At 32.5% G+C, this 144,179-nt stretch overlaps 3 protein-coding genes across 6 annotated transcripts; 1 reads left to right on the top strand and 2 right to left on the bottom strand.

Annotated features, from left to right (window-relative positions):
- Positions 1–41,877: 41,877 nt before the first annotated feature.
- Positions 41,878–62,665, bottom strand: LOC145323418 (pyridine nucleotide-disulfide oxidoreductase domain-containing protein 2-like). Its single transcript, XM_080165833.1, has 22 exons — positions 62,565–62,665; positions 59,231–59,304; positions 57,547–57,627; positions 55,340–55,372; positions 54,672–54,760; positions 53,014–53,095; positions 52,516–52,635; positions 52,223–52,311; positions 51,878–51,943; positions 51,321–51,397; positions 49,872–49,979; positions 48,960–49,017; positions 45,335–45,453; positions 44,989–45,059; positions 44,750–44,780; positions 44,387–44,441; positions 44,020–44,076; positions 43,712–43,796; positions 43,100–43,232; positions 42,841–42,908; positions 42,561–42,647; positions 41,878–42,070 (listed from the first exon to the last, which is right to left on the bottom strand). The coding sequence occupies exons 1-22, from the start codon at positions 62,621–62,623 to the stop codon at positions 41,952–41,954; spliced, it is 1,761 nt and encodes a 586-aa protein (XP_080021959.1). The 5' UTR covers positions 62,624–62,665; the 3' UTR covers positions 41,878–41,951.
- A 6,201-nt stretch (positions 62,666–68,866) lies between these two features.
- On the top strand, positions 68,867–102,748 carry LOC145322902 (uncharacterized). Of its 4 annotated transcripts, none has more exons than XM_080165251.1 (19): positions 68,867–68,905; positions 74,802–74,871; positions 76,587–76,655; positions 77,420–77,521; positions 77,763–77,897; positions 79,136–79,234; positions 79,353–79,451; positions 79,854–79,958; positions 80,087–80,149; positions 95,765–95,860; positions 96,712–96,774; positions 96,923–96,973; positions 97,648–97,728; positions 98,199–98,294; positions 101,199–101,261; positions 101,395–101,457; positions 101,627–101,725; positions 101,849–101,947; positions 102,584–102,748. In XM_080165251.1, the coding sequence occupies exons 1-19, from the start codon at positions 68,888–68,890 to the stop codon at positions 102,685–102,687; spliced, it is 1,575 nt and encodes a 524-aa protein (XP_080021377.1). In that variant the 5' UTR covers positions 68,867–68,887; the 3' UTR covers positions 102,688–102,748. The 4 variants fall into 4 exon arrangements, with proteins under 4 accessions (XP_080021377.1, XP_080021376.1, XP_080021378.1 ...); XM_080165250.1 differs by having other exon boundaries at positions 96,923–96,988; XM_080165252.1 differs by lacking the exon at positions 96,923–96,973.
- A 1,943-nt stretch (positions 102,749–104,691) lies between these two features.
- On the bottom strand, positions 104,692–140,205 carry LOC145323417 (beta-1,3-galactosyl-O-glycosyl-glycoprotein beta-1,6-N-acetylglucosaminyltransferase 4-like). The gene is made up of 17 exons (XM_080165832.1): positions 140,117–140,205; positions 139,504–139,589; positions 126,704–126,774; positions 125,985–126,048; positions 124,847–124,919; positions 120,134–120,240; positions 118,572–118,604; positions 118,126–118,173; positions 115,324–115,401; positions 114,896–114,930; positions 114,445–114,529; positions 114,001–114,076; positions 112,808–112,836; positions 112,182–112,224; positions 107,893–107,946; positions 105,167–105,232; positions 104,692–104,774 (listed from the first exon to the last, which is right to left on the bottom strand). The coding sequence occupies exons 6-17, from the start codon at positions 120,232–120,234 to the stop codon at positions 104,715–104,717; spliced, it is 708 nt and encodes a 235-aa protein (XP_080021958.1). The 5' UTR covers positions 120,235–120,240; positions 124,847–124,919; positions 125,985–126,048; positions 126,704–126,774; positions 139,504–139,589; positions 140,117–140,205; the 3' UTR covers positions 104,692–104,714.
- Between the last annotated feature and the right edge of the window lie 3,974 nt (positions 140,206–144,179).

Below are 144,179 nucleotides of genomic sequence, written 5' to 3'. Positions count from 1 at the left end.
GGAAAAGAAGGAAAAACATTTTAGTTTAGTATATTTCCGCTAGAGTATGACAAAAAATTGTAAAAACTATTTTTATTTCGTAGAAAATTTTTAAATCTACTTTCAAATAATTTATTTTTAATTAAAAAGTATTTCATTTTAAATCAGAAAAAAAAACATAAGGAAAATTATACTTTAATTTTATAAAACGTTTTATTTCAAATTAATTAAATTATAAATTTATAATATCGCAAATTACACATATTAACGATCTCCTGTAATCTAGCTATTTATTCTTGATTTTTGAGCAGAGTGTACCTCTGTACTAATGATATTATAAACAAAAATTTGCCAATGAGAGGCCATAATTGATTAATGGTAATATTTATATTGGCCACTTATTGGCTAATTATTTTTTTGTGTAATAATCAGTCCGACACTTTTACTAGGTTTAAAATTATAATAAGCTTCGCTACTCCATAAAACATTTAGTGTATTATATCATTACTAACAACTGCACCCCTAGCATAAAGGGGCTCAATGTTCGGAGGGATATGAATTTATGAAAGGGCAGTAATATAGACTAAAACCACATTGAGACTTTTTTATAATAAAAATAAAATAGCCTAAAACCATCCTGGGACTTATAAGAAGCTTCACTGTAAAGGAGGACTATATCGGTTCAGTGGTTAGCGATATCCTTCGCTACAGACAAAAAAAACTCCTGTACATTGTATATTAGGATATTATTTAGTAAAAATTCCATATACTATGATATAAAGTACACAGCTTTTTTTTGTTTGTAGCGAAGGATCTCGCTCACCACTTAACCAATATGGTTCTCCTTTAGAGAAAAGCTTCTTGTAGGCCCTGAGATGATATAGGCTATTTTATTTTTATAGATAAGCCTGGGTATGGTTTGAATATAGAATATAGATGCTAGGGGCGCATACGCTAGTTGATAGTTAATTAGTTAAGAACTGAGCAACGCTATAATTCCAAATATCCGCCTGTTAAATTGAAAAATTGTGATTTTCTCAGCTGATATAGATGGCTAATTTATTAGTAAATATTCCTTATACCTGTATAGTTTATAATTTACTTGGTCCGTCCATCAGTCTGTTATTTGATTATGCCTAAACACATTGAATTTTGATTGGTTGCTTCTAAACAAGTATTTTCAAAACTTTTCAACTAATTATTTAATCCGCAGAAGGTTATTATCATCTATAATACAAAGAAGAATGATGTCTGTTCGTCAATCTGTCTGTCCCTTAAGATCTCGGTAACCACTGAACTGATCGAATTCTACTCCTTAGGGAATATATATACCTACTGGTCCTGTGATGGTTTTAGGATATTTTCTTAATGCGTACTGTAGTTAATATTAGCCAACAAATGGTAGAATTTCTTTATAAAACTTTGGGGACCAGTATAGTTTACACTACAAAGTCTCCTCCCTCCCTGTCTAAATAGCATTACTAATGAGCAGAATTTTCGAGAAAAAATAGAATTTCTTTACAAACGAACATAAACACTTGAAAAGTGTCAGAACTGAATAATCAAAATATATGTAAATGTATAAAAGTCGAAACAAAATTGTGCGTAAATTTGTTGAAAAACTGTCTAAATACAGAATAATGTTTAAGGACATACTTACATTTTTAGGACTCGATTATAGAGATGCTTCGCTAATAACACTGTACTTTGTTGTCTTAGGAATCAGTATTTCAAAAATCATATCAATCGGATCATTATATCACATAAAAAATTTCTGTTAAAATAATTTGAAATCAATTTGTATAAAATAGACGTACGGACATTTTGGTAACGATTATAGAGTTGCCTAACGTACCTAACTACTACATGAGTCACCATGCAAAGTTTGAAACCGATTAGACAATTCTAACATGCCTAAACTTATAACAAAAAACTATCTGTTCCGGACAGACGGACCGACCCTAATTATATAAAAGCTTCGCTTTTAAAAAGCATTACTAATAAACAGAACACATACTGTAGTAAATATTGTCCATAACAAATTTGTTCATATTTACCACGGAGGGAGAGATACATTGGACTGTTTATTACACTAGTCCACATTGTTTTATACTAACGTTTTCTTATTTGTTGGCTTAATAACTTGTGAGTCTTTTTATTCAATTTTGATTGGTTGGTTCATTAAGTTTTGTGTCAAAAATTTTTAATCACTTATTGTAAACTTCAGATGGGTAATTTTGTGTGTCATCATTGGGGATGTACATCAATTTATCATCCATTGTCTTATCCCTTTTTCCCTGTTGGTATTTAGTGTTCATTTACTCCTGTTCTATATTTCATCTGGTCATACCAAAAACACTGAAAACCATAGTAAAGGTTAGCATACAATCTAACCATATTTTATCCTATCTATGTGGGTTTTTGGGGGTAATTTATCATCCATTGTCTTATCCCTTTTTCCCTGCTGATGCTTGGTGTTCATTTACTCCCTTAGTTCTATATTTCATCTGGTCATACCAAAAACAGTAAAAACCATAGAAGGGGTAGCATACAATACAACTATATTTTATCCTATCATTCTGAGGGGGGGGGTATATCATCCATTGTCTTATCCCTGTATTCCCTGCTGATGCTTAGTGTTCATTTACTCCCTTGGTTCTATATTTCATCTGGTCATACCAAAAACAGTTAAAAACCATAGAAAGGGTTAGTGTACAATCCTGCAACTTAATCCTTATTTAAAAGTAACAGGATGTTTGTATGTGTCTTTGTCTATCAACATCCCTAACCACTTGACCGATAAGGTTCTCTTTTAAAATACAGCTTCTCATAGGTTATTGAAGGGTTTATAACTATTTTCAAGGAAGGTATTGCCTCATTCCCAAGAGATATTTAAAATAACCATAATACAAGCTCCTGTAAGAATTTTAAAAGCTCATTTCAAAGACTGTTTTAGAACTCAAGCTTGAACTTAATATGAAGCCCTTTTTAAAAACATAAATTGATGATTGCAGATTGAGTTATTATTAAGGAAATAAAAAAATATACAGACTTACACATATACCTCCTCTTACATAAACATTTGCCGCCTTAAAACTAACTTAGTAATGCTATTAACCCTTTTTTCTGCTGTTTTATAAAAACTTTGCAAAAACCGCAGCTAGGAGAGTAAAGGACTCGTACTTGTTAGGAGTTTATACAATATTACAATAATTTAATTTAATGGAGATTTACCCCCCCCCCCCCCTTCCAACATTTTTTATTGGAAAGAAAACATTTCTCCTACCACAAAACAAACAGTCCTGAAACCATATAAAAAATCCTAATTAGAGAGGTTTTAATTGCAAAAATAAGGTATAGCCAACAAGCGAAATAAATCTAAAATAATATTTGGTGGGGGGCAGATAAAAAGGCGTCTTTACTTGAATCATAATCAAAAATAACAATCATATAATGATAATTTTATAATTTGACAAATTTGCTATTACTTTATTTTTCTGTTTATATATAAACATACATATCACTAAACAAATCAACTGAAATAAATTTCCTATTCGAGCCCTAGTTTCCTAAAGTGTACAGCAGATAACCCAATTATTGCAGACCCTATTTTCAGCGACTCCGGTCAAATGGAAAAGCGATTTAATGTATAAACGATTTATACATTATACATTCAAAAATTTTAATTTTTCAAATTTTGATTTTTTTTAAAGTTTGAAGCTTTTTTAGCTAGTAGCAAATATTGAGATAGGACGCGGAAGCTACGCACACTTTCGGAAACTAAATTCAGTTCATCACTAAACATGTAGTTGTTTTACATAAGAACTTTTAACAAATTGGAAAGAGGGGAAAATTATATGAGGCATGCTGTTTCATAAACATTTTGTAATTAACATGTACGTTTGGGAAAATGTTTTTTCTTGGCTGGTATTTCAGATTACCATTGAGGGAGGGGATATTGGACTATAAATTATACTTGTTTACCAAATTTTTATAAACAGGGATCATTATCAACCCTTCTTTGAAATATAATTATTGGCTGTATAGTTTGGAATTAACCCAAAAATTCAATAGTAGTACCCACAGTTTTTAAGCCAATAAGTAAGATAATGTGGTTATAAAACTTTGGGTACCAGTGTAATTTACAGTCCATTGTCAAATCTCTCCCAGATATTTGTACATGTTGTTGAAATATATATATATAGATAGTGGTAGCGCCAAAAAACCATCCGAGACCTATGTAAAGCTTCCAAAAAATGAAGAACACAAAAGTTTCAGTAGTTATTGAAATCTTAATCTACAAAAAACTTCAATTAAAACAAAATATTGGTGATTAATAATTATCTGAGTGTGTCCTATTACTGTACCCACCCTAGATTAACCCTTAACGGTCGGGGGGGGGGGGGGGGGCGTTGAACGCCCCCCCATCCGGTTTTTTCTATCTCATTTTCTGTGTGTGAAAGATAAAGAGCCCAAACTGCTTGACTTTTTAAGTATGGGTATGACACACAAATGAGAGTTGGAATTTTTTGAATATCTCCATCCTGGCGGGCACAGGATGCCAGCAAACCTGGCAGGGTCATCCAGGTAAAGAGCAAAAATATTTTTTTGACTAAAACAAAGCATTTTATCATACCAAAATACTAAAAAATCCTCTAGTAGTACATCCTTATATGAAATACAGGTGTTCAAGTCACTTTCAGGTTCCAGGTATGATCCTGCAGGTCCTGATCCTCCAGGTCTCCAGAAATCTTTAAAAGGCTCCTGTGGCCGCAATTTTTGACTTAGAGACTTCAAATTTGAAACTTAAGCTTTTCTTACATGTCTACATAACGTATTAAAATTTCATGAAGATCCGCCGCCGTTTTCCCGCCGACCGCCAACTGCGGCGGCTGGCAGCTGCCAAGTACAGCTGCGGCCGCTGAAATTTATATTTTGATATTTCTAATGTAAAATTTACATAAAAATAAACATTTTCTGGGAAAAAATTTTTCTTCTAGCTTCAAAAATAAGAAAATTACAGCCGTTTGAAATTTTTAAATAAAAAAAGACCTAAAAACAAAGGTTGTTAAATAAAAGGGTGAAGGAAGCGAAAATTGACTTAGACTTATAAAAGGTCGGAAATTCATTATCAAACAGGGGACTTGCACAAAAAAATTTAGCCCTCTAGCTCTAATAGAAACTGAGATAATTAGGGGGAACGTTGAACGACCCCCCCCCGACCGATTAAGGTGCGGCAAGGGGCCCGACTGTAAAGGGTTAAAATTATTAGTTGTAAGTTTTAAAAATAGTATTTCCCAATAGGATGTCTTAAAATAAAACAAAATATAGGTGAGTAATAATTATCATAGTGTGTCCCATTATTATACTTGTAACCCACCCTATGTTGTATTGTTAGGGATATTAAGGACGTTAAAATGATGTACATCCCCAATAATGGTAAACAAATTACCCCTTTTTGCAGATTAAGATAATTGCAAAAGTTTTAAAAAATAGTAGTGCCCAATAGGATGTCATTAAAATGATTAGAATAAAAAATATTGGTGAGTAATAATTATCTTATTGTGTGTTAGCAAAGTTTAATAAAAATATTTTTTTTGTCTGCAAGGTTTTAGGTCTTTGAGGTCTGTTTATAAATCTGTTCCTAATAGGATGTCATTACAAAATATTGGTGAGTAATAATTATCTTAGTGTGTCCTATTACTGTAACCCACCCTATGTCATATTGTCAGGGATATTAAGGGATAAGACAATTGACGTTAAATTGACGTACATCCCCATTGATGATACACAAAACTTCTCCCTTTGTAGATTAAAATTATTGGTTGTAAGTTTTATAAATAGTAGAAACCAATAGAATGTCATTAAAATGATTAGAATAGAAAATATTGGTGAGTAATAATTATCTTAGTGTGTCCTATTACTGTTCTTGTAACCAGCCCACCCTATGTCGTATAGTCAGGGATATTAGGGGATAAGACAATGGACAATAAATTTATGTAGATACCAAATGATGATAAACAATAGTAGTACCCAATAGGATGCCATTAAAATGATAAGAATAGAAAATATTGGTCAGTAATGATTATCTTAGTGTGTGTTAGCAAAGTTTTATGAAATAAAAATTATTTCTCGTCTGCAAGGTTTTAGGTCTTTGAAAAAGCTAGGCAGGTAGTTGTCTGTTTATACATCTTTACTATAAATCTATTCCCAATAGGATGTTATTAAAATGATTAGAATACAAAATATTGGTGAGTAATAATTATCATAGTGTGTCCTATTACTGTACTTGTAACCCACCCTATGTCATATAGACATGGATATTAAGGGATAAGACAATGGATGTTAAATTACCCCATTTTTGTAGATTAAAATGATTAAAGTACAAAATATTGTTCAGTTATATTTATCTTAGTGGGTGACCCCTAAAATGGTGGGTCTGGCTCTCTGACATATCTCAAATTTGGCGAACTTAAAATTTTGCAACGCATTGATAGAAACAAATAATTTCTACTTATATTTACATTCCATATCTAAATTTAATACAAATTATTAAAGAATTCAATTTTTATAGCATAGATTATAATTTTAAAAATTAGCGACGGTATCGCAGATTTCTTCGCAGGAAACTAAGTAAAAATTTTAATCAATTCTAAGATGACTTTACAGTTTATTTTTAGTAGCGAATTTTATGTTTAACCTTTAACGGTTGGTCCCCTTTATTGACCTTAATAGGTCGAGGGTAGGAGAGGAGGGGGGGGGGGGGGAATTGAACGTTCACTCTGTTATCTCTGTTTCTAATGTGCATGTCCCCTGTTTAATATTGAATTTCCGACAATAAGTGGATCAAAGTAATTTTTACTTTTTTATTGAACAACCTTGTTTTTAGGTCCTTTTTTACTTAGAAATTTCAAAAGGCTGTAATTTCTGTACTCTTAAAGCTAGAAGAAGATTTTTTCAGAAAATGTTTACCTTTATGTATATATAATATTAGAAATCTTGAATATAAATTTCGGCGGCGGCAGCAGTACTTGGCAGTTTCCGGACGCTGCAGACAGAAGTCGGCAAGAAAACAGCGTTGGATTTTTATGAAATTTAAATATGTCATGTATACATGTTAGAACAGCTTAGGTTTAAAATTTGAAGTCTCTAAGTCAAAAATTGCGGTCACAAGAGCCTTTCAAAAAAAAAGTTCATTAATTCAAAGGGTTTGTTGTTTGATTGATATGTGGGGGGGGGGGGGGCCGATCTGAAACTTTTGCGTAACCATGGAGTATAGGCCTTGTCTTCAGAGTGAGAGGATAGGTTTTTTGGGAAAAAAGTTTAGTTTTGGGGTGTATTTTCCTTATACAGTGTGTTTTTTTTATGAGAACTTTTTTGAAAGCCAATTTACTCCACTTATAGTTATCAGAATTTAATGATTAATGGCTTATTTTCTTCGTTTTTTAAGGGAAATTATGAAACAACCAAAAAAAATTACAGTTTTTGTTGAAAAAGTACAGTAAAGTTGAAAATTAAAAACTTAGGTGACCACTTCTTAAAATGGTTTTAGCGCATTTTTCTTATGCTCAAATCTTCTACCCTTTGCAAGAAAAAAATTGGATTTTCAGTAGTCGACTTTGGGGGGCCAGTACTTTCTCCCTGATTGAGATATGGCCTTCAAACTTTGACCTATTCTAGTACATGTCCCCAATAGTATCTGTATAAATTTATAGCTCTATATCTCAACTTTGAAGCGTTTTGCAGCCATTCTTGCAAAAGGTAGAATATTTGAACATAAGAAAAATGCGCTAAAACCATTTTTAGATGTTGACACCTAAGTTTTTAATTTTCAACTTTACTGAGCTGGATCTTTAAATTGTTTATAGGTGATTTAAACCGGGGCGATTCATTCAGCGCGCCATCAAATTATTAAATACCAATCTTTAAATAGAAATGGCATGGGCGATTCAGCGCGGTCAGTTGCGCCGAACCGGCGCAGCAATGCCACTCAACAAGTGGCATTGCCGCGCTAAATCGGGGTGATTCATATTTAATAAATATTTTTTTAAAATTAGTTTAATATTTTATTGCAAAACTATAGTGAAAACATTTTCATAGTTATTTTTAAAATAAATTATATATTTTTTTATATAAAACACCGTACTGACCCATTTTAAGTTATAAAATTGTACCGGCACGTATGGATATGTTATTGAGTGTCGCCAGCGATCTAGCAACACCGCGCCGAAAATCTTTTAAAAATCCCTGTTTTATAGGCGAGCTGTGGCTAACCACCAGCGCACCTACGGTTCACCTCTGAATCGCCCCAATTCAGCGCACTATAAAAACGATTTAAAGATCCAGCTCTGTACTTTTTCAACATTTTTTGGTTGTTTCATAATTTCCCTTAAAAAACGAAGAAAATAAGCCATTAATCATTAAATTCTGATAACTATAAGTGGGGTAAAATTGCTTTCAAAAAAGTTCTCATAAAAAAAACACACTGTATTTAAAATTTTTTTGATAGGTCTCCAGGTTAAGGTGCTGCAGGCTGGAAGGTCACTTCTGGACAGGTATAAATGAAAAAAAAATTAGTTTGAAGAGTTAGAGATAAACTTATTAAACTAAATATGCATATTTTTGGATTTTATGAGCATATATGAAGAAAAAATAAAAATCAGCCTCTAGATTCAGGTCCTGCAGGCCTCCAGGTGGATCCTGGACAGGTAGAAATAAAAATTTTCACTTTTAAAGTTAAAGCATAACTTCTTTAACAAAAGTTGATACTTTATGGATAGTATTAACTAATTTGAAGAAAATTTTGAAATTGGGCTCCAGGTTCAAAATAAGTTATGCCCTAACTTTAAAAGTGAAAATTTTTATTTCTACCTGTCCAGGATACACCTGAAGGCCTGCAGTACCTGAACCTGGAGCCCAATTTGAAATTTTTCTTCAAATGAGTTAATACTATCCGTAAAGTAGCAACTTTTGTTAAATAAGTTATGCCCTAAATTTAAAAGTGAAAATTTTTAGTTTTTACCTGTCCAGGATCCACCTGGAGGCCTGCAGTACCTGAACCTGGATCCCGATTTCAAATTTTTCCTCAAAAATGTTAATACTATCCATAAAGTAGCAACTTTTACTAAATAAGTTTTGTTCTAACTTCAAAAGTAAAAATTTTCAGTTTTTACCTGTCTAGAATTTATCTGGAGGCCTGCAGAACCTGAACCTGGAGCCTGATTTCAAATTTTTCTTCAAATTAGTTCATACCATTAATAAAGTAGAAACTTTTGTAAAATAAGTTTTGTTCTAACTATAAAATTAAAAATTTTCAGTTTTTTTTGTTCTAACTATAAAATTAAAAATTTTCAGTTTTTACTTGTCCAGAATTCACCTGGAGACCTGCAGGACCTGAACGTGGAGGCTGATTTTTATTTTTTCTTTATATACGCTCATAACATCCCAAAAGATGCATATTTGGTTGAATAAGTTGATCTCTAACTCTTCAAACTATTTTTTTTCATTTATACCTTTCCAGAAGTGACCTTCCAGCCTGCAGCACCTGAACCTGGAGACATATAAAAAAAAATTAATAAAATATTAGGAAAATACACCCAAAACTAAACTTTTCCCCCAAATAACCTAACCTCTCACTCCTAAGACAAAGCCTATACTCCAAGTTTACGCAAAAGTGTCAGATCCGCCCCCCCTTAAGTAATATATCTAATACAAAACAATAAGTATACTAGACATTAACCCTTAATAGTGAGGCCCCTTGCCGCACATTTGGAGGTAGGGCTCAACGCCCCCCCCCCCTATTATCTCAGTGCATGTCCCCTGTTTGATAATGAATTTCCGACTAAAACTGAGCCTAAGTCAATTTTCGCTTTCTTCTCCATTTTATTTAACAACCTTTGTTTTTAAGTCCTTTTCTACTTAAAAATTTCAAAAGGCTGTAATTTTTTTTATCTTTGAAACAAGAAAAATAATTTTTTTCAGAAAATGTTTATATTTATGTAAAATTTATATTAGAAATCTCAAAACATAAATTTCGTCGGCCGCAGCTGTACTTGGCACCTGCCAGCCGCCGCAGTTGGCGGTCAGCGGGAGAACGGCGGCAGATCTTCATAAAATTTTAATACATTATGTAGACGTAGAAGAAAAGCGTAAGTTTAAAATTTGAAGGCTCTATGTCAAAAATTGCGGTCACAGGAGGGTTTTAAAGATTTCTGGAGACCTCGAGGATCAGGACCTGCAGGATCATACCTGGAGCCTGAAATTGACTTAAACACCTATATTTCATATAAATTAACCTATTTTAAATATAGTATGTTTTTCAACCTATTTTTTAAAAAATACACTATTCTAAGACATGAAGATATATTTCGATTTTAGCAATCATTTTCAATTCATTTTGTCTTAAAAAATATAGGTATGAGACATATTAGATAACAGCAAATATGATCAAAGATATTAAACATACATTTATATAGAACAATGTCACAAATTATTTTGAATCTTAGGTATGACGACTGAAAAAGTTTTAAAAAAAAGATTAAAACATTGGTTTTTTAAATAGGAGGAGTAGGGAATAATTCTTGGCCTTGTTTGAGTTATGGGGCGGGGCATAGTTTTAACCAGAATAGCTAACTGTCCCATAATAATAAACTCACATACAGACGGACAGACCCTAATTATAGAAAAGCTTTGCTTTTAAAAAACTAATATTTATTCACTCACTAACAAAATAAAAATGTTGGCAGATAAACACATTTTTAAAGCAAATCTACTCTGTAACTCACTTTGTTTTTCTATCTGTTAATCAGTCATTCTGTTTGAAAAGCTATGAGGAAAATACAAAAAAATTAAAAATAAAAGCAGAAAAAATGTTACATAGACAAGCTGACAGACATTTCAAATTATAGATAAACTTCGCCAACAATTTCAAGATCCATATTTCAACTCCATTTATTCATGCAAACATAATTTACTTTCATACGAACACATTAAAACACATGCGACGCATGCAAATTAATTGATACTTTATCTAAAGTCGCTTGTAAGCATTCAAATAAAAGATACTAAGGAATAGAATATATTTACGTATATAAAATACATTAAAATACAGATTTTTATTTTTGTTTAAATTTTAATTATTGGTGGTGCATAAACCACCACTTTTTTGAACGCCCCCATAAAACGTTCCCATGTATAAATTGAAGAATTATTTCTCTTAAAGAAAGGGTATTAAGTACAAAGATAAATCGTTTTCTAGTAGCGAGGCTACTCTATTACTTCTAATATTACAGAAATTTTACATGAGTATTAAAGTAAATATTATAAGATTAGCACTAGTTTTTATAGTTAAGGCATTCGGAACCTTGTTTTCACTTATTATCCACGGAAAGATGTCTATAATATGATGTGGTAAATTACTCAGCAAAATTTATTTAGAATCTAAAATATTTTTATAAACAAGATACAAAATATATTTATATATCTTTTATTTAATGAAAAAAAAATAATTTCTTTTATTTCACGAAAAAAATATTTTCTACTTTACATCCCTTTTGTCCTTGTTAACACCGTACAAACTTTGTACAGCAGAGAAAGAGTGGGCAATGACAATAGTCCCCAAAGTTTTAAAATAACGTTTTTTCATTAGTTGGCTTAACAATTTTGGGGATTGGGTCAATTTAAATTGGTTGCTTCATTAGGTTGATTGTTCACACTTTTCAACCACAAATTTTAATCTACTGAAGGGGTTATTCTAAGTATCATCATTGGGGTATATATTAATTTATCGGCCATTGTCTTATTATCTTTATCCCTTTAGATCCATTATACCCACTACTGTATACCCCTTCTAATTTAATTTGCTTTTGTGTATTGATGAAACAATATGCTGAAGTGATAGCATGCGGAAATGAACGCCCACCGTTGAATTGGTACTTTCCCCCCCAACTAATTTGTCTAACAACGCCTCCCACAATACAAAACTGTATAAAAAGTCGTAAGAAATTGAGACGGAAAAAACTCAAGATATCTGTCATGCACGTAATGCGTGGACCCACCATTTTAGTAGTCACCATCTTAGTGTGTCCTATTACTGTACTTGTAACCCATCCTATGTCGTATAGACAGGGATTTTAAGGGAAAAGACAATTCAAGATAAAGTGATGTACATTCCCATTGATGATAAACAAAATTACCCCTTTGTGGATTAAGATTATTGGTTGAAAAGCTTGCACACTGCTGAATGATGAACTAGCCAATTAAGATTCAATAATAGTACCCAAAGTTTTTTATGAAAATGTAAAAGATAAAGTAGTTATAAAACTTTAGGTACCCGTGTAATTTACAATCCATTATCTCCTCCCTACCCTGAAATCACCCTCTATGTCGTATAGTTTAATTTTTCATTGCAGGCAGGGTTGTATTTTCATTGGTTTCATTAATTAAAATTACTTATATTTTAATAGAATATCTATATGCAATATTCTTTCATATAAAGTAGTAACCTTTTTTTGTCTGTATCAAAGGTATAATTTTCTTTTACAGTATAGCGTCTCATAGGTCCTGGGAAGGTTTATAGCTTGTTTAAAAGATACCACCATCCTCCGAAGAGAAATCGCAACATAGCAAAAAGTTGCAACATTTTTTAATGATACTTCTCCCCAAGACTTTCATAAAAATAAAACATGCAATGTTGTACAATAGTTTTTATCAACATTAGAGGTAATTTTGTTTAGCCTAATTGGAGGTGTTTATATCAATTTATCTTTCATTGTCTTATCTCTTAGATAAATCTAGTTGTATTTTTTTACGATTCATAATTATAATCCCTAAACCAAACAATAGTGTAGTAGAAATGGGCTGATAAAGTCGACTTGTTAATATAGTTTCAAATTGCCCGCTAGGTTTCGCATTTGCAAATTTAAAAATCTTATTTAATGATTAAGTTTGAACATTGATTCTTATCTTATTTTAATTCTATATATAATTCATTTTTAAAAAAAAAACATTTTTGCCTTTTAGCAATATTATTGCTATTTACTTTTTAAAACTAAATTACTAAGTTAATAGAAGAATTAGATACAATTCAATGAAACTGTGTAGACAGGTGTCTTTCCTGGTAATGCTTGTCTATTTCTTTTGAGTTCGATTGAACTGATATATTATAAGATGCTTTTCCAATTGATAGCAAAGAATAGTCATTTATCGCATCGTATTATATAAAGCTTTCCTTGGATATGAAAATGTACAATTATAAGATTATAACCAGATTTTTAGCCTCGAGATGCCGAAGGTATGGGCTAAAAAACTGGTTTTAATGTTAAGACTGTAAATTTTTATATTCGTAGAAAGCTGGATATAATACCTACGATAATATACATAATTTTTCAGTATGGCTGAGAAACGGTTCTAATCCACCGGCTATTAATCGGTTTTAAATATTCAGGGAGGGAGAGGACATTAGACTGCAAAATACACTGGTACCCAAAGTCCAATATCCCGTTTCTTTTTCCTTTAGCTATAAATTTTGGGTACTTTTATTGAATTTTGATTGGTTTGTTCAAAACTATTTGTGTTCAAACGTTTCAACCAATAGTTTAAATCTACACAAGGGGTATAATTTTGTTTATTATCAATGGGGATTTATATCAATTCATCACTTAATATCCCTAGAAATATTTTATATATTTTCTATCTAATGTTTAATATACTGGACTATGAATTATATAATGTTTATCGCAGTTTCCTTAAAATTTGTTTTTCTCCATTTTACCCCCTCCTTCTTACTTTTATGTATACTAGCAGCTTTGCCCAAAGAGATGATAAAAAAAGTTAAGGTGAAATTCGTAAAAAAAAATAAATAAGAATATCTAAAATAAGGATATCTCCTACTAAAAAAAAAGGGGGTGGGATTTTTTTTGTTTTTGGGGGGGTCGGGGGTGTCCCACCCCCCAAGAAAATAGCCTAAAACCACCACAGGACCAATAGGTATATTCACTGAAGAGTAGAATCTGATCGGTTCAGTGGTTACCGAGATCTTAAGCTTCAGACGGACGGACGGACGGACAGATATCAAGCTACTTTGTATTATAGATAAATCTCAAATAATAAGAAACAAAACTGCCCTTCTTGAAGATTAAATTCATCGGTCGAAAAGTTTGAACCGACCAATCAAGATTTAATAAAAGTACCCAAAGTTGTTAATAAAACTTTGGGTAACAGTATAATTTACAGTCCAATCTCCCTTTTCTTCCTGATATAAAAATGGTTTGAGTTATGATTGATAAATGGTGTCTAAAAAGCTCCACATTATATGCATTAGTTGTCTTAAGAATATAAAAAAATCATGGATTAGGAATAAAATTATCAAAATCATAAAAAGTATTATTTATAAATTTTAACCAATTGGCAATAAATGTTACTAAATGGGGAGACATTGAGAGAGGGGTCATTGGACTGTAAATTAAACTGGTACCCAAAGTTTTATAAACAAATTCTCTTATTCATTGGCCTAAAAACATTGGATACTTTAATCTTGATTGGTTGGTTTAAACTTGCAATGTCTAAAATTTTAAACCAATAATTTTAATCTACAGAAGGGAAATTTTGTCTATCATTATTGGATACGTACATTAGTTTACCGTCCGTTGTCATGTCCCTTGAGATTAAAAAATACAATATACAATAAATAGTGATCTAAATCACGTAGGGAAGTGACATTGGCCGGGTGTTTATTACACTAGTCCCCAAAATTTTATATTCATGTTTTCTTGTTCGTTGTTTAGTGTCTTAACAACCTTGGACTTTTATTTTAATTGGTTGGTTAATTTAATTGAGTGTCCAAACGTTTCAACTACAAATTTTATTCTACAATAGAGGTGATTTGTGTATCATCATTGGGGATGTGCATAGATTTATCGGCCATTGTCTGATTCCTTTTAGATCCCTAAGAATACATTGAAATTTTTTTGGAATTCTTTTCACTGGCCAAAAAACTATTCGCCCATTATTATTATTCATTCTTTATCTTTTATATCCATAGATAATGTAGAAAATAAAGGATCTTAAGGGGTAAGACAAAGGACATAATTTAATATACATTTCCAATTATTATTATCCCATAATGTTTTAACCAACCATCTTATTTAATAATAAGTTCCCAAATTTTTTGATTTTTTGTGATTTCTCTTGGGAGGGTGGTGGTACACTCCCCCAAAATAGTTATTAACTTTCCCGGGACCTAAGAGAAGCTACCCTGTTAAGAAGAACTCGATCGTTTCAGAGTTTAGCAAGATCCTTCGGTATAGACAAACACACATCCTGTTACTTTATTATGAGGATATCCATAGATAATGTAGAAAATTAGGGATCTAAAGGGATAAGACAAAGAACTTAAATTAATATACAATCCCAATTATGATAAACACAATTATCCCTTATTGCTTATACCAACAAAGTTCTAAGGTTTTCAAACATCGAATGAGAAATTGTTTTATACAAAAACTTTTGGTCAATTAAAATAGTATTACTTAGATGTTGCTCCAGATTTTCATGATACTTGCCAATGGCTAATATAACGTCACACTCCATCAACCCATCAACACCGTGGGCGGACTTAGTCAAGTGTGGGTAGGAGGGGGGAAGCGCGTGAGGGGACGGGGTAAAGCCGTCCGTTCCCCCTGTGGGGAAGGGGGAGTGCTGTGGGTTTGAGGTAACTGTGTGATGAGGTAATGTTGCCCTCTCTCCTTAATCCTAGGCTTATTGTTATATCACCTTGATTGTATTCTCTTCAATGGAGAGTGGGCCCCTCCCTTTCCTCTGGAATAAAGGGTGTATTTGTTGTGCAGGAGGCTTGGGTGGTTAGATTGTTTATCAAGGCATTGTTATATTACATCTAGATTCTATTTTTGGCCTTATCACAATACATAACAGATTTGCTTACCCAGCCTGTTCTATTTTTAGTTGTTATCACAATACACAACAAATCCAAGCCTGTTCTATTTTTAGTTTTATCACAATACACAGCAAATTGTTTGCCAATCCTTGCTCATAAACCTATTGTTTAACCATCACACTAGGGTGGTAATCCCTACAATGTGATATAATATCTGCTTTTCTAGATGGGTGGCTGCGCTGTAGCCTCTCAGGATACTTGGAGTTGACGTAGTTTTCTCTGCTTTGGTACACTACACTCGTATGTTGGCTCGCAGCTCGCAGCTATGTGGCGTGTTTCAGCCTATCGGCGGCAGGGAATGTCCCGTCCTACAGCGCCGTATATCCGAATCCGACTGTTGGCGGCAGGGAATGTCCCGTCCTGCTAGCGCCGCTGGTTCGAATCCTTGGCTTGTTTCAGTCTATCGGCGGCAGGGAATGTCCCGTCCTGCAGCGCCGTGTATCCGAATCCGGCTGATGGCGGCAGGGAATGTCCCGTCCTGCTAGCGCCGCTGGTTCGGATCCTGCTATCTCTTGCAGTAAATGTTGGCCTATTTTCAGCCGTTTGCACTTATTTGGCCTGTTTCAGCCAGTCCGCAGGCCTGTTTCAGCCTTTTGAGCACTCAATTCTCCGTTAGATGTCGGCGCTTCTCGCGGTTCTCCGTCAAGTTTCGCTGTTTCACTTCCACAACTGCCGGATGCAGAGTTAGACCTTGCTATCCAGGGTGGGTAATTCAGGTTGCTTGTGTCAGTTTTGCCAGTTTTGCTTCCACAACTGCCGGATACAGAGTTAGACCTTGCTATCCAGGGTGGGTAATTCAGGTTGCTTGTGTCAGTTTTGCCAGTTTCACTGCTGGGAGTACCTTAGCCTCAGCTGCGCGTCTGCTCTACACTTGTGGTTTGCCGTAATCTCACACAGCTGTCACCAAGTTGTGGTATCCGCCTAGGGTAAATGGCAGACACCAGAGTTCGAATAAAGACTACGGCAGTGTGAACAGACGTGGACACCTTACTATAGAGAAGCTACGCTTCTCTAACAATCACTAAATAACAAACAGCATCTATTCAGTTGTTCCTTTATTGAAGGTCTAAGGATTACTAAAGTTGTACAACATAATATAAATACATATGGATTAGGAATAAAGATAGTTAAAGATAAATCATACAAGTAAAACATAGATAATTACAATGGTTAGGTAGATGGCTATCCCTGTCCGGGGAAGGCAGGATAGCCCATGGAACAGCACAATAGGTAGATAAGCATAGAGGGGTTGAGTGGTAGGTCTGGGTACTAAAAAGGGAAGGTTTGATGATTACTGTGACAACAACAGTCTGTGTGGGGGTGATTCTATCAGGTGAGGGAAGGCTTAGATCCTTTATCCTCAGGGTTGAGGTGGTGCTGATAACTTGGTGGTTGAAGGGGAAGGTTCCGGTGCTTAAGATGGGAGAGGGAGGGGTAACACCCCTCCCTCCATTTGCAGGACAACTGGGAGATGAAATCCATACCGTTATCTGACATATTTTCAGGTGGCTTTACAATTGTAGGATAACAGGATTTAGCTGGGTGCGTAGCATCACTATAATGTCTTGGTTTCTGCATGGTCCAGAGTTGCCGCATACCACAGTTGAACGAACTGACAAATAATTAAGGTCTATTTTTGCAACCTTAATTGACAACAAATTTTTCCCTGTTCATTTTTGGTACCAATGTAATTTTTAGTGTAATATCCCCTGTCTCCCTTAATGTTTAATAATATTTGTCTATCTGTCTGTCTATCTGCAAGAGTTAGTCCAATCGGGCTTTGGCTTTTAGTGAATGTTCCTACTAGTCAAAATATGTGGCTATTCTCTTCTTCCTCCCTACAATAGTTAAATATTGCATCCTATTATAGACAGCTGTCTGCGTATATTAAAATAAAAGATATAAGGTTAAAGCAAGCTGAAGCCCGTTCTAACAAAAATGATATTAATTCTATGATTTTTATTTTAATATGTTTGGAAAATTGTCTGTAATACAATGCTGTACATGATTTTTCAGTATGGCTGAGAATCTGTTTTAATCCAGGGGATATTAATCGGTTTCGAAGCCATACTGGACAAAGTTTTAAAGCTTTAAGTAAATAGCTATTTTATCATTAAAATAATGTATAAAATTATTTCTTGTCTACAAGATTTTAGGTTTTTGAAAAAGTTAGGCTGGTAGTTGTCTGTTTATACATATATATATACTATAAATCTAATATTTTATCTATGAACATTTTGAAAGAATCTATTTTCTATTTAGCTCACGTATGCCGGGGTAATTTTCCAGTAAAACTGTGACTATAAATGTTATAATCAGGGAGGGAGGGGACATTGCACTGAAAATTAATTATAAATGTACCCAAAGTCCTTTCATTACTTTACTCAAAAATCTTAGGTACAAACTAAAAGTGTAAACTTGTCAACTAATAATGTTATTCTGTAAAGATTGATTTATTTTATCATCATTAGGGGTGTACAACATTAATTTATCGTCCATTGTCTTATCCCTTAACACCTGGTAAATATGATACTAAAATATTAAAATAGTGTGCATTCGCATCTGCGTATCATCATACAGCCGTAGTATTTATATTCGCAAAAATCTATTATATAAAGTAGTAAGGTTTTCTTGTCTGAAGCTTAAGATCTCAATAACTAATGAACTAGTTATTAGGAAAGCTACGCATAGGTTCCACGATGGTTTTGGGCTATTATACTTTTAGATTAAAGATTTGGAATAAATTTAGGCTATTTCTAACCCTTCTATACTCATTTTATATGCATGAAGCAGCAGTAGTTGCTTATTTTGAAATGTTATGGTTGAGATAGATTTATAATTAAAGTTTTATTACAGAGCCCCTAGATGCTAGGGGCACATCCTACAGTTAATTATAAAGGCAGTTTAAGAAGTTGTAATAATTTGCGTTTCTTATGATTTTATACCGATCAGGGAAGGATGGGACATTGGACTGTAAATAGCATTATTATCGATAGTTTTATAATTCCATTATCTTATTCGTTGGTACAAAACATAAGGTATTTTTATTAAATTTTAATTGGTTGGTACCAAACTAGAGTATTCAAACTTTGCAACCAATAATTTTATTTTGGGATTATTTTATCCATCAATTTATTGGACATTGTCTTATCCCTTAAGATGATATACATATGCGGAAGTGAATTCACACTAAATATTATAAATATATGGATTTTTAGATTTTATGGATGTGTGGACTTTAATAATCATACGGTCACTATCATTATCTATATATCTAAATATATATCTATCTATCTATCTATCTATCTATCTATCTATCTATCTATCTATCTATCTCTCTATCTATCTATCTATCTATCTATCTGTTTATCTATCTATCTATCTATCTATCTATCTATCTATCTGTCTATCTGTCTATCTATCTATCTATCTATCTATCTATCTATATATATATCTATCTATCTATCTATCTATCTATCTATCTGTCTATCTGTCTATCTGTCTATCTGTCTATCTATCTATCTATCTATCTATCTATCTATCTATCTATCTATCTATCTATCTATCTATCTATCTATCTATCTATCTATCTATCTATCTATCTAATCATCTATCTATCTATCCATCCATTCATCCATCCATCCATTCATCAATCTATCTATTTATCCATCCATCCATCCATCTATAAATCTATCTATCTATCTATTAAATATATTATGTCCTATATTTGCGTAACAAAACAACACTTCTGTATTTTATTACTTACAAAGACAAAACCTAGAGATATTCAGGGATCTAAAGGGATAAGACAATGGCCGATAAATTGATGTACATCCACAATGATAATACCCAAAATTACTACTTCTGTAGATTACGATATGTGGTTGAAACGTTTGGACACTCATTAATCATGAACCAATTAATCAAATTCAATAAAAACCACAAAGTTGATAAGCCATCAAAAAAGAAAATAATACTATAAAACTTTGGGGACTAGTGCAATAAATGTCCCATCCCTCCTTGGTAGATATGAACAAAAAATGTGATATTTGGCATAGAGATGATGTTTTACATGCTAAGTGTTTTTTTTTTCTTGGCATACTTTTATTAACATATTAATGATGCTATTCTCTATGTAACTGGACAAAGTGTCTCAATAATCAGCCATGTGACGTCATAAAAATGATTATCCATTTCCACTTCTCCTCTCATCTCCCTCATTTTAATGACGTCACATGGCTGATTTTTGGGACACTTTGTCTAGTTACCTTCTTTATAAGACGTGTTTATTTTTTTTTAAGTTAAGCGTTTCTATAATTAGGGTATGTGCGTCCATACGTACGTTCTTCCGTCCTGAACGGTTAGCTCTTATGTCCTATTGATTTCAAACTTTGAATGATAATTTCTAGAACAATTGGGTCCTATTTAGGAAACGTAGCGACTCAATAAATCCGTATAGTCCGTATGTCCATTTAAATGTCTATGACGTTTGTCTTATTTGTTGAGCTTTGCTGTTATGAATGTTGCCATCTTTGTAAATTACATATTTTAGTTGAATACTTGCGGCTGCGCCCCTAACATCTAGTAGCTCCTCGTTTAAAGGGGTAATAAGATATCAGAAAAATAGCCTAAAACAACCTGTGCTAAGCCTCCCTAAAAAGAAGAACTAATCAGTTTAGTAGTTATTAAAATTATATCAAAAAATTATACTATTCTATGTAATTGGATGGAAATGATTTTTTCTTATAATGTCAAAATATTAATTGTGAACTACTATTTAGAAGTGTTATGAGAGGGAGGGGACATTGGACTCTATATTATGCTGGTACTCAATCATTTGTAGGCTTGTTAAATTTGGGTACTTTTATAAATCTCAATTGATTAATTTGAACTAGCAGTGTTTACACTTTTTAGCCAATAATTTTAATTTATAAAAGAGTTAATTTAATATCCCCTAACCTTCTCCAAAAATAGATAAAAACCTACATCTACTGAAAGAAAAAAAACTTTTTAGGCATATATAACTTGGCTCTGCTATGATCTGAAAAAACAGACAGAAAAACATACAACTTCTTGATAATATTGTACAGTTTGGTTTTATTGTATTACATTTGGAATAGATTATTTGTGTGGAAATATACAGGGAGGAAGGGGAAATTGGGCTGTTTATTAAACTAGTCCAGGGGCGTCCAAGGTTTTTTTTTTGGGGGGGGTAAAAAATTTTAGGGGGGGGGTAAAATGGCGCGCGAAGCGCGCCGAAATTTTTTTTTACCCCCCCTAAAGTCTGTTGGGGGGGGTAAATACTCCCCCCAAATCTGTTGGGGGGGGTAATTACCCCCCCAAACTAATTTACCCCGGGGGTAAAATTTTTGGGGGGGGTAATTTAATTATGTAAAAAAAGCACCTACCTAATCTATTAAGTTAATAAGTACTATCCTATAACATAAAGTAGTAAGTAAGGTTTATTTGACTATAGCTTCAGATTTCATTACTTTTAATACTGAGTTCTCCTTTTTAGGAAAGCTTCACATAGATCCCATGATGGTTCCACACTATTATAGGTCAATCCTTTGAGTGGTTTTAGGCTATTTTTCTCCTCCCTTTTTACCCTTTAGAAAACACGAGTTCTTAGATGCTAAGGGCGCCACTACTATTCAAATATATAGTAGTATCTCATTCTTTAGAACATAAAAATACAATAATTAACTCACTAACCAATGAACCAATATGATTATACTTTAAAGTGAAGCGTCTTATAGATCCTGGTAAGTTTTATAACTAGTTTTGAGACACCCTGACATCCTCCCAAAAGAAATCCCCTATAGAAATTCTTTTTCATTATTTAATGAAATATTTAATTTAGTTAGGTATCTATTTTATGGAATCTTCAGTGCTTTACAATTACATCATAGATCCCCGGGATGGTTTTAGCCCTTATAAAGGCCCAAGCAAATAAAACATGATCAAACTATTAAATTTTTTGTTATCATGGTTAAGAAAATAAATTTATAGTATAGATGTATAAACAGACTACTAAATGATATCCGATGGCAAAGACCTAAAGCTCAGCAGACGATAAACAATTTCATTAAACTTCGCTTTCTAAATTCAGCTGTTTAATGCTTTCTTCTGCTTTTTGAAAGAGAAAGTGACAATTTTTGTGAAAAATTGCCATTTCTGTCTAAACTTCTGAGAAGTATTTAAAACTGCCATTATCAATTTCTCACAACTAGGCTCCTAACTATAAAATTATATTCATAATCATCTTTTCCGATTTACACTACTGCATTTATAAACCTAGTTATTTGTGATTAACAAGACATTTTTCCTAATGATGTAAATTCTTTCTTGAAAATCTTAATTATCAAGTTTTTAGTGACATCTAGCGTCAAATATAGAACTAATATATTGCAGATGTTCCCAAATTTATTTTTTGCCTGAATTTACGTTGTTTTCGATTATTTTTCCATAAAGGGTTGAGCTCTCACTGAGGTGGTGGCAAATCAACTATGTCCTTATTTTAAGTAATTGGGTTATTGTCAGTTTTATTAAATTAATGGATAATTTTCAAATATTTTTCAAGAAATGAACAGTATTTAATCAATACAAAAACGAAATTAACTATTAAAAAATGCAGAAATCATTAAAGGTCATACATAGACGTCCAAGTACAGGGGTAAAGGGGTGTTTACCCCTTTAGACTTTGAATCTCTTATTTTACGCCCCTCAAGTTTTTTTTAAAAATATGTTTGATTACTCCCCTTGAACGTATACCACCCCTAATTTTACCCCAATACAAAGTAAAAAGCTTGGGTGTCCTTGTGTTAACATTAGTTTACAATTTGCCTTTTGTTCTTTTGCCAGCACCCGGCTGTATTTACATTTTCGAAAGAATCAGCTGAACTCAAGGACCCAACCAAAAGTTGGTAGAAGGCCTTTGAAAAGGGGTGATTGTTACATATAATATTTATCGCTCTATATATATTACTTTAATGTTAAGAACTGTTTTAACTGGTTGGACTATATTGGGGTATAGTCCCTTTTGTGGCAACGCTCTTTAAGGGGCGTATCTTCGTTTTTTTCACACAAGCTTCTCTCCTATTTCTAGCCCCTGCGGGGGGCCAATTGCTTAACCATGTGGGGCAATCACCTAAACCAATATAACCTATCCTAAAATTAACTATCAGTAAAATTTTTTTTTAAAGAACATTTAATTTTGGGGGGGTAAATACCCCCCCCAAAATTTTTTTTTAAAGAACATTTATTTTGGGGGGGGTAATTACCCCCCCCAAAATGGTTTGGGGGGGGTAAATACCCCCCCCCCAAAATCGTTGGGGGTGCCTACGGCACCCCCAAGGTAGGGGTAATTTTTTTTGGGGGGGGGTATTGTTCACAAAATTTTGGGGGTGCCTACGGCACCCCCAAAATCGTTTGGGGGTGCCAAATGGCCCATTACCCCCCCCCCTTGGACGCCTATGAACTAGTCCCCAAAGTTTCATAATAACATTTTCTTATTTGTTAGCTCAACAACTTTGGGCGAATTTTGATTGGTTGGTTCATTAAGTTGAGTGTCCAAAAATTTCGACCGCTAATAGCAATCTACAGAAGGGTTAAGTTTGTGTATCATCATTGGGAATGAACATCAATTTATAATCCATTGTCTTATCACTTTAGATCCCTGTGAAATATATATTATTAGTTGTATAGACTTCCATTAGTAAACTTTGCAACTGATGTGTTCAGATGTGTTTTGGCAAACTTTATGAATTATTAACCCAATGTGTGCTATACACATGGGAGCACAGTGGCATATTTTGTATGATTTAGTAGTTTTTAATAAAGTACATACACATTTCTATGAGCATACAGTGGAATAATAACACTTTGGGGCACAGTTAAATATTTTGTGTTATATTGGAATTTTGAACTTTATATATGAATTATTAACCCAATGTGTGCAATGGGTACATGGGGACACAATGAAAAAATCTGTGTAATCTAAGAGTTTTAATAAAGTACATACACATTTATATGAGCATACAGTGGAATAATATGTGTTACAATGGAGTTTTAAATAATATTTATTAATATTAATCCAATGTGAGTAATACACAATGGAACACAGTGAGATAATATGTGTTAAATAGGAATTTCGAAAATAATATATTTTAGTTACACAAAAGAACGCAGTGAAATTATATTGGAAATTTGAATGTTATATATGAATTATTAATCTAAAATATGCTATACACATGGAGACACAGTGAAATATTATGTGCTTATATAGAAATTTTAAATATAATATATTTTAGTACATAAGAGTATCCTTAAAAAGGGTGTTAAAAAAATAATTGCTTCACTTTTTTCAATATAACAATTCTCCACTAGGGTTAGGTCTCGAGCTATGGAACTCTGGAGAGGTGAGGAGATTCATAATACAACATTGTTTTCTCATTGTCATTGCTTGAGCATGAATTGGGTCATTTTTTAATATCAGTTTTTGAACAAAACTGGGGGGTTTATATTGCGATTGAAGCGATTTGTTTAGTTTTTTTAAAGCCCTTTATTTATGAAAATAACAGGATCTCTGTCTGCATGTACCAAAGGATCTCTCTAATAAACGCTAAACCGATATGGTTCTCCTTCTCATAGGAACATTTTAAATTTATTTTTATTTAAAAATCTTTCAATCAAACCTTAAAGAAAAGCACTATGGGATAATTATTTATTTAAGAAATGTAAACTTTCTCTGTGATTTTAGGTTAATTATCTGGGGAGACTAACTTCAGACTTTTGGTCTTTTGGGATCAGAACTGTTTATTTTACAATATAATAATGGATTTAATATATGTGGTGCATTATTTGCCAAATGTACCACTTTTCTGCACTACCTCTCCGATTTTGTTAATACTCTATATTTTGGTCCGTTGGGTCATTCAAGGATGCTGGATGACCAAAAAAAAGTTTCAGAGTCCCTGGATGTCTAGATATCAGGCTATCTATGAAGGTAGGTAACTAAAATGTAAAAAACACCCATTTTTTCACAATTTTAAAAATTAATTTTTTCATCAATCTTACATCCAATCTATACATTTTATACACCAAAATGATCGTTTATTCATGTACAAAGCGCACATAATGCTATTTTGGCCAAAACTCTAATTTTACAGGGTGTCCAACAAAAAGTGTATTTTGGATATCTAGCGTAATACCCAAAATACCTGTCCGAAAAAAATCATTTTTTTTGGCTTAAATCCTGTGTTTTATCTGTGTGCATATGTGGTATATAACGGTTCGGACCACTCGGGACTATAAGGTTGTCAAATTTCACTTTGGGACACCCTGTAAATGTGATTTTTGCGTCTGTAGAGCTAAAACTTGGTCTAAATTGGTAATTTTTTTCAAATTACTCTAATATGTGTCTTAGTATGTTTGGCCATAGTGTTTTCTGACCAGATCAATAATTTCATATTTTTTGGACACCCTGTATATTCAAAAAAAGAGAAAATTTTTTTTTTTTTTTTTTTTAAATTTTTTTTCTTTTTTTAAGTTACTTAAAACTGTCATATAGATACAGATTTTGACTAATAACAATAATATTTGCCTATTTTACAAATTTTTACACTTTTGGGACACCCTGTGCATGTTTTTGAAAAATGATGGTTTTTGCCCATTTTTGGGGGGAAGGAGTCGTTTTAGGGCCATAGACTATTTCTTCATTTTTGTAGAACTTTTCAAGACACATCATTTGTTATTTATGCAAAAACCGCAAAAACCGAACCGTTTTGCCGTTATTCACCGCCAAAGGCGGAATTTTTTACGTTTTTTGCCATTCCCGAGGTTCGAATGGGCATTTGTGGTAAGAAGACGTTGATTTATCAAAATAATTGTGAAATACTTTTATTTAGGCATATTAATTTACTAAATTTCATGTGAAGTAAATTTTTTTGTATATCCAACCGATTTTTGTCAAAAGGAATTTCAAATGCACATGATTTATGTTTCTTTTATCAGTTATGTTATAGCAATTATTTATGTTATATTCACTTCATTTTCTTGTTTTAACAATTGAAATCCATCTCGACGAAAAACGGTTAGCTGCACAAAAAATTTTACTTAATATGAAATTTAGTAAATTAAATTATCTAAATAAAAGTATTTAAGAGGGATCTTGATAAATCAACGTTTTCTTACCACAAATGCCAATTACAACCTCCGGAACGGCAAAAACGTAAAAAAATTCCGCCTTTGGCGGTGAATAACGGCAAAACGGTTCGGTTTTTGCAGTTTTTGCATAAATAACAAATGATGTGTCTTGAAAAGTTCTACAAAAATGAAGAAATAGTCTATGGCCCTAAAACGACTCCTTCCTCCCAAAAATGGGCAAAAACCACCATTTTTCAAAAACATGCACAGGGTGTCCCAAAAGTGTAAAAATTTGTAAAATAGGCAAATATTATTGTTATTAGTCAAAATCTGTATCTATATGACAGATTTAAGTAACTTAAAAATAGAAAAAAAAATTAAAAAAAAACAAAAAAAATTTTCTCTTTTTTTGAAAATACAGGGTGTCCAAAAAATATGAAATTATTGATCTGGTCAGAAAACACTATGGCCAAACATACTAAGACACATATTAGAGTAATTTGAAAAAAATTACCAATTTAGACCAAGTTTTAGCTCTACAGACGCAAAAATCACATTTACAGGGTGTCCCAAAGTGAAATTTGACAACCTTATAGTCCCGGGTGGTCCGAACCGTTATATACCACATATGCACACAGATAAAACACAGGATTTAAGCCAAAAAAAATGATTTTTTTCGGACAGGTATTTTGGGTATTATGCTAGATATCCAAAATACACTTTTTGTTGGACACCCTGTAAAATTAGAGTTTTGGCCAAAATAGCATTATGTGCGCTTTGTACATGAATAAACGATCATTTTGGTGTATAAAATGTATAGATTGGATGTATGATTGATGAAAAAATTAATTTTTAAAATTGTGAAAAAATGGGTGTTTTTTACATTTTTGTTACCTACCTTCATAGATAGCTAGATATCTAGACATCCAGGGACTCTGAAACTTTTTTTTGGCCATCCAGCATCCTTGAATGACCCAACGGACCAAAATATAGAGTATTAACAAAATCGGAGAGGTAGTGCAGAAAAGTGGTACATTTGGCAAATAATGCACCATGTGGATATTATGACCGAGGAAGTTTTGTCGTCAATTTAGGTTGCGCCTTTAGTTCTCATTTATTGGTGAGTACTTTATTCCAGTAGGAGGGGAGAGTAAATCGTTATAATAGAGTAGGCGAAAATGTGATGTAATATCCAAGTAATTATATATCTTTTAATGATTCTGAATTGGTTTATAAATTATTGAATACATTGAAGTATTGAAATATTTAAATCCAACAAGGATGACACCATACATTAAGTCAAGCTCAACAAATCATACAGTCAAACTAACGAAGTTAACAAATGTATTCTAATCAAACTCTAAATATAGAGATGCATCGTTTATTACATTATACCTTATTGTCCTAGAAATCTATATTCCAAAATTCTTATGAATAAGATGATTGATTATTTCATATAAAAAGTTGTTTATGAAAAAGTTAAGTCATCATGAAATAACTTTATTACAGGAATCATCATTAATTAAATTTAAACTATTCCATAGACATGCCTTTATTCAGACAGGCCAGCGATACTACCTTAAACGTAGAAAAAATGCGTATTGTCTTTACTTTAATGCAACTTTTTGGCTCAAAAATGGATATAGGATGTACATGAATATAGCTTGCTAATATGGACCTGATTTATTGGTCAGCTCGTTCATCCAGTAGGATGGTAGAAGATGAGGTAAAGGGGATGTATGATAAGTACAATTATTTTAGCCACCTGCGAGCATCGCTTTATCAGAAACATGAAAATATAGTGCAACATCCAAGAAATAATATATCGATTGCTCAAAATAGCTTTATTTTCCTTATTTATGTTAATGTACGTTTTATTAAAATTTGTTTAAACAAAGAGATCAATAATTTTTGTATAGAATAAAAAACATGATTAACTATTTGGAAGTCTGCCAAATATTATCATTATATCACAAAGAAATATAAAACAAATCATTTTGGGAATATCAATTTATTTCTTTCGGATCATGGAAAGAAAGCGAAGTAGCGGGTTTCGTCGTATTTTCACAGTAGCCTTTTCTACTATTTCTAACTTTTATCCCACAGGGCCAATTTCCTAACCTTCGGGGCAATCATTAACATTTACCTAACCTAACCTAACCTTAAAAAAGCTACTGTGAACATACGACGAAACCCGCTACTTTGTTTTCTTTCCATGGTCCATTTTTCTAATAGAGCAGCTTTTTATAGTATGTATTATTTTTAGGAATTAAAGTGCGGCTATGCCCCTAGAGACCGAAAAACAGGATCAAGGAGGTCAATCAAAACCCATTACTCTGCAGGTAAAACTTTTGGTTAAGGAAGAGGGACACCCTCACCCTCTTCTCCCCAAAGGAAATTAGAAAAGCCTAACTTAATTTTCTTAATCAGTTATAATTCTTAAATCTTGTTGTCATCTTGGGTAATATATATCTTCCCTTAAAACCGCTTGTAATTTCTAAAATCGAAATTATTAATTTTGACACATTGTGTATCCTTAAATCCCTGAAATATGAAGAAAAAAAATTATATTCTTGTAAATTATCTTTCCCTAGGCTCAGATAGCCTTGAGGACGAAATACATGGCGAAATTTTTTTAGTGTATCTTGTAACCAAACCTAGTTTAATGCTGTGTATAGTTATATGTTCATACGTCTTCCAGACAGTCAACCCTTTGATAACACAAACTTTGTCTTGGAAGTTCTAACAGTACATTGTAATGAGATGCGCCTGTTTTTGGCCAATACATTCCCCTTACTCTATCTATTCATGTCGCGCATCTGACACAGCAGTAGTATGAATAATTTTTAACGTCTTTAGTCATTACGCGGTGTTTAGCCCTTTTTTCGAACCCCTACCTCTTGACAACGAGCGGATGAGCTACGTTATAAGTCACAGTCACGTGTTTTTAAGTAAATAATCTACACCCCTGAACACTGAAAATATTCCTGAATATAAAAGTGCAGAATGAAAGAGAAGACGCTGAAAGGGAAAATGATATCATGGAGTTTAAATTCAAGATGCGAAGCATCTCTATAATATAGTTGCCCTTTTAGGGTAGATTAAGGTGTTTTATAATCATCCAAGTGTCTTTTAAAACATAAAAAATCATGACTATAATTTAGATTCGAAGCATCTTTATGTATATAATTAGTAAGTACCCTTACTTCTTTTTAAAAATTTACAAAAACCCAGTAAATAGTTCTAGAATAATTGTTTGTTCTATTTCTAACAATTCCTGAATTGACTTTTTGTAGATTGGTATCCACAGTTCTCTCATTGGCTGACTCAAAGACATTATCTTATTTGTTCGAACAAGAAGTGTCCTAACTTTTAGGCCAATAATCTTAATCTATAAAGGAATTATTTTGTTTATCATCATTGGAGATATACATAAATTTAAGATTTCTACATATGTGCCCTGTTTAACAGTGGAAAAAAAGTTGAGTCCAGAATCTAATTCTAAAGCTGAAAAGATACTTTTATTTCAAGCTAACAAGAAGTAATTCTAAAAATGTTTTACGCAGGGTTCAAAATGTAGTTTGTTAAATGGAGGTAGGGGATTTAAATGCACCCATTTTTATTATTTATTTATCGCAACGTATTATAGACAGCTTTCCACAGCTATTAAAATAAAAAAAAATAAGATTAAACCAGTTTTGATAACCCATAAGGCCCGGGCTAGCAAAACTGGTATGAATTCTAAGATTTTTATTGTACTTTTCGAGGAAAATTGTCTGTAATACGATGCTGAACATGATTTTTCGGTATGACTGAGAACCAGTTCTAATCCAGCGAATATTTATAGGTTTCGAAGCCATACTGGAAATCTTTTTAAATTCTTTCTAAGCAAGCTTTAATAAATTTAGCCAATAATACGTGTGAGGCCTTTTAAAGACTAATCTAATCTTTCTAACTTACTGACGTATAACTATTTTATGTTCCATATATGGTTCAGATAATGTAACATATTGATTACAATTCGAGCATTTTTAAAAGCAAAGCTTTCCTACAATTTTTGTCGGTCCATATGTTCCTCAATTACGGATAGCTACATATATAGTCGTTAATATAAGTATGATTTCAAACCTTGCCATAAAGTTCCTGTAACAAATTGGTATAATTTTGAAAGCATAGCAGTTTGTATTGACAAGTTTATAACTTTCCTTTCCTTAAAGATGTTGTCGCGAGTTCGAACCTACATCCTGCAATATCAGTCGTATGACACATAGAAACAATATCAAGTTAATGAACCGACAATAAAAGTTGTCTGAAATGCAATACATACTTACTTAAATTCAAGAAAGTTTAAATAAGATATTTTTCAAAGCAATTGCCAAGCCCTATATAACGTAATCATTCTTGTTTTATAGCCAGTTGCGAAAACGATACCTTGATAAAAATTTTAAATTGCAAATATAATCAGAGATAAAGGGATAGGACAATGGAGAATTTTTTTAATATTTTCCAAACACACATTTTAGGTTTATTGCAGGGATCTCCAATGATGGTACACAAAAATACCCCTTCTGTAGATTACAATTAGTGGTTGAAACGTTTGAACAAATCATTCAAAATTCAACAAAATTCTCCAAAGTTGTTAAGCCAACGAATAAAGAAGTGTTATTATAAAACTTTGGGGACCATTGTAATAAGCAGTCAAATGTCCCCTCCCTCCCTGGGTACATACAAAGGTTTGTAGATAACTATTTTAGCCATTGTCCTGCCCCTCCATCCTTGGTGAAATATATTGAATAGCCGTGGTAAAGGTAACATTGATTATTATTTGCTTTATCAAGATTATCCTGTCTCTTTATCCCTGGTAAATATATTGAATATGAATATTCTGGCCATTGTCCTGTCCCTTCATCCCTGGTGAAATATATTGAATAGCCGTGGTAAATGTAACATTGATTTTTATTTGCTTTATCAAGATGATCCTTTCCCTATATCCCTGGTCAATGTATTGAATATGAATATTTTAGCCATTATGTCCTATTCCTTTATCCCTAGTGAAATATATTGAATATAAACATTTTGGCCTTTGTCCTGTCCCTATATCCCTAGTAAATAAATTTAATAGCCGTGGTAAATGTAACATTGATTTTTATTTGCTTTATCAAGATTATCCTATCCATTTATCCCTGGTAAATATATTGAATATGAATATTTTGGCCATTGTCCTGTCCCTTCATCCCTGGTGAAATATATTGAATAACCGTGGTAAATGTAACATTGATTTTTATTTGCTTTATCAAGATTGTCATATTCCTTTATACCTGCTAAATATATTGAATATGAATATTTTAGCCATTGTTGTGTCTCTTTATCCCTGGTAAAATATATTGAATAGCCGTGGTAAATGTAACATTGATTTTTATATGCTTATCAAGATTATCCTATCCATTTATCCCTGGTAAATATATTGAATATGAATATTTTAGCCATTGTCCTGTCCCTCCAACCCTGGTGAAATATATTGAATAGCCGTGGTAAATGTAACATTGATTTTTATTTGCTTTATCAAGATTGGAGGTGAGACTTTACTGTAAATATTTTAGAATAGCAATCTCCATATTTAAAATAAGCTTCACTCGGGTTCTGAGTTTTAGGCCATTTCTTGTTATCAATGTACACAGTTATGTATACGAAAGTAAAAAACTAGATTGTAATGATAAGTACAGCAAACTATAATACATACCAATTTTATTCTGTATACCTAATTAAGAAACATAATGGTTAAACAATATTAAATCTTTCAATTTATAAAATTTGGTAATCTGGGGAAAGAGAGAGTTGTAGCTTAAAACTTTCCATCTTCTTTGTTGGTTTAAATTATTAATGATAAATTTTTTTTTTTTAAATAATCTGTCAGTTGTTATAAACATTACTAGCTAGATCGTATGCTAAAACTTTTATGCTTAGAGTATTTCTACACAACTGTAAAGGTTTTTAAAAAAAGCAAAAGGCTTGACCGTTTCAAGATCAATTGAAACCGAATGGAAATTTTCTCTTAGCTGTTTATGAAATAAGTTATTTTATATTTATTTATGTTTTATTATTTTTGTGTTTTATTCTATCTTCTATCTTTTATATAATTTTTATATACTTTTTCAGAATTAAAATTGAAATCCAGCTTGGTGATAAAAAGCAAAAAACCCTTCCCACCCACCCTGTGTTTTTCTTCAATTTGGTAAGTCCAGTATTTAGAGTATGATAGATTAAGTTTAGTTAAGCAATCAGTTAAGTTAGGATAGGTTAAGTTTAATTCCTTTTAAGAATATTTTTATATAGAAAAAGGGATTAATATCTACCTAAATACTGGCAAAATGTAAGTTTTCCTGAAAGTAATATTTTTAAAATAAATATAAACCAAAAACAGTTAAAGATTAATAGAATTGATATGTGTCTGAATTAACAAGAACAATACTCTTCAAAACTTCATAAATAGAGGTGAGAAAATTTCCGTTATTAACTTGTATTTATCAAATCAAAACAGGGCTCGGCAGCTGCGTGTAAGTCTCAGTAAAATCGTTTAATTAACTTTAAAATTGGCTAGATGTTTATACCTGTTCAGACAATCAATCTTTTTGCATATTTTGAACACAGGCGGTTTAAATTTGAGGACTATATGCAGCTGAGGAGCAGTAGCCAAGCCTTTAAAGTCGGTATGTACTAATAAACAATTTTTTTATATTTTATACAGACTGTACAAACACTTTTTGGTGAAAGATTTTTTTAAATAGAATAGGTTGTTTCTAAGTATTGCAAATAATTAGAAAATTTAGCAATCAACAAATTTAGATTACAATATTTGATTATAGAAATGCATGTATTTGTTAGAGATGTGCCCAATCTTCCGGGGAATCATCTTTCAAGATAAAATCAGTATTTTGACATGTTCTCAGGGATCTTAAGGGATAAGACAATGGACGGTAAAGTGATGTACATCCACAATTAGCGTAAGGAAAAAGTTTTTTGGTCAAAGTATAAATATAAAGTTTGAAAAGGACGCGCGGACTTTCTGATCATGAGGATCGCTGGAATTATTTTAATGAGCTTAAATTCACAATAATAGCTTACAATCTAGACAATATAATTTAGACTATATATAAAAAGTATTTGCATATTATAATACAGATTGAAGAAACACCCTATATGCAACATTATCTGATGGTTTTAAGGTCAATAAACAAAGAACTTTTTTAGACATATCAGGGCTAACATTCAATACTTTTAGATTGCGATACTACTTTATAATTCAAACTAGCGGCTACGCCCCCTAGAGGCCTCTAGTGGCACTTTGATTTTTTTAGATAGCGATACTTCTCTATAATTTAAATTGTCTGACCGTCCGTCAGGATTCCATGCTTTGATTTTCTCGGCTGTTATTAAAGACTATTTTATTTGTTACCAAAATATAATCAAAGTAGATATTAGTTTTGAGTAGTAATTTGAGATAAACAAGGATGCAAACATCCATAATAGCTTTAGAAAATAGGCAATATGGTGTTATAGAGCAGATGTTCAGTGGTCACAAAAAAAACTAACTTATTAACAACAGCAGTATCTCTGTCCGTCCACCTGAAGCTTTTGATCTTGGGAAAATACACCTACTGGTCCTACCATGGTTTTAAGCTATTTTCTTGGGGGGGGGGGGGGGAAGCTGAGAAAACAAAATTAATCAAAGTGTTACGGACAGACAGTAGGAGTAGCTTTGCCACAAGAAAATCACTGGCACATAAATATTATTTTTTTAAATTTGATGAACTAAATTCAAATTCTAAAGGAAAATGTATAACAAGTTGAAAGAAAAACATTTTAAATAACCTAAACCAATATTGAACATATCATGTATCCTTTAGTATATATAAACCAATAGAGGTGCTCACTTCTTATGCAGGGATATAAGTCAATGTCCGATAAATTGATGTACATCCCTTTTGGTAATACACAAAATTACCCTTTTTGTATATTATCAGTGGTTGAGACGTTTTGTACACTCAACCTAATGAAACAAGCTGTTAAGCCGACGAATAAGAAAACATTATCATAAAACTTTGGGGGCCAATGAAACAATCCAATATCCCCTCCCTTCCTGATTTTATGTGTTTTAGGAATTATAATAATAAGTCAAATTTACATTATAATTCCTACAATTAATTAGGTACAAATTTCAGAGCTTATTGAACTCTTATTTGATCTTTTACAGGGTAATTAATGTAACGATTAGACAATATTCAGTATTTTATTACATCCTTATCTGAAAGTAAAAGAATGTCTGTCTATACTGAATGCTCTTTCTAACCGAAAACGTTTCGTTTTCAATGTAGCTTCTCATGTTCTGGGAAGGTTTAAAAAAATAAGGCTTTGTCTAAGAACCAATGCATAACTATCCCTCTATTGTATATTATTTTTATTGGTAGGACACACAACTTTCCACAAACTTTTTATCCAATTTTAAATCCATTAAAAGACTACAACATTTATTCTTTAGTCTATTTATAGAAATACATACGTAGATTTTATTGTTTTTAAAAGCGAAGCTTTTCTATAATTAGGGTCAGTCCGTCCGTACGTCTGAAAAGGATAGCTTTTTCGTTAATTTAGACATGTTAGAATATTATAAGCGAAGCAACTTTATAATCAATTCCCAATAAGTATTTAGAATGTTTAGTGTAGATGGTTGATAATAAAGCAGTGTCTACGTACTCTAGTCATGTATATTATATAACCATGACTATAGAGAAACTACCTTATCTATAGTTATATATAGAATATATAGTGTAGTGTAGATGGTTGATAATAATGCAGTGTCTACTCTAGTCATGTATATTATATAACCATGACTATAGAGAAACTACCTTATCTATAGTTATATAGAATATATAATGTAGATGGTTGATAATAAAGCAGTGTCTACTCTAGTCATGTATATTATATAACCATGACTATAGAGACACTACCTTATCTATAGTTATATAGAATATATAGTGTAGATGGTTGATAATAAAGCAGTGCCTACTCTAGTCATGTATATTGTGTAACCATGACTATTGAGACACTACCTTATCTATAGTTATATAGTATATATAGTGTAGATGGTTGATAATAAAGCAGTGTCTACTCTAGTCATGTATATTATATAACCATGACTATAGAGACACTACCTTATCTATAGTTATATAATTATATAGTGTAGATGGTTGATAATAAAGCAGTGTCTACTCTAGTCATGTATATTATATATACCATGACTATAGAGACACTACCTTATCTATAGTTATATAGAATATATAGTGTAGATGGTTGATAATAAAGTAGTGTGGTCTCTAGTCATGTATACTATATAATCATGACTATAGAGACACTACCTTATCTATAGTTATATAGAATATATAGTGTAGATAGTTGATAATAAAGCAGTGTCTACTCTAGTCATGTATATTATATAACCATGACTATAGAGACACTACCTTATCTATAGTTATATAGAATATATAGTGTAGATGGTTGATAATAAAGCAGTGTCTACTCTAGTCATGTATATTATATAACCATGGCTATAGAGACACTACCTTATCTATAGTTATATAGATTATATAGTGTAGATGGTTGATAATAAAGCAGTGTCTACTCTAGTCATGTATATTATATAGCCATGACTATAGAGACACTACCTTATCTATAGTTATATAGAATATATAGTGTAGATGGTCGATAATAAAGCAGTGTCTACTCTAGTCATGTATATAATATAATCATGACTAGAGAGACACTACCTTATCTATAGTCATTAGAATTTTTGCGCTGATGGTTGATAATAAAGCAGTGTCTACTCTAGTCATGTAGATTCGAGTCGCTACCTTATCTATAGACATATAGAATATGGAGTGTAGATGGTTGATAATAAAGCAGTGTCATGTATATTATATAACCATGACTATAGAGACAATACCTTATCTCTATATAGTTACTGGTCCAGTGGTGCTTTTAATCTATTTTAGTTTGGGATTCGATTGCTATATTTCAAAGAACATTAACCAGTGATTTCAAAGCGATAAACAATCACTGAATTATGTCCCTTGAAATATAACAACACAAAAAGAAATAAAACGATTGAATATCTGATTGCTTCTTGGTTTTTATGTAGAGTTTAAAATCCATAAAGGTAATTCGACTGTGATATAGAATATTAAACATATATCACTTCCAAATAACCTTAATGGGAACATTCCCATAAAAAAATAACTATGATATTCCGTGAAAAATTGAAAACCAGATAACTCTGAGGTAAAGGAGCTTTACTTATATACCCATTATTTTGTTAAAACGATGAAAGCGCAGGAGCTATGGTGGTTAATTTGGTGCGCGCGCGCTGTACCAATAGCGCGCTTGCTATGGGGCGGTCAAATAATGCTCTGCGCACGTAACACTTTATGATGAACAGACGAGAGCATACTAGCGGTCAAACTGGACAAACAGGCAAAACCACCGTTGCAATCAGGTATCTTAAGGGATATGACAATTGATGTAAACATTCAATTAATAACACATTTATGTAGATTAAGAATAGGATGAAAAGTTTTTACAACAATACATATTGATACTAAAATACAATAAAAGTATTCAAGTTTTTTAGCACATAAATATGATATAAGGTTATTAACTTTGGTTACCAGTATAATTATCTCTCCAATAACCCTTCCTCCCTGTGTTAAAACATTATAAAATTTACATTAAAAATATTTTTTTTCAGTCAAATATAATAAGTATTTCAAATTTCAACTATTCTGTAAATATATATTTATTTAGTCATAATTAAACTTGATTGCAGTGCGATGCTTGTAATATTTTGTCTTATTGTTCCTGGATTCAAAAACATATACATACAACAATTTCAAAAAGATAAAAAAGAACATAAATATTTCAAATGAACATAATGCTATACTGGTAATGAATATAGAGTTGCCACGCTTTCAGAAACGTACCTAATTGATACAGGAATCATCGGGCATAGTATATCTATAGGACAGTTATAACGTATTTATGTTACAAGAGCTTAAACGTTACAGACGGACGGGTAGTTGTACGGACGTACAGACAGACACTAATTATAGAAATGCTTCGCTTGTAAAAGTACAATACCCAAATTTATCAGCGTTATAGGAATGGATATAAAATACGTGGATATTGTTAGAGATTTCTTCATAACCTGAAAAAATGTTTCTCCAAGTTGGCTAATAAAACAATATCCCCCCTCCCTTATGCATTTACCTTGACCATGGAGGAACGTATTGATTAATATCTGAGGACTATAATAGCAAACTTGACAACAAACATACCGCTGTCATAATATCCACGTTTTCTATATCCATTGTGATTCTACTGAAATTCTTGTTCACACATAATCAAAGATTAAATATAACAAAGATTAAATATTCAACCTTGCAAATCCTTTGATAAAATATAATAAAGATTTATTATTTTATTGTGCTATCAGAATTGATATTCTACTTATTACAATAAGACTAAATTTTAATTTCCAATTTTTTAGTAGCAAAGTTTTCCAGAAAGTTAATAATTATAAAGACTTGCTATTTGTTGGAGTGCTGGATCGATTCCTAGATTTTCACTTTTTCTTATTATGCTTTAAAAGACCATTATACATTTTTTAAAGGCTTCGTGATTTATTTTACATACTTTTTCAGATATCTATCCATAATTTTTAGGCTTCGCTAATTGTTGATGTTGTCATCATTGTTTTATTAACAAAAATGATAATGATTTTATTTAAATATTCGTAAAAAAATGTCTGTAATATGATGCTATACTTGAATTTTCATAATATGCTATAACCGGTTCTAATCCAGAGGATATTAGTCGGATTCGATGCCATACTGGAAAATAAATTATCATTTCTAATCTATCCCCATTATTAGTCAAAGTTTGGACATAAATGGCGAGCAGCCTTACATAAATTAATAAAAAAATTTAATTTCCAATCTTTGTTTATAATTTGTCTTAGTTTAAAATTTAGTGTAAAATCACTGTCATATCTATTTTATTTTTAGTTAAAGTTAAAAATGGCAAACAGCCAATTGTAAATAAGTAGAAAATTATCATATCTAATCTATATTTATTCTTAATCAAAGTTTGGAAATAAATGGCGAGCAGCCTTTTATAAATAAACTAGAGTTGGCTCGATATAATTATCTCCCTATTGGCTAGTTTTCTATATGCATATCTATTTCTCAATAAATCTATTTTCCTCACCCGGCATTACTATCTAAAAGAAAGTAAATATTTAATAATTTAAATAATTTTTAAAAGATTTTTTTAAATTATATTTTTTTCTTTACATTACCATCACCAAAGGGTTAATGATGATGATTACAATTTTAGTTTAATATTTGAACACACAAAATGTCGCCACAATCGAATTCTTTTAAAACATAGTTTTCTTAAATTTATCATATTATAAATTTAAATTTTCTTTTTTATGATTAGAAATTAAATACATCAATATAAGGTAAATAGCAACATGAAATGAAAAAAATGAATTTATTTTTAATAAAGTAAAATAATGGTCTTATCGTTCTGGGCAATGAGAGTTTATTATGGATTATTGGAGCACTATGAGTTTTAATCATATATTCCTTGGAAAACTTGAGCTCGTTTATAGACATTTATTTCCTATATAGATCTGACATGGATCTTGAAGCAATTAAGCAGGCCGTTTTGTACATGTTAAAAATTGAAAGATTTCATTAAATAAAAGTAATCGCAAATATACTTAGTAAATGATTTCTTACCTATGCTCAATATTAGCCAACGTTGATAAAAATAGATTTTAAAAATCCTCTATAGAATAGTATAAAATTATTTTTTCTTATCCATGAATATGATTAGTCAAAGTTTGGAAATAAATGGCGAGCAGCCTTTTATAAATTAGTGAAAGATGAAAGAAAAAGTTTTATTTAACTTTGGTACCACTATTCTTTAATTACAACTAGTGGAGTAGCCAGGCAATTTAGCAGAAAATTCTTTTATAAAAGTAACAGGATCTCTAGGTGTGTGTATGTCTACTATAGTATCTCAAAAAAGATGAACAGATATGGTTCTTCTATACAGTGTAGTTTAGCATAGGTCCAGGGAAGTTCAATAATTAATTTTTTTCTTTTTCCTAAAAACTAAAATTGAAAAGGGGGTTGACTTCCCCCCCCCCCACCCCATAACTTAAGTTCACCCTAGAGGCCTCTAGCTAGTTTTTAACATTTTGATAGTATATCTAATAAAATATTTTTTGCCTAATACACCTTTGATTACAAAACCTTTATCGGGAAGTTATGACATTTAATGAGTTTTAATTGTTTATCAATTTTGGCTTATAAGTATTGCTTGCCAAAAGAGAGAGAGGGAGGACAATGGGCTGTTTATTACACTAGTTTCCAAAGTTTAACAATAACTTATTCTTATTCATTGGCTTAACAACTTTGGGGACTTAGTTAATTTTGATTGGTTAGATTATCAAGTTAAGTATTTAAACGTTTCCTCCACTAATTTTAATCTACAAAAGAGGTAATTTGTTTATCATAATGTACACCAATTTATCGGCCATTGTCATATCCCTTTAGATCCCTAGGATGCCAACAAATTGGATTGCTAACAGAATATTTTTCTGCAGTTTTTGAAGGTACCAAATTTTCGAAGAAAATACCTAGCTTAGGAATATTTGCAAGGGGAAATTTTTAAACTGAAGAACAAAGAGAACTGTACCAATGAACATTTAGTATATAATTTTCTCGTATTCATTCGAATCCGGTGGATAGGAACCGGTTCTCATCCATACGAAAAAACTATGTCTAGCACCGTATTATATCCAGCTTTCTACGAATATAAAAATGTACAATCATAAGATTTAAACCAGTTTTTTTAGCCGGTGCCTCCGGCACCTCGGGGCTAAAAAAACTAGTTTTAATCTTATAATTGTACATTCTATATCCGCGGAAAGCCGTTTATAATACGATGCGAGAAATAACTATTCTTGTACATCCAATTGTATGTCAGGTCATGATTTTAAAAAAACATTAATATTTATGCTATTTAAATACATGCTAAAATGAATAGTTATTACATATATTTATACATGTAAATTATTATGATTATATATTTCAATAATTAATCTATGAATGCATCAACTTGGCACCCAGAAGTTGTACAACATGCTGAGCAGCAATCCTACCAGGAGCACCCATAACTTAGCCTCCAGGAATCAGGTTTGAACCTACCCAAGATTTAGGGATCTTTTGTGATTGTTGAAAATTGCAGTTTTTGTGTATTAAAAGTTGTCAAAAACATAGGTATTAAATGAATGCTAAAAAGAATAGCTATTACAATATTATTACATGTAATTGAATATGATTATATATTACAATTATTAATCTATGAATGCATCCACTTGGCACCGAGAAGTTGAACAGCTATCCTGCCATGAGCTCCCATAACTCCAGATCTAGGTTACAGTTTTGAACCTACCCAAAAGGAAGGGATCTTTTGTAATTGTTGAAAATTGCAGTTTTTGTGTATTTAAAGTTGTCAAAATGAATGCTAAAATGAATAGCTATTACAATATTTTTATACGTAATTCAATCATTTTGTTTAAAATTGTCAGTTTATGTGTAGCATAAGTTGTCACAAATATAGGTATTAAATAATTGTTAAAAACAATATTTTTACATGAAATTGAATAGGATTAAATATTACAATCATTATTCTAAAAATGCATCAACTTGGCACCCAGACGTTGAACAGCATGCTGAGCAGCTATCCTGCCAGGAGACCCTATGACTCCAGATCCAGGTAGTTGGTTCGAACCAACCCAAGAAGAAGGGATCTTTTGTAAATTTTGAAAATTGTAGGTTTATGTGTAGTAAAAGTTGTCACAAATATAGGTATTTAATAATACTAAAAATAATATTTTTACATGAAATTGAATAGGATTATATTACAATTATTAGTCTATGAATGCATCCACTTGGCACCAAGAAGATGTACAGCATGCTGAGCAGCAATCCTGCCAGGAGCTCCCATAACTCCACCCCCAATTAGCAGGTTTGAACCTACCTATGGGGGTTCAAAATTGTCAGTTTCTGTTTAGCATAAGTTGTCACAAATATATGTAGGTATTAAACAAAGGATAAAAAGGATAATTATTACAAAATTATTACATGTAATTAAATGAAATCATCATCTAAGAATGCATCCACTTGGCACCCAGAAGTTGAACAGCATGCTGAGCAGCAATCCTGCCAGGAGCTCCAAAGACTACCATAGTAGCAGGTTTGAACCTGCATATGGGAGTTCAAAATTATCAGCTTTTGTGTAGTAAAAGTTGTCACAAATAAAGGTATTAAATAAATGCTAAAAAATAGTTGTTATTATATATTTTACATGAAATTATGAATTACAATCATCAATCTTTCTATGAATGCATCCACTTGGCACCAAAAAGTTGAACAGCATGCTGAGCAGCAATTCTGCCAGGAGCTCTATAACTCCGCCTCCAGGACTCAGGTTTGAACCTACCCAAGAGGTAGGGATCTTTTGTGATTGTTATAAATTGTCATTTTCTGTGTTTCAAAACACAGCTATTCTGCTATGAGCACCGATGACTCCAGATCTAGGTCACAGGTTTTAATCTAACTAAGGAAGTTGAAAATTGTCAGTTTTTGTGTAGTAAAAGTTGTTGCTAATATAGGTATTAAATAAATGCTAAAAAATAGTTGTTATTATATATTTTACATGAAATTATGAATTACAATCATCAATCTTTCTATGAATGCATCCACTTAGCACCCAGAAGTTGAACAGCATGCTGAGCAGCAATCCTGCCAGGAGCTCCCATAACTCCGCCTCCAGGATGGGCTCCTGATCCACAAATCAACAGGTTCTAAGGATTGGTAACAATACTTTCATTAAAGATATCTGAATAACTGGTAAAATCCAATGGTTGAATCATAAAACTACGCTACCTTTTATTTTAGATTTTGAAATATATATTATAAGCCTCTGTGTGGAAAGCTTAAGTTATCATAACCCTTACTTAACCTAACCTAACTATAGAAATAAAAAGCTTACCCAAAGCTTATTGTGATTCACTGTTTTAATGCCCTAATAAAATGCATAGCAAGAAAAAAAATGAAAGATCTCATAATTAAGGCAAGATAAGTTGCAATAAATTATTGGAATGCTATACATTTTAGTTTTTAAAGAGATTTCTACCATATTTGTTTTGCTTATGTGTTTGAAGCAATGCGGTAAATGAGGATAAATTTTATTGGGAGGTACTTAATATCTGTGTCTAACTAGACATAATAGGTTTTTTTAAATATAGTTTTTATTCAATAATTTGATAATGATATTGGGCAAAGTATTGTTTCCTTGACAGGAGTAGTTGGTGCTACAGACATGGTTGTTGGTCTTGTCATGTACAGCTGATCCAGGGACATGGAACCATGGAATATATTACCTGAAATTATTAAATGGTCATGTCTTGTCAATTTATGTTTTTCCCACAGTTAAATAAAAATTTGCAAATAAAATGTTAATAAATGCTTGAAAAATAAATTTGTAGAACTATTATACAAAATGCTTTATTTAAATTGCATATAATGTAATTCATATAAGCACAAAAGTTTTCAATTAATAAAAGTAAAAATTACCTCCAGTTAATCCAAACACCCTTTCAAGTTCTGGGGGTGGCAACACTTCTTTTCCAACAATACTGTCCCTGAAAGCAGTTCTTTTTTTAGACTTTTTCATAATTATTAATGAGATTTTAAATTTAGGCAAGTCATTTAATTTTTTATAGTAACATAATTACCAAAAAATTGAGAGAATTTTGCATTTGTCTTTATATCTTATTCCTTTTCTTCTGTAGGATATTAACAGGTTCTATACTGTGATAAAACATTAACTTACTTGAATCCTGGGGCATACTTTTCAACAGCATCAAAGACAGTGTTAGCATAATCTTCCTTAGTTTGTTCATCCCATGTTCCATTCTTGAGAGTATAGGGAGCATACTGGGTAAACATCAAGCAGACATGGTGACCTTACAAATTATAAATAATAGTTTAATAGGAATAAAGAAAGTAAAAATTGTTAATTTTTTTCCACAGTAAGTGTTCAAGACAATTTATCATAGCACTCTGGGTCCATGGAATTCTTAGGAATTAAATCAATGGCTCTGACATTTCTGTTTAGTTCTCAATGTTTGCTTTCTTTTTTATGCCAAAAATGCAAGGATTGTATTAGAAAAGTCTTTACATGGCCCATCAAAAACTCTAAACATTATGGATGCTATCTGCAAGATTTTAAGTACTTGATATAGTTTGTTCGTTTTTAATCTCCATGTAAAGAAACATTCTCCACAAGAGTTAGGTTTCAAGCTGCAATACTCCTAAGAGGTGAGTAGATTCAAAATTCGATATTATTTTCTCATTGTCATTGCTTGAGCAGGAATTTGGCCAATTTTTATTACTTTTTAGAGGTTTAATCTCTGCCACTGTATTAGTATAAGTAAAGTTTTACCTGGAGGAGCTAGAGTATTGTCCAGAGAAGATGGAATTGTCATCTCAATCATAGGATTCTTAGAATAAGTTCCATTTACAGCATCCTAAAGCAGCAAAGTAATCATTTTTGTGTGATCAAAAATTTGGAGTTTTACAAATTTTGTCACCTTATTTTCTTTTTATTAACAAACAGGTAATCAAAATGTAGAGTTTTTGATGCAATACAATGCAAAATGACCCTTTATTCTTCAGTAATAAGTAATTATTTGTTTTAAAAAATTCCTCAGCTATTAGGGCTGTTAGAGATTGTTATATAAATCAATGAACCTGATAAGCTTCAGTAATCATTTCACTCTTCTCACAGTTCAGATGAATGGTACATCTACATTTTCATTAAAATAAATTTTTCCATCATCAATTAATAAAATATTACTTAACAATAAGATAAGCAGCTTCAGAGTTCAAGAGCACATTATTTGAATTGTTTTGTTTGGTAGATGTAGCATTTAAATATTTTTCTTGTTGAGGGTTGACAAACTCTCATATTAGCTTAAATTACCAAATATGACTAAATTGTGAATTAAGTGTTTTAGCTATTTTCAAAATTTTTAAGGAGCACACTTACATCCAACTACTTTTCTATATGAAACTGACATTATAAACTGTTTTTAAAAAGTGATTTAGAATGAATCCTGTGGTGGGGCATAGGTCCATCTCCAACATTAGGATCTGCTTCAAAGTTAGGCAACCTAAAACAGGAATTATGACTCTTAAGAGATCATGAAGCAACTTTCATTTTTCAATTTTTGTATCAGATTAAAATTAATTTTTTTGCAATCCCTTTATGCTATGCATATGTAAACAGGAAAGAAATACAGAACAAAATTAGATTTTTCAGAAAGTAAAGTAGATTGCAGTGGAAATTCGAAAAAAAACTTACTATATGAAACAGATAATATTACCAAACAGGCAAGGATTGTATAGCAGTGTAGCTTGGGTACTTAAAAATTTACAATAGTTTATAAATCAAAATATGTATCTATGTACTAGTACTTACTTGTTGATAGCAACGTTGATTTTACAAACTGATATAAATTAAATCCTTTAAACATAATCTTAGACATGGAAATGTTAAGTAAAATCATTTAAAGAGATTATGAATAATGCAAGGTTGATTTTTCGATTCACAGACTAGCAGAGTAGAAAAGAAATCTGAAACCAAATAAGAATTAGAGTAAGAGTAAGAAAGATACATCATAGATATAAAGAAAGTTTAAAGGATTTAATAAATTCCTGGAGAATTATAATCAATGTTAGCAAGATGAGTTCTGAATTCACTTGGCACATCAGCACTTTCTTTCATCAATCTTTATAAAAGAATCAGTTACAAACTTATTTAATTAAAATAGTATTTACTAAGGTTATAGTATTTACTCAAATGTCAAATTTCAATTTGTATTGAAAGTAAAGGCTTGAGTTATATGCTCAACTAGGAAATTTGAGGGAAAATGCAAGTTTGTTTGTCTATTTTAGGTCAATAGGAAATTAATTAAAAGCTTTCTTATTTTTTTATCAATATACTTTTACTTCAAAGATCTTTTGAATAAAAAGACATACATCTTTTTTATTTTTTTAGAAATACCTGTTAAAAGTAACTTCAGGCGTGGCATTTGATAGTACAAGCTTGGCTGTTAGCTGAGTACCATCAGCTAACTTTACCCCACTAGCTCCTCCTGTAGGGCTTGTAGTAATTGCTGATACCTACAAAGCATAAAAATAATAAATTTCTATTGTTTAATAATAATTTACTATAAGCCCAGTTTTAACATCTTCCAAATAATAACGAAACAACTAACAGGGAAAATTATTTCTATAGTTTAATTTGTTTTATAAATCCATTGCTTCTGACAGACAGACAGCTAAGAAATTTGTAAATATTTTTCGCTTATGGTAAATTGATAATTGAAATGGCAGGTGAACTATTTGATCAATAATTGCGGTGTGTGTATTGTTGGGAACTTGAAAGTTGAATTGATTAGGGTGTCTTTTAATCATACTCAAAAGATATCTTTGAAACTAGTTGATGTAGCATAAGCATCAAGGGTTTATGAATCAATTTCTAGCATAGTATATCTTGAATCAATAGTCCTAAAAAAAAAATTTAATATGTAATTTTAGTTTTAGATGTGGTAGTTGACCTTTTTCCCCTGCTACACTATAGCTAAAAACCTGCCTGAGACCAGCACAAAGCTTGGCTATCAAGCTCTATCAGCTCTGTTTTTAGCAAGGTCTTAATAGAAATACAAATACATGCACCCAGAAACTTTATTATTTGAAGATCAAGAAGCCACAAATAAAGAGGCTTAATAATTAATGTTGTGTTAAGACTAAACAAACTAGGCTTAACTATACTCTTATCAACATAATGTCCTTACTGATACATGTATATATATGATATTATGATTAATGTTATGTCTAGACTTTAGACTAACCAGGAATAGACATTCAGGTAGATTTAGTTGCAATCTGATCAATTTACTCTTTAGATAGTTTTGTAAATACAGCTTGCTGTTTTTTCTTCATAATCTTTAGAGAAGCTATTTTACAAAGCATCAATCTGTGTATCACTAAATGATATTTCTCTTAAAAGGAAAAAAAATGTTCCTTACATTATTGTTCCATTATTAGGAAAGATATGGATTAGAACTTTGCACATCTGTCATTTGTTTCATAATTATGAGCTACACTAGTTTTAATCCTTGTAGAGTCTATGCAAAAATTGTTCCCACTTAGTCATAGACGTCCAAGGGTGGTAATAAAGGATTGAAAAAGCATTGACATCCGCACACTGAGATACAGTACAAAAAGTACATAATAGGGAGATTTTGGAAAGGAAATAAGCCACCAGGTAACCTCACACAGCTACACACAAATCAGAGAGGGAGGGTTCATTCGGCTATTTATAATACTGCACTAGTCCCCAAAGTTTTATAATAACGTTCTCTTATTCATTGGCTCAACAACTTTGAAGACTTTTATTGAATTTTATTGGTTGGTTTATTGAGTTGAGTGTCCAAATGTTTTAATCACTAATTGTAATCTACAGAAGGGATAATGTTGTATATCATCATTGGGAATATATGTACATCAATTTATCGGCCATTGCCGTATCCCTTTAGATCCCTACACCCAAATACAGATTTCAACAGTTCAAAACTATCTTCTAAATTCAATTTCTAGGGTTATGCCAATAAATTTAATAGTATAGGTGTAAATTCCAGACATTTACCTGGCTCCCATCTTGAAGAACTTTTTGCAAGCAGACGAGAAAGAATTTCATTAAATCTTGCTTTCTTACTTTATTGTTATGCGATTGTTTTAATTAATAAAAACACAGAAGGTTGGGAGATGAGGAGATGTCGCTTTCTCCCATTTTTAATTTTAGTTTTAAAAGGAAAAAGTAAACAACTCCAAAACTTTCTGGGTGATTTATGTTGGGAGGGTGGCTGTACCCTTCACTAATATTATTATAAACCTTCCCAGGAACTATGAGAAGATACAATGTAAATGAGAACCATATTAGTTCAGCGGTTAGCAAGATTCTTCAGTAAGAACAGACACACAGACAGACAAAATCACAGGCATCCTGTTACTTTTATATTAGGATATATTGCTAAATAAAGTATTTTTTTAAAATTTGATTTAAATATGTGATAAAACAACGTTTAATACGTCATTTTTTTTCCTTTACTCAAAGATTCAACTTTTCAACTTAAAGCTTTTTGCAATCTTCAGAAAGATATATTCATTGCCTTTTACATAAGAATATGTATATTCCTAACATTTTGAAAGAGTTCTCCTGAAACCAGAAATGATAGCTAGATAAACAGATCACAATACCCTTTAATACAATCTAAAATATATCAAAAAGAAGAATGACAACATCCATAATTAGAAAAGCATAAGAAAATTATGGAATGAATAAGTGGACAAAGTGATTTTCAAATCAGATGTTCACATTTCATAACAAAAGATAAAGAGAACTAATATACAAAAATTTAAAAAAGATCACGAAACCTCTAAAAATATAATTTGAAGCATGACCTACGGACAAAACAATGTATGGATTAGATGCGCATACGTCATGGGAATCTTCACTAAAAAATTTATTCAATAGCATTTTCCCTGTAGCGTTGCGAAATGACTGACGGACGAACAGATGGACTGACAAATTTTAAAATGGAGTAGCTTCGCGACTAAAAAGAATCATTTTGTGTTTAAACTAGACCTATTTTAAGGGTTTTTATATAAAAATTTTAAATATCTTATTTCTTCTTTGGCATATCTATAATACAAAGTAGAATGATGTCTGTCCGTCCGTCTGTCCGTCCCTTAAGATCTCGGTAACCACTGAACCATTAACCTTCCTTAAAACATATAGATAAAAATTTCCCGGGACCTACAAGAAGCTTCATTATAAAGGAGAACCATATCAGTCTTATGGTTATTGATATATTATGTTATAGACAGACAAAAAGTCATCTGTATAATATACTTACCTCCTTGTTAGTAAAGATGTGGGCTCCTTCAGCCAGTGCAGATTTAGCTATGAGAAACTTCAATGTACAGAAGAACCATTAAGGTCCAGTGGTTTGTAAGTTATCTTAATATTCTTACCTCTTTGTTCATAAAGATGTGGGCTCCTTCAGCAAGTGCAGAGTTAGCTATGAGAAACTTCAATGTACAGAAGAACCATTAAGGTCCAGTGGTTTGTAATATATTTTAATATTCTTACCTCCTTGTTAGTAAATATGTGGGCTCCTTCAGCTAGTTCAGAGTTAGCTATGAGAAACTTCAATGTACAGAAAAACCATTATGGTCCAGTGGGTTGTAAGATATTTTAATATTCTTACCTCCTTGTTAGTAAAGATGTGGGCTCCTTCAGCAAGTGCAGAGTTAGCTATGAGAAACTTCAATGTACAGAAGAACCATTACGGTCCAATGGTTTGTAAGATATTTTAATATTCTTACCTCCTTGTTAGTAAAGATGTGGGCTCCTTCAGCAAGTGCAGAATTAGCTATGTGAAACTTCAATGTACCGAAGAACCATTGCGTTCCAGTGGTTTGTAATATATTTTAATATTCTTACCTCCTTGTTAGTAAAGATGTGGGCTCCTTCAGCAAGTGCAGAATTAACTATGAGAAACTTCAATGTACAAAAGAACCATTGCGGTCCAGTGGTTTGTAAGATATCCTAATATTCTTACCTCCTTGTTAGTAAAGATATGGGCTCCTTCAGCAAGGGCAGAGTTAGCTATGGCTCTACATTTCATACATTTTTTTTAATGATTTTATTTAATATTCCTAGAAAATTGTCTGTATGACTGAAAGCCTTTCAAATCTAAATAGAAGATATCAACTGATTTTGAAGCCATATTGGAATAGTTATTTCTCGCATCGTATTATAAACGGCTTTCCGCGGATATGGAATGTACAATTAAAAGATTAAAACCAGTTTTTTTAGCCGGTGCCTCCGGCACCTCGGGGCTAAAAAAACTAGTTTTAATCTTTTAATTGTACATTTTTATATTCGTAGAAAGCTGGATATAATACGATGCTAGACATAGTTTTTTCGTATGGATGAGAACCGGTTCCTATCCACCGGATTCGAATGAATACGAGAAATAATATTAAAGTTCTATAGCATAGGAAATATTTAAATTTTTTTAGATAATTAATGCACCTTTAACTCAGGAAAAGCGTTTGACAATCAATAAAAACAAAAAAAAATTCAAACGTTTAATAGTAGATTCAAATCATTGGTTGAACATTACTAGTTTAAAACCATTTAATTGAAAATCAATAAAAGTACCCAATGTTTTAAGCAAACAAATAAGAAAACTTTTTTATAAAATTTTGGGTACTTTTATTGAATTTTAATTTGTTGGTTTCAAACTTGCAGTGTTGCAATATAAAGTTCATTCCCTCCCTTCTTATCAAATACCCATGCCGCCCTTTGTTTATTCCAACTTCTAATTTTGTTTACAATAGTATTGTTCACACTTTTCAACCAATAATTTTAATCTAAAGAAGGGGTAATTTTTTTCTCATCATTGTGGATATACATTAATTTATCGTACATTGTCCTATAATTATTAAATATATAAAAAATGTTCCTAGAGACAGCACCCATGCCCCCCTCTGGATACCCCCAGGCACCACGGATTCCCTCCAGCTCACCCATGACGTGATGCAGCAGTACGTATCCAGATCCAGGAGTGTCAGGACTGAAACAATGGATTATTATTAATTGGATCTCACACCAGATTATCATGTACACTAATAAACTTAGTTTAGTCCCAGTATGATTTACAGTCTCCTTAGAAAACTTCCTTGGAAAATATCCTCCATTCTTGAGATTATGGAGCTTAATTAGGTTACCTGATCATAGCTCCAACAAAGGAATCAGTTGCCAGCATCACCTTCAAAGGCTTGAATTTAAACCATTATAGAAGGAGAGAGATCCTGTTACTTATTTACACGGATTACAGAGGTTAACTGGTATACCTGATCATAGCTCCTATACTGGAGTCAGTAGCTAGAGTCGATTTCAGAGGCTCTGACTTTAACCATTTATAAGGATTATGGAGGTTAACTAGAGTACCTAATCATAGCTCCTATACAGGAGTCAGTAGCCAGCGTGGCCTTCAGAGGCTCTGATTCAACCCATTTATATGGATTATGGAGCTGTTAACTAGTGTACCTGAATATAGCGCCGATTCATAAGTCAGTAGCCAGCATTGCCTTCAGGGGCTCTGACTCGAAACATTTATAAGGATTACCGAGGTTAACTGTGTACCTGATCATAGCTCCTATACAGGAATCGGTAGCTAGAGTTGCCTTCAGAGGCTCTGATTCAAACCATTTATAAGCATTAGAGAGGTTAACTAATTTACCTAAATATAGCGCCGATTCATGAGTCAGTAGCCAGCATTGCCTTTAGAGGCTCTGACTCAAAACATTTATAAGGATTAAGGAGGTTAACTAGTGTATCTGATCATAGCTCCTATACAGGAGTCAGTAGCTAAAGTCGCCTTAAGAGACTCTGATTCAACCCATTTATATGGATTACTGAGGTTAACTAGAGTACCTGATCATAGATCCGATACAGGAGTCAGTAGCCAGAGTCGCCTTCAGAGGCTCTGATTCAAACCATTTATAAGGATTACGGAGGTCAACTAGGGTACCTGATCATAGCTCACATACAGGAGTTGCAATTCATGAGGATTACAAAGATTAAAAAGTCCACCTGATCATAGCTCCTATGCACAAGTCACCTTCAGAGGCATCAATTCAAACTATTTACAGACAAACAGAGATTCTATTACTTATTCTGTATTCATAAGGAATACAGAGGTTAACTAACTAGTGTACCTGATCATGGCTCCTATACAGGAGTCAGTTGTCAGAGTCGCCTTCAGAGGTTCTGATTCAAACCATTTATAAGGATTACAGAGGTTAACTAGTGTACCTGATCATAGCTCCGATACAGGAGTCAGTAGCCAGAGTCGCCTTCAGAGGCTTGGATTGAAACCATTTATAATTATTACGGAAATTAACTATAGTACCTGATCATTGCTCCTATACAGGAATCGGTAGCCAGCGTTGCCTTCAGAGGCTCCGATTCAAACCATTTGTCTAAAATCTAAATAAATCACATGTTCAAAAAGATTTCATTGCAATATTTGTTTTCTAATGAATCAAATTATACTGTTGTTTTACTCTCAATGTAAAACTATTAGGTTTTTATGTTTTTTTATGAACCCATGATTTGATTTTTTATAAAAAAAATAATGCTAATTTCTAATTCTTTGAAGCTAACTATTTCTTAAACTTGACAAACCTAAAATGAAAAGGAATAAATGTTAAGAGGTTAAAAAAAGATATTTATGGCATCATATTATATACAGCTTTCTACAGATATGAAAATGAAATATATAAGGTTAAAACTAGTTGTCTGCCCCTAGGGGCCCAATGCCTACTCTAATAAAACTGGTATTAATCTTCATAAAGAAATTTGTTGGTATTACGATGCTATACATGATTTTTAGTTATGCAGAAAACCTGTTCTAATCCAGTGGATATGAATTGGTTTAGAAGCCATAATGAAATAAAAGATACATACCTTGGTGGTAGGAGCTGTCATGAGTTCATAAAAACTGTTTGCTACTGGTCCCACTATTTTACCAGCCTAAAAACAATATTTCTTTTATTAAAAAAGAATATTTATGCCATAAGATCTTACTTTTACTTTAATTTATTACTCTATATTTTCTATAACTCATCAAGTCCGTCCTAAGGTGTTTTTAATTGTACACCAAAATTTTTTAAAAATCTTTTAGTTGTAAAAGTCTCAAAAAAAATAATGAATGTGATTTATAGAGAGAAGCTATTTGGTCAGGAAAATCAACTGGACATCAACTCAGCTATATCCAACTCCATCCGATTATAAGAATTAATCTAACAATACCTTTACAAGATGCCAATTTTTCCTGAGTATTGCCATCTTTTGAAACAAGGAGGCTTCGGCTAGTTCATTCATGTTAATTGGGGCATGGTCTAAAAAAACACAAAATAAATAAACTTATAGTTATTTCTTACAGATTCCGAGGATATAAAATGTATAATTATAAGATTTAAACCAGGTTTTTTAGCCCCAAGATGCTCAAGTTTATGTTCATATTTGACATAAATTTCAGCATCCTTGGCGAATATATAATGACAGACAGATGGACAGATAGACAGACAGATGGACAGACCTACCTAGCAAAGGATCAACAGCTTCAACAAACTTCTCAAGTTCATGTTCATATTTGACATAACTCTCAGCATCCTTAGGAGAAAATTTAGAGATTTCTTCATGATTCTTCTTTCCACACATTCCTAAATTATTTGCATAATTAGAATTTCTGTACTGAGGTTTATTGTTCTTTTTCCTTAATCTATTATAAGAGTCAGATTTTCCTATTACAAGTACCACCTCAACTATTACATTATAAATGAATGCCAATAAAGTGAAGTAAATTTTAGTTGCTCATTACAATTACTCGTACAGTACAATGGACAGAAGGCCATGTAGAAATGTCGAGTAGCTTTGCTGGTAATCCTATACTACAAAGTAGTAAGGTATTTCCTGAGGCTTAAGATCACGGTTCAAATAAGTTGTGATTTTCTGAAAAGTTTCATATATGTCACGCGGTTCTAGGCTATTTTTTTACCTCCCATGTTTCAAACTAGCTATTAAAAAAAAGTAAAACTAACCAAGAGTCAGAGATCTAGGGCCACCCTCCTTTCTCAAATCTTTTCTAATGGGAGTGTAGGAACTTGGGTCTCTCAGGTACACCTAGGATTTTAATACAAAATAATTTTTAATTACTTAAAGAGTGCTTACTTCGATTGATATACCAAAAGTACAAAGATGTTAACATCCTATATTAGAACGCTTACTGACAAACTTAGTAAAACATGAAAAAATATAGAATTGTTTTTTTCGCATCATATTATAGACAGCTTTCCGTGGATATTAAAATAAAAAATTAGGACCTTCGGAGCTAACAAAAGTGGCATAAATATTATGATTTTTATTTTTATATCATTAGAAAACCAGCCTTAATACGAAACAATACATGATTTTTTAGTATGGCTGAGAAACGATTCTTATCCAGCAGATATTAATCGGTTTCGAAGTCATACTGGAAAATATAATACATTTTTAGGTAATATCCTCTTAGAAATTATTTTTTTCAATTTTGAAAATTTGAGTACCCCCCTTCCCCCCTCCCCGACAGAACTATGAACTCTGGCCGCAGGGCTCCGCTCCCTAGCCTGCCTAGCCGCAGCCCTCGGCCCCCTTGCCTGCCTAGCCGCAGTGCTCGGCCCCCTTGCCTGCCTAGCCGCAGCGCTCGGCCCCCTTGCCTGCCTAGCTGCAGCGCTCGGCCCCCTTGCCTGCCTAGCTGCAGCGCTCGGCTTCCTAGCCTATTACCTAACCTAATCCAAAATAGTTGTTCTATGTCGGGGGGAGGGGGGGGGGGGGTACTCAAATTTTCAAAATTGAAAAGAAAGGATAACGCCCATTTTTATTAAGGTTTTATAGACTTTTTGGGAAAGTTTTGATCAGTGATCAACAATTTGATGTAAAAATATTGGTTTTTTTTGTAGACTAATGGAAATAATTTAGTCTAAAAGAAATGAAGAGAAGGATAAGGAGAGCACACAAACGGACATGACATTACAAAGGACTTTATCGAATCTTCGAATCTTTGTGACTATAAATTTTCAACAAAACAAGGATGACAACATTCATATAAGCGAAGCTCTGAAACGGTAGGACAAACGAACATTAACACTTGTATAGTGTCAGAACTGAATAATCAGAATATAAATATATAAGAGTCGAAGCAGAATTGTAAGTAAATTTCTTGAAAAACTGCTTGATACAGGATAATGTTTATGGACATACTTACATTTTTAGAACTTGATTATAGAGTTGTTTCGCTTATAACATTATTCTTTGTTGTTCCAGGAATCAATATACTAAAAATCAGATCAATCGGATGATTAGATCACAAAAAAGTGTGTTGTTAAAAAAGTAGAAAAATCAACATGTTTAAAATGGACGTACGGACATTCTGGTAATGATTATAGAGTTGCTACGCTTTCTAAATCGTACCTAACTACTAACGGAATCACCATGCAAAGTTTGAAATCCATATGACAATTCTAACATGCCTAAATTAACGAAAAAAGCTTTCCATCTGTGACGGACGGACGTACGGACCGACCCTAATTTTAGAAAAACAACGCTCTTTCAATTTAAAACCTTTAATTATTTAAAAGCGCAATTGATTTGGGAAAAAGGTGTCTTTTTTTAACACTTCACCCTTACAGAACAACTGATAGACCATTAGGAATAAATTTACCTTCAACCCATGTTCTTTCAACTTTAGATCTTGAAAAATCTGGGGTCTAAGAAGACTTAGCACATAGGAGGCTCTCGAGAATTTGTAGCCTATAGTCAAATAGCATTTTTACATGGTTTATACTCAATTTTTCTTTACCTTTGTCACATATAACCTTTAAAATTACTTCATTAGTAGTACGTAGTAGTATTAGAATTTGTTAGGTTATTTTGTAGGGAGATTCCGGTAGATTATCCAACAATAAAGTTAATTTGAAAAAATCACGAAACCTATAAGTAATTTCAGATGTCCATTACATTTGCCCCCCAAATATTATTTTAGATTTATTTCGCTTGTTGGTTATCACTTATTTCTGGGTTTTCGGAAAAAACACTCTAATTTTCTTTAACACAAAGTACTCTTTTTCTCTCTCTATATCTCTTTTCTTTCTTTCTTATTTCTTTGTTTTTTTTATCTCTTTCAGGCTTAATATTACTTTACTTCGGCATCTGTTTTTAGCTTGATATTTTAAAAGACCATGCCTTTATTGTTTTTTTATTTTTTTTTTATTTTATGACTATGTTTATTTGATTATCTTTTTAAGGGTGGGGGAGGGGCTAATATCTGCAAACTTTTCTGTGGTTAAGCCTTAAGAAAAATTTAACCAACTATGTAAAAGTATATTTTGCCTGGCACAATCTCTTCTGTAACCGCGGCTCCACCTAAAAATATGTATATCCAAAATTAAAGTACAATTTAAAAAAAATTTATGTATTAAAGTATATAATTATTATGTAAAGTAAATTTGAACTGTTACATTACACCGTAATAAATATTAAAATTATGTCTTATGGGTGGTTTTAGGCTATTTTCCTGACCTACAGCACCCTTACCTAAAGACAAGGGGAGAACTTGTCATAAAAGTTTAATATCAGGGAATAGTTTTTTTAACAGTGTACTGTAGAGAAGTTGTCAAAATGTATTTCAATGAAAACCAAATGAAACAATTTCCCATTGAATGTCTAAAAAAGAAAAAAATTCTTATTTCCTAATTTTTATCCACAAAAAAACACTCAACTTAATGAACCAACCAATGAAATTCAATGAAAGTCCCCAAAGTTGTTAAGCAAACAAATATGAAAAGGTTATTATAAAACTTTGGGAGCCAGAGTAATAAACAGCCCAATGTCCCTTCCCTCCCAGATTTAAGATTCTAAAATATCTAAATGTGATGGAATGGTCCTATTGAAATGAAACAGATATTGTTAAAAGTTTGATTGACAGCTTGTGAGTGGTATTCCATTATACAATATTTATTATTTATACCAAAACTTACTAACATCAAGAGAGAGAGGGTTTATTTCATCTCAAGAAACATTGGAGTAAATCAATAGAGGGGGAAGGGGATAAATGACTGTATATCCCCACCCCGTGGACCCTGTGCCGACTTTCAATTGGGCCTTTGAATTTCAGCCAATAACGTGGTAAATATTAACAAAGCCTAAACGCTACAAAAGGGCAGAAAGCAGTTTGCCAGCAGACTTAAAAGGTCCCTCAAAAAGGGGCCATCTATACTTATTAAATTTGTTCAAAAAACAAATTTGTTCAATAAAAAATAATCATTATTGAAACTAAATGTGTTGTTTTACTGTATGTTAATGTCGATGTTCAGAAATTTTAAGGACAATAAATTGATACAAAATCATTTTTATAGATTAAATAATTGGTTTAAAAGTTTAAACACTGGAGTACCCATTTTGTGTCAACGAATAAGATAACTTGGTTATACACTTTGGGGTAACAACCATTGTAATTTACAGTCCAATGTCCCCTCCCTCCCGACAATAAATTTATAGTATAGATGTATAAAGAGCTTACTATTTGATTTCCAATTGCAAAGACCTAGAGCGTTGCAGACGAAAAATAATTTCATTAAACTTTGCTTTCTAATTTCAGCTGTTTAATGCTTTCTTCTGCTTTTTGAAAAAGAAAGGGACAATTAATGTGTAAAATTGCCATTTCTGTCTAAACTTAAGTGAAGTATTTAAAACTGCCATTATCAATTTTTCACAACTAGGCTCCTGACTATACAATTATATTCATAATCATCTTTTCCGATTTACAATACTGCATTTTTAAACCTAGTTATTTGTGATTAATAAGACATTTTTCCTAATGATGTGAATACTTTGTTGCAAATCAAAATTATCAAGTTTTTAGTGACATCTAGCGACAAATGTAGAACTAATATATTGCAGATGTTCCCAAATTTATTTTTTGCCTGTATTTACGTTGTTTTCAATTATTTTTCCATAAAGGGTTGAGCTCTCTCTCAGGTGGTGGCAAATTAACTATGTCCTTATTTTAAGTAATTGGGTTATTGTCAGTTTTTTGAGATCAGTAGATATTTTTCAAAATATTTTTCAACAATTGAACAGTATTTAGACAATGCAAAACGAATTTAATTAGGATGAATGCAAATATCATTGCAGCTCATACATAGACGTCCAAGAAAAGGGGTAAAGGGGTGTTCACCCCTTTAGACTTTGAAATCTCTTATTTTACATCCCACAAGTTTTTTAAAATTCGTTAGATTACTCCCCTTAAACGTATGGAACCTCTCATTCAAAGTAAAAACCTTGGGCGTCCTTGTGTTCACATTAGTTTCAAATCTGCTTTTTGTTCTTTTGCCAGCACCCGGTTGTATTTACATTTTTGAAAGATTCAGCTGATTTGAAAGACCCAACCCACAGACGGTACAAGGCCTTTGAGAAAGGAACAGGGTTACAAATACTATTTATCACTCTATATATATTACTTTAATCTCCCGACAATAATAGATTGTTTTATTTTATTGCAAATAGCAAATCCTATTATTGATAATTTTAAGACTTACCTATAACATGTCTTCTTTCCAGGACAGCTGTACTTAGTCCTGCTTTGCTTAAGTATGCACTAGCTACCAGACCATTATGTCCTAGACAAACAAGAATAATAACATGGACCATGACATAACCATAACAGGAGTACTTAGTCTAGTAATACTCAGATATGCACTAGCTGCCAGACCATTATGTCCTAGACAAACAAGAATATTAACATGACCCATGACTTAACCATGACAGCAGTACTTAGTCTAGTATTACTAAGGTATACACTAGCTACCAGACTATTATGCCCTAGACAAACAAGAATAACAACATAACCATGACAGAAGTACTTAGTCTAGTATTACTCAGATATACACTGGCTACCAGACCATTATGTTCTAGACAAATAAGAATAATAACATGACCCATGACATAACCATGACAGCAGTACTTAGTCTAGTATTACTCTGGTATGCACTAACTACCAGACCATTACGTCCTAGACAAACAAGAATAATAACATGACCATGACATAACCATGACATAAGTGCTTATTCTAGTATCATTTAGGTATACACTAGTTACCAGAACAGTATGTCCTAGACAAACAAGAATAATATTATGACCCATTACATAACCATGACAGGAGTACTTAGTCTAGTATTACTCTGGTATGCACTAGCTACCAGACCATTATGTCCTAGACAAAAAAAAGATTAATAACATGACCCATGACATAACCATGACAGGAGTACTTAGTCTAGTATTACTCTGGTATGCACTAACTACCAGGCCATTACGTCCTAGACAAACAAGAATAATAACATGACCATGACATAACCATGACATAAGTGCTTAGTCTAGTAATATTTAGGTATACACTAGTTACCAGAACATTATGTCCTAGATAAACAAGAATAATAACATGACCCATGACATAACTATGACAGGAGTACTTAGTAAAATTTCTAATAAAACAAGGATGACAAAACACAATACATAAATAGCAAAGCTCTTAAATAAAAAATAATTTATAAATAAAATATAAAATCTTCTTCATTTTGGCTAATGGCGATCAAATTGAGTTATAACATCATATACAGGGTGCGCCACATATCTAGGGACTTTTTTAAAACGGCCATAGCGTCAAAACTACTTGACCAATCAGGACGTTTGACCCCACTATAAAATGTAAATTTGGATACAGAATTTATTTTAAGTGAACTTGAAAAGCCTAAGATTCGAGTGTTTTCAAACTGTTGGACAAACCTTATTTATAGAGTAGCTGCCCAACCAATATCGCATCGTATTATAGACAGCTTTCACGGATAATAAAATGAAAATATTAAAAGATTAAAACCAGTTTTATTAGACCGAGGTGCTCAATTTCTGAAAACTGGCATTTATCTTATGATTTTTATTTTGATATTCGTGGAAAATTGTCTATGCTATACATGCTTATTTAGAATTGCTGAGAACTGGTTTTAATCCAGCGGATATTAATTGGGTTGGAAGCCATACTGGAATTGTTATTTCTCGCATCGTATTATAGAAAGACTTCCACGGACATCAAAATGAAATATTATAAGATTAAAACCAATTTTGTTATACCCGAGGCTAATACGATGCTATACATAATTTTCAGAATGGCTGAGAACTGGTTCTAATCCAGCGGAAATTAATTGTTTTGGAAGCCATACTGATACTTACCTCCGCCAACAATGATGACATCGTAATCAGATTTGGGATCTCCGTTAGTTAAACACCGAACTTGAGATTTCAATCTTAAACAACAAGGACAATTATATCGTTAAGTAGAGTAGTCGTATTATAACAAGGATGACAACATCCACAAGTAGCGAAGCTCAAATTTATTGATAGACATCAGGAAAAAATAATCTTTTGAGTATGTTAAAAGGACATAAATGAAATAAAACACAAAACCTTTTAAAAATGTATAATATCTTTTGAAGCATTAAGCACAGTGGGATCTTTTGAAAAAATTCGGGACATCCAAAAAATTTAAAATCGACTTTTATCTATCCTAGGAATTAATAATGGCTGTAAGTAGACAGCTAGAAAAGAAATTTTTTAAAAATATTCATTTTTGGCGAATTTATGCCATTTTTAAAAAAGGTAGTGAAAAATTTCTTTTCAGTTTTGATGATTTTCCAGATTTTTTTACACAATTTTTTCAAAGCATCAAAAAATACATTTATGTTCATCTTATGAAAATAATTTTTGATTGAGGTACTTTTCAGATACCTGTACCAATGTCTAATTAAAGAAAAATTTTAAAAAAATATTTTTTTGGTGGTGTAAATTGACATTTTGTGAGAAAATTTCACCAAAAATATTAAGATTTTTAACCCCAAAAAATCAGTTTTCTCCATTTTACACAAAAACGGACAGGAGGCCCCAGGTTTTGCAATAATAATATCAATATAAAACATGTATTGTGTATTAAACAGTTTTCACAACCTGGGGCCTCTTGTCCGTTTTTGAGTAATTGAGCATTTTACATTGCATGGTTTGAACAATTTCGTTCTTGTTAATTTCAAATTTTCCCCCGATAGAGGGGGAAGGAGTCATTTTAGAGCCCAAAGTCATCTCTGCAATGTTTTCTAACTTTTTGAGGCGGAACTTTCTTTACTTATGCATTATTTGCCTCCGGCCAACCGTTTCGCCGTTATTTGCCGCCGTAGGTGTGATTTTTAACTATTTTTGCCGTTCTCGCGGTTTTAATGGACATTTAAGGGAACAAGGAGTCCTTAAAAAAAGATGACTTATAAATACTTTTATTTTAGCAATTAAATTTGCTAAATTTCATGTGTTCTGAAAAAAATTGTATTTCTAACTGGTTTTGGTTCAGCAGAAATTCAAATTCGGGGATTAATTATAATATTGCAAAAACATTATATATGCGTCTGAGAGAGAGAGAGAAAGATATGTTTGAGAGAGAATATAATATAGGCAATTATGTTTATATTCTTATACAAACTTTAAATGAAGATAGCTAGACTTAGAATAAAGGTATTAACACAAAATCAAAAGTGTTTTGAAAATTATGTTATTGTTGTTTATATCTGTAAAAAAAAACATTAGAAAACATGCCTTATTAGTGTCCTATTTTACTTAAACTGGACCTACCTAAAAATGCCGGGACTCGAACTGGTTGCACCTGACGCTATATTCATGTTCACAAACATTGTTTGCATTGAAGAAATATTTACATAGACGTTTATTTTGTTAAAATATTCCTATCCTAACTAAAGTTATGAAGGTTTATAGATTTTTGAAAAATAGGGTAGCTTCGCTCCTCCAAAACCGCCAGACGTACTTACCAAATGCACATTAGAAGTTAACAGGAGCAAAATTTATGTTATTTTTGAGTTAAAGCAAAAGAAATTACATCATTTCGTCAAATACAAGCTTTTTTATTGATGTTTACTTTTGTCTACCCTCAATGTCCCGTTTTTTGGCAAAAGATCTCACTGTGTTAAGCTAAGAAGAAAAACGTGAAATCTAGGAATCGATCTAGCACCCCAACCAATGGCAAGTCTTTAATAAAGTTGGTGAAAATATGTATAATGTTGACTTAATTAATCACTAAAAATTCCAGCTGTTTATCTTGACCAGGAGTCGAAAAAAATCATGAAAACTTGAAAAACTAGGAATCGATCTAGCACCCCAACCAATTATCAAATCTTAAAAAAAGCTTTATAAAAATGTGTAGAAAGTTGACTTAATTTATCTCTAAAAATTCCAGCCGTTTATCTTGAACAGGAGTTGAGATAATTATGAAAACTTGAAAAACTAGGAATCTATCTAGTACCCCAATCAATATACAAATCTTAATGAAACTTAGTAAAATTATGTAGGATGAAAATTTACTTAATCCCTGAAAATTTCAGTTGTCTGTCTTGAAAAGGAGTCGAGAAAATTCTAAAAGCAAAAAAATCTAGGAATCGATCTAGCACCCCAATTAACATACAGATGGACAAAACAATGTATAGATTAGATGCGCATATGTCATCACTAAAAATTTCAGCTGTCTATCTTTAATAGGAGCCGAAAAAATCACGTTTCCCCCACTTTGTCTCAGACAGACGGACGGACGGACATTTCGAATTATAGAGTAGCTTCGCTACTAATAAATATCATTTATAATCTTTGTTATATACCCTCAAAGTGCCGATTGAGCATAAAAAAAAACATTAATCCCCTCCTAGTATAAAAAGTTTATTACTCCAGGCTTCCCCTTAACCTTGCCCTTACTTTCAATTTATTCTCTTTAAAGAACAATGGTAGTGTTCATTGGTCATCAGACAAATTGAGGGAAAACTGTTATTTTAACAAGAATACTCTTTTCTATAAGTAGTATAGCCATAATGAAGTCAGGGAACTTAATGGTAAGACAATGGACGAAAAAATTACATACACCCCCCAAGGATGATTAAGAAAATAACCCCTTCTGTAGATTAAAATCATTGTTTTAAAAATTGCAAATTCTGTAGATTAAAATCATTGTTTTAAAAATTGCAAATTCTGTAGATTAAAATCATTGTTTTAAAAATTGCAAATTCTGTAGATTAAAATCATTGTTTTAAAAATTGCAAATTCTGTAGATTAAAATCATTGTTTTAAAAATTGCAAATTTCAACCATCCAAACAATCGAAATTTAATAAATATACCTAAAGTATTTAAGCCAACAAATTAAAGACAATATTTATAAAAACTTGGTCACCAGTGTATTTTACTGTCCAATGCCTCCCCCCCCCCCCCCTCCCTGTAATGATTTTATTATCTTTTATGAGTATATCTTTATCTTTAACCACCGATTTCAATCAATTACAAGGATAACCAAGTCCACAATAGACGAAGCTAAAAAACAATGACATATTTATAACATTTTTGTATTTAAAACTCATTAAACATCAAACTTGTAAACTAAATAGGATGTTAGGGTAAAATATACAAATAAAACACTACATTTTGTATTAATAATGATTATTTTATTGAAATATACTAGAAATTATTTACCTTGGTTTTACTAATTGTTTTCCAAGAATTCCCTTTCCTTTAAACATTAGTTTAGTCATTTTAAATAAATTATCTATTTAAAAAAAAGATAGATGTATGGTGCTTTGCCACAAAGCGCCTAATGAACACCGACCCCCCCCCCCCCTTCCACTTATTCTTGAAAGAATATAAATAATGGAGCGAAAGGGTTTATTTTTTTAATATAGGTAATCCATGCAGGAGGCCCTAACTCTACGGGATCTAATCATGTGGGGCTCCCTGTATCCAATAAAACATAACCTAGGGTTGGGTTTTATGTTTTCGACTAAGAGAAATCGCCCATAGAAGAATATGATTCTTCCGAAAATTTTTCTTACTATTATTTTCAAAACTAAAGTTTAAAGTGGGATTGGAGTCGAACCCTCCCCTCCCCCTCGCTTTAAGTGCCTCTTAATGGCCTCTAGGGACGTAGCCACTAGTTAAAAAAGATTGTTCTTCCATCTATACAAGCTATACTAACTACACCATCAGATTATTTTAATATGTGGAAGATTTTTTATCTTTCATTGTCTTATCCAAAAACATAAAAATAATCACTTGGTTTTAATGGTAAAGTTAAATCCAAACTAAAAGTTGTATTATTAAGAAGTGTAATGATTATGGGCTAGATAAGATTTGGATACGAAATATACAGTCCAATATCAATCACTTGGTATTAATGGTAAAGTTAAATCCAAACTAAAAGTTGTATTATTAAGAAGTGTGTAATCATTATGGTCTAAATAAGGTTGGGATACGAAATATACATACATCACAATTTTTATCGCCAATTTCAAAAGGTATCATAATAGCGTCATATTATTTTAAAAATTGTTGATAAGTTTTTTTCGTGTTGGATTTAGCGTCAACGTAAAATCAGTCAGTTGAAAAATGCTCCAAATTACTAAAATATTTGATGACTATTATTATAATTATGGTTTTATTAACTTGAATTCTAATTGTTTTAAAAAGAATTATAAAAATATGTGTACGGAAATTTGAGAGATTCTAAGTCTTATAAAAACTAACATACACCAAACCTTTATAAGCATTGTAGTGGCTGCGCTCCTAGTCTATGGGCTGTATATTAGAAGGAAGAAGGAGGAGACCTATTTGAAGATTCTCTAAAATGGAGACCTCAATCGGTTCAGTGGTTGTGTGAAAAGCCGAATTTAAATTTTTTTAGGGGTGTGATTTTTTCAGGGAAGATTTCTGTTGGGAGATTTGAGGTACCCTCTCCTAAGATAGTTATTGACACCCCTGGACCTATAAGTAGCAAAAGAAGAACCGTATCAAACAGTGGTTGGCGAGATCTTAATCTACAGACAGACACACAGACATAGAGAGAGACATCCTGTTACTTTTATATAAGGATAAATTTTGTGGTTATTTTGTAACAACACTGGTTATAAACTCTATAATATTCAGGTTAAAATCTTGAGATCTTAAGCTACAGAGACACACAAAGACATAGAGACATCCTGTTACTTTTATATAAGGATAAATTTTGTGGTTATTTTGTAACAACACTGGTTATAAACTCTATAATATTCAGGTTAAAATCTTGAGATCTTAATCTACAGACACAGACACACATAGATAGAGAGACATCCTTTTACTTTTATATAAGGATAAATTATGTGTTTGTTTTGTAACAACACTGGTTATAAACTCTATGATATTCAGGTTAAAATCACGTGAATTTTAAACTTAAAAAAAGTGTTCATTTTTTTCAGTTTAAACTTTATTTAGAAACAGCTAATTTATTTAATGTAATGGAATATTCATTCATAAAATGATATTGTATCATTTGGATGTTGGTGTTTTCTCTTAAAGTGCCTTGTTGAGCACAAAACCCCCCTCCTTATTTTTAAGTTCAGCTAATATTATAATATATGCCTTGATTACATTTAGTAATACTTTTCATTTGTAGATTTTGACAGCATTTTAAAAACACTCTTTTTTACTACTATAGAAACCTATTTCCTTGGACACGGGGGTTTTAATGGATTTAATATTACTTGGATATAACACCAGATTTTCATATTCTCGAATATAGTGAAAGTCGCAGCAGGCTAAAATAACGAATTCTTCATCCCCTCTCCTCCTACTGGATAACGAACAAACCAATAATGATGTCCATGTGAGCAACCTAAATTGACGACAATTTTTCCCCTGTCATAATATCCACGTATATTCAACAGCCATTAGTGTTGTTCACTGGTTTTTGGTGTAGTGGGTTTAATCTTTTTTGCTTATAATATAATGATAACAGAACTAAAAGTGTACAATTTAAGGTCTTTTTAATTCTTAAACAAAAATCATATCAAATAAGGTATTTTTTTCTGAAGCTTAGGATTTTAATAGATTTTCAACCGATTGGAATCTTTATTTTAAGGAAACTTATATGATTTTAGGCTATTTTTTTCATTAATGTCTTTGCAAAATTCTATAAATTTTTTCTGCATTTCCAAATTCCTACCTCTTTCAAATACAGAGCCTCTAGAAACTTGAGGCACAGCCGCTAGTGAATTAGAAAGTAGGATTCTGTATAACTCCCTTTGTCTGTCTGTCTGTCTATCAGTCTGTATGTCTGTCTGTCTGTATGTTGAATACTCCCCGTAATCAAAGTCTATCCTTATACTAAAGTTGCAGGATGTTTGTCTGTTTGTGTATCTGTGTGTCTGGGTGTCTGTACCGAAGGATCTCGCTAACCGCTTAACAGGGTAGCTTCTCATAGGTCACGGGAAGGTTTATAACTTTTTTCTTGGGGGGTGAGACACCCCCAACCCCCCAAAAAATGGAAATACCCTTCCCCCCCCCCAAAAAAAAATATTTTTTTTAACTAAAATTAAAAATTATGGGGTGGGGGCACCTTCTCCCCCCCCCCCCCACAAAAAAAAATATTTTCACCCCCCAAAATTTTTTTTTTACTTTTTATTTAAAATCTAAAATATAAAATTGGGTTATCAAATTTGACTCCCCCTCCTCAAGTGCCCCTAGAGGCCTCTAGGGGCGTAGCCGCTAGTATAATATAAACTAAAATAATATTAAGGCCTTTTGCGATATGGCTTCCAAACCGATTAATATCTGCTGTATTAGAACTACATCTAAGTCAAATTGAAAAATCATTTATTACATAGTACTAAAGCCAGTTTTCTACAAATATTAACATAAAATTCATAATATTAATACCAGTTTTGCTATACCAGGCCTTAGTCCCCTTTAGGCTAACAAATCTGGTTTAATCTATCAGCGGACAGTTGTCTATAATACGATAATAGTTATTTCTCGCATCGTATTATAACGGCTTTCCGCGGATATAAAATGTACAATTATAAGATTAAAAACAGTTTTTTTAGCCCCGAGATGCCGAAGGCACTGGCTAAAAAAAATCTGGTTTAATCTTATGATTGTACATTTTTATAATCGTAGAAAACTGGTTGTAATACGGTGCTAGACATAGTTTTTTCGTATGGATGAGAACCGGTTCCTATCCACCGGATTCGAATGAATACGAGAAAACACTATTAATGCGATCATTATCTTTAAAATGCCACAAACCTAAACATTTATTGATTGACTGAAATGAATTTAAATAGGACTTTAAATTTACAAGAAACTAAAAAAAAACAAAGTAATGAAGCAAAATAAAAAGCAAAAATGATTACCCCCAACTATCCTTTTAAATTCCTTCAAAAAATGCTTAGAATTCACTAGGTCCTTGATTTCAGATATGGCCTATATAAAAAAATACAGGGATCTAAAGGGATAAGACAATGGCCGATGAATTGATGTACATCCCCTATGATGGAACACAAAATTACATCTTCTGAATATCAAAAATAGTGGTTGAAACATTTGAACACTCAACTTAATAAACCAACCAATCAAAATTCAGTAAAAGCCCCCAAAATTGTTTATAACAAATACAAAAACGGTATTATAAAACTTTGGGAACTAGTGTATTAAACAGTTCAGCGTCTCCTCTCTCTCTCTCTCTCTGATAAAAAATCAAAATTTCCAAGGGTAACAACACTTTCACCAATTGATGACGTCATGACCAGGGCAAAAAAAGTCGCCAATTAAGTTTGCTAACATGGATATCATTTATTGGCCAGATCGTTTATCTAGCAAGATGGGAGACAATGGGGTTTAAAGGGGAGGGTCGTCCTTGGAATCATTGTTCTAAAAATCAGATTAATAGAATATTTATAAAGTGAAAAACGCACACGGACTTTCTAGTAACGATTATCGCTTTGTTTCTAAACTATTACAGGAATCGTCATCCACAGTTTGAAATCTGTAGGACAATTCTAACATACCTAAATTAAAGAAAAGAGCTAACCACGACGAAAGGACGGACGTACATACTCCAATTATAAAAAAAAAGCCCCGCCCCCCCTTTTATTTACGGACAATTCTCAATTTTTCTGATGTCATCAAAGATTTATGAAAATTACCGGAATATGTAATACTAGCGGCTACGCCCCTAGAGGCCTCTCTATTTTTGGGGAGGGGGGGGGGGCATGATTTTTGTCAGGAGGCAGGGGGGGGAGGGATTCACCATGCCGCTTTTCAATTTTTTTTCTCAATATATTTCGGGAAAATTTTATTTCGAGGACGATTTTTCTTCATAAGTTATATACCTTTCCAGGACCTATGAGAAGCTATGAAGAATTATATCGATTCAGCCGTGCGCGAGATCCTTTATGACAGACAGATGGACAGACAGACATACACAGATCCTATTACTTTTTACATAAACTAGTGGCTTTGCCCTTAGCCTCTGGGGGCTTTGTCCCAAGAGGTAATTTAAATAAAATTAAGTACCTCTGGTGCTGCCACTACCATATTTTAATTAACTGCCTAAAAAAATTGGGTGGGGGGGGATTATATTTTTTGGTGGGTTGGGGATGTCCCAAGCCCCAAGAAAATAGCCTAAAACCACCACAGGACCAGTAGGTATATTCCCTGAAGAGTAGAATCCGAACGGTTCAGTGGTTACCGAGATCTCGGAAGGACGGACAGACATCATTCTACTTTGTATTATAGAATACATCCTGATAAAATCTGTCCTTGTGGAAAGTTGGTAATTTACAACAAAAAAGAAAATGTCCGTGCTTTAGTTGACCAGGGATCTTAAGGGATAAGACAATGGCTGATTAACTAATGTACAAAAAATCTACCCATTATGTATGTTACAATTAGTGGTTGAAACGATTGGACACTATTTAGCCAATGAATAAGAAAATGTTAAAAAACTTTTTGGGACTAGAGCAATAAAGAGTCTGGAAATATTTGATAGTGGACAATGGATTGTTTATTACACTAGTTAGTCCCCAATGTTTTATAATAACGTTTTTTATCCATTGTTTTAACAACTTTGGGGACTTAAGTGAGTTTTGATTGGTCGCTTCATTGAGTGTTCAAACGTTTCAACAACTAATTGTAATAATTGTGTGTATCATCCTTAAGTATGTACATCAAGTTATCAGCCCTTGTCTTATCCCTTTAGATCCCTGGTATTTTTTAGTGTCCTCACAACCATTCAAACAATCTGAAACACACACACACGCGCGCGCGCGCTCACAAGTACAAACACTCACTAGACCTCTTACTAAAAATACACATTTTCGAATTTAATTATTCTGCTGACCTAAAAAGTTACTTTACGGTCCTATAAATACATGTACAAAATTTTATCTCTCTATCTCTACTGGGTACCTAGCTCCAGGCCTCTAAAAAATCAACAGATAACAATAGAACGGCGTTTTCTCAGCAATGTGCAGGTTTTTAGCTCTTCTGCATTTTTTTTAACTTAAACATATAAGGTCAAAAATATGATATCCAAAAAATCTTCTGTCAAAGTATTCTCTAACAACAATCTTATTCGCATTTTGTAATTTAAAAAATTTGCAGAACACCTAAATTAATCTCCATGCCATTCATGTATGCATTTGAAATTTTTGTATGAAATAACGGGATCTCAAAATGGCCTTTTTTAGAGGCCTGGCGCTAGGTAGCCAGTAGAGATAAAGATATTAAGTTATGTACATGTAGGGCAGGCCCCTAAAGTAACCTTTTAGGTCAGAAGAAGAATTAAATTCGAAAAAGTGTATTTTGAGTAACAGGTCTAACACTCACACACACACATTCTTTAGTACAAGGTCAAGTAAAACCATATAAATAGGTTGAAATCTCGGTGAGTCACCTTTTATTTTTAACTTGGTGAATTACCGAAAAAAAACAGAAATAGAGATAAAGTACTAGGATTTAACATCAGTTTTGTGGCGTCTGTCAACATGAATACACTTAGCCTTGTAAGTATACCAGCGGATACGCCCCAAGAGGCCTCTAGTGGCACTTTAAATGTTTTATTTTTATTTCAAATATGTCTATGTTGCGTTGAACGCTTTACGTAAAATCGAGAAAAGTAAAAAATTTTGTGATTTTTCTTCGGAGGATGGTGGTACCCTCCCCAAAAATAGTTATAAACCTGCCCGGGACCTATGAGAAACTACCCTGTTAAGGAGAACCCGATCAGTTCAGTCACTTTATTACAAGGACTAGTTGCTTCCAGAGAGAGAGGGGACAATGGGCTGTTTATTACACTAGTCCCCAAAGTTTTATCATAACGTTTTTTGGTATTATCCTCTTAGAAATTTTTTTTTCAATATTGAAAATTTTAGTACCCCCCCCCCCCCCCCCCCCAACAGCGAACTATGAACTCTGGCCGCAGCGCTCAGCTCCCTAGCCTGCCTAGCCGCAGCGCTCGGCCCCCTTGCCTGCCTAGCCGCAGCGCTCGGCTCCCTAGCCTAAAACCTAACCTAAAATAGTTGTTCGTCGGTAGGGGGGGGGGGGGGGAGGTACAAAATTGAAAAAAAATGAAAAAAAAATTTCTAAGAGGATAACGCCCCTTTTTTTTATTTGATGGTTTAAAAACTTTGGGGATTTTTACTGAATTTTGGTTTGTTGGGTTAATAAGTTGAGTGTTTAAACGTTTCAACCACTATTATTAATCTACAGAATGGGTAATTTTGTGTGCCATTGTCTAATCCCTTTATTAAAGCGCGTGGGAGGTAAAAAAAATAGCCTAAAACCAAGCAAATATTTATAAAACTTTCCTTAAATATGTTATAGTTTGACCGGCGAGCAGTGAACTTCCGGTGTAAAGGTTAAACTACCACATATGTGTTAAAGGTTAGACTCAGATACAGCGAATTTTTTTCAAGTGACAGCCAAAATGCCAGCTTCAAAAGTAACTATTAGTGAAGATCAATTAACTAGACTGTCAAATATCCTTCTAAAATTTGGTCTGAAAAAAGATATAAGTAATGGCAACCAAGCTTTTGAAGGAATCATTTGTGCCCTTGAAACCATCTTTGAGCAGCGTGAGAAGGACTTTCACCCAGACGAACAAGAAGACACAAAGCAACAAATAAGAGGCCTGAAAGATGATAATGATAATCTCTGGCAAAGAAACCTTAAAAGTAATGTCATCCTGCACAGTCCAGACATCCCAACTAAAAATCTACAGACAATTATCAAATCGGACGAGACTCTGAAAAAAGAAAATAAAACCATCCAAGAGCATTCCAAGGAACTTATCCTAGAGCATTATGGCATCGAAATTCCAGACAGCGACTTGGCTGCCTGCCACAGACTGAAAGGGCCGGGTTCTATTCTGGTTAAATTCAACAACCGCTGCAATGATAGTGCCTATAGCAGTCTGGTCAAGGCCATAAAACGAGGTGGGCTAAAAGGAGAAGAAAGGAGAAAAGCTAAATCCAAAGAAGAAAAGGCACACATCAAACTCCCCAACTTCTTTATCTGTTTCCATCTGACAAAGCGTAGGGGCATGCTGGTTCAACACCTGAAGAAGCTCAAGAGAAATGGAGATATCAACAACTTCAGTTCAGACCAGAACGGGACCATCTACATGCAGGTGAAGCGGGACGGTGCCTGGGAACCCATCACAAAGCAGTTTGGAGACGACGAAAGCAAATGCACCCTAACTGAAATAGAGGTAGATCAATTAGTAAAAAAAGTTAAAAAGGAAGAAATCAAAAACTAATAAGTTAGTTGCACTTTCAAAGAAAATATTTTTTTTAATGCCATTCAAATCTTATCAACACTGCTTCATATGTATAGCTTTAAATAAAATTTTTTTTAAGGTTCATTTCATTTACTTTCTATTTCTATCAATATGGTTAAAATTATCTTTACTTTTAAAAGTATTATATATCTGTCAACTGAAATAATTCGCCTGTATATATAACTTTACACATTAATCAGGACTATGATTCTCATATTTTCTTTAATTCTCGTAGCATTAAACTTAGCTTATTGGTCTCATATTGAAAATGATTGATAATTTTGTAGATGAAAATCTTTTTAAATGTTCTTACCTCAGCTTGGAAGAATTTAATGATCTGTATAAGGAAAAGACAGAAATTTGCTCCTTATTATCATATAATATAAGAAGTCTTACAAAAAATTGTAAAAGCCTAGAAAGTCTTTTAAAAAATTTAGCAAATGAAAAATTTAGTTTCTCTGTTATTTCACTTCAAGAATTGTGGGCCATAAAAAATAGTCAGGATGTTAATATTCACAAATATCAAACTATAGTATACAAAGGGAGGGAGGGGAAAAAAGGGGGCGGTGTCGGATTCTTAATAAGGGAGGGACTAAACTTTCAGGAGTTAAGGGATTTAAATGTCTTTAAAGAGGGGTTTCTTGAGAGCATGTTTATTAAAGTATTTACACAAAACGGCAGATATAAGATAATAGGAAACATTTATCGCCCACCAAATAGTAACATTGATATCTTTCTACAAGACTTAGAACTTATTCTCAAAAAGCTTGACTGTAAGGAATTTAAAAATGCAGAGGAAATTTTAATTTCTGGAGATTTCAACATTAATGTTTTATCACATCTAAATCATGCCCCTACAAATAGATTTTTATCATTGATGCTTAGCCATTCCTTTATGCCTACTATAACTTTACCATCTAGAATAAGTGAAAACACAGCCACTTGTATTGACAATATATTTTCTAACAAACAAAATTTAAATTTTCAAAGTGGGTTAATACTAGAACATATTACAGACCATTTACCTGTCTTTTTAGCACACACATGTGAGGGGAAGGAGGAAAGGGATAGTATAAGTGAAGATAAAGTCAGAAGTATGTCTAAGAAAAATATTAATATTTTTAAAGAAAAATTAGCAAAATCAAATTGGGACAGTGTTATGAATGAAATTAGGCCGGAAGTAGCTTTTGAGTCATTCCAGAATAAAATAGAAAAGGAATTTAATGAAAGTTTTCCCTTCTCAAACAGAAGAAAAAATCGAAAAAAACACCCCCAAAATCCATGGATGACACAAGAACTACTTTCTATCAGAAGACAAAAAGATAAGTTATTTAAAAAACGCATAAAATGCCCTAATGAAACTAATTTTAACGATTGGAGGGACTTAAATCGGCTTTACCAAAATAAATTAAGGAAGGCAAAAAAAGATTATTATCACAATAAATTTCTAGAATTATCAAATGATATTAAGAAAACTTGGACTCTTATAAACTCAGTTATAAATGGAAGAAAGCATAAGGAAAGTCTACCTAACATCTTTTATGATGACATAAAATCATATTCAGGGGCAAAGTCAATAGCTGATGGTTTCAACGACTTTTTTTCAAGTATTGGGTCTAAAATTGCAGAAAATATACCAAATTCTGAATCCAATTTTCATAGCTTTCTTGGGGAGAAAAATAATACTAATTTCAATTTTGGTATTGTAACTAAAAAGAACTTGTTGTATGCTCTAAATAAACTTAAAAGCAAAAAGAGTTGTGGGGAGGATAACATCTCAATCTTTCTTATCAAAGAAGTTATAAATGAAATTATTGATCCGTTAGTATACCTATTTAATTTATCATTAAAAACAGGATTCATACCACAAAATTACAAAATTGCTCGTGTAGTACCTATTTTTAAAGCAGGAGAAAGAAATAAGTTTACTAATTATCGTCCAATTTCTATTCTTTCAGCATTTAGCAAAATTTTAGAAAAAGTTGTTGCATTACAAATGATCAAATTTTTATCAGATTGTAATATCCTATATAAATATCAATATGGGTTTCGTCCTAATCATAACACAACACAGCCATTATTAAATTTACTTAAGCATATCTATGAAAATCTAAATAAAAAGAACCCTGAATATACAATAAACATCTTCTTAGATCTTTCAAAAGCCTTTGATGTCCTAAATATAAAAATTCTTTTAAACAAACTTGAACACTATGGTTTTAAAAATACATTGAAATGGTTTGAAAACTATTTAATAGGACGGCAACAGTTTGTTACAATCGATGGTGTAAATTCAGCTAAAAAAATCATTCAAACAGGGGTTCCACAGGGAAGTATTTTAGGCCCACTCTTATTCATTCTATACATAAATGATTTACCAAATGCAACATCCTTTTTAACAAATTTATTTGCTGATGATACTACTTTTAGCAAATCAAACAACAACTTAAATGACTTAATTGCAGATTCTAATTTAGAACTTGATAAAGCAAAAAATTGGTTTAGAGCAAATAAACTAGCCTTAAATGTATCAAAAACTAAATATATGATTTTTCGCCCACATAAAAAGCCATTTGATCCAGAGTTATGCACATTAAAAATAGGAGGGGAAAAAATTGAAAGAATTGGCAGAGATTGTAATACTAAATTTTTCAAGTTTGTTGGTGTTCTTATAGATGATGAACTTAAGTGGGACAAACATATAAACTATGTAGAAAATAAAATAGCAAGCTCAGTCTATGCCCTATCCCAAACAAAAAAGCTCTTTCCAACCACTACTTTAAAAACAATTTACAACAGCCTCGCTAAGCCCCACATAGAGTATGGCTTAATTGTTTGGGGGGCGGCAAAGGATGAGCATATCACAAAAATTCATAACCTACAGAAGAAAGCTATAAGAAATGTTTTAAATGCTAAGTACAATGTGCATGCCGAGCCCCTGATGGGAAAACTAGATATTCTTAACATTTTTGACCTAAGGGATGCAAATGTAGTTGAATTTGTCTCTAAATATTTAGAAAACAAACTTCCCAAATGTATGCTTAATTTTCTAACACCATTGCAAAATACTAGATCAAAATGTCTTAGAGTAGAGAAGCCAAATTATAAAATCTATGAAACTTTCCCATCAGTAAAAATCCCGAAAATTTGGAATAGTTGGGCAGGTGAACTAAGATCATTAAATTCATCCAAAGCTGTTAAAAAATATGTAAAAAATAAGTGTATATCAAAGTACAAAACATTTCAATGCAGGGAGAGAAAGTGTTATCCCTGTGGAAAAATATAAATATAATTTGAATATCGCAACCAGTAAGCTACTTTAATGCCATACCCTGTAAATAGCTAATATTATTTTATATTATTTGTGAAACTTGTAAATATTTTTAAAAAAAATTAAATGAAAATTGGGCCGAAGGACAGTCAAGATTGACTTTAAAGGCCCTGTAGTACAGTTACCCTAATTATGCCAATATAATTAATATATCTATAAAAATGATGTAATTTAAAATGTATTAAATTATTTGTAAAATTAATCTGTAATTTACTGCTAATAAATCATCATCATCATCATCATCATAAAATTACAACCCATTTATTCTAGAAACATTTGAGATTGATACTATAACTTTTGTTAGTAGCGAGGCTCCTCTATAATTCCAAATGTCTGTCCAACTGCCCGTCTGTCCATCAGACATTGAAAGATGGAATCTCGATTTTCTTGGCTCCTGTAAAAGATAGAATGCTGAAACTATTTGACAACATACCGATCATTAAGGAGCACATTCAACTTTATAAAACCTCCATGGCAGTCGGGCTGCTTTTTAGCAGATTTTTGACTATTTTTAAATTTTCACATTTTCCTGCATATCTTTTGTGTTTATGGTTTGATTTAAAAAAAAGTTCGGATAAGGATATCTAAATTAAATATCCCGTTGTTTAATTAAAAATACATGGGGGTTTGTGTTTATTTTTCTTGATTTTAACAAATACTCTTTAAATCTACTTGTATGTATTCCCTAATCCCATCCATGATTTTTGTTCTTCGCTACTTATGGATGTTGCTATCCTTGTTTTACATATAATTATTATTTTGCGAAAAATAAATGTTTTATTAAATTCAGGTTTGTTTGATGTTGTATGTTGGAGGCGTGGTATCCTCCAATAGTTTGTACTATCGATCTTATTATGATGGTAAGATTTTTAAAATTTTGCAAGAACATGCAGAACATTATGACGTCACATGGCTGATTTTTCCCCCTACTTTTTTTGCAGTACATGCCCCTACTCCTCAAGCTACAAATGACAGGCAGTTTACCTCAAAGTGTCTAGTGTAGCCCTTATTTTCAATACATATGTAGAAAAGTTTTTATGAGTGTCCGAGGGAAAGCACAGTTTTGAAAAAAAATCAAATTTAAATGACATTGCTAGTCAATAATATATCATATTCTAAACTTACATAATCTATAATACAAAGTAGAATGATGTCTGTCCGCCCGTCTGAAGCTTAAGATCTCAGTAACCACTGAACCAATTGGATTCTACTCTTCAGGATATATACCTATTGGTCCTGTGATGGTTTTAAGCTATTTAATTGGGGGGTGGGACACCCCCAATCCCCCCCCCCCCAAAAAAAACATAATAAATCCTCTCCATTTTTTTGTTTAAGGGGAAGTTAGTTCACTGGCAGCACCAGTAGTACTTATTAGTAGCGAAGCTACTCTATAATTCACTTTGTCCGTCCGTCAGTCAGTCCGTCCGTCCGTCAGTCAGTCCGTCAGTCCGTAACGCTATGGGGGAAATGGGATTTACTCAGCTCCTATAAAAGATAGAATGCTGAAATTTTTTGACAACATTCCCATCATTAAGGAGCACAATTGACTATGAAACATCATTGGCGTTCGGACCGATTTTTAGCAGGTTTTAGGCTATTTTTATATTTTTCACATTTTTCTCCATATCTTCAGTGTTTATGGTCCGATTTTCAAAATTTTTTCAGTTTCAGATATCAAAATTAAATTTCCCGTCGTTTAAAGGAACAACCATGAAGGCCAGACTGCCTTTTCAGCAGGTTTTAGGCTATTTTTATATTTTTCACATTTTTCTCCATATCTTCAGTGTTTATGGTCCGATTTTCAAAATTTTTCAGTTATAAATATCAAAATTAAATTTTCCGTCTTTTAAAGAAAACAACCATGACGGCCAGACTGCCTTTTTAGCAGGTTTTAGGCTGTTTTTTATATATTTAACATTTTTCTCCATATCTTCAGTGTTTATAGTCCGATTTTCAAATTTTTTGCAGTTATATATATCAAAATTAAATTTCCCGTCTTTCAAACAAAATAACCATGACGGCCAGACTGCCTTTTTAGCAGGTTTTAGGGTATTTTTATATATTTAACACTTTTTTCCATATCTTCAGTGTATATGGTCCGATTTTCCAAATTTTTTAAGTTAAGGATTTAAAAATTAAATTTTTTGTCGTTTTAATAAAACAACCAAGACGGCCAGACTGCCTTTTATCCGGTTTTTGGCTATATTTATATGTTTTACATATTTCCCCATATCTTTGTTTATTTTGATGCAATTTTCAAACTTTTATGGGATATCTGTATCAAAATAATTTTTCCCATTGTTATGAGCATCTTTAATATAATTTACTTTGAACATCGTCATCATGCAAAATAAAACAAGGTTTCATGTTTATTTTATCCAATAAATCTATTCTTGATTTTAGTAAAAACCTTTTAAATCTACGTATTCCAATCGACGATTTTTTGTGCTTCGCTACTTATGGATGTTGTCATCCTTGTTTTTTATTCATTTATTAATGACCTCTTGGGGCAAAGCCCCTAGAGGCTAGGAGCAAAGCGCTAGTCTATTTATAATTTGTATTGTCATTTGTTTAGAACCTGAATATAATGAAATAGAACATAAAAGGATATCAAATTATGAGGATAGAAAGTTAAATGAACCAGGTGAGTTATATTACATTTTTTAGCGATGCTACTCTTTAATTTGAGATGTCCGTATGTCTGAAACGTTTTTGGAGAAACATGATTTTCTCTGCTCCTATAAAAGATAGAAGGCTTAAACTTCTTGTCAACATTCCCATCAATATGGAGCATAATTAAGCATAAAACATCCATATCGGTCAGACTGCTTTCAAGCAACTTTTTAGCCGCTTTCTTTTTACAACTTTGAAAGACATAAACATTATTTTTTAAGGATTTGCAATTTTAGGTTTTTGAATTTCCTCTCCCTTTCTTTTCTTTGTTATGAAAACAGATAATCTGTTTATAACTCACTTTGTTCGTTTGCCTATTTCATATTACATTTTATGCTTTGCTACTTATGGATGTTGTCATCCTTGTTGTAATTCTTAAGTATACTTCATATTAATATATTTATATCTTTGTCCCCAAGAAGTGATTAAAATTTCCAACCCCTTAATTGTTGTTCTTTGTCATGTAATGTAGCTTTGATTTTAATTCAACCCTGAAGGTGATCGCCCCCCACCCTATTTTTAATTTCAGATTTTTTTTTTGAGGGGTATTTTTTTCTAGGGGCGATTTCTCTTTGGATGTACCCTCCCTTAAATAGTTATAAACCTTCCAGGGACCTAAGAAAAGCTACCCTGTTAAGAAGAACCCAAATCGGTTCAGCGGTTAGCAAGATCCTTTGTCACAGACAATCAATCAAACAGACATCTTGTTACATTATTATAAGGATACTTGTTTAGATATAATAAAAGCTGCTTGTTATCAAAATGGATCAACTGATCTTGTCAAAGAGTTACTGGATGCTGGAGCTAATATAGAAGAAAGGAGTTTGAGTGATCACGGTAATTTATCAAGCTTGGCAAACAATTAAAAGTCTGTTAACACAAGTCATTCAAAAGAATTTTGTTAAACTGTATCAATTTTAAAATTACCCTCTTACCTTTGTTTTAATTTTAAACATTGTAACTAATATTCAAAAACATAAATAAGCTATTATTGATTTAAAGTTTCTTTTCTATTTAAATTTGTCTGCTTCAAATTTTTATTCGATAAGGTAATGTCCTAATAGAAATACTATTGTAGATTGTAATCCGGGTGCTTGTAGTGTTGAAATAGTGAACAGAACAAGTCTTATTTGTGCAACTGCAGCAGGAAACATAGAACTAACCAACCTCCTTCTACAATATGGAGCAGATGTCAATGCTAAGGATTCACTAGGTTAGTGTCATACTATTTACTGCAGTATATGATAATCATTTTTTTCCAACAAACCTCTTTACTGTATGTTTTGTCTATCCATCAAGATATGAGAAAAGGCTGTATAAATTGTTTAACAATTTTCAGGGAATATTATTTGGGTTTGTTTAACCCATGCTGCCATTTAAGCTTTTACAAGCTTTTTCCCTATCCTCTATTGGATCAAAGAAGATCTTCCTTGTACAAGATTTGCCCAAAGAGGTACTGGGAAGTCTCCTTCCTATGAAGAACTTTTATTAAAGCTATAGAGATATTATAAAAAAAAATTCTTGTCAAAGTTACATACAATTAATGTCACATTATTTATGTATGATATATATACCCATCAATCAATACAACTCTATATGTTGTGATTGAAACAAAACTGCATTTTCCAGTTTTCTGACACAACCAGAAGGAATATAGAAAAACAATTATGTGCTATTGTTCTATTTAAAAATTGTATCAAAAATGCTCAGTGTGAAATGCTTCTAGGATTCTTTCTGTGTATTCTTTCTATCACTTTGTATATACAGTGTGTTTTTTTTTATGAGAACTTTTTTGAAAGCAATTTTACCCCACTTATAGTTATCAGAATTTAATGATTGATGGCTTATTTTCTTCGTTTTTTATAACCATTTATAGAACATCAAAAAAATATTCTGTTTTTATTAAAAAAGTGCAGTAAAATCAAAAATTCAAAACATAGGTGTCCACATCTAAAAATGGTTTTAGCGCATTTTTATCATACTCAAATCTTCTACCCTTTGCAAGAATGGTTGCAAAACGCTTCAAAGTTGAGATACAGAGTTAAAAATTAATACAGATACTATTGGAGACATGTACTAGAACATATCAAAGTTTAAAGGCCATATCTCAACCAGGGAGGGGAAACTGGCCCCCCAAAGTCGACTACTGAAAATCCAATTTTTTTCTTGCAAAGGGTAGAAGATTTGAGCTTAAGAAAAATGCGCTATAAACATTTTTAGATGTTGACACCTAAGTTTTGAATTTTTGATTTTACTGTACTTTTTAAATACAAACTGAAATATTTTTTTGATGTTCTATAAACGGTTATAAAAAACAAAGAAAATAAGCCATTAATCATTAAATTCTGATAACTATAAGTGGGGTAAAATTGCTTTCAAAAAAGTTCTCATAAAAAAAACACACTGTTTGAATATAATCTTAACAACAAAATTCAATATTACTATATCTAGGATGGACCAGTCTTATGATGGCAGCAAGGTATGATCACACAGATATAGTTAGGATACTTTTAGAACATGGAGCTGATGTCAACACTAAGAATGTATATGGTAAGTTACATACTTTTCAAAATATTTATCCATAAATCTATAAATTTATCTCTATGTATTTATAAATTTATTGTAAACAACAAAATATATAGTTTAAATTCAATGTCTCTATATCTAGGATATACCAGTCTTATGATGGCAGCAGAGTCTGGTAATACAAATACACTTCTGATTCTTTTAGAATATGGAGCTGACATCAACACTCAGGATGTATATGGTAAGTTACATATTTTGTCACAATATCTATATATTACAGGATATTTAGGTCCTAGGACAAACGCAGGAGTCCCAAATGTCGGAGTGGACAAATGCAGGAATGAACACCTAACCTAACCTATTTTTAACCATATTTTATGTTTTTTAAATGCCTAACCCCGGGGGGGGGGGGGGGCTTATTTATATATTCATAGCTTAACCTAACCTTACTGTGTAGAAATACTTACTTATTTTTATATTTTAACACTCCTGCGTTTGTCCACTCCAACATTTGGGACTCCTGCGTTTGTCTTGGAACCTATATATCCATTTAGCCCTAAATCTATAAATTTTTCTCTATGTATCTATGAATATTATCAAAACATGAAAATATATATTATACATTCAATATGTCTATACCTAGGAGAGACCAGTCTTATGAAGGCAGCAGAGTCTGGTAACACAGATACAATTCGGATTCTTTTAGAACATATAGAACATTTAGCGGATGTCAACACTAAGAATAAGGGTGAGTTCCATACCATTATTGTCACAATATGTAACTATCCATCATATACATTTATCTCTATGTATATAATTCCTATAAATGTACTCCAAACAATTAAATATATTTTAAATCCAACATATCTATATCAGGAGAGACCAGTCTTACTAGTTCAGCACACAGGGGTAACACAGATGTAGTGAATAATGATCAGGGTTAGTTCTATGCAATTATTGTCACAATATCTAACTATCCATCCATCTATATATCAATATACATTTATCTCTAATATCTATTATTTATTATCTCATTGTTTAGGTATCTATAAATATTAAATATAACAAGAAAATATATATATTATTCATCTAATATGTCTATATCTAGGATATACCAGTCTTATGATGGCAGCAAAGAATGGTAACACAGATACAGTTCGGATTCTTTTAGAACATGGAGCTGATGTCAATTCTAAGACATTAGTTTAGTTTAGTTTAATTTAGTTTAGTTTAGTTTAGTTTAATTTAGTTTAGTTTAGTTTAGAGTGTGGAGCGAGCAACATCTCTCTCTCTCCTGCCCATGTGTATGTACTAGTCTGTACAGCACACCCCCCGCTCTTTACTAATTTCCCCCTTTACCCCACACCCGTGGTCCCTCCGCGTGTTGGTACTGGGAAGATATGGTAGCCATGGGCAAACTCGTATATAGTTTTGGCACCATATTTTACACCGCCGTTTAGGTCAAATCGCCAGTGTAAAAACCGTTTCTATGCTATCCAAGTGAAAAATCGCCTAATCAGTGAAAATAATTTTTTACAAAAAAATCCGCAATTTTGTCTAATTTCCTAAATCTTGGCCACACCACACAAGGGCCAAAACTGTGTCGCCCTCTCATTGGCTAGATAAAAGGTCGCGACAACAACAAACCACACCATTGCACACTGGTCTGAAAACGCAGTTTTGGGTCAACAATTCGTTTTCAGCCGTCTTTTGGCCGATTTTAATGCCCAATACAGCAAATTAGGGGTTTTATGGTTCAGGGAGTCCATTTATGAAAAAAAAATACATGACCTCGAAGGTCAAAGACCGTTAAAATGACCTTTAAAGTCTGATTTTTGCCGTTTCCGAGGTTTTATTGGACATTTAGGGCGGGAAAGAGTTGTCAAATCAAGAAGACTCTGAAATACTTTTTTGTAAACAATTGCATTGGCTAAATATCATGTGAAGTAAAAATTTTTGTAAGTATAACCAGTTTTTCACCAGCTGCAAATTTCAAATTTGCGCGTTTTTAATTTTTAATATCTTGATTATTTTATCTAAATTTTCTTGATTTTATCCATTTAGAAAATATTTTAAATCATTGTTATTTCATCTTACTAGAGGCTAATGAAATTATGGCATATTTTTATAAGGATGTATTTGTTTGTGTGTTTGAATGTGTGTGTGTGTATTGTTTCTCCTCACTCTATGCTACGAAATAACAAGGCGCGAATACATACAGACACACACACACACACACACGAAGAAACATAAAGAGTAGGCTGAAAGAATAATATCAATTATATGAATATAAAACAATAAAATTGACATTTAAAAATTTATTTTAACTAACCTACATGAAATATAACAGATTTTTATACTATTTAGCTATTTCGTATGTTTTCATTTTGTTTATTAGATATTACTCCGCAAAAATAGATCCTTCCCCCCTCAACGTGCGTCGGAATAATTCTAAATTACAACATCAATGAAATTTAATCGATCTATTAGTTTTTAAGATAATGCAAAAAACGAACAAAACCGGATGCCATATATATCGTGAAATATGAAGCTAATTGCAATACCAACAAATTCTCTTTAATAAACATGCGAAAAGCTCAGAGAGTACTCAATAAGAAAATTTTGCCAAACTTACCCTTATCTTAAAAACTAAGAAAAAAAAACACATTTTTACATTTTGTACCATTTTTTGTGTTATAAATAATTTTTGAACTTATATAGGACTTATTTTAGTTGGACAATTTCCAACATGCGGATATTTGATTTTATCAGATTTAAGCAAGTATAGCCAATTTAACAATGTCAATAATACGTTCTTAGATTTTAGAGTTCTTCAGCTTTGGCCCCAAATTATTTCAAAAAACATATTATCAACATGGGTTGATATTTAAAATATAGGTGGCCCAGGATGTCTTTGAAGGCTGGCAGGTCAACTTTTGTCTAAATTGATGGGTAGGAAAAATTGAATTGTTGACCCCTCCGGACCAGTGTGCATTGGCTGTTATCATAATTCCCTCGCTTCTCATGGGCTAGCTGCCGCAGACACTCACCTCCATCTTGGTTTCACAGATTCACTTGCCAAAAAATGTTGTCGGAACACTCATCTCCTGATTTTTGGAAGAAGATGGAAGTAAGTTTTGATAAAAAATTCGAGGAATATGATAACAATAAAGCCAAGGTAAGGCACGACAAAGTTTTTAACACTATCTCTAGCCAAAACAAGGAAATAGACGAGGTCAAAAAACAATTTTCAGAACTAAGTGAAAAAATCTCCGTACTTGAACAAATTGATAATTTTAAAGATGCTCAAATTTCGGGGGAAACATTAAAAGCGATTAAGGATAGCATAGCAGTTTTTCAGAGAAAATTTGAGTCACAAGTAAACAATGATGACAATTTTAAACGTTTCCAATTCTTTCAGAACTCCTGTCGCGAGCAGCGTTCGAGATCATGGAGCCTGTGCGTGACAAACTTTCAATCACCACACTGCCGGGAAAAAATCACGCTGTTCAAGATCTACAACACACTGATCCTGCCCTCCCCAAAGGCCACCCATCGCAATGGCCTCCTGGATTTCGTCCCCCAGTACTGGGGGGACGTAATCGAATACGCTCACCATTTGCCCTTCAACCCCAAGAGGAAGGAAATCCCACAGGCTATCTTCAGATTTCATAGTCGTGTCTACCTACAAGCGTTTATGATCTCCAAGCGTCCAATCCTGGAGGAGTACACAGCCAAGGTAAACCAGTACAAGACAGCTAGCCAGAGTGTGTCCCCTGCCCCTTATTACCCAGGGAGGATGCTAAAAGTGCAGTACGACGCGACACGCTTGAACAAGAGCGTCCAGACGTTCCTGCACTCCACCAAGCTGGTCTCCCGTACGAAAATTGGGGGAGAAACTGTTGCCTTCCAAATAAAAAATGGATCCAAATGGCAGAAAGTGCAAAATCCGTATGCAGAAACACTTATTGGTATGACTAAACCAATACCTGGCACTGAGAAGTTGTTCAGCACATCCAACGAGCCTCCCATGATCAGATACAACAATGTGCCGTACACAGACAGAGGATCATTCTTCCCCAACTTAAAGTTCTGCAACCTTCTCATCACAGAGGACGACTTTGAAGAAGATTCAGAACCTCCTCCCAACACAGCCAGCACAGATGAGTTCCCGCCCCTGGAGCCAGCCACCGCCCCCAACACGGCAACCGATGAGAACGTGGCTGTTCCCAACGTGCCAAATCTAACTCCAACAGCAGCGCCGAACGTAGCGCCACCACCAGTAGCAACCGCAGCAGCAGCTCCAGCCCCTGCTGCAGCAACAGCCTGCCCAGCAGCCAAGGAGACTGAAGCGGATCCATCTAAACTGCAACCGCCGCAGCAAAAATTTCTCCCTGCAAGAACTGCAAAGAAAACAAATGACAGTAAGATAAATAAATAGATAGATTTCTTAAAAAGACGTTAATTGATCATTAAAACCATACTGTCCTTATTACTATTATTAGTATTATCACAGCTTTCATGCCGTAGTTTTTTCTTTTTATTGGAACCTGTCATCTTTTGTCAATGAATTAAAAAAAACAACAAAAATACACAGAATTTATCTCTACTTACCTACCTACCCTCAATATCAACACTTAGATTAAAATTATTTTATTTATTTTGTATCTAACAAATAATCATGGGGGTGGGGGGGAAAGAGTAAAGAGCGGAGGAACTACATCCCTTTGTTAAATGTTATATCTATCTCACCATTATTATTATTGTAAATATATTTATGTTTTATGTATGCTGATATATATTGTTTTTCACTTGTTCCCACTGGATGATATACGTGCTAATCCTCCTGCAATAAACCTAGACTTCACACCAGTATCCTACAAACCTTCCTAATGGATTAAACGAACAGGTACCTACTAACTTAAATCTAAACCCAACACTAGACCTCCTAAATCCTATTTATGGCCAACATTTTGATGGATTCAACGACGAATTTGGTATTAATTGTGTATACATGTCAGAAAATGAAGCAATAACTAAATTAAAATCTGTCAATCGATCAATTCTAAATTTGATGAACTAGTGGCATGCATAGACAAATTTCATTGCAAAGGTATAAGGCCCAGCGTTCTTGCGTGTCAGGAACTCTGGGCAAATACCAATGCAAACTTTGATGTGTATAATATTGAGGGCTACAATTGGCATGTCAGCCTCAGAAAATCGCAAAGGGGGGGAGGGGTGGGATTGCTCGTTCAAAAACATTATAAAGTAGTAAGACTGTTTGACAATATCTCATTCAAAGAACGCATATGCGAATCTATCTGTCTCAAATGTCACACAATGGTTTTAAATTCGTTGTATTGAATACTTACAGACCGCCTAATCAAAGTAGTGCTGAACTCGATGAGTTCTTTGAAATTTATCTAGAATTACTTGATAGGATCATGTCTCTCAACTTACCGTTCTTCATTGTTGGCGACATCAATCTTGACTTATTCAGGATCGGTGAAAACAACAGTCCAAGTATGCGTCTACTAGAATCACTAAATTTCAACGGCATTTTGAATACTATCACCAAGGCCACAAGAATCACAAAAAATACTTCTACTTTGATTGATATTTTTGGCGTTGGTAATTTTATTCCAAATCTCATGCTTTCTTGTCTCCTAACCTCCCAAATAAGTGACCACCTGGTGCTGATAAACGCCTATAGAATTAATGCTAACAAAAAACCAAAGCAATCTGATTCTTACAAAAAAAGATTGCTGGGGCGATGATAACATTAATTCATTAAATGACGCGCTTTTCAGCACTGATTGGTCCAATGTACTTAATCAAAATGACGTCAATGTTGCCTATGACAATTTTATTGTAAGGTTTCTTGAGCTGTACAACACTTCATGTCCCGTTGTCAAAAATTTAAGGATCCAACCCCAACAACCCTTTATGAACGAATATCTTTTACGTATGCGTGAACACAAGCATACCCTTCATGACAATTTTCTCAGGGAAAGGACAAGGGAAAGTGAACTGTTGTACAACTCTTATAGAAACTCTTACAATAGAAATGTTAGAAGTCCAAAACTTGAATATTATAGACAAAACATAAGAAATTGCGGCAGGGACAGTAGAAAGTTATGGCGTTGTTTAAAAGATAACTTAGGATTTGATCAAAAAACTGCTGAGTGTTCATACTTAGAGGTTGGGGACAGAAAAGTAGAGGGTGACCAAGCTATCGCAAATGAGTTTAACTCCTACTTCAGTCAGATTGGAACCTCCCTCAGACCTGAGATCCCAAAAACAGACAAAAACTTTGCCGAGTATTTACCACCCCCCATTCAAGATTCAATCTTTTTTTAACCCCTTTACCCCTTTAAAGTAATAAACTTAATCAGAAATATAAGGCCCAAACGGTCCACAGACATAAATGATGTGAGTATGTTTTTAATCTCCCGTTGTGCGGATGTAATCGCACACCCCCTTTCACACATCTATAACCTTTCCCTCCAATCTGGCATCTTTCCCAATGGAATGAAAATCAGCAAAATTATAGTACTTAACAAATCAGGTTCACTCAGTCAGACTGATAACCATTGCGGTATCAGTCTGATTGATAACTTTTCAAAACCCCTGGAAAAACACGTATGTGACAGCTTGGTAAACTTTTTAGATGAAAAAACTTCTTCAATTGTAGGCAATTTGGGTTTTGGAAAAATATTTTAACCTACCACAACGTCCTTGACCTCTCGAATATGATCACTCAGTGCCTAAGTCGAAATAACTCATGTTTATCCATTTTTTTGGACATACGTAAATGTTTCGACATGATCCCACGTAATTTGTTATTTGAAAAACTAAAAAACGCAGGGATTAGGGGATTGCCTTTACAGTGGTTCCGCAGCTACTATAACAATAGGCGACAGAAGGTATACTTTAAGGGGCTGTTTTCATCTACGTTAGAACAAATACTCATAGGGGTTTTACAGGGGTCAGTTCTGGGACCAATATTATTTTTGATTTTCATCAACGACCTTGCAAATTGCAGCCCAGAAATTTTTATCAATCTTTTTGCTGATGACGCCCTAACCTTTCTGGAAAGGAATTCATTAGCAGAATTAATTGAACTTGCAAAAGTAACTATCCCAAAGCTGACCGCCTGGTATAACGCAAATGAGTTATTGATCCATCCCCTTAAAGGGCGAATATAGGTTGAATATAATATGGGCTCAAAAAAACCGTGCAATTCCATAGATTATAAGTAACTTTAAGATATTGATATATCCAAATGTATAAGTCTGTTATAGCTTAAAACCTGAACATTCTCAGGATAAATTTATGTAATAAGTGTGGTTCCCTAAGAACTCCAAACACCCTAGCATCACACAAGGCTTCGGTTTAAGGTTGAATTAAAAAGCTTTCGTTAAATGATAGTCGTAATAAAAGTGGAAACCAGTTATCAATCTATTTTTTTGTATTGTGGATTGTTTCTTCCTTGACAATATTCCCCAACAAAGTGTAAAGTGTATGAATTTTATTTTTAAAAAAAACCTTTACAGGAGAAATTTTATTTCATGTAAGTATGAAAATTATATGGTAATTGTTATAATTAATTTAAAGAGGACAAAAATAATAGGTGAATAGTGTTTTTTTTTCTTATATTTTTTTCTGGAGAAAATCTGGCGATCGGTGCGTTTGTGTGTGTGTGTTGAAAAATGTGTACTAGGGTAATTATATCATCAAGAATTAACCATTGATCTTTATACAGAAAAAAAAACTTTAAAACGTATTATTTACCCTAGTAATTACTCCGGACGCAAATTGACGCAAATTATTTTATGCTTTTTAAAAAATCAATAAAATAGTATATAATATAAAAAAAAATAAACACTTTAATTATCAATTAAGATGCATGCCAATGTAATAGTCAATTAAACTTAAGAAAAATAGTCAAAAAAGTCTTGTAAAGGGCTAAAATAAACGATTTTGTTGACTTTCTCATTTATCATATGTTGAAGTAAAAGCAAAAATTGCAAAATCTACTTAAGGATTTTTTTGATTTTTTAAATTTAACATAGATATTTTAAAAGTATGTAATGGCACCTTTCATATAAGCTCATATCATATTGAAACTATATTCGCCCTTTAACCCATTAGTGACAATAGGGTCATAAACGACGCACAAATTCAAACCTATACAATCACTCTATTTTTGTCTGTTGCGTTGAGTGTGTGTGTGTAACCTACGGAGTAAATCTTCAAGTTGCGCCCTCTGCGAGCGCTCGGACGTGAGAGCAATATGTAATCAGTTGCGGTAGAACCAACATGGCGGACCCCCAAAATACTGAAGAAAATTTTCGTACCAGGTCTATCTTTGTTATTTTAAAGAATTAATACAATCTTATTTATAATTAATTATCACATTTATTATATATTTTTAGTTTCTGCTTCGATTTTTTAAATTTTAGTTTATTTACATACTTTTTTTTGATGAAATGTCATGTTCCCTTAACGACGCATTCGGACCAATCATTTTTGCGTTGCGTCTATTTTGTACTATACCGGACCAATCATTTTTATCGAATATACATAATAGCAGTGTAGATACCAATGGTGTCCAAGCTTTTTTTATTTGAGGGGGGGGTAAAAGTAAAAAATTAAGCCTACAGCACCCACAAATTCATTGGGGGGGAGGGGGGAATCTTTATATCATATATATAAGGACGCCCAAGCTCTTTTTACTTGGGGAGGGTGGGGGGTAAAATTTAAATTTTTGGGGATTCTACTGCACCCTTATATTCATTTGGAGGGGGGGGGGGTAATTACCCCTTTACCTAGTGTCCAAGCTTTTTTATTTGAGGGGGGGGGACGGGGGGGGGGGGTAAAATGTTAAAAATTAAGCCTACAGCACCCCAAAAATTCATTGGGGGGGGGGGGAGGGGAAACTCTTTATATCATATTTACAAGGACGTCCAAGCTTTTTTTATTTAGTGAGGGTGGGGGGTAAAATTTGTTTATGGGGGATTCTACTGCACCCTCAAATTCATTTGGAGGGGGGAGGGGGGTAATTACCCGTCCCCCCTTTGTCTGTCTATTTATCAATAATTACCTCCAAATAAAGTTCATTTACTCTACAACTATTAAATGTATGTATGTATAATATATCTGTCTATATATAAAAAAAATTGCAGCCAATTATATAAATAGCGCAGCTTCTCTACAATATGATCTGTCTGTATGTTCATGTATATAATCTTATATTTCAGTATAGCTTTTTTATCTAAATTAGTAGCAGTGCAGCTACTCTACAAATAGTGTATGTCTTTATGCCAATATATATTTAGAATTGCAAAATAGGTGTCATGGGATACATTAAAAAGCACAGTTACTCTTCAATTAGGGTATGTCTGTACATCTGTCCGTCTGTTTGTCCATAATTGCATACAAATGAAATAATAGCTACTCTACAACTAGGTAATGTATGTCATCTCTCTCTATATATCCAAAAGTGCAGCCAATTATATAAGTAGCTTAGCTTCTTTAGAAATAGGGTCTGTTTGTAAGTTCATATATCTGTATCTGCTATTGCTAATTTTTAAAAATTTTTCAGGGTTAATCTGACAGTTAATGAGATTGCTGACTATTTCGAGGATGAAGAAGACATATCTGGAGAAGATTCAGGATCTGACCAAGAATGGCAACCTGCACAGTACCAGGACAGCAGTGCTAGTGATGAAGAGCCAGAACACCACAACCAAGGTCAAACTATGTCCTCAGGTAGCACTGGAAACAGAGCTGTAGTACATGAAGAATCTGAGATCAGGGTTTATATAGATCCCCCAGAGGAGTGTGCTGATGGTGACACAGACAAAGACTCTGATGATAGTGATGAACCAGATGGCCTCATTCATCACTTCCCAAGACGGCTCTTGGAAAGTGGAGCACAAGCAAGAAAAAGAAAGAGGTCCGGCATTGGTGGAAGGAATCGTAGGTTAGAGGCTGACGAGGTTGATCTGGTGCCTAGTGAACCCAGGAGACCACCACTAATCAGATCTTGGGAAAGGGATAATCCCAATCTAGTTGGCAGTAAGGTACCAGAGTATGTAAAACCTGTCATTGATGCTGATGCCCAAAGCAAATTGGAGAACACAAATACAGCTTATGAATTCTATCACCTATTTCAACCTGACAGATTTATCAATGAAATTATTTACCAATCAAAGTTGTATGGTGTACAAAAGGGCTACACAAAGTCGGTTGAAAAGATCAGTGTAAGTACGTACAGGTGTACTGAAGCTATGCTTCTCCATTCAGGATACAATGGGGTTCCAAGAAGAAAGATGCTTTGGGAACTCAAGAAGGACTGTCACAATTCTCTTGTTAGCGAAAATATCAGGAGAGCTGAGGTTGATGCAGTTTTGGCTTGTTTACATTTTCGAGACAACAGCAATCTCAATGATGATCCTTACTTTAAAGTGAGGCCTATCTTCACAAACTTAAACCAATGTGGACAATGGATCAAGAAGTGTGCCTCCACTGGGTCTTACAGCGTGGACGAGACCATGGTGCCCTACTATGGGCGCCATGCCTCCAAACAGTTCATCCGCAACAAACCTATCAGATTCGGTTATAAGGTAATAAGTTTTAGATAGATAGATAAATAGTTGTTAAAAGGTTATATATTTCTTAGTAAGATAAATAGATTTTAGATAGATAGATATATAGGTTTTTACATAAATAGAGTGGTTTGAGATAGATATGTAAATTATCATAGATAGATAGATAAATAAGGGATCTACAGGGATAAGACAATGGCCAATAAATTGATGTATATTCTCAGATTAGATAGATAGATAATTAGGTTCTAGATAGATGGTTAAATCAGGGATCTAAAGTGATAGGACAATGGCTGATAAATTGATGTACATTCTCAGTGATGACAAACAAAATTAGCCCTTCTGTTGATTACAAATTAGTGGTTGAAACTAAAGAAAGCAACCAATCAATTTTCAGTAAAAGTAAAAAGATTGTTAAACTAACAAATAAATACACGTTTTTATAAGACTTTGGGGACTAGTATATAATTCACATACATAAAAGACTTTGGGGACTAGTATATAATACACATGCTTAAATATTGTATAAATCAAATTAATTATTTTAAAATATTTAAGGTGTGGACATTGTGCAGCTCTGAAGGTGCTGGTATCTCCTACGAGCCCTACTGTGGCAAATCTACATCTGTACAGGACCTGGGACTTGGTCAAGGGCCAAACACAGTTTTACAATTAGCCTCAAATGCCAAGCTTGTTCATGGTGAGGAGCTTATGTTTGATAATTTGTTTACCTCCTTTGATTTACTGACCAGACTTTCAGAGAAAGGCTTAGCAGGAACTGGTACGGTTCGACAAAACCGTTTGAACAGAGTCAACATCATAAAGAAGAAGGACATGGAGAAGAAAACAGTGGCTAGGGGCACCTCCGAGGCTGTGTTCAACGAGGATCAAGTCCTAACTTGCTGGAAAGATAACAAACCTGTCTACATTGCATCAAACAAGTATGGGATGGAACCATTTACAACCTGTACCCGTTTCAACAGGACTGAAAGAAGAACTATCATTATTCCTGTCCCATCCTGCGTCCATCAGTATAACTTAAAAATGGGAGGTGTCGACATAATGGACAATATGGTTGCTTGCTATCGCATAAAATTCAGGAATATTGAAGATATCATAAATATCTCATGTATTTTTCTCATTTCAAGACCTTGATAAAGATTTTTAAAAATATTTTTGGCAATTTACAATACTAGGATTTTAGTGCAAGCAATTTATTTGTTATCTGGCAAAATTATTTGCTAGATATTCTTCAAAATCAGTATCCAGTACAATCCTAGTTTTTTACCTGTATTCACATTTCATTAAGATTTGTTAAATTTTCAATATACAATATTCAAGGATAAAAAAGTGGTGGTTTGCCCTGTACACTTGGTCACTGAGTGTAAGTGCTGTAAGCGCCTGGAGGCTGCGCCAAGCTATCAGGAACAAGAGTGAACCGTTCTTGGATTTTTTACGGGAGCTCTGCACAGAAATGTTTGAAATTCATGGATCTTCCCCACACAAGCGCAAAAGCCTCCCGCCAGCCGCCAATATCCGCGAACTCCAATTTGATGGTTATAACCATTTCATTGTCGGCATCTTTGATGACGCTGGGAAGCCTCACCGCAAGAACTGCAAACATTGTTGGTCCACCATCCATAAGAGGTTGAAGGTTGTCTACAAGTGTGAGAAGTGTGATGTGCCTCTACATGTCCATTGTTTCAAGGCAGGGTTGATTTTGTTGATAAAATTCTTAAGATCATTGGAATAAAATGTTGTATTGGTTCAACTTTAGTTTGGATTATTTGATAGGTAGGAATTAATCTTTCTAAATCGATTTGCTGTTTATGGGTCATCATCATTGCCATTTATCTCTTCTTTCCAGAGCATAGGCCACGCACAATGGTTCTCCATTTATCTTTGAATTGGGCCTCAGTAGAGGCTGTTTATGGGTAGAATGTCTTGATTTGTTTAAGCTTTAAGCGTTTTTTTGTTGTGGTGGGTGGGTGGGGGGGGGGGGGACTGGAATTGTCATATATTGGATATGTTTGTTCAAAAGAATTGTCAACAAAATCATATTTTTTTTTACTAAAGCCATATCATACACAATAATTATCTTATGTATTTTTTTCCATTTTTTTTCTCATGATGAATAAATATTTTTTAATCAAATCCATAGTGTGTTATTGTTACTTATTATGTTATTATTTACAGGCGGTTATGTATAGGTTGAGCATCTAAATATATCAGATGTTAGTGAATGAAACACTGTAAGCCAAAAATGATTGGTCCGATATAGTACAAAATAGACGCATAGGAAAAATGATTGGTCCGAATGCGTCGTAAACGACGCAAAAAAAAAACTTCTTTGGTATGCCACAAATCAAAAAATCTAAAAATACAAATGTCTTACAATCCCTTAAGGAAGCTGTGTTTAAAATTTCAAGCGATTCTGACGACAGGGGGGAAGTTGGGCACTAATGGGTTAAGACTAAGGTCATGGTATTTACATCCCCCAGAGAAAATCTTACCCCTGAAGAAATCCAATTAAAAGCAGAATTTGACGTCCATATAGACATGAATAACATAGGTGAAAGCATCCCTGAAAAGATTACCAAATTAAATCTTGTAGATGACAATAATGAAGGTTTTGTAAAGCACTTAGGGGTCAGCCTGGATACAAAATTAAAGTTCTCTTATCACTTAAAAAAAGTACATGCAAAAATTTCAAAAATCATATATTCTATGCGCGTCATGCGCCACTTATTAGATAAGAAGCACTTAAAAATTTTGTACACCAGCTATATTAAGGCAAACATTGAATACTGCTGCCTTCTCTTTACAGCCTGTCCAGCTTATCTTTTAAACCCCATTTTGAAAGTCCAGAAGGCAGCAGTAAGAATAATTGAAAACTTACCCAGCAGATCACACACAGCAGAATATTTCAAAAGCAATGGGATTTTGCCCATTAATTTACTAATTAAATACAATGTCTCAAGATTTATGTATAGGTACCTACATGGCTTACAGCCTGAGATTTTCAATAATACCTGGGAAATCTCCAGAGATCGTCACAGGTATAACACAAGAAACATAAATAACTTTGCATATGTACATGGAGCAAATAGAAACTTTTTATTAAACTCACCTTTTCATGCCTTCCCAACTATATTTAACAGCCTTCCCAACAACATTAAACAAATAGAAAATGAAAAGGAATTCAACAGAAAATGTTTTACCCACTTTTGAAACCAAATAGATTTTACGTAGGTACCTATAAACTTTAATCTACAAACTTATTTATCATTGCTGTAAGTGTTCAATTATCTATGTTCCCACCTTATACTCAAAAATTAAAAAATAGGATCTGTAAGATACGTCTACCCACCGGGGGGGGGGGGGGGTATATATAAGTGCTTTACATAATACTTCACCATATTTTTTCTTTTTACTTCATTTCTTACTTTGCACCACTATTTTACAGTCACCTATCACCCTATTCATTAAACATCATCCAAAACAAATTTTCTCCATCATTCACCCTCTCATTATTACATTATTTCATTATTTTATCGCGACATGCCCAAATTTCGTTCCTGTCTCTGCCAGCAACAAAATCCTTAGCACGCAAACCTAACAATTATAGAGTAGCATTGGCATTACTAAAGTATTAAGATCACCAAATATTTTTCGGATTTTCGGATACTCGAAAACGTTTGCCGAAGTAACCTTAACCCGCAACCTAGTGTCTTTATTCTGTTATCTTTCTCCTATCCAAAGCAAACACAAAAATAATAAAAACAAGACACTAACCAATTATTTATTCAATTAATTATTTATTTTATTTTGTTATTCAATCCTCTCTAAAAAAAAAATTTTTCTGTCATTTTTATTGCGGTTATATAGGTACAGGATTCTATTGGACAAATATATAAAGAATGGGTGGTTGTAACTAAATTATTTTTTCTTTTTTTTTTCACTACAAATTAGGTCACAGCGTATGTATTCAATCACTCTGTCTCAAGTCTCTAGTTCTCTCTCTTGGTCCATTTCTTTCTTCCTGGTCAGTCATCAGTTAAGTTAATCGGTCAGTCATTCCTCAATCAATCAATCCTCAGCGGCATCAATCACTTCTGGTAGGTATGTTGATTGGCGCCGCGCATTTAGAACCTGAGTGCATCTTTCTGCGTACACAGCAAGCCTTTCCTCGATGATAGGAGTGGCCACCTGTATACGCCACAAAGTACACAACCAACAAAGTAAGTGGCTGTCTCACAAAGATCAGAGAACGAAACTCACTGATCTCGTTATAGAATCCAGTCAATTCAAGGTAGATTTCATCCTCAACACGAATCTCCCATAAGTAAAGCTCAAGCAGCAAAGAAGCGTTCCAAAAACGCTCAGATAGGGCATGCCAGGGACTGGCCGCCGCGGTCAGAACTCTAGTGCGCAGCCGCCCAATTGTCGTACTTGCCATCCTTGTCTAGCTCCTTGTCCTTTGTCACTGTCTTTCCTATGCCCTTAATATCTTATATCCAAAGAATCTTCACTTTAAGAACAATAGCATTAAACTGATGTGTTTTAAAAATAGAAATCTTTATAAATACCTTCTCTTCCAAATTCAATTATGCAAAAACCCATCTCAATACCAAACTTAAATAAAAATTACATCTCAAAGTAACAAAGCCACTCTATAACTTATCTATGACTTACCTAAACCCAAGATATACTACACTATAATGTAAAAAACTTGTCAATGCACACAACACTACCTTACAATAGTAAAAACATCTCTAAATCAGTTTTTCTTTAATATTCTTCTTTAATATTTTTTTTAGTTTGATATTTTTTAATTTTCTTAAGTTTCCTTGACAACCCATCCTAATCTAATCTATTAACTTAAATAGTGTACTTTCAATATAGGTACATCTGCACGCCTACCGTGCATATGTATTCCTTGTTATTGCAACCCAAGATTAAATTTTAGCAAAAAATCCATCAAGCCCTCAAGTTTTTACTTAATGTAAAACACCTAGTATGTAAATTTATTCTTATTTAATAACGCCATCAGGAATGTAGGAATAAAGTGTTTGGTCGGAAATAAGTTAGCAGGTACCAAAGAATTGTAGGATTAAATCCCATGGGATTAAAAATACTCAATTCAATCAATCATTTAATCCGGGGAAAACTAGGGCGGTGTGGGTCGCAGTTTATAACGGGAATAAAAACGTGGTTAACTTCCACGGCACCGGTAACATAATTGTATTGGTCTTATTTTTGGAAACCCCGTAAGGATTCTAGTGGGACGACTATTAAGATGGTATATTCAGCATACCCTAGTATATAGTAACTTATATATGTCATTATTATGTAACTTTATCCAATTTGTTACAAATATTTCTAAGCTAAGAAACGACTTGGTAAGCGCCGTGCAGAACTGCGGTTCAACAACCCCGGCTGGGGTTAAGCCATCCACTCGCTTCTCAGCTTGCTCAGTGTTCAATTGTAAAACTATCGTACAGTAAAAAAATAAAATGTAGGTGAACGGGGAAGGAGAAGTTCACTACAGCCCTGAGCTAGGTACATAAATAGATATCATGTATCGTAACCTAAAATACTAATAAATTACTATCATTGCCATATTTTATGAAAGATATGTATTAATAATATGAAAAATAAACATATGCAATCTCTTTCAGGAAGAAACCTAGTAAACTTTATTAATATGCAATCTCTTTCAGGAAAGAAATCAATTAGTTAATACAATTGTAACTTTATTAGTAACACGCCCTAATTATATGCACCTTAGAGGAAATAAATCTTATCTTATCTTATCTAAGAATGTACATGGTAACTATATACTTTGTCACAATATCTATCTATCCATAAATCTATAAATTTATCTCTATGTCCAAAAAAAACAAAAAATATATCATACATTCAATATGTCTATATCTAGGAGGGACCAGTCTTATGTTGGCTGCAATGAATGATCGAGACACAGTTAAGATTCTTTTAGAAAATGGAGCTGATGTCAACACTAAGAATGCATATGGTAAGTTATATAATTTTCACAAAATAGACAAATTTATCTCTTTGACACCCTAACCAGGTTTCTAACTCAATCTTAGCCAATTCAGCATAAAAAAAGACAGACCCATCAAACATTGAGATATGACAGGTCTCTCTAGTTCTTGATGTTTGATAGATCTTTCTCTTTGATGCCAAAAGGGCTAAGATTTTGTTAGAAACCTGGTTAAGGTGTCTATAGTAAGATATTGACATGCATCATCAAAAATATTTTTTACATTATGGGGGTCTATCTACAAGATTTTAAGTAATTAAGATGGTTTGTTCTTTAATTAAAGACAGTGTCATCATGTCTCAATTCTAGATGAGTCTGTCTTTTTCATGCCAAATTGGCAGGATTAAGTTAGAAACCTGGTTTAGGCGTCTATAGAAAGGTCTTTATATGCCCCATTAAAAACTCTAAACTTTATGGGGTCTATCTACAAGATTTCAAGGACTTTAGACAATTTATTCTTTTTTAAAAAAGACAAACTGTCTTGATTTGTAATAAAATATGCACTCTCCAAATAGAGAAAATTTTTCCACAAGGGCTAGGTCTCGAGTTGTAGTAATCTGGAGAGGTGAGTATATTCAAAATTCAATATTGTTTTCTCATTGTCATTGCTTGGACAGACATAATTTGAGTCATTTTTTATTAGTTTTTGAGTTCCAAACTATTATTGACACAATATCTATCTATCCATCCATTTCAAGATTTCAAGGACTTGGTCATTGCTTGGACATAATTTGGGTCATTTTTTATTAGTTTTTGACCAAAACTGCAGGGTTTATATTGAAAAGAGTGAAGTTTTTTTTAACACCCTTTATTTATATCAGGAGAGACCAGTCTTACTAGATCCGCACACAGTGGTAACCCAAACGTAGAAAAGAAAGATGAGGGTGAGTTCCAAACTATTATTGACACAATATCTATCTATCCATTCATTTATGTGTATCTGTGTTTATCTAAATTCATATAACTATTCTCTAAACAATAAAATTGATTAATTCAACAAATTATTATTAATCATAACATTAATGCATCTAGGTATTACAGAACGAGATGACTCTGGAAAATCGAAATTACTGACAGCAGTTGGTGATTTCCTACATGGTTTTTTTCTATTACCCTTTAAAGCGTTATACTCTTATTGTCACAATATCCATCCATCTATTTACATTAATCTCTATATATATAATACTTACAAAAGTACTCTAAACCAAATCCAACATATCTATTATGGGTTTTCAAATTTCAACCATTAAAAGATTTTAGAACCATATAGGCTAAAAAGTGAGCAGTTTTATCATAACCAATGAATGTTATAAAATAAAAAAAAATTACTATGTGCTGATTTTCTGCTCAGCAATCAATCAATCACTTTTTTAACCAGTTTCTGGCACACATGCTTCTGATAAAGATAAGGCCTAGATTTTTTTGGTGTGTTGTCTACTAACCTAAAGAATAAATTTACATCTAGTGTATTTTATTTTTTTATTTAAAGGGGGGGAGGGGTTCCCCTACCCACTTTGTTATAATTCTACAAAAAACTGTAAACTACACGTAGATAGGGCTTGTGGCATGCCTATAGGTAGGTTTTCATGGGTGCTGAGCTCAAAAATTCTACCAAAAACAGTGAGGGTCCATCCATATGGCAGCTGGGTAACAGCAGCAGCTCAGCCATTTTTGGAGATTATTTAAGGATATCCATACATTGAATATTTCAGTGGAATTATATTTCTTCAATTAACAATTAACTTTATGTCATTTAGAAGGTGAGACAGAGAAAGAAAAATTTTATGATAATCCTTTTCTAACATTACCCCCAATTTGCCATGGAACGTGCAATGCAGGTATATATACACCATTCCTATTAAAATCTTATGATCCTACTCCTGCAGAAGATAACAAATAGTATATTCAATCCCTTTAATATCATGTGAAATTATATTCCTATCTTTAAATTAGGGTCAAGGGATATTTTGTTTTCATTCGAGACCAATACAGAACCTAAATAATCAAAATTAAAAACAAAAAATTTACAACAAAAGTTGAAGGTAAGGAAATGATTACCATTAAGTAAGATCCTTTTGAGTAAATGCATTTTTCTACACACATCCCTATATGTGGTTTATAAAAGACTAGAAATACAAAAAATATCCTTATGTAAAGATAGGATTTAATAAGATTTTCTATCTGCTAATATAGGTGATAGAATATTCAAGATTATCTGCTAATCTTACTATTAAGGAAACAAATTATACCTCAAAGCATTATATATAGTGTTTAGAAGTCTAATTTACTTACAAGATTAATATTTTAGGATTCTCATTATTGCTTTGTGATGAGATAGATAGAGAAGCTGTCTGTTTAGATGGTGGTAGATGTTGCATTACTAGGGGTCCCAGACCAAAACCAGGTACATAGATAGATAGATAGATAGAGATAGGTTTTCAAAATACTACCAAAAACAGTGAGGGCCTATCCATATGGCAGCTGGGTGACAGCCACAGCTCAGCTGTTAGCCATTTTTAAGATATCCATACATTGAATATTTCAGTGGAATAAAACTTCTTCAATTAACATTAAACTTTATGTTATTGGTTATATTACTAATAACACTATTTTAATTTCTAGATTTAGTTGTTATAACAGCTATAAACACATAAGGAAAAAGGATAAGAGGATGAATACTCACCCCTTTTTCATTGTAAAATACTACTTCCCCCCTAGTAAAATAATTCGTCTGCTATTAAGCTAAGCCGCCCACAGCTTTTTGCATCGTAATAACTTATTCTATATATGTTACATATTTATTATCATTATTCTATAATTTATTAGGTTTTTAATAAAAATTTTAAGAAAATATTTAAAATACAATTTGAATTAGGATCTTAAATAACAAACAGCCAGGGGCGGCTTTGGTGCGGCAGAAAAGTTTGTTACACCTAGTTTAAAAACGGGAGGATTTACATTTATTGATCAAAATTATTTTTTTTTTAAATTAGCTTAACTGTAATATTTAAATCTAATTAACATAATAAAACTTTTAAATGTTTACTAATAAAAAATTTATAATTCAGCTATAAGCCACCAGGATCTCTAGTTGTCTACTTGAAAGACATACACAAAAACTAAGGATAAATATTTAATAAAATATTTCAAAAATGTATAATATAAATTAGTGAATAATCTGTAATGCTATCTACGTTTTTTTCTAAGACAATACTCGTTTTTACAATATTTTTAACATTTTCAAGTGATATTATTTAGCCCTCAGGGTTTGGCCCTTTAGTGACGAAAATCCAAAACAAGAAAAATACAGACAAAATAAAAATAGATGAACACTTTGATATTCTAGTTCTACATCCAAAGCTAGATGGCATTGAAAAACTGACTATTATGATTTACAATCAAGTTTTTATATTAATTTGTAAAAAACGTTTATTTATTAAGAAATAAAAGTTAAATAGACTGCAATATAAATCTTAAAAACTAATAATGTGTGTAATGATTAAAGTCAGTAGCAAAGTTAAGAGTAATTGATAATGATAATTTTATATTCTTTTATCAGGTTTTATCAGAATTGATAATATTTCAAAATATTTCTATATCATCCTATAAAAATCAGATGTATGCTTCAAACAGCAACTATAATTGTCTTGAAATTACATCTAATTTTAAAATATTCCCATTTTGAAAAGTGGTGGAATAACAATAAAAATTCAGCGCGGCAATTGCTTAATATAGGCCTCTAGGCCCACTGCCTATTTTAGTCCTCCAAATACCTTGATTCCTCTCTTTTATTATTTTCTCTATGTATAAACAGCTGAAAACAACTAAGAACAGCTATCAACAACCAAAAGTATATGTTTCAGATATGGCTTGTGACATATCCAGGGGTAGGGTTTAATAAGTGCTGAGCTCAAAAATACTAACAAAAATAATTTGGGCTCATCCATTTAGAAGCTGGTTAATGACTGCAGCTCAGCTGACATGATGCTAATATCCCTTTTTCAATTTCTAGATTAAGCTGTTAAATAGCTGAAAACATCTAAAATCAATTGAAATAGCTATCAACATATATTTTTTAGATATGGCTTGTTACATGTCTATGGGTAGGTTTTCATGGGTGCTTGAGCTTTAAAATACTACTAAAAACTGTTGGGCCCATCCTTATGGCAGCTGGGTAACTGCTGCTGCTTAGCTGTAAGCTTTTCTTGAAAGATATCCAAATATGTTTTATGAACATTTAAGCTTCATTCCATTTAACATGTTGCTCATAACATTTTTTTTAATATCTAGATATAGCTGTTAAATAGCTGAAAACAGCCAAAAACAGCTGAGAACAACCAAAGGTATAAGTTGCAGATAGGGCTTTTGACATGTCGAGAGGTATATTTTTATGGATAGTAAGCTAAAAAATACTACCAAATATAATGGGGGCCCATACATAAGGCAGCTGTCAAATGGAATTAAGTTAAGAAACAGCTGAGCTACAGCAGTTACCCAGCTGCCTTGTGGATGGGCTCCCACTATTTTAGTAGGTAGTACATTTGGGCATAGCAACCAATAAAGTCTGCTTCTTGACATGTCACAAGTCATATCTTTAACTTATTCTTTCAGTTGTTGATAGCTTTTCTCAGCTGGTTTTCAGCTGTTCAACAACTAAACCTAGACATTTTAGTAGTGTTATTAGAAATATATCCAATGAAATAAATTAATGCTAATTGAAGAAGTTTGAGTCTCAAATATTTAATCCTTAAATAGTCATAAAAATGACTAACCACTGAGCTGCTGCCATTACCCACCTGCCATATTGATGGGCTCCTACTTGTTTATTTAAAGTATTTTTGAGCTTAGCACCTAGGAAAACCTACCAAAGACATGTCATAAATCAGATCTGCAACATATACATTTGGCTGTTCTCGCTGTTCTCAGACGTTTTTGGATGTTTTCAGCTGTCAAACAGCCTAATCTAGAAATTGAAAAAAAATATTATTAACACATCAATGTTAATTAAGAGAGTTTAATTCTACTGAAATATTTAAAGTTTGAATATCCTTAAATAGAAGTTTTGAGCTCAGTACCCATAAAAACCTACCCCTAGATACATCACAAGCCATATTTTTATTGTGTTATTAGTTTTTATAAAAAATTTATTTTGTTTTTAATTTTAGCTACTGGTGCACATAGTAAAACATTTTTTTTCAAAAATTTCAAAAGATTCCTTAGTTATTATAAAAATTCACACTTTTTAGCCTATATGGTTCTAAAAATCTTTTGATGATTGAAATATGAACACCTGTTATATCTATATCAGGAGAGACCAGTCTTACTAGTTCCGCACACAAGGGTAATACAGATGTAGTGAAGAAAGATCAGGGTGAGTTCTAAACTATTATTGTCAAAATATCTAACTATCCATCTATCTATTTACATTTATCTCTGTGTATATAATTCCTAAAAATGTACTCCAAACAATTAAATATATTTTAAATTCAACATATCTATATCAGGAGAGACCAGTCTTACTAGTTCAGCACACAGGGGTAACACAGATGTAGTGAATAATGATCAGGGTTAGTTCTATGCAATTATTGTCACAATATCTAACTATCCATCCATCTATATATCGATGTACATTTATCTCTAATATCTATTATTTATTATCTCATTGTTTAGGTATTTATAAATATTTAATATAACAAGAAAATATATATATTATTCATTTAATATGTCTATATCTAGGATATACCAGTCTTATGATGGCAGCAAAGAATGGTAACACAGATACAGTTCGGATTCTTTTAGAACATGGAGCTGATGTCAATTCTAAGAATGTACATGGTAACTATATACTTTGTCACAATATCTATCTATCCATAAATCTATAAATTTATCTCTATGTCCCTATCAAAATTATCCAAAAAAACAAAAAATATATCATACATTCAATATGTCTATATCTAGGAGAGACCAGTCTTATGTTGGCTGCAATGAATGATCACACAGACACAGTTAAGATTCTTTTAGAATATGGAGCTGATGTCAACACTAAGAATGCATATGGTAAGTTATATAATTTTCACAAAATAGACAAATTTATCTCTTTGACACCTTACCAAGGTTTCTAACTCAATCTTAGCCAATTCAGCATAAAAAAAGACAGACCCATCAAATATTGAGATATGACAGGTCTCTCTAGTTCTTGATGTTTGATAGATCTTTCTCTTTGATGCCAAAAGGCCTAAGATTTTTTTAGAAACCTGGTTAAGGCGTCTATAGAAAGGTCTTTATATGCCCCATTAAAAACTCTAAACTATATGGGGTCTATCTACAAGATTTCAAGGACTTTAGACAATTTATTCTTTTTTTAAAAAGACAAAACTGTCTTGATTTGTAATAAAATATGCACTCTCCAAATAGAGAAAATTTTTCCACAAGGGCTAGGTCTCGAGTTGTATTAATCTGGAGAGGTGAGTATATTCAAAATTCAATATTGTTTTCTCATTGTCATTGCTTGGACAGACATAATTTGAGTCATTTTTTATTAGTTTTTGAGTTCCAAACTATTATTGACACAATATCTATCTATCCATTCATTTATGTGTATCTGTGTTTATCTAAATTCATATAACTATTCTCTAAACAATAAAATTTATTAATTTAACAAATTATTATTAATCATAACATTAATGCATCTAGGTATTACAGAACGAGATGACTCTGGAAAATCGAAATTACTGACAGCAGTTGGTGATTTCCTACATGGTTTTTTTCTATTACCCTTTAAAGCGTTCTCCATTTAAAAATAAATGTGTTTTTTTGTAAATAATTTGTTATTTATTTATCATAAATTTAAATATATTAATATTAAAATATCTAAAACTGTTTTTCATATAATTTTAATTTAATTTTTTATTCATTTTAATTTACTTTGACTGGTTGTGTCAATATAAATAAACAGCTCAAAATAAAACCGAATTTTTTGTTAAAAAATATGACAATATTTTCAAAACTATTCAAATCAACTCAAAAGAGCATATTCAATACCTGATAATTTCAGCTGTCAATCCTTAATAGGAATAGAGAAAATTACAGAAACCTTAAAATCTAGCAACCTTATTAATAGACAAATCTTAATAAAACTTTTTGAAAATCCCTGAAAACTTCCTCCCTCTATCTTGAAAACAAGTTGAGATAGTCAAGAAAATTTAAAAAATAGGAATCAGTCTAGCACCCCCAAATAATATACAGATGAACAAAATAATGTATAGATTAGATGGGCATATGTCATAGGAATCTTCACTAAAAATTTCACCTGTCTATTTTTCACATAGGTAGATAGATAGATATTGACGCAATTCAGAAATAAATATTGGATTCTCAGACTTTACTTCTGGATAGATAGATAGATAGAAAGATAGAGATAGATAGATAAATAGAAAGATAAATATATATATAGATAGATAGAAAGTATAATATTGAAGCAATTCTGAAATAAATATTGGATTCTCAGACTTTTCTTCGGGATAAATAGATAGATAGATGGATAGATAGATGGATAGATAGATGGATAGATAGATGGATAGATAGATGGATATATAAATGGATACATTGATAGATAGATAGATAGATAGATACAGAGATAGATAGATAGATAGATAGATAGATACAGAGATAGATAGATAGATAGATAGATAGATAGATAGATAGATAGATAGATAGATAGATAGATAGATAGATAGATAGATACATAGATAGATAGATAGATAGATAGATAGATAGATAGATAGATAGATAGATAGATACAGAGATAGATAGATAGATAGATAGATAGATAGATAGATAGATAGATAGATATATAGATATATAGATATATAGATAGATAGATAGATAGATAGATAGATAGATAGATAGATAGATAGATAGATAGATAGATAGATAGATAGATAGATAGATAGATAGATAGATAGATAGATAGATAGATAGATAGATAGATAGATAGATAGATAGATAGATAGATAGATAGATAGATAGATAGATAGATAGATAGATAGATAGATAGATAGATAGATAGATAGAAAGATAGACTTTTCTTCGGGATAAATAGATAGATAGATGGATAGATAGCTAGATACATTGATAGATATATAGATTAGATAGATAGATAGATATGTCATAGGAATCTTCGCTAAAAATTTCACCTGTCTATTTTTAATAGGAGCCGAGAAAATCATGTTTCCTTCACTTTGTCTCTGATAGACGGACGGATAGATGGGCAGACGGATATTGTGAATTATAAAGTAGCTTTTTTAATAAAAACTACATAGATTAACAAGTAAGAAAATCCCACACTTCTTGTTTCATATCTGGTCTAAATATAAACTCATGTAAAGATGCCCAAGATGCTGCTAATCATTTCATCTCTTCTTACTTAAATGATGTTATTACTAACTAAGACAAACCAAAAAATACTAAAAAAATTACATAAATTTGAATTAATAAAAAATACACTACAATAAGGAATTTTAAAGTATCAGGTAGGCTTATATCATTCTTCTTCATCTAACTAAAAGGAAGCCTGTTGGTTTCATTAAGCTTTGTGTAACTTAAAGCACCGAAATTGTATTTTTTTTAAATCAACCACTCAACTGTAAGACTTCGCAGCTTGCAAAACAGCATAGAAGGGTGTTGTACCAGGTCTATTACATTTTAGATATTTAATTTAAATATCTAAAATTGTACTCTCAACTCTGTATTCTTTAGATTCAAAATAAATGAATATGAATGAGAAAAAAACAAAAAAAAATTATAATTTATTAAATAAATATTTTTAAAAATGTTGATTTTGATTTAATATATCCAACAGGCATGGTGCTACATATTTGTCTACCTAAATATAACAAGGATGACAACATCAACAAAAGCATAGATTAACAAATTAGACAGTTAGGTAAATTAACATTAATAACTACTAATCTTATATTCTATATAAGGGTGGGTGGAGTCGACAATCCACCACATTCAATTTTAGTTTTAAAAAGAAAATATAAATTTTTTTGAGTGGTTATTTTTCCCAGGTGCGAATTTTCTAAGGAGGGTGTTGGTACCCTTCCTCAAAACAGTTATAAATCTTTCCATGACCCATGGGAAGCTACTATGTAAAGGAAAATCATATCGATTTAGTGGTTAGCGTTAGTAGAACAAACAGACATCCTGTTACTGTTATATAAAGATTATTTATTTAGAATTACTTAGAAATTTCTGAGAAAAAAAATGACTTACTGATGTAATGAATTTATTCATAATCAGATGATCATTTATCTGTTTATCCAAAATAAATGGTAAATCCTAAAATAATAATAGTTATTTATTGCATCGTATTATAGACATCTTAGAATTAAAATGAAAAATTATGAATGACTAAAACCATTTTCATTAGTCCCGAGAAGCCGAAGGCTAAGGCTAACAAAATTGCTTTTAATTTTGTAATTTTCATTTTATTATTTGTATAAAAATTATCTGTAATACGATGCTATACATGATTTTTATGTACAGCTCAGAAATAGTTTTAATCCATCAGATATTAATCAGATTCAAAGCAAAACTGGAAAAAAATAACTTCTTGCGCAATGATTTTTTAAAGAAGCTAAAAAAATAATAAATGAAGTTATATCCTTATACTAAAGTAACAGGATGTTTGTGTGTCTGTATGTTTGTGTATTTGTGTGTTTGTGTGTTTGTTTGTACCAAAGGATCTCGCTAACCGCTGAACTGATCGGGTTCTTCTTAACAGGGTAGCTTTTCATAGGTCCAGGGAAGGTTTATAACTATTTCCTTGGGGGGTGAGACACCCCCAACCCCCCAAAAAATGAAAAATCCCCCCCAAATTTTTTTTCAAATTTTTTTTATCTTAAATTAAAAATTGGGGGGGGGGGGGGGCACCCCCATAATTTTTTTTTACTTTTTCTTTTAAAATCTAAAATAAGAAATTGGGTTATAAATTCGACTCTCCCCTCCTCAAGGGGCCCTAAAGGCCTCTAGGGGCGTAGCCGCTAGTAAGATAATAAAGGAATGATATTTCCAAAAGTGCAGCTATTTTCATGACAAAAAGGGATAATCATGATCGATAGGAGCGAAGCTTTTTTTAAACCACTAGCAGTCGTTATCATTTCAGAATCTCCTTTTTAAAGGGTCGATCCGTCAGTCCATATGTCTTTCCATAACGGTTAGACATGTTAGAGTTGCCCTATCTATTGTAAACTTTGCATGATGGTTCCTATATTATTTAGGAACGTTTTAGAAAGCGTAGCTTCCTATATAATCGTTACAAGAAAGTCCATTTAGAATTTTTTATTCTATTCATCTGGTTTTTGGAACAATATCATAATTTAAACAATAATTAAGTATGACATTTTACGGAATTTAAAAAAAACCTAGCATTACCGATAGACAGACATAAGGACAGTGACTATCATTGTGTACCTTCCCAACTAAAAAAGTTGTGCATTTGTTCAGGGAGGGAGGGGACATTATGCTATTTCCAACACTAGTCCCCAAAGTTTAATAATAATTTTTTCTTATTTGTTGACAAACCAATTTTGGGGACTTTTATAGAATTTTGATTGGTTGATTCATTAAGTTTCATCTACTAATTGTAATCTACAGAAGGAGTACTTTTGTGTATCATCATTAGGGATGTACATGAATTTATCAGACAGTGTCTTATCCCTTTAGATCCCTGGCATTTGTAAGTTTGTTTGCACTAAATTATAAAATAGCCAGAATTTGTTAAAAACTTTTATACAGCTTTTCTATACTTTTCAAGAGCAATGCTTATCATCTACATGTAGGCTAGGTTTGTCCGTCCGTCTGTACGATCTTAAAGGATATTTATGGTTGCTAATTTGGGCATGTCATAACCATCTTAATCTATATTCAAAACCAAAAAGCACCAAGATATTTTGTAATCAAAGCAAACCCAAAACAAAAATACAAACATTAAATAGACAAGAACTAAATGAACCAACCAATAAAGGGTAATGATAAAAGTCCCCAAGTTTGTTAAGCCTTACCGAATAAGAAAACGTTATTATAAACCAATTCCCTGGCTTTTTGACCATTTCTTTCTGAAGTAATTACATGTAAAGTTCTCATCATTTGTATAGCTGTAAAAACTCATTTTCATTTCACTTGGAAAACTATTGCAAACAGAGAGAGAGCGCGAGAGAGAGAGAGAGAGAGAGAGAGAGAGAGAGAGAGAGAGAAGGAGAGAGTGAGAGAGAGAGAGAGCGAGAGAGAGAGAGAGAGCGAGAGAGAGCGAGAGACAGGTATTAAGTAAAGGAATTCTTCAGACAAAGGTTGTGCAATTAAGGGGTCGGTTTTTCTTTTTTGCAATGATATATTCAATCCCAAGATAAGTTTATATTTACTAGGAAAGGAGGAGACATTGGAATATAATTTATGCTGGTTACAATATACTTGTCAATCCATAACTAATCTTTTAAATAATAAAATCATAAAATGGTTATGACATAATGACACAACCTTATTATAGAATAGTTATGCTTCAACCAAGAAAGTACTAGAACCATACATTTTACATTTTACATCATCCTTGGTTTGATAATAGTTGACAGTTTCTACTCTGCTTGCAACTTTTAAGTTTAGCAGTATCATGGATCAATGTCAAGTGGAAATAATTTTGTAACAAAGCTACTATATAACTACTTTACTAGTTGCTTACCCCTTGCCTCTAGTGGAAGACAGAAGATGTTTAGAAAATAGCATAAAACCAACCCAAGATAATAATAAAGCCTTCCTGGAAAATACAACCAATTCGGACCAACAATTTCCAAACAAGATACTAAATATTGGTTGGTTAAAACTAGCCTTGTTTAAAATTGTCAATTAAGATTATTAATCTACAAATCTACAGAATTAGGTTAATTTGTTTCTTATAAATGGGGATGTACGTTCAATTTATGGATTTATAAATGGTAATTATTTACCTGAAGAGTTAATACACAGATCCAGTTTCTCCAGGGTCCATGGCATTCCTCCTTCTAGATAGATAGATAGATTGAAAGTTAGATAGATAGATAGATAGATAGAAAGATAGATAGATAGATAGATAGATAGATAGATAGATAGATAGATAGATAGATAGATAGATAGATAGATAGATAGATAGATAGATAGATAGATAGATAGATAGATAGATAGATAGATAGATAGATAGATAGATAGATAGATAGATAGATAGATAGATAGATAGATAGATAGATAGATAGATAGATAGATAGATAGATAGATAGATAGATAGATAGATAGATAGATAGATAGATAGATAGATAGATAGATATGTATATAAATTGACAGAAAGGCACACATACAAACAGATATATAAATAGACAGATAGATAGAAGGATAGACAATGAGACATATGGATAGATAAACAGATAGATAGATAGACATATAGAATCATAGATAGATAGATTAATAGGTGGATAAATGAATATATAACCGTTAGGTAGGTGAATAATTATTTTATATGCTGTGTCACGAGCTTTTGTTTTTATCAAAAAATCAATAGAAAATTTGCACTGCAGATTTTTAAGAATGCCAAAAATAGTATATAAAGCTTAGCATTCCTAATTTTCGACTTCCCTTGGTATTTCTCTGAGCTGGATCTTTTCGATGGTGCGCCAAATCGCGGTGCGCCGAATTTCAGCCAATCACAGCGCGGCATTTCGTAAAATGCTGTGCTCTCATTGGTGGAAAGTTGGCTCACCTCGATTTGGCGCACCATTGAAATGATTTAAAGATCAATCTTCCAGAGTTTTAAGTCTAAGAATTAGGGTACATGATAATTAAACTTTTGGGACCAAATTTAAAGGCTAATGTCCACTCCCTCCATGGTTTTAATATAGTAAAAACAATTTTTACATTAGAATTGAACAATGGTTTACACCAGATTATCATGTACTCTATTAAAGTGAAACTTATAGCTGGCTAAAATTACAATCCCTTCCCCCCCCCCATCTCTACTGGATGAACGAACTGACCAATAAATGTTACCCATCAATTGTAAAGTAGCTGTACTGCTGGCCAAAAAAAAAGTGTGTCGGTCATAAATTGTGTTCTCAATAAAAGTATTAAAAAGAATGAACTAGAAATTATTGAAACTGTGAACGACTGTTTCACAGTTGTCCTGGATGCAATATTAGGTACTCATACCATATCATTCAAATTAGTACATTTTTTGTCTGAAGATTAAGATCTCAATAACTACTGATTTTAGGTAAGCTTAACATAGGTACTGTGATGGTTTAAGCTCTTTTTATATTCGATCTTTGCCTAGCCGCTAGTTACTCTATAACAAAGTATGTTCTTAAAATGATTGGGATGTTTTTAAATACATTTTTCATTGAAGCTTTTTTCAGCTATTAGGAAACACAGGCAATCATAAACAAATTAGTTTTAGCTACAGAATAAGAATAGTTATTTATTGCACTGTATTTTAGGCAGCTTTCCTAAGATAATAAAATGAAAAAAAAACGAAAGATACAAATAGTTATGTTACCCCCGAGGGGCAAAAGCCTATGAGCGTCCAAGCTTTTTTTATTTCCGGGGGGTAATTTGTGTTTGGAGGGAGAGTAAAATGGCGCGCAAAGCACACAGCAAATTTGTTTTACCACCAAAGAAAATTTATCCGGGCGGTAAAATTACCCCCCCCCCCTCCTTAATGGTTGGGGGTAATTTTTATATGGGGGGGGGGGGTAAAATGTAAAAAAAATTTTGGAAGCATATACAACCCCAAAATCGTTTGGGGAGGGGGGGGTAATCACTACTTTACCCCTCCCCTTGGACGTCCTTGCAAGAGGCCCTGTTTAACAAAATTGGTATTATTCTATGATTTTTATTTTAACATTTATGGAAAATTGTTGGTAATACAATGATATTTTTTTATTTTTTAGTATGGTAGATACATGGTTCTAAACCAGTGTATATTACTCATTTCGGCATCTATACTGGAAAATAGTTTTAAAGTGAACAATACCCCGTCCCATTTTAGAAAAATTTTGTTAAAATTTTGGCCCCCAGCTTGTAAAGGAACTATTTGAAAAAGGTATATTTTTTTAAGCATTTTTAACTGAGTTGTGGCCAAATAATGATGAAACATATCAAAAAGTAACACACTTTACAATATTTATCAATAGTATCATTTATTTTAAATTTTTTCTTATTAAAACCTAAACATTATTTGGGAAGAGTGTGACTTTTACATGTACAATAATTTTTCCACTTTGTGAACTACCAGTGTAAAATATTGAAGCAATTCTGAACTAAATATTGGATTCTCAGACTTCGGGATAAATAGATAGATAGATACAGTATGACCCTCGAAAAAGTATTTTTTAGCATCTGCAGCCCTTATTTCTCATGAATTATCATAAAATGTATATGTCCTTGTTCTCTATAGATTTCCACATAAGTAGATATAAAAATATTTTTTTTACCTCCATTATCACCGGAGATTTTTAGAGCTAAAGTTTTGAAAAATTGACTGAGGAAAAAGTAACTTTTAACATGAAACGACTTTTTTAGCAAAATTAAGGTAGAAATCCTTTAATTTTTGTTACTAGCAGAAACTTTATACAAAAACGAAATAAAAAATTTAGGTTTTGAGAAAAAAGCATTTTTTTACACATATTTTTTGAGTCTTTTTAGTTTAATGATATTTTGAAAATCTTACTTATTAGGCAAAATTGTTTTAGATTAAAAAACCAAACCAATCTTTATGAATAAAGCAGGAAAATTGTTTTTGTTTCATAATCCTAACTTTAATAACAAAAAAGTTATAAAGAAAATAAAATTTCAACATAATGATTTTTTAGTATTAAAAGCTTAATCAACCCCCTATTAAATGATTGAGATGTCAGAAAAGGGGGCGGAGCAACTGTCATTATTAATCCTTTTTATAAATACGGGTAAATAAATAACCTAAAATTTGCAAATAATCAATTCATTTAGTAGTATTTTTTGCCATTAAAAATTGATATTTTTTGGTGTAATAAAAAAGAAATGATTAGTTAACTTGTTTTTCTTTGTGTATCATTATTCAGTTGCCATAAAAACATAATATGACCATCAAAAAATTATGAGAAACAAAAAAAATTCTTTTTCACAGTCACTTTTTCAAAACTTTAGCTCTAAAAATCTCTGGTGTTAATGGAGGTAAAAAAATATTTTTATATCTACTTATGTGGAAATTTATAGAGAACAAGGACATATACGTTTTTTAATAATTAATTGAGAAATACGGGCTGCGGATGCTAAAAAATACTTTTTCGAGGGTCATACTGTAGATATATAGAAAAATAGATAGATTGATAGATAGATAGATATATAAATAGATAGATAATAGATAGATAAATAGTTAGATAGATAGATAATTAAACAAAGATTTGTTTTAACTGCTCTGTTCTACTTAAATCTTATTTAATCAATTTTGCGTTTAAACTTGTTTTTTTTCTTTTCTCTCAGCTTGATGTAAAAGCATATATGAGGTTTAGTTTTTATTGAGTTTTGTCTAAAAAGTTGTCTCTATTTGATGTTCCACAATAGACGTATTTTTCAGAGTGGTCATAAACTCGTTTTCAGTAAGATGATTTCTATATAAAAATGAGGGAGGGAACAATAAATTTATATATTACTTTAATGAGGGAACAATGGGCTGTTTTTATACTAGTCCCAAAAGTTTTTTAATAACCTGTTTTTTTATTAGTTGGCTTAACTACTTTGGGGATTTTAATTGAGTTTTGATTGATTGGTTAATCATGTTGAGTGTTCAAAAGTTTCAACCATGAATTGTAATTCATAGAAGGTGTAATTTTGAGCATCATTGTTGGTTATGTATATCAATTTATAGGCCATTGTCTTATCCCTTTAGATCCCTGAGTAAGGCAACAGACAAACGGAGAGATAGAGTAAGTGAATTTAAGCATTTTAAAAAAATAAAAAATTATTATGCAATTTATAACCTTTTATATTTATTCTGATCTAAAGGGATAAGACAATGGCCAATAAATTGATGAACATCCCTGTTAATGATTTACAAAATAACCCCATCTGCAGCGTAAGAGTGGTTGAAACGTTTAAACACTAACCCAATAAAAATCCCTCAAAGTCCCTAAAGTTTTTAAGCCAACGAATAAGAAAACGTTCTTATAAAAATTTGGGGACTATTGTACTAAACAGCCCATTGTCCCCACTATGTATATATAACTCTTTTCACCTTATTAGTATTCCACAAAGTCAGCCGAACATTGTTTTCAAATCTAAAAAGAAAAAAACTATTGCAAAGGTGTGTGTGTGTGTATGTGTGTGTTTCAGACAGAAAACCGTAAATAAATCAAATTTAATTCTATTATATAAAGTAGTAAGGTTACTTTGTCTGAAGCAAAATATCTCCTATAATTAATGATTCGAATGTGTTGTACTTTTCAAAGAAGCTTTATAAATGTCTTGGGCTGGTTTAAGGCTATATTCCTTATATTACCCCCTAGAGGCTAGGGGCGAAGCAACTTAAAGTGGTATCGTTTTATTTTTGTCCGTTAGGGTATCACCAACCACTGAACGAGTTCTCCATTTTAAGGATGTTTCACATTGTTTCGGGATGGCGTTTAGCTATTTAATTTTCATTGAAAGTCCAGAGGAGATTTGACGCTATTCTTTCATCTTTCTACGCCTAGATCCTAGGGGAGCATGGATTTTGCTGCCCAATGAATCGAGGTAAATTTTAAGGCTGGTAAAACGCCTTATTCAATCCCTACATTTACCTCCAAATTATATAAAACTTTTAGAGGTTCACAATATATTTATAAGCGGAAATTATAATAATGATATATAAAATGGTTTTACCTTTTTTTCAAGTCTTGCTTAACAATCCACTAAATAGTAAAATAATGAGATATAATAAATTTAACAAATTAACCCCTTACAGTCGGGCCCCTTGCCGCACCTTAATCAGTCGGGGGGGGGGGGGGGGGCGTTCAACGCCCCCCCCCCCACCCTATTATCTCAGTTCCTATTAGAGCTAGGGGGCTAAATTTTTTGTGCAAGTCCCCTGTGTTATGATGAATTTCCGACCTTAAGTAAGTCAAGGTCAATTTTCGCTTCCTTCACCCTTTTATTTAACAACCTTTGTTTTTAGGTCCTTTATTACTTATAAATTTCAAACGGCTGTAATTTTTTTTATTTTGAACCTAGAATAAAATGTTTTTTGCAGAAAATGTTTATCTTTATGTAAATTTTATATTTGAAATATCAAAATATAATTTCAGCGGCCGCAGCTGTACTTGGCAGCTGCCAGCCGCCGCAGTCGGCGGTCGGCGGGAAAACGGCGGCGGATCTTTATGAAATTTTAATACATTATGTAGACACGTAAGATAAGCTTAAGTTTAAAATTTGAAGTCTCCAAGTTAAAAATTGCGGCCACAGGAGCCTTTTAAAGATTTCTGGAGACCTGGAGGATCAGGACCTGCAGGATCATACCTGGAACCTAAAATTGACTTGAACACCTGTATTTAATATGAGGATGTACTACTAGAGGATATTTTAGTATTTTGGTAAGATAAAATGCTTTGTTTAAGTCAAAAAATATTTTTGCTCTTTACCTGGATGACCCTGCCAGGTTTGCTGGCATCCTGTGCCCGCCAGGATGGAGATATTCAAAAAATTTCAACTCTTAGTTATGTCTCATACCCACACTTAAAAAGTCAAGCAGTTTGGGCTCTTTATCTTTCACACACAGAAAATGAGATAGAAAAAACCGGATGGGGGGGCGTTCAACGCCCCTCCCCCGACCGTTAAGGGTTAAAATAGTCATTCATGTTTGACTAGGTTTAATTATTGTTTAAAACGAAGATATTCTGTATCTTTTTAAAACAGACCTTAAATTTTCTGTTATTTAATCAAATTTTGAAATATGTAAAACAAAATGGCATGAAACCATCACAAGCCCTATGTAAAGCAACTCTCAAAAGAAGTTTATAGTAAGCGAGATCTTAACAGACAAACAAACCAACCCTACTACTTTATATTAGGATAAATACCTGATTTTTGGTATATTGCATAGAAGAAACTCTAACCAGTGTTTGAATAACAAATTCTTCTGGCATATAGGTATCCCTGACAAACGGACAGAGTAAGTTATATAAATATATATCAAGCAGATTGTTCCGTTGTCATAAAAAAATGCAAATATCGAAACCTTTAGAAAAAAAGTAAATATGTATTGCAAAGCTTAACAGTACCAATGTATATCTATAATTTATTGGATGTTACCAGATTTTAAAGTTCTCTATTAAGTGAAACTCGCAGCGGGATAAAAAACGATACCCACCCTCCACCCCCTTTCCTCATCCCATTCCATTCTACTGGATAAACAACTTACCTATAAGTGTGTTAGCAGCAACATAAATTGACGACAATTTTACTTTTGTCATAACATCCACGTATGTTTTACATCCATTGTTTCAAAATTAACTTATTTTTACCTGCTCCATTCAAAGAATTGTTTAGATACAGGATGATTCAAAAGAAACTGGGTTATATTTCTTGAAAGAACCATGCTTCTTATTCCTAAACAAGAGCGATTATGTCCATTATTTGAAGCATTAATGTTTAGATACAGGATGATTCAAAAGAAACTGGGTTATATTTCTTGAAAGAACCATGCTTCTTATTCCTAAACAAGGGTAATTATAACCATAACAAGCAGAATTAATGGTAAATATTGATATCAAACAACTAATAAGAATACATTAGATTACCCCTCAAACCTTTGAAACCCCTCATTTTAACCTCCTTAAAATGAAAAGCTTGGACGTCCTTGAAAGGCATGTAATGCAACAATCAGTGATCGGTTGTCTGCAATGCAGCCCTAAAAGAATGATTCAAAATACCAATTACAACTTTTTTGTTTATGAAATAAAACAAAATAGGTACCTTGAAAGATTTTTAGCCCAAATGGTATTGGCTCCCTAAACAATATTTTAGAATTAGCTATTTATAAAAAAAATCATATTAGTTGTAAAAAATTATTTATATAGTGCAATCACTCTATATCATTATATTAGTAATGGATATTTGTATGTTTGGATTTGTTAACAAATATTTTAAAACCTGACTTTTTACTTCTGTTGTTGCTTAATTTATGGACATAATTATCCTTGTCAAATTTTACCAGGGCTCGGCAGCCGCGTGTAAGTCTCAAGGAAATCGACTTTTTACTATTTTAAAAATCAGCTTGATGTCTAAACCTGTTCCAAAACATACTTTCCATCTTTTTGAAATACTTTTTTGCACTTTAGCGGTCTTAAATCCGTGGCCTATGCTGAGCCCTGATATAATTATGATTGTATAATTTAAATTACCTTCTTATTGAATCTTTTTTCAATGGTTTTTCTTTGCTGCTTTTATCTGAGTTATATTTTGTTTTCTTCAGCTTATATCTAAATAAATTTCCCAAAATATTAATCTTTATTTACTTTATAACGTTACTTGCTACGCCCCTAGAGGCCTCTAGGGTATATAACTTGAGGGAGGGTGGGGAGATGTTGGGAGTTAGGTCTACCCTCAACTTCCTATTTCAATTTACAAATCAAAAGCAAAAAGAAAATACTAAAAACTATTCCTTTTGAGTGGGTGAGAAGACTTCCTTGTACCTATTCGGTTAGCTACATAGACACAGAAATATGATTAATTGTTGTTATTTGAGTCCTGTGTTACACACCATAGTATTCAATACATGGTAATGGATATAATATATACATGGATATATTGTTGTTATTTGAGTCCTGTGTTACACACCATAGTATTCAATACAATGGATATAGGATATACATGGATATATTGTTGTTATTTGAGTCCTGTGTTACACACCATAGTATTCAATACATGGTAATGGATATAATATATACATGGATATATTGTTGTTATTTGAGTCCTGTGTTACACACCATAGTATTCAATACAATGGATATAGGATATACATGGATATATTGTTGTTATTTGAGTCCTGTGTTACACACCATAGTATTCAATACATGGTAATGGATATAATATATACATGGATATATTCTTGTTATTTGAGTCCTGTGTTACACACCATAGTATTCAATACATGGTAATGGATATAGGATATACATGGATATATTGTTGTTATTTGAGTCCTGTGTTACACACCATAGTATTCAATACATGGTAATGGATATAGGATATACATGGATATATTGTTGTTATTTGAGTCCTGTGTTACACACCATAGTATTTAATACATGGTAATGGATATAATATATACATGGATATATTGTTGTTATTTTAGTCCTGTGTTACACACCATAGTATTCAATACATGGTAATGGATATAATATATACATGGATATATTCTTGTTATTTGAGTCCTGTGTTACACACCATAGTATTCAATACATGGTAATGGATATAATATATACATGGATATATTCTTGTTATTTGAGTCCTGTGTTACACACCATAGTATTTAATACATGGTAATGGATATAGGATATACATGGATATATTGTTGTTATTTGAGTCCTGTGTTACACACCATAGTATTTAATACATGGTAATGGATATAGGATATACATGGATATATTCTTGTTATTTGAGTCCTGTGTTACACACCATAGTATTCAATACATGGTAATGGATATAATATATACATGGATATATTGTTATTATTTAAGTCCTGTGTTACACACCATAGCATTCAATGCATGGCAATGGATTTAGGGTATACATGGATATATTTACAGGGTATATTTGACATAAATTTAGTTTGCAAATATGGACCTCATTTATTTTTCAGTTTGTTCATTAAATAGAAGGAGAGGGGATGGGGTGTCTTTATTTTAGCCAGATGTGAGCATCACTTTACCAGAGTACATGAAAATCTGGTGCAACATCCAAGTAATAATATATCGATTTGCATGGGTTGACACACATCTTTTAAAAACTATTAAGATTTTAAAATATTTATTCATCGTATGATAAAAAGTACTACTGGGGCTGCAAGTAGTTTTATGTAAAGAACTAACTTCCCCATAAACAAAAAGAAAATGGAGAGGATTTTTTTTGTTTTTAGGGGGGTTAGGGGTTTCCCACCCCTCAAGAAAATAGCTTAAAACCTCCACAGGACCAATAGGTTTATACCCTGAAGAGTAGAATCCGATCGGTTCAGTGGTTACGCCTTTTTAAAACAGAATCAAGATCTTAAATATCTATTTCTCGTATAATAACAATATTTATATATAAGATAGATTTTATTCCCTGCTGTATATTTATAGAAATTTTTTAAACATTATAAATCTACAATCTATATCTTAAAAGGGCCTTATAACAAAAGTTGCAAATCAGAGAAATGAAGAAAAAAAATAAAATCGAAAATTATATATATAAAAAAAAGATACAGATTTTTAGCCTTCTAGCTCTATGAGAAGCTGATACACAGAAGGGGAGGGGGATAAGAGGGTAGTTGGACATCTTATGCCCCAACCCCCAATTTATTAATTCTGAAAAGGGTTTTAAAAGTCTAGGATAATAACAATCTTAAAATTCTTAAGGAGTATAGTAAAATGCAGAGGGTATATATGTGCATCTACCCATCATAGTATATTAATATCATTTATTATAACATAAAATCAACTCTTTCTAGCCATTTATCTTATAAATCATATTATATGATAAATAGTTCGACTGTGCCATGGTTTATAAATGACGATTCAACTTACCTTTCCCCTTGATGATAAACAAAATTCCCACTTTTTTAGATTGAAACTATTGGTTAAGACTTTTGTAATTGTACACTCAACTTTATGAAACAGCAAATCAAATTTAATAAAAGTACCCAAATGTTAACAGCTAAATAATATGACAACGTGATTATAAAACTTTGGGTACTAGTATAATTAACAGTCCAATATCCCTCCCTCCCTCCATTGAAAAACACTTCTTGTGTCTGTAAGGTGGCTTAGACATGTTAGGATGTAGAATTGTCCTATCAATTTCAAACTTTGCGATGATTAACTTATGACACTCTACAAGAATTACTGTTCGTTTGTCCATCCTTCTGATTTTAGAGGTTTCCTTTTATGGATGTTTTCATTCTTGTTTTATCGTTAATTGACCGCTAAAAAGGTAATAAATAATTGTACCTGTAACCAAGTCTTTTCTTTTGCGCCTTGAAAGTCATTGGATACGACCTAGAAAAGGTTATAGTCAAGAAATGCCTATCTCAGAAAACGTCTAATTTAAAAAAGGCGTTTTCTGAGACGACCCCTAAAACAAGAACGTTTGCTTACATAGAATATATGTAAAAAAATAATAATGATAATGGCTTTGCCACTACCCTTGAGGGGATTTGAGGACACTAAAATCCAGCAAAACAGCCTAAAACCACCCCTACTTAGGTAAGGTTCAGTTCTATGACAAAAAAAATATTTGATACTATATAAATTAGCTAGTTGCTACGCTCTCAGCTTTAATGGGAGAGAATTAAATAGTTTTAAACCGCTCTACAAGGCATATGATTTCTTGATTTTTAGCTTCAGACAAAATAGCCTTTCTAATTTATATATTAGGATAACTTTAATATACTTACAAAATATAAGCCCCGTCTGCTTCAATGCCACGTCTAAATATACATATTAAACATTATTTTAGAATACGGATGTCAGAGTGCTTTTAAAAGATATGTTTTTTTATGAATTTCTACATAAACAAGGATTACAATATCAAAAAAAAACGAAAATTAATAAATGAAATAAAATCATAAAATTTTAATGCAATGTTATATTGACGTACCAACGTTTAATGTTTTATTATAGAGATGCTTTGTTTATTATACGGACCCTTTTAGTCCCAGTAATCACCATTTGGATTTTGATGCGGTGGGTATTTTTCCGTTTGTGTCTATATACTTTAGTTTATGTTAGGGTAGGTTATATTGTGAAAAAAATGTCATCCTTTTGTCAATTTGTTTTTAAAGATGGGAGGGAAGGTTTCTGTGCTCGTTAATCACTTTAAAGAAATTCACCGTAGTTAAATATTAGTTAAAGAGCAGCTGCTAAAAACGCTGAAAAAAGGTTAAAATAACAGAGATAGGGGACAATGGGCTGTTTATTACACTAGTCCCTAAAGTTTTTAAATAATGTTTATAACAACTTTGTGGACTTTATTGAATTTTGATTGGTTAGTTTATTAAGTTGAGTGTTTTATATATAAAAGATTCAACCACTAATTTTACACTACAGAAACGATGATTTGGAGTCTTATTATTGGGGATGTACAGTACATTAGGGTGGGTCAATTTTGGACATTTTTTTCTGAGACCAAAGCGGGGATCTGCAAATGATTTTTTATGAGTATAATACACCTCTGGATGATTTAAAATTCATCCTAAGTCTTAAAACCGCTGACGACCAGCCATTCAATTGAATAGCTATTTGTAAATGGGTGTCAAATATTTATTGAATCAGAACTATGGCTTCATGGTGCTCCCAGAAAAGGCATTGAGGAGTAGAATCAGGAACTTTTGACCGTTTTAAACAATCTCGTTCCTAGCCTGAGAAAACCTCATAAAACCTCTACAAATTGGACAATTCTCAATAAACCTTTAAAATGGTGTTTTTTTTTAGTAATTTCTAAGGCTAGGAACGAGATATTTTGAAACGGACAAAAGTTCCTGATTCTATTACTCAAGGCTTTTCGTGGGAGCACCATGAAGCCATAGTTCTGATTCAATATTTTTTTTACTCTTATTTACAAATAGCTCTACAATCGTATTTCTGGTCGTTGATAAAAGGTTGGTAAATAAAGGGTAAGGAAGCGAAATATGACTTTGACTGACTTATAGTCGGAAATTCATTATTAAACTGGGGAAATGCACAAAAATATTTAGCCCTCTAGCACTTAAAGCAACCGAGATAATAAGTGGAAATGTTTTGAATGTCGTCTTTGCATATTTTTTTATTAATTAAATACATTTTTAAGTGGTCGCATTCTAAATCTCAATTTTTCAAAATTCTTTTTCGGTCAGACATTTTATTTAAGTTAGTTTTATCTGTTGCACATTCCCTCTTTGTCTAATTCCGATATGAACCCGCCCTAATGTACATCAGTTTATCGTCCATAGTCTTATCACTTAAGATCCCTTAAGCTTACCCAATAAACTCAGAAAGCGGGTATCTGGGAAATTCTGAGCCAGCTAAATTAACAAAATATTTCCAGTTTGGATAACTTTGAAGTGTCTCCATACATTTCATATCTGCCTGAAAATATAAACAAAACAAGGATTGCAACATATAGCGGGTCAAAGTGTCTCAAAATCAGCCATGTGACGTCATAAAAATGAATGAGTATCCATCTCTTTTTTAGGGTTTTTCTTTCCAAATTCTCCTTTCACCTCCCTTATTTTTATGACGTTACATGGCTGATTTTTGAGACACTTTGTACCGCTACATGTTGCTATCCTTGTTTTGTCCTGCTACAAAACAAGGATGGTAACATTCATAAAAGCATTGGTAAAAAGTCAGAGGACGAACATAGACAAATAAAGAGTGACAGCGTTTAATAATAGAAGTCCTTACAAACCTTGGTGTAGATAAGAATAATTTCAACTTCAGTATTATCTTTAATAGGAGCTGAGAAAATCACATTTCCCCCATAGCGTTACAGACGAATAGACGGCCAGACAAAGTGAATTATAAAAAAAGCTTTGCTACTAAAAAGTAAGGGGGGGGGGCATAGCAAGGCAGTTTGAGGGGAAAACGCCTGAGAAATTCAGAAGAAAGCTAATACGTATGTAGATATGACACATACATAGATAGGTGGGGAATTTTACTTTCACAAACCTCACCCCCCCCCCCTCCTCCTTTCCCGCCTATAAAGTTAGGAAAGCTATCTTGAGAAAGCAATTATAAGACTAAAGTATTGTTAATACTTTTGTCACTAGATGTCTATAAATTAATACATCTAAATACATTCACTATCTAAAATATAACTTGTATCACAATTAATTTTCGATAATTTTACTAATTTACTATTAATTTGTTATAGAATAAGTTAAATCTGTTTATGGTACTTTTACTTTTACGTTAGTTTTTTTAATGGTCTAAATATTAATTTATAAGATAATAGTTCTTTATCATGTTAGTGTTCTTTAGGTATACGCTAACTAATTCAGGTGGAGAAATATATTAGTCCCAATTGCGGACAATTACAAATGTACAAATATAATTGAAAAACTCTTAATTCAAAATATTTGAAGGACGGTTTTGTGCTCAGAAATTCACTTTGAGGGAATATTGTCTGTTAAATTTTTAACCCTATATTACAATTTAATTTTAAAAGCAAAGCTTTTCTATAATTAGGGTCGGTCCGTCCGTCCGTAACGGATAGCTTTTTTCGTTAATTTAGGCATGTAAGAATTGTCCTATCGATTTCAAACTTTGCATTCCTGATTTCTTTAGTAGTTAGGTACGATTTAGAAAGCGCAGCAACTATATAATCATTACCAGAATGTCCGTACGTCCATTTTAAACATGTCAATTTTTTACTTTTTTAACAACAAATTTTCATGTGATCTAATCATCCGATTGATCTGATTTTTGGTATATTAATTCCTGTGACAACAAAGTATAATATTATAAGCGAAGCAACTCTGTAATCAAGTCCTAAAAATGTAAGTATGTCCATAAACTTGATCCTGTATCAAGCAGTTTTTCAACAAATTCACTTACCGTTTCAGTGCTTCGCTTTTATGGATGTTGTCATCCTTTTTAAAAGAAAAAAAACTTTCTAGAAACGATTTATTTTAGGAAAATTAAGGTATTGGTTCTGCCATACCCTTAAGTAGATACAAACATATTGACAGACAGATATCCTTGTACTTTTCTATAAGGATAAAAGACATTCTTCAAAATGATCAAACCCCAAAAATAGAGTAATGGCTCCAGAATACAGGAATACTGTATTTTAACACAAATATGTTCTTACTGCAAAATTGCAGACATACATCCTGTTACTTTCTTTCAAATCCAATCAAATTCATCTCTACAGAAAGAAAGATATCCTGGTACTTTTGGACATTCATCAAAATGTGCATACCTCTAAAATAGAGAAATGGCTACAAAATACAGAAATACTATCTTTTAACACAAATATGTTCTTATTGCCAAATATTCGCTAAAGACAGAAAGATATCCTGTTACTTTCTGCCAAATCTTAAGCAAAACTTTCGCTACAGACAGACAGATATCCTGGTACTTTTTTAAAGACATCATCAAAATAATCATACCTCTAAAATAGAGTAATGACTCCAGAAAACAGATAGCTGTACAAAGTGTCCCAAAAATCAGCCTTGTGACGTTATAAAAATGAGTGAGTATCAATCTCTTTTTTAGGGGTTTTCTTTCCCACTTCTCCTCTCATCTCCCTTATTTTTATGACGTCACATGGCTGATTTATAAGACAATTTGTCCAGCTACAGAATACAGGAATACTGTATTTTAACACAAATATGTTCTTATAGTCAAATCTTTGCTAAAGACAGACAGATATCCTGTTACTTTTTTATGAGGATGAAGACTTTCTTCAAATGTTCATACCTCTAAAATAGAGTAATGACTCCAGAATACAGGAATACTGTTTTTTAATACAAAAATATTTGGGTATAGTCCTTTCCACGACATCCCTCCATAAGGGGCGATTTGTCGTATTTTGAAAATGGCTTTTTATAGGTTATTTTAGGTTAGGTTAGGTTATATTGTGTTAGGTGATTGCCCCACAGGGTTAGGTAATTGGCCCCGCAGGGTTAGAGCCCCCCGCAGGGGCTAGAAATAGGAGAAAACTTACTGTAAAAAAAAACGAAGAATCGCCCCTTATGGAGGGATGTCGTGGAAAGGACTATACCCAAATATTCTTACTGCAAAATTGCAGACAGATAGACAGACATACATCCTGTTACTTTCTGCCAAATCTAAATCAAAATCCTCGCTACAGACAGACAGATATCCTGGTACTTTTGGACATTCATCATAATGTTAATACCTCTAAAATAGAGTAATGGCTCCAAAAGACAGGAATACTATTTTTCAAAACAAATATGTTCTTATTGCCAAATATTTGCTAAAGACAGACAGACATATATCCAGTTACTTTCTGCCAAATCCTAATCAATATCTTTGCTAAAGACAGCCAGATATCCTGTTACTTTATATAAGAATAAAGACACCAATTAAAATGTTGATACCTCTAAAATTGAGTAATGGCTCCAAAATACAGTAATACTATATTTTAACACAAATATGATCTTAATGCAAAATCTACGCTACAAACAGATATCCTGGTACTTTTGGACATTCACCAAAATGTTCATACCTCTAAAATTGAGTAATGGCTCCAGAAAACAGGAATACTGTCTTTTAACACAAATATGTTCTTATTGCCAAATACTCGGTAAAGACAGGCAGATATTCTGTTACTTTCTGCCAAATCCTATGCAATATCTTCGCTAAAGACAGATAGATATCCTGTGAATTTTATATAAGAATGCTTTAAGTATAAAGACAATCATGAAAAAAATGATACCTCTAAAATAGAGTAATGGCTCCAAAAGACAGGAATGCTGTTTTTTAACACAAATATGATCTTACTGCATAGGCGTCCAAGGGGGGGGGGTAATGGGCCATTTGGCACCCCCAAACGATTTTGGGGGTGCCGTAGGCACCCCCAAAATTTTTTGAACAATACCCCCCCCCCAAAAAAATTACCCCTACCTTGGGCACCCCCAACGATTTTGGGGGGGGTAATTACCCCCCCCAAAATAAATGTTCTTTAAAAAAAAAATTTAAGGGGGGGGTATTTACCCCCCCCCAAATTGAATTTTCTTAAAAAAAAAATTTTACTGAAAATTTTTTTTTGGGGGGGGGGGATCTATGATGTAATTGTAAAGCACTGAAGATTCCATAAAATAGATACCTAACTAAATTAAATATTTCATTAAATAATGAAAAAGAATTTCTATAGGCGATTTCTTTTGGGAGGATGTCAGGGTGTCTCAAAACTAGTTATAAAACTTACCAGGACCTATAAGACGCTTCACTTTAAAGTATAATCATATTGGTTCATTGGTTAGTGAGTTAATTATTGTATTTTTATGTTCTAAAGAATGAGATACTACTATATATTTGAATAGTAGTGGCGCCCTTAGCATCTAAGAACTCGTGTTTTCTAAAGGGTAAAAAGGGAGGAGAAAAATAGCCTAAAACCACTCAAAGGATTGACCTATAATAGTGTGGAACCATCATGGGATCTATGTGAAGCTTTCCTAAAAAGGAGAACTCAGTATTAAAAGTAATGAAATCTGAAGCTATAGTCAAATAAACCTTACTTACTACTTTATGTTATAGGATAGTACTTATTAACTTAATAGATTAGGTAGGTGCTTTTTTTACATAATTAAATTACCCCCCCCAAAACTTTTACCCCCGGGGTAAATTAGTTAGGGGGGGGTAATTACCCCCCCCCAACAGATTTGGGGGGAGTATTTACCCCCCCCCAACAGACTTTAGGGGGGGTAATTACCCCCCCCAATCAAATTTTACCCCCGGGGTAAAAATTTTGGAGGGGGTAAAAAAAAATTTCGGCGCGCTTCGCGCGCCATTTTACCCCCCCCAAACACGAATTACCCCCCCCCCTAAAATTTTTTCCCCTCTCCAAAAAAAAAAGCTTGCACGCCCCTGTGACTTACTGCCAAATACTTTAGCAGATAGACAGACATACATCCTGTTACTTTCTGCCAAATCTAAATCAAAATCTTCGCTACAGACAGATAGATATCCTGGTACTTTTGGACATTCATCAAAATGTTCATACCTCTAAAATAGAGTAATGGCTCCAAAAGACAGGAATACTGTTTTTTAACACAAATATGTTGTTACTGCCAAATCTAAAAAAACAAGGATGACAACATCCATAAAAGCGAAGCACTAAAAAGGTAGGACAAACGGACATTAACACTTGTATAGTGTTAGAACTTAATAATTATCATAATATAAATTTATAAGAGTCAAAGCAAAATTGTAATTAAATTTGTTGTAAAACTGCTTGATACAGGATAATTTTATGGACATACTTACATTTTTAGCTTATTACATTATACTTTGTTGTCCCAGGAATCAATATACCAAAAATCAGATCAATCCGATGATTTGATCACATAAAAATTTGTTGTTAAAAAAGTAAAAAAAATCAACATGTTTAAAATGGACGTACGGACATTTTGGTAATGATTATAGAGTTGCTACGCTTTCTAATCGTACCTAACTACTAAAGGAATCACCATGCAAAATTTGAAATCGATAGGACAATTCTAACATGCCTAAATTAACGGAAAAAGCTATCCGTTACGGACGGACCGACCCTAATTATAGAAAAGCTTAGCTTTTAAAAAGTTTATATCAATATATATCGAGCTTAGTTATGTCATACGATAATGTAAATGTTTCTTTTATTTAATATTTTCCCAGGGTTCTAATGGGACGAGACAATGACCAATAAATTGATGTACATCCCCACTGATTATAAACAAAATTACCCCTTATGATATTAAAAATTGGCCGTTAATCATTTGAACACTTAACTTGATGAAGTCCCCAAAGTTGTTACGCCAACGAATAAGAAAACGTTACAATAAAAATTTGGGGACTAGTGTAATAAACAGCCAATTGTCCCCTCTTATTCTGAAATTTTCCAACTTAGAAATGAAAACACAAGTATTGAATGGTTTACTTCCACGACCAGTTTTGAAGCCCTGGAAAGTGTCATGTGTGATGTGTGACGTCATAAAAATATGTCTAAAAAGGAGGGATGAGAGTAGAAGTGGGAAAGAAAACCACTGAAAAAGAGATGGATAATAGATGTATTCTTATGATGTTACACATGACATTTTCAGCTCTTTACAAGTTTGGTAAAATTTGCTTTTATTAAAAAAAATAATTTAAAAGTCCTTTACCTTTGTTGATAACAACTAACAATGGCATGAACTGTCTTTTTAAACTCAAAACTTGAATTTGGATCTTAAAAAGATAATCAACATAAAGAGTTAACAAAATAAAATATACTTCAAAATTAATAGCCTTAAACCAGGCATACTCCATAGTCATTAATCAAAATTAACTCTCTGTATGTTGGTAATATTTTTACCTAATTAAACTATCCTCTAAAATATAATTTTTATTTTTTTAATACAAAATGTGGTTAATTTGTTTTTGCTGCGCTATTTGCAGATATAATTGTCCTGGTTAATGAAAAATGATGACAACATCCATCATTATGCTAAGTTTATAATAGATAAGACAATTCTAACATGATTAAATTAAAAATTAAAACTATCTGTTTCTTTCAGACGTAAGTAGAAAAGCATCGGTTTTAGAATATACCTATCACGAGATCTTATTTTAGCGTATCTCTGAGCCAAAGAAGTTGATCTAAGCTGAGCCAAACCATACTTAATTCTGTGCATTGTCATATGGTCAATGGTCATATTACGTTCTAACTGTGCATGGTTATGAGTTAGGTAATGTATGGATTCCCTCTTCTTATAATTCCTGTCGCACACCTGACATAGGAGCAGAAAGATCCATTTGTAATATCTTTTGTTATGTTGCGGTGTCGGGCAAAGATTAGCTTCCCGATAAGTGTTACGCTACAAGTAGTGGGTATAAAAGTTACCTAAATGTAAACAGTATGTATGTACAGGTCTGTAGATGGCGGACAGTAATAATTCCAGATGCCGCGCATCTCTTAATTTTATCCAATCATATAAAACTCAGAAAATGAATGTAGATTATACATGGATATTATATCATATTATGACAGATGAAAAATTGTCGTCAATTTAGGTTGCTAACATTGACATCCTTTATTGGTCAGTTTGTCAGGGAAAGGGATGGATCATCAAATCATTTAGCCAGTTACAAGTTCCACTTTTAGAGTACATTATAATAGAAGCTGCTTGCTATGGGAAATTATAGTCCAAAATTGTTTTCGCTTATATTATTGTTTTGAATTATTTGTGACTAAATATAAAATAAATATTCTTATTCTAGAAAGATAGACGTTTTTGTATTTTAAGTTGGACGAAATATTGTTTTTGATTGACCATTTTATGTAATAAATCTATCCTCTCCTTCTTTAACCCCCTACCACTTTCTCCCAACCCCTCCTACTTTTACTCCCTTCCCTCCCTCTACCCTCTTGCATTTCTCTCTCTTCTAGTTCCCTCCATCTCGCTCAATAGCAATTACTAATATTAGTTTAAAATTAGCCGCTAGTCCTTAATATTTAAAGTTTAAATGTATTTTTTTTATGCTTACATATATAATTTATTACAATATAATATATTGTTGTTTATTTTTTTTTAAAACATAATTTTGAGATATTTGTAACAAAATGTTTTAAAACAGTATGAAAAATATTTTATTTTGTATAAATACAGAAATTATCATTATCCTACTAAGGACTTTAAACCATAAAATATGCACATATTGAGGGACTTGCAATCCTTGTACTATAGCACCAAAATCAATTGGAGATGAATGTCTTAGTTGCATTTAAATGCTTTATGTTTACTAACGTCTAGTCAAGATATGCAATAGGATACTGATATTTGTCAGTAAGTACTGTCTCAAAAAACATTCATTCAAATTTCTCTCTTAAATTGTTGGGTAGGATTTCACTTACCATTTTGGACCAACAATAGACGCAACACTATAAAGGAGAACCGGTTTTGCGGTAAGCAGAAATCCTTCAGTGCACACACACATATAAACATCCTGTTATTTTTATATAAGGATAATAAAGTAACCACACCATACATAGTTTGAAATGTCAAAATAAAAAATCAGAGCTTCATTAATGACGACCGTAAAAGAAGGACATTCGGACGGACAACTATATTTATCCTTATACCAAAGTAACATAATGTCTGTGTTTGTTTGTACCGAACTGATCGGGTTCTCCGGGTCCCGGGGAGGATTTATAACTATTTGGAGGAGGGTACCACTACCCTCCCAAGAGAAATCACCAAAAAATCGAACATTTTTTTTACGTAGGGAGGTGAATGTAGACAATAATTACATATTTAAATTTAACATTTCAAGTGCCACTAGAGGTCTCTAGGGGTGTTGCCACTAGTATACTATATAGTAACTACTTTATTAAATTGAAGGTATGAATTTCGGACGCTGTCCACTTTGAAATTAAATAACAGAAATATAGAGTTGTTTTGTTCCTCATTCGTTGGCTTGACAAATTTGGGGACTTAAATTTTTATTGGTTGGTTGCAGAAGGGGTAATTTTGTGTACCATCATTGAGGATGTATATCAATTTATCGGCCATTGTCTTATCCCTTTAGATCCCTGAATGGTGGTATGATGAGGAAATAGTAAATTTAATGCATTCTCTTCTTTAGAAGCTAGAGAACTATAATAGAGTTAACAATAGAGTTAGGATAGAATACTCTTGTTAATATTCTCTTATTTAGAAGCTAGAGAACTATAAGAGAGTTAACAATAGAGTTAGAATAGAATACTCTTGTTAATATTCTCTTATTTAGAAGCTAGAGAACTATAATAGAGTTAATAATAGAGTTAGGATAGAATACTCTTGTTAATATTCTCTTCTTTAGAAGCTAGAGAACTATAATAGAGTGAGGATAGAATACTCTTGTTAATATTCTCTTATTTAGAAACTAGAGAACTAAAATAGAGTAAGGATAGAATACTCTTGTTAATATTCTCTTCTTTAGAAGCTAGAGAACTATAATAGAGTAAGGATATAATACTCTTGTTAATATTCTCTTATTTAGAAGCTAGAGAACTATAATAGAGTAAGGATATAATACTCTTGTTAATATTCTCTTATTTAGAAGCTAGAGAACTATAATAGAGTAAGGATAGAATACTCGTGTTAATATTCTCTTCTTTAGAAGCTAGAGAACTATAATGGACTTAGGATAGAATACTCTTGTTAATATTCTCTTATTTAGAAGCTAGAGAACTATAATAGAGTTGACAAAAGAGTTAGGATAGAATACTCTTGTTAATAGTCACTTATTTAGAAACTAGATAACTATAATAGAATTAATAATAGAGTTAGGATAGAATACTTTTGTCAATATTCTCTTATTTAGAAACTAGACAACTATAATAGAGTTGATAATAGAGTTAGGATAGAATACTCATGTTAGTATTCTCTTATTTAGAAACTAGAGAACTGTAATAAAGTTAACAATAGAGTTAGGATAGAATACTCTAGTTAATATTCTCTTATTTAGAAGCTAGAGAACTATAATAGAGTTAATAATAGAGTTAGGATAAAATACTCTTCTTAACCCTTAACGGTGGGGGGGGGGCATTGAACGCCCCCCCATCCGGTTTTTTCTATCTCATTTTCTGTGCTAGCTAGAGAACTATAATAGAGTTAGGTTAGAATACTCTTGTTAATATTCTCTTATTTAGAAACTAGTGAACTATAATAGAGTTAATAGTAGAGTTAAGATAGAATACTCTTCTTAACCCTTAACGGTCGGGGGGGGGGGGGCGTTGAACGCCCCCCCATCCGGTTTTTTCTATCTCATTTTCTGTGTGTGAAAGATAAAGCGCCCAAACTGCTTGACTTTTTAAGTATTGGTATGACACATAATTGAGAGTTGGAATTTTTTGAATATCTCCATCCTGGCGGGCACAGGATGCCAGCAAACCTGCCAGGGTCATCCAGGTAAAGAGCAAAAATATTTTTTTTGACTAAAACAAAACATTTTATTTTACCAAAATACTAAAAAATCCTCTAGTAGTACATCCTTATATGAAATACAGGTGTTTAAGTCACTTTCAGGTTCCAGGTATGATCCTGCAGGTCCTGATCCTCCAGGTCTCCAGAAATCTTTAAAAGGCTCCTGTGGCCGCAATTTTTGACTTAGAGACTTCAAATGTTAAACTTAAGCTTTTCTTACATAACATATTAAAATTTCATAAAGATCCGTTGCCGTTTTCCCGCCGACTGCGGCGGCTGGCAGCTGCCAAGTACAGCTGCAACCGCTGAAATTTGTATTTTGATATTTCTAATGTAAAATTTACATAAAGATAAACATTTTCTGGAAAACAAATTTTCTTCTAGCTTCAAAAATAAGAAAATTACAGCCGTTTGAACTTTTTAAGTAAAAAAAGACCTAAAAACAAAGGTTGTTAAATAAAAGGGTGAAGGAAGCGAAAATTGACTTAGACTTATAAAAGGTCGGAAATTCATTATCAAACAGGGGACTTGCACAAAAAAATTTAGCCCTCTAGCTCTAATAGGAACTGAGATAATTAAGGTGCGGCAAGGAGCCCGACTGTAAAGGGTTAATATTCCCTTATTTAGAAGCTAGAGAACTATAATAGAGTTAGGATAGAATACTCTTGTTAATATTCTCTTATTTAGAAGCTAAAGAACTATAATAGAGTTATAATAATAAATGATATACTCTATAATTGTGGAACATCTAGAATTCATGAGTCTACTATGAGAGCACCATTGCCTTTTTACAAAATTACTTCCTAGGGTTCGGCATATAAGTGCATTAGCGGGAGCGAAGCTGATCTACAATAGCATTTGTATGTACGTCAATGCAGGCTATAACTATATAAAAACTGCGTAAGTATAACAAGTAGGGTCATTATATTTAATTTTTTTCAGAAAAAAATGTCATTTTTTGTATGTAGCAAATAAACTCTAAAATTTACTTTGTCAGTCTGTCTGTCGGTCTGTAACACTATGTTATAAATATGATTTTCTCAGCTGCTATTTGCGATAGACATTTAAAATTTTTGGTAAAGATTCTCTGTACAAATGAGCATCTAGTATATATAATTAACTTAGGGATGGGAGACCAGGTACGTGCACGCCGCCCATCCTGCACCGTGCATCAATGACCCTGGAAGCTACACCAGAAGAGTCCTACTGTGCTGGAAAGGTCCCAGGGTAGATGCCAGACTGAATTCTGGTCACTTCCCCCAGTCTAGGGGGTTTAGGTGGGGCTAACAATCCTTCCCTAGAAAAAAACCTGCTTATGTTCAACCCGCACAAAGTAATGACCAATTTAACTTTGGGCTCGGGAACGAAGTAGAGGTTGGAAACAACAATATGATGTTTGGCTGGGAAACCGCTAACGGACCAGTCAGGCGGATGATTCTGAATTCCCACAGACCAGCAAAAATTTGCACCTGGAATGTTCGGACAATGTTTCAGTCAGGCCTGACAGAAAACATTTGCCGAGAAATGCTAAAAGCCAAGGTTGACATCCTGGCTATCACCGAATCAAGGTGGACAAACAATGGAGAGTTTAAACATCATTCTGGCTTGAAAATACTATACTCAGGTCATATGAATGAGGATCTAGGCCATAATCAAGGGGTGGCTCTTATGCTGACCAAGCAAGCAGAGCAGGCCATGATCAGTTGGCAACCCCATGGTCCTAGAATTATGGAGGCTTATTTCAAATCCTCAGTTAAAAACGTCAAACTGAGAATTATAGTAGCATATACTCCTACAGAACAAGCAGATGCAGAGGTCAAAAACGAATTTTATGACCAGCTTGACTCTGTATTTAAAAATGGTCATAAAGAAAAGGATCTGACCATGCTCCTAGGAGATTTCAATGCTCAAGTGTAATAATGAGAATTTAGAAGAAGTCATGGGCAGATATGGCCTAGGCTTAAGTAATGGCAAGGAAAATGACAATGGTGATAGACTTGTAAGTTTTTGTACTGAAAACAAACTTGTCATTGGTGGAACCATCTTTAAACACAAAAAGATTCATACTGCCACCTGGAGATCACCAGATCAAAGAACCTTTAACCAGATAGACCACATATGTATATCTAGACGCTTTAAAGGTTCTCTCCTTGATGTCAGGGTTGAAAGAGGACCTGATGTTAATTCAGACCATTATCTTCTATATTCTAAAGTTCGGCTTAGATTTAAAAAGCAGGACACAAAGCCTAACCCCAGGAAGAAATATAATTTAACAACCCTCCAAAACTCTGAAAAGTTACAAGAGTTTATGCTCACTCTAAAGAATAGATTTGAGTTGCTGACTCTTCAAGAGAAAGATGGAGTGGAAGATATTTTGCAAGGTATCAAAAAAGTTTACAATGATACTAGCCAAGAAAAATTAGGTTTCAAAAAGGCTAACCAAAAGCCGTGGATCACTCAAAGATCCATTGATCTCATGGATCAAAGAAGAGAGGTAAGACAAAAGACACTCTCTAGAAACTCTCCAGAAGATAAAGACCTGTATAAGAGGCTCAGCAGGGAAATCCAAAAAAGTGTCAGAATTGACAAAAAAGAACACTTGGAAAACCTTGCCTTGCAAGCAGAAAATGCTGCTAATCAAAATAGAATGAAAGATGTCTATGAGATTACTAAGAGCATTGCAGGTAAAGTACACAAATCAGGATCACACATCAGGGACAAGGATGGTTCACTCCTTAAAACTGATGAGGATATTCTAAATAGATGGGCAGAGCATTTCACTGAACTGCTGAATCTTCCAGTTCCAGAGGAAGAAACTGAGATTCCACCCTCAGATGCACTTGACATTGACTGTCGAGCGCCAAATCTATTGGAAATCAAAGAGGCCATTAAAAGTTTAAAAAATAACAAGGCCGCTGGACCTGATAACATCCCAGCTGAGGTCATGAAAGCAGACCTAGACACATCTGCTGAGGCATTCCTACCTTTGATCACTAAGATATGGAATGATGAGTTATGCCCAGAGGACTGGAAAAATGGACATATCTCAATACTGGCCAAAAAAGGAGACTTGACCCAATGTGGAAACTACAGAGGGATAATGCTTCTATCAGTACCTGGCCGTATCCTTAGTAAGATTCTTCTTAATAGAATAAAGAAGAAGGTTAATGGAAAGCTAAGACCTAATCAGGCTGGATTTAGACCAAACCGTTCCACTATTGATCAGATAACCTCTCTAAGAATCATCATAGAGCAATCCAAGGAATGGAACTCTGAGCTTTTTGTAAACTTTATTGACTACAAAAAAGCATTTGATTCTTTAGACAGGAAATCTCTCTGGAAAATTTGCCGACACTATGGCATTCCAGAAAAGATAATCAATATCATTAAAGCTATCTATCATAAAGGAGGTGGAAATGTTATGTATAAAGGTAAACTATCAACCTTTTTTGAGATTGTAACAGGTGTCAGACAAGGATGCCTTCTCTCTCCCTTCCTTTTCCTCCTTGCCATTGACTGGATCATGAAGAACTGTGAAAGCAATGATGGCATTCGCTGGCAGTTATTTGGCAATACCAAATATTTGGGAGATCTGGACTTTGCTGATGATATTGCTTTGTTAACAAGCAATAGAAGTCAAATGCAAAGAAGAACTAACAAGATAGCTGAAACTTCCAAGAAAGTTGGACTTGAAATAAATGTTCCAAAAACTAAAATACTCAGATTAAATGCAAACTCCCAAGAACCAATAACTATTGGAAACCAAATTCTTGAGGATGTTAACTGCTTTGAGTATCTTGGAAGTAAAATTGATGAAGCTGGAGGCACTTTGACAGACGTTAAAGCTAGAATTAACAAATCTAGAACAGCCTTTGCCAGCTTGAACAAAATTTGGAATTCCAACAACATCTCCATAAAGACCAAGTTAAGACTTTTCAAGTCAAATGTTCTCTCTGTTTTGCTGTATGGGGCCGAAACTTGGTTCCTAAACACAGCAGTTGTCTCCAAGCTACAGACATATGTAAACAAATATCTTAGGAGAATCCACAAGATCTTTTGGCCAAACAAGATCACAAATGCTGAGCTTTTAGAGCGCAGTGATATGTCAGACATCAAACTGACAATAAAACAGAGAAAATGGAGATGGTTGGGGCACACTCTAAGGAAAGGGCATGATGATTTAACCAATCAAGCCTTAACTTGGGACCCCTTCACAGGAAAAAGGAAACCAGGCAGACCAAAAACAACCTGGAGGAGGGAATTCCTTGAGGAACTGAGAAAGAAGAATTTTTCATCTTTCAGTGAAGCCTCTACTGAGGCCCAATTCAAAGATAAATGGAGAACCATTGTGCGTGGCCTATGCTCTGGAAAGAAGAGATAAATGGCGATGATGATGATATAATTAACTTGGTTCATCGGTTTGTCTCTCCGTCCGTAACGCTATGAGGATGATGTGATATTCTCAGCTGCAACTTGAGATATACATCTTAATTTTTTTGTAAAGATTCCCTGCACTTATATAGTATCTATTATATAATTTAGATGGTCTATCAGTTTGTAGTTTATACTTCAGTAATATACATAAATACTATTTTTTCATAAAGATTTTGTATTTCTCTATATAATTTTTATTGCTTCGCTTCTTATGGAAGTTGTCATGCTTGTTTTGAACTAAGCCCATTTGATTAAGAAGTTGGGTTGGGTGAGAGTACAGAAAATACACTTTTTTTAATTAGAACATTTTTTCCCTGTATGGATGCTTAACCGATCAATGTCCGCTGGATTAGAGCCGGGTCTGAGCCATACTAATAAATCATGTATTGTATCGTATTATAGACAATTTTTCATGACACAAAAAAATAAATAATAAAATTAATAGAAGATTTGTTGGCCTGGGCCATACACCACTTGGAACCATCAAAACTGTGATTAACATTACAGTTTTACATTTTAATGTCTGCGGAAGACTGTCTATAGTACAATGCGATAATAAGCCTGGTTTAATAGCTTCATCTTCTTCATTATTTAATCTTCATACTAAGTTATAGTTTCCTCTGTGTGAAAATTAAATAACACTTTTTTAAATTCAAAAATAATACATTAAGTTATCAAATTCGACTCTCCCCTCCTCAAGTGCCCCCTCCTTAATTAATAATTAATAATAATAATTAATTAATTAATTAATAATTAATTAATCTATAATAATAATTCTCATAGGTCCTAGGACGGTTTGTTGCTATTATGGGGGGAGGGTATCAGCCAAAGAATTTAAAGTCCTTTATCTTAACTATGGAACTATTGCATCTTCTTTTTATCATAGACATAAATAAATTACGCATTTTGTTTTGTTTAATATATAGTTGACTAATTTGTCGCTAGATGTCTATTTTTTAACATTAAATAAATATACCGTCTAAAACTAATTACAAATGTTATGTATTCTTTTCTTCATACCTTTAAAGTTTTATTTGATGAATTGTTGTAATAATAATTTATAAATTTTTGAGGAATTTAAACTAGAAAAAGACTGTTACTATTAAACAAAGTCTAAAGTAAATATAACCGATTATTAATTACTGATATCTTTAAAAATAAAATCTTAGTTTCTGAAGGTGATGGAACTTTTTCACCACATATTATGATTTGGATAAGATTGGGGTGATGCTTTACCGTCCATATGATTGTTAGGAGCACGACCCAACACTCTAGCTCATTTTTATGTTTGTATTTTCAATAAACTTTAATAAACCCACTTCTCAACACATTGTACAGGGTCATTCAAGAGAGAGAAAAGATTTTTTTTTAAACTTAATTATGCATAGAAAATAAAACAATTATATAAAATGGTTTATATATTTGGAAAACCTATAAGACATTTATGTTTCAAATATTTGAAAATAACTATCTCAAAAAATTATGGCCTAAAAATCCGGTTTTTCCAAAGGCCTTTTTTTCGAAGATTTATGGATTTAAAGGTTGTGCAAAAAGTACGCATATTTTTAAAATTCAAATTGCGCGGCTTGTGTTAATAGTAGATAAATGTTATGCATGCTGTTAGAATTGTCATAAGCTCTAGTTTTTGAAAATATGAGTATCGTTTTAGTCCTATTTGTAGTTTGGGCGTTACATTTAAAAATGTAAGAAAAAGGTTGAAAAATTTTAAATATTTGGAACATTTTACCATGTAGCTCCAATACTATACGTAGCACAGGAATGTTTTTTTATATATTACAAAACTAGAGCTTAGACGATTCTAATGATATACATATCCTTTTTCTACTATTAACACAAGCCGCGCAATTTCAATTTTAAAAAGGTGAGCATTTTTATCAACCTTTAAATCGATAAATCTTCAAAAATAAGGCCTTTAGAAAAACCGGTTTTTAGGGCATAATTTGTTAAAATAATCATTTTTAAATATTTAAAACATAAATGTCTCATAATGGGTTTTCCAAATATAAAGCATTTAACAAAATTGTTTTATTTTCTATGCATAATTAAGTTTTTTTTTAAATCATTTCTCTTAAATGACCCTGTAGTTGTCCTTTCGTCAAGCAGAAAGGAGAAAATGTAAGTTACTAAATTTCTTATCGGCTTTTAACTTTCAAGGGGAAAAACTGATATACTAGAATGTTCTAGAGATAAATTTGCTAGGAGGGGGTATGAGTTATGAAAGAAGAACAATAACGGTTCAGTGGTTAGTAAGATCCATAGCAAAAATAAAAGACAAACAAACATCTTACTTTTATTGAACGATAACATAAACACCGCAATATCCCCCCACCCCATATCCTGTTACTTTTTAAAAGGATTAATATCATTTGTCTTTTTTTAGCTTCTCTTCTTTTATAAAGACCTAAAAATATCTCAGATTTGATTTACATATTTGTTTAATTAAAACTTTATTTCCTTTTAAAATTACAAATTAAAAGTAATCTAAATTGTTTTAATTGAATTTCCAGCAAAACTCATTTAGGAAATATTATTATTATTGTTTGTTCTGAGAAGATTTGTTTTAAAGTTTGCAAAGTTTACCCCAAAATCTATAAGTTCTGCCAGGGAGGGAGGGGACATTGGGTTGGTAATTACACTGGTCCCCAAAGTTTTATAATAATATTTTCTTATTCGTTAACTTATCACCGTTGGGGGCTTTTTGTGAATATTGATTGGTTGGTTCATTAAGTTGAGTATTCAAACGTTTTAACCACTTATAGTAATCTACAAAAAGGATAATTTTATGTATCTTCTTTGGGGATGTACATCAATTTATTAACCATTATCTTATCCCTTTAGATTCCTGAAATCTATAATGTATATCTATGTATTCTATCATAGGCGAAAATAGCAGGGATCTAAAGGGATAAGCCGATGGCCGGTAAATTGATATACATCCCTTAATGATGATACACAAAATTACCCTTTCTGTAGATTGAGATTAGTAGTTGAAACGTTTGAACAGTCAACATCAAGAACCAATCAATCAAAATTCACTAAAGTCCCCAAAGTTGTTACAGGAGTTTGGGGACTAGCGTAATAGACAGCCCATTGTCCCCTCTCTCTCTCTCTGGGAAAATAGTCTTGGTTCCAATCTCAGCCCAAGCCCCGTCATAACTAGAGACATGAAAATGCCAGGTTCTGTTTAGTAGCTTGAGTGGGGAAGTGTATTGGCCAAAAATCTTTACCATTTATGTCTCCAAGACAAAGGTCATGCAATCAAGGAGTTGGTTGTCTGCAATATTGGGATGTTAATTCCTCAGAATCTAGACAACAGGCTGGGCCCGAAGGCCCGACCTAATAAAACTGTTATCAATTCAATGATTTATATTTTTATATTTGTGGAGAATTGTCTAAAATACGATGCTGTACATGATTTTTCAGTATGGCTAAGAACCAGTTATCATCTAGCGGAATCTTTATAATAAATTCATATTCTTGGTTAACAGCAACAAAAATCAACTTAATTTCTTTGGACAAAGTAACATTGTGTGTAGGTTTTAATTCAAAATAGCTTAAAACCTGCCTAGAATTAACAATTGACAATTGTAAAGCCTATATTAAAAAGGTCTTTTTGTTGTTAGATTGAAAAATAATGCTTATAATGGAATACTGACAATTTTTTTTGGCATTTCACGCCCAGCAATATTAAAGTTCTATATACACCCTTGTTGTAACATACTTGTAATAAATTTTGGATCAGGTCTATCAGAGTAATTTTATTTATATTTTGCTGTCTGCAGTTTAAGATCTCATTAATGGCTTGAACATTTGGGTTTTTGCTTTAAATATTGATATTAGGATAGAACCATCTTGGCCCTTTCAACGTAGTTAAAAACCTTTCCTGGATCTTTAGTATTTAGTTTAGCATTAAGTGAGATCCTTCACTATGAATAAAAAGCTTACTATTTTATATACTAGCATTTACTTAAAAATTGTGCATTTTTATTTGATTATCTTTGCTTTTATGAATGTCAACAACCTTACTAAAAATTTGTCTAAAAATATTGAAATAAAAAAAATTCTTATATTACATTTTATGTGGGCCATATACACAAAATGGACAGTACCAAATATTGTGCTAAAAGGCTGTATCATATTTTAAATTTCATAAACTTTACCAAAATACATTTTATTCTGTGTGTGTGTGTGTATGTATGTGTTTGTGTATGTGTGTGTGTATGTGTGTGTGTGTTTGTGTATGTGTGTGTGTGTTTGTGTGTGTGTGTATGTGTATGAATGTGTGTGTGTTTGGTTGGTTTTGTACATGGGTCATAAGGGATAAGACAATCCTTATACTAAAGTAACAGGATGTTTGTCTGTTTGTTTGTGTGTCTGTACCGAAGGATCTCGCTAACCGCTGAACCGATCGGGTTCTCCTTAACAGGGTAAATTCTCATATGTCCCGGGAAGGTTTTTAACTATTTTGGGGGAGGGTACAACCACCCTCCCAAGAGAAATGACAAAAAAAATCGAAAATTATTAAAATATATGGGAGACTTCAACTTAACATAAAGAGAATTATCGTAATATAAAGAAGTAAGGTAGAGACTTTAACAAATAAAAACATCTAAAGTGCCACTAGAGGCCTCTAGGGGCGTAGCCGCTAGTGGACGATAAATTGTTATAATTCCCAATGATGATAAACAAAATTATCCCTTCTGTAGATTAAAATTATTGATTAAAAAGTTCGAATCAATAAGTTTTTGAGCCAAAGATAAGATATCGGGGTTATAAAACCTTGGGTACCAGTGTATTTTACAGACCAATGTTCCCTCCCTCCCTGTTTTTATTGAATTCTAAAAGGCATAAGTTATGTTCTGTACAAATGAAAATAAGGCTAGTCTAAAATTTTAAAAGCGAAGCTTTTATACTTTTGAGCATGTCCGCCCAGTGTGTGTTTTAAAAGAGATAATTCTATTTGATTTGATTAAAGTGCTTTGCTTTTATGGTTGCTGTCTTCCTTGCTTTTGACATAATTCTATTTATCCTGTTGCCTTATTTTTTTCAGCTTCGTTTTTATGAATGTTATCAACATTGTTCACTGAAAATTGATATAACAGCTAGACTAATGTGATAGGCTAAAATAAAAAAGCTTGGATGTCCTCGCCTATATGATATAAAGATTACCCCCCCCCCCAAACAAAAATTTAACTTTGGGGTTTTAATTTTCAATCCCCCCACCCACCCAAATAAAAAATCTTTGATGTCCTTGTTTGAATGATTAAGTTTCATATAAAACCTGTATGTTTGAATTGAGAATGCTATAGGATTTTCTAATTCTATTTGACTTGCTGTAAAATTGCCAATTGTTAACTCCTTGCAATTCTGAAAAAAAATTCTTATATAAAAAAGTAACTGGTTGTCTATCTGTCTTTTGGAGTCTGTACTTTAAGATCTCGCTAACCGCTGGACTGATATGGTTCTCCTTTACAGTGAAGCGTTTTATAAAGATCTTATCTATTTTTGGGAAAGGTTACCTCAACCAACAGAGAAATTTTCCCTGCAAAATTGTATTATAACTTTTAATGTCTAAAAAAATGTCAACCCCCCCCCCCCCTTTCCTCAAGTGCTAAGAAGCTTATAGTGCATAATAAAAATGACGTCTTACAATACAAATGACCAATGATAGGCCAGTATTCATTGCAATTGACCAATAGTAAAATGAATACTGGCCTATCAATAGACATTTGTATTGTATGACGTCACTCTTTATTAGTTACTATAAGCTGCATCCCCAATTGCCTCTAGGAGCATAGCGGCTGGTTATAAATGAAATACATACAACATTTAAACACTGACTATTCAGAGATCTTATTGAACACACAATTGCACTCCAAAATGTTATATTTCACCTGTGCCCGTTTAAAAACAGATTCTTCTGTAGATTCTAGGTTTATTTTATCATATTCAGCAGAACATAATTCAGGATTCAATATTGTACATCTCTAAATAAACATTATACTATTACTTCTTTCTTTATTACTAGCGTCTACGTCCCGAGAAGCCTCTAGGGTCATTTAAGATGGGAGGGTGGATGTCAAAACGCTTAAATGGGGAGCGTTTAAAAACAGATTGTTCTGTAGCTTCTAGGTTTATTTTATTATATTCAGCAGAACATAATTCAGAATTCAATATTCTACATCTATAAATAAATATTTTATACTATTACTTCTTTTTTATTACTAGCGTCTACTTCACGAGAAGCCTCTAGGGCATTTAAGATGGGAAGGGGGAAGTCAAAACGCTTAAATGGGGATCGTTTAAAAACGAATTCTTCTGTATTTTCGATGTTTATTTTATCATATTCATCAGAACATAATTCAAAATTTAATAATATACATTTCAATAAAAATCTTTTTAGATATTTCTTCCCCCCTAGTATATAGGTGTTCTTTATTTTAAATTGTAGTGAAAACAGAAAAAAATAGCCTAAACCCATCCAAAGACTTTGTGAACTTTCAATTTCAACACCCCTCCCCCACTTTAATATAATTGAGTAATATTTCTTTTACTTTTACATTCGTTTAGGTCGAGAAAGGTTCTGATTACCGCCGGTATATTACTCATTTTGGGTTAGACCCCTTCAGGTTACAACAAGCAAGGAAGGTTAAAACCAAGAATGACAACATCCATAAACGATTACAGAGTTGTTACGCTTTCTAGATCGTACCTTACTACTACAGGAATCACGATGCCAAGTTTGAAAACGAAAGGACAATTAACGATAAGAATTATCCGTTACGGAAGGAACAAATCTATTAATAGAAAAGCTTCGCTTATTTTAAGTAGTCTAAAAATATTCTTAGTTACCTGTGTTATATTTCTTTCATTTAACTTTCTTAAAATTTGGTTTATTTTTAATTTAATTAAATGATCCATAAAAAACAGAAGGTAATTATTTTTTTTATATATAAATGAGATGAATTAATTTTGCGTTAATTTAAAACACTTTGACCTTTACATAGCGTTTGACTACAAGTTGTAAAAACAACATTTTTTTGGTAAAATGATTTTGACATCGATTATCTACAAAAATTGATGAACTTTATAGGATGAAACTATATAGTATGTCTGTAGAAAAATGTAACTAACATAAGTAGGCATATAAATAAACAGGAAGAGTCATTAATCAATAAGGCAAAGTTATCATGCAGCGCACATAAAAGCGTCAAAATACTTAATTTGCATGTGCTTTCTTCAAAGATTTTTGGAGATAATTGACAGGAACTTTTTACCGTTATTAGCACTAATCTAAAAAAATGTTTAGGTCTAACAGTCGAACCATTTACCTCTTAGTCTATTTTTTTAGAGCAGCTACTCTATAATTAATTTTATAATTAATAAACCCATTCCTGACAATGTCTGAAGCTGTTTCAGAACATTTATTTTGCAAATAGTCTCTGGTGAATTTGTTTTCGTTACTTCAGTTTTGAAAAATTAAAAATCAATCCAAAGGTGCACAAATTAAGTTAGGTCCATTTCTTATTATATAAAGTAGCAAGATTTTTATGTTTGTAGCGAAGGAACTCACTTACCGCTGAACCGATATGGTTCTCATTTACAACGAAGCTTCTTATAGGTCCTAAGATGGTTTTAGGCTATCTGATTTTTATAGATTATTCTTGGTGTGATTTTAGGCACTTTTTCAGCCTTCCTAATATCCCCTCAAATATAGACGCTAAAGGCGCAGCCGTTAGTCACTCAAAAAATCAGCATGTGACGTCATAAAAATAAGGGAGATAAGAGGAGAAGTGGGAAATAAAACCCCTAAAAAAGAGATGGAATGGATAATCCCTCATTTATGACGTCACATGCTGATTTTTGAATGACTTTCTCCCCTTACGTCTTACCTTCCTTACGCGACATATACAAAAAGAAGATATTCTAAAATTGTAAATAATTATTTTAATTTTTAAACCTTGTTATTTTCAATTTCCGTTTTTGCAGGAGATAATTTTCTGTTAAATTCTCTAAAAAACAATTTTGTAAAGAATTTCAAAACTTTATTCAAATATTCATAAAATGTGTAAAAATATAGGACAAAAAAATACAGTGTTAAATATATATTTTACTACATATATTTAAATATAAAATCTTATGAGCTCACTATGGGAACTTTAAGAGAAGGAGGAATTTTTGGATGGGTAGTATACGGACAAGGAGATTTAAAGAGCATTTGTTAAAATCAATAATCGCAAAAACCTTTCAGCATGAAACTTTTCTCGCTTACTTTAACATTTTTTAATATTCATAATTTTGTAGCGTGTATTTGGTATTTGGAATCTTCACAAAAAATAGTCATTTTTCTTGAATAACAGCTGACAAAATCACATTTCCCCTATAGTAATAAGGACGGACCTACAATGTAAAGTATAGAGTAACTTTGCTACAATAGAAATAGAGGGAGAACTAAATACTTTATTTTGGGGGTCAACTTCGCCTACAACTTCCCTTTCCACCCACAAAAAAAAACATACAAAAGTATATAAGAAGCTTTTCTGTTAATGAGAACAAAATCTTTCTATAGGTTAGTGAGATCTTTTGTTACATACAGACAAAAAGAAAGACATCCTACTCATAGTTTTATATAATCTATCCAGAGAAAAACTATTTTGCTTCGAACTTATCTGATAATTGTAACAATTAATATATCCTATTAAAATATGTAGAATGGCTTCGAAACCGATTAATATCCACTGGTTTAGAACCAGTTCTCAGCCATACTGAATAATCATGTATCGTATGGTATCACAGACAATTTTCCACGAATATTAAAATAAAAATCATAAGATAAAAACATGTTTTGTTAGACCCGTAGGGCCGAAGGGTTTTGAATTTTTCAATTTGACATCTGCGGGAAGCTGTCTATAATACGATGGAATAAAACTATTCTGAAATTCTTTTTGTTCCTTGAAATGAAATATTTGGTAGATTTTTTATTTCTTGATCATTTGTTTGATTTGTTTGTGATGATTTTAAGTTTCCACCAACCATATAGATTATATTTATATTTTCTGACTAGAAATAATTTTTATCTTTAATTATATTGAAACTTTATAAATAAAACTAGCGGCTTCGCCTCTTGCCTCCAGGGGCTTTGCCCCAAGAAATAATTTTTTTTTAAAAAATAAGTATTTCTGGTGCTGCCATTTATTAAAAAATAATGGCCTAAAAACAAAATGGTGAGGGATTTTTTGTTTTTGGGGGAGTTGTTGGTGACCCACCACCCAGGAAAATAGCTTAAAACAATCATAGGACCAATAGGTATATACCCTGAAGAGTAGAATCCAATCGGTTCAGTGGTTACCGAGATCTTAAGCTTCAGACGGATGGACGGACATACATCATTCTACTTTGTATTATAGTTAAATGTTTTAAAGCGAAGCTTTTCTACAATTATGGTAGGTGCGTCCGTCCGTCCGTCTATTCTTTGGGCTAGCAAAACTGCTTTTGTTCTCACAATTTTCTACTTTAATATCCGCGGAAATCTGATTATAATACGATGCGATAAATAACTATTAAAGATAAATTTTCCTGGGTATTTTTAATAGAGAAATCATAAGCATGCAGAGATTCAATATAATAAGTAATAATAGTTGTAGAAATAATCATCCATAATATAACTAATATTAAAAAATGTTGTTGCATTTTAACAAAAAAATAAACAAAACTAAAGTTTTAAATACAATTTAAAAAGTATTGTGCTAATTACCATGGAGGGAGGGGACATGGCGCTGTTATTTACACTAGTCCCCAAAGTTTTATGATAATGTTTTCTTGTTTGTTGGCTTAACATCTTTGGGGACTTATGATTGGTTTTTCATTAAGTTGAGTTTCCAAGCGTTTTAACCACTAATTGTATTTTACAAAAGGGGTAATATTCTATATCATCATTGGAGATGTAATCAATATATC

Source organism: Acartia tonsa, chromosome 6 (genome assembly GCF_053477335.1).
Source record: "Acartia tonsa isolate MP-2025a chromosome 6, ASM5347733v1, whole genome shotgun sequence".
NCBI classification, from domain to species: Eukaryota; Metazoa; Arthropoda; class Copepoda; order Calanoida; family Acartiidae; genus Acartia; species Acartia tonsa.
This window is presented reverse-complemented; position numbering and strand designations above follow the sequence as displayed.

Coding starts and splice junctions, on each gene's coding strand:
- LOC145323418 (XM_080165833.1), bottom strand. CDS start 62,623: ATGACTAAACTAATGTTTAAAGGAAAGGGAATTCTTGGAAAACAATTA. Junction 52,312..52,515: donor AGCTGTTGATCCTTTGCTAG/GTAGGTCTGTCC, acceptor GTGTTTTTTTAG/ACCATGCCCCAATTAACATG. Junction 51,398..51,877: donor TGACAGCTCCTACCACCAAG/GTATGTATCTTT, acceptor TGATTTATTTAG/ATTTTAGACAAATGGTTTGA.
- LOC145322902 (XM_080165250.1), top strand. Junction 101,262..101,394: donor TGTAGTGAAGAAAGATCAGG/GTGAGTTCTAAA, acceptor TATCTATATCAG/GAGAGACCAGTCTTACTAGT. Junction 101,458..101,626: donor TGTAGTGAATAATGATCAGG/GTTAGTTCTATG, acceptor GTCTATATCTAG/GATATACCAGTCTTATGATG.
- LOC145323417 (XM_080165832.1), bottom strand. CDS start 120,234: ATGAAATGTATGGAGACACTTCAAAGTTATCCAAACTGGAAATATTTT. Junction 115,402..118,125: donor AAGAAAAGACTTGGTTACAG/GTACAATTATTT, acceptor AAATTTATTTAG/ATATAAGCTGAAGAAAACAA. Junction 114,077..114,444: donor CAATTCTTTGAATGGAGCAG/GTAAAAATAAGT, acceptor TCCGTTTGTCAG/GGATACCTATATGCCAGAAG.